General features: G+C 34.5%; 13 protein-coding genes across 21 annotated transcripts; 9 read left to right on the top strand and 4 right to left on the bottom strand.

Moving 5' to 3' along the window:
- Positions 1 to 5,251: 5,251 nt before the first annotated feature.
- Positions 5,252 to 14,340, top strand: LOC109004990 (pumilio homolog 23). 4 transcript variants are annotated; one of them, XR_004797758.1, is made up of 13 exons: positions 5,252 to 5,440; positions 5,848 to 6,011; positions 6,997 to 7,297; positions 7,419 to 7,782; positions 8,115 to 8,411; positions 9,102 to 9,269; positions 9,726 to 9,869; positions 10,214 to 10,333; positions 10,580 to 10,765; positions 11,810 to 11,958; positions 13,098 to 13,280; positions 13,531 to 14,098; positions 14,240 to 14,340. XR_004797758.1 is itself a non-coding variant. In XM_035683362.1 (12 exons), exons 1-12 carry the CDS (start codon positions 5,289 to 5,291, stop codon positions 14,018 to 14,020), a joined length of 2,718 nt encoding a protein of 905 aa, XP_035539255.1. In that variant the 5' UTR covers positions 5,252 to 5,288; the 3' UTR covers positions 14,021 to 14,340. The 4 variants fall into 4 exon arrangements, 3 of the variants coding, with proteins under 3 accessions (XP_035539255.1, XP_035539256.1, XP_035539257.1); XM_035683362.1 differs by having other exon boundaries at positions 13,531 to 14,340; XM_035683363.1 differs by having other exon boundaries at positions 5,327 to 5,440; positions 5,701 to 6,011; positions 13,531 to 14,340.
- A 1,279-nt stretch (positions 14,341 to 15,619) lies between these two features.
- Positions 15,620 to 20,686, top strand: LOC108999474 (ubiquitin-conjugating enzyme E2 34-like). Of its 2 annotated transcripts, XM_018976377.2 has the most exons (12): positions 15,620 to 15,717; positions 15,829 to 15,898; positions 16,699 to 16,828; positions 17,258 to 17,312; positions 17,960 to 17,998; positions 18,126 to 18,189; positions 18,316 to 18,377; positions 18,478 to 18,517; positions 18,687 to 18,714; positions 19,228 to 19,319; positions 19,884 to 20,118; positions 20,481 to 20,686. In XM_018976377.2, the coding sequence occupies exons 3-12, from the start codon at positions 16,772 to 16,774 to the stop codon at positions 20,610 to 20,612; spliced, it is 804 nt and encodes a 267-aa protein (XP_018831922.2). In that variant the 5' UTR covers positions 15,620 to 15,717; positions 15,829 to 15,898; positions 16,699 to 16,771; the 3' UTR covers positions 20,613 to 20,686. The 2 variants fall into 2 exon arrangements, with proteins under 2 accessions (XP_018831922.2, XP_018831923.1); XM_018976378.2 differs by lacking the exon at positions 20,481 to 20,686 and having other exon boundaries at positions 15,691 to 15,898; positions 19,884 to 20,429.
- A 3,700-nt stretch (positions 20,687 to 24,386) lies between these two features.
- On the bottom strand, positions 24,387 to 26,270 carry LOC109004991 (RING-H2 finger protein ATL3-like). The gene has a single exon (XM_018983730.2). It carries the CDS (start codon positions 25,718 to 25,720, stop codon positions 24,815 to 24,817), a length of 906 nt encoding a protein of 301 aa, XP_018839275.1. The 5' UTR covers positions 25,721 to 26,270; the 3' UTR covers positions 24,387 to 24,814.
- Positions 26,271 to 32,307: 6,037 nt separating this feature from the next.
- Positions 32,308 to 37,893, top strand: LOC109004992. Its single transcript, XM_018983731.2, has 7 exons — positions 32,308 to 32,588; positions 33,000 to 33,428; positions 33,522 to 33,574; positions 34,495 to 34,532; positions 34,773 to 35,091; positions 36,481 to 36,797; positions 37,145 to 37,893. Exons 1-7 carry the CDS (start codon positions 32,576 to 32,578, stop codon positions 37,611 to 37,613), a joined length of 1,638 nt encoding a protein of 545 aa, XP_018839276.2. The 5' UTR covers positions 32,308 to 32,575; the 3' UTR covers positions 37,614 to 37,893.
- Positions 37,894 to 38,545: 652 nt separating this feature from the next.
- LOC109004994 (O-fucosyltransferase 36-like) lies at positions 38,546 to 41,995 on the top strand. The gene is made up of 3 exons (XM_018983733.2): positions 38,546 to 40,030; positions 40,794 to 41,043; positions 41,493 to 41,995. Exons 1-3 carry the CDS (start codon positions 38,814 to 38,816, stop codon positions 41,667 to 41,669), a joined length of 1,644 nt encoding a protein of 547 aa, XP_018839278.1. The 5' UTR covers positions 38,546 to 38,813; the 3' UTR covers positions 41,670 to 41,995.
- Positions 41,996 to 42,220: 225 nt separating this feature from the next.
- On the top strand, positions 42,221 to 46,732 carry LOC109004995 (26S proteasome regulatory subunit 7A). The gene is made up of 10 exons (XM_018983735.2): positions 42,221 to 42,423; positions 43,179 to 43,260; positions 43,814 to 43,905; positions 43,990 to 44,067; positions 44,478 to 44,539; positions 44,927 to 45,071; positions 45,188 to 45,406; positions 45,501 to 45,682; positions 45,844 to 46,019; positions 46,268 to 46,732. The coding sequence occupies exons 1-10, from the start codon at positions 42,337 to 42,339 to the stop codon at positions 46,423 to 46,425; spliced, it is 1,281 nt and encodes a 426-aa protein (XP_018839280.1). The 5' UTR covers positions 42,221 to 42,336; the 3' UTR covers positions 46,426 to 46,732.
- Positions 46,733 to 47,368: 636 nt separating this feature from the next.
- Positions 47,369 to 55,099, bottom strand: LOC109004993 (protein STRUBBELIG-RECEPTOR FAMILY 7-like). Its single transcript, XM_018983732.2, has 16 exons — positions 54,811 to 55,099; positions 54,009 to 54,141; positions 53,836 to 53,907; positions 53,685 to 53,750; positions 53,521 to 53,592; positions 53,360 to 53,431; positions 52,903 to 52,974; positions 52,750 to 52,815; positions 52,580 to 52,642; positions 52,187 to 52,485; positions 50,928 to 51,208; positions 50,501 to 50,772; positions 49,815 to 49,947; positions 48,234 to 48,370; positions 47,951 to 48,107; positions 47,369 to 47,795 (listed from the first exon to the last, which is right to left on the bottom strand). Exons 1-16 carry the CDS (start codon positions 54,908 to 54,910, stop codon positions 47,652 to 47,654), a joined length of 2,139 nt encoding a protein of 712 aa, XP_018839277.1. The 5' UTR covers positions 54,911 to 55,099; the 3' UTR covers positions 47,369 to 47,651.
- A 7,205-nt stretch (positions 55,100 to 62,304) lies between these two features.
- LOC109004996 (ATPase 10, plasma membrane-type-like) lies at positions 62,305 to 73,949 on the bottom strand. Its single transcript, XM_018983736.2, has 22 exons — positions 73,748 to 73,949; positions 72,978 to 73,060; positions 72,766 to 72,885; positions 72,271 to 72,369; positions 72,035 to 72,172; positions 70,574 to 70,708; positions 70,162 to 70,341; positions 69,654 to 69,860; positions 69,251 to 69,370; positions 68,164 to 68,283; positions 67,926 to 68,048; positions 67,560 to 67,664; positions 67,247 to 67,391; positions 66,048 to 66,209; positions 65,331 to 65,569; positions 64,967 to 64,999; positions 64,781 to 64,862; positions 63,966 to 64,126; positions 63,658 to 63,831; positions 63,320 to 63,502; positions 63,048 to 63,211; positions 62,305 to 62,818 (listed from the first exon to the last, which is right to left on the bottom strand). Exons 2-22 carry the CDS (start codon positions 73,041 to 73,043, stop codon positions 62,722 to 62,724), a joined length of 2,853 nt encoding a protein of 950 aa, XP_018839281.1. The 5' UTR covers positions 73,044 to 73,060; positions 73,748 to 73,949; the 3' UTR covers positions 62,305 to 62,721.
- Positions 73,950 to 78,843: 4,894 nt separating this feature from the next.
- LOC109004997 (mitogen-activated protein kinase kinase 5-like) lies at positions 78,844 to 80,557 on the bottom strand. The gene has a single exon (XM_018983737.2). The coding sequence runs from the start codon at positions 80,152 to 80,154 to the stop codon at positions 79,093 to 79,095; it is 1,062 nt and encodes a 353-aa protein (XP_018839282.1). The 5' UTR covers positions 80,155 to 80,557; the 3' UTR covers positions 78,844 to 79,092.
- Positions 80,558 to 80,642: 85 nt separating this feature from the next.
- On the top strand, positions 80,643 to 86,164 carry LOC109004998 ((R)-mandelonitrile lyase-like). 2 transcript variants are annotated; one of them, XM_035683592.1, is made up of 3 exons: positions 80,643 to 80,729; positions 84,203 to 85,718; positions 85,863 to 86,164. In XM_035683592.1, exons 2-3 carry the CDS (start codon positions 84,223 to 84,225, stop codon positions 85,909 to 85,911), a joined length of 1,545 nt encoding a protein of 514 aa, XP_035539485.1. In that variant the 5' UTR covers positions 80,643 to 80,729; positions 84,203 to 84,222; the 3' UTR covers positions 85,912 to 86,164. The 2 variants fall into 2 exon arrangements, with proteins under 2 accessions (XP_035539485.1, XP_018839283.1); XM_018983738.2 differs by lacking the exon at positions 80,643 to 80,729 and adding an exon at positions 83,478 to 83,764.
- Positions 86,165 to 87,247: 1,083 nt separating this feature from the next.
- On the top strand, positions 87,248 to 92,361 carry LOC109004999. Its single transcript, XM_035683902.1, has 6 exons — positions 87,248 to 87,738; positions 89,409 to 89,742; positions 90,580 to 90,664; positions 90,897 to 90,983; positions 91,497 to 91,736; positions 91,868 to 92,361. Exons 1-6 carry the CDS (start codon positions 87,575 to 87,577, stop codon positions 91,942 to 91,944), a joined length of 987 nt encoding a protein of 328 aa, XP_035539795.1. The 5' UTR covers positions 87,248 to 87,574; the 3' UTR covers positions 91,945 to 92,361.
- A 9,409-nt stretch (positions 92,362 to 101,770) lies between these two features.
- Positions 101,771 to 108,900, top strand: LOC109005001 (myb family transcription factor PHL6). 2 transcript variants are annotated; one of them, XM_018983746.2, is made up of 8 exons: positions 101,771 to 102,249; positions 104,748 to 105,468; positions 105,809 to 106,016; positions 106,150 to 106,226; positions 106,327 to 106,366; positions 107,820 to 107,892; positions 108,039 to 108,108; positions 108,328 to 108,900. In XM_018983746.2, exons 2-8 carry the CDS (start codon positions 104,815 to 104,817, stop codon positions 108,658 to 108,660), a joined length of 1,455 nt encoding a protein of 484 aa, XP_018839291.1. In that variant the 5' UTR covers positions 101,771 to 102,249; positions 104,748 to 104,814; the 3' UTR covers positions 108,661 to 108,900. The 2 variants fall into 2 exon arrangements, with proteins under 2 accessions (XP_018839291.1, XP_018839288.1); XM_018983743.2 differs by having other exon boundaries at positions 104,303 to 105,468.
- Positions 108,901 to 110,917: 2,017 nt separating this feature from the next.
- On the top strand, positions 110,918 to 115,295 carry LOC109005000. 3 transcript variants are annotated; one of them, XM_018983740.2, is made up of 3 exons: positions 110,918 to 111,389; positions 112,858 to 114,673; positions 114,773 to 115,295. In XM_018983740.2, the coding sequence occupies exons 2-3, from the start codon at positions 112,939 to 112,941 to the stop codon at positions 115,150 to 115,152; spliced, it is 2,115 nt and encodes a 704-aa protein (XP_018839285.1). In that variant the 5' UTR covers positions 110,918 to 111,389; positions 112,858 to 112,938; the 3' UTR covers positions 115,153 to 115,295. The 3 variants fall into 3 exon arrangements, with proteins under 3 accessions (XP_018839285.1, XP_018839287.1, XP_018839286.1); XM_018983742.2 differs by having other exon boundaries at positions 114,756 to 114,823; XM_018983741.2 differs by lacking the exon at positions 110,918 to 111,389 and adding an exon at positions 111,978 to 112,024.
- Positions 115,296 to 121,891: the final 6,596 nt, after the last annotated feature.

The raw sequence follows: 121,891 nt of genomic DNA, 5'->3' as shown, positions 1-121,891 counted from the left end.
ATATATATATATATAGTAATTTAGGTGTTGATAATTGAGTTATAAAGAGACTTTATTGACCAAATGAAAAGTTATTAGTTAAAGTTTAGAGAATTTTAAAATTGTTATAAATTTTATCACAAAATTAAATTTAAAAAAATAAATAAAAATGAAGACTTTAGGGTGTGTTTATTTGTTAAAATCTACTCAATTCATTTATTTGAAATTAATTATTAATTATTATTATTATTTTATAAGAAAACCTATTATATTTTTTGGGTAATGATACCTTGCAAGTTGCAACCGGTTTACTACTTCTTTATTATTTATATTATATTTAAAAAATTTTATTTTTACTTTATTTTAAATATTTTTTAACATTTTTCATCATTAAAAAAATATATAATTTTATTACTACATCTGATTTTTGTTGCCCGGATAACTGTAGTAGTCTAGCATTTCTGTCACGCATGTTCCCAGCGTCATTGTCCTATCTATGTGATTTTTTTTTTTGCCTAATCGTGATCTCTTTTTTTTCTTATTTTCAAGTGATGGTCCTAGATTTTATTTTACTTTTAAAAAATAAAATTATCATCAATAGGACTATCTTATTGTTAAAAAGATTTGCGTGACAACGTATCTACGTTCGTAAAACTATAGAGAATATTTATTTCTATACATGCAAAGGTTGTACAATAGAATAATATAATATATACTAAAATTAAGGCCGGGTTTGGATGGATACACAAACATTTTATTTCGTCTCATCTCATCTTATTATTGTAATTTTTTTAAATTATTATATAAAAATATAATAAATAATTTAATTTTTTCAAATTCTAAAATAAAAATAATACTAAAAAGTTATATCTAATAATATTTTATTCAACTACTATTCAAAACATCTCATCTTAATTGTCTATCCAAACCCAACCTTAGGCACTGTTTGGATAGTGAGAGTGTTTTATCTCATCTTATCTTATCATTACAATTTTTTAAAATTTTCACGTAAAATATAATAAATAATTTAAATTTTTTAAATTTTAAAATAATAATAATATTAAATTAGCGTAAGTTCTTTTATTATCAACTGGATTAATACAAACAAGATCATTATCCAAATAAATAATCACATTCAAGAGCACGATGCTTTAAACATGCAATATTTAAAACGAGAGAGTAAACAAGGATTCGTAGAAAACAAGAAAAACAAGAGGGGGAGTATTGGTCAGGGAAGTTAACTGAAGAGGTTGACTGGCTGTTCATGATCGCAACACTTGCTTCACGTTAAAGATAACGAAATTAAGGAACAGACATGACAATCACACGTTGAATCCCGTAGACACTACACGTTAAAATTGTCAAGAAAAATTGTGCGTGTCGGCAAGAAATAGAAAAAGTATGAAAAAATTAAAAACTAAATACAAATGGGACAAAGCCTTTAGCTGTTTAGCAATAGCAGAACGTCATTAAAGTCGCTTCTTGCAATACTTTAAAATTAAAATTAAAATATTGAGTAAAACATTATTATAATATATTTTTTAATATTATTTTTATTTTAAAATTTTAAAAATTAAATTTTTTATTTTATTTTATATTAAAAATTAAGAAAATTATAATGATTAGATAGGATGAAATATTTTTTAAAAATAAACAAAATTAACTCATTATTTCAGGATAAATACTTTATTAAAAAATAGATCATCTAAAAATAAAAATATATATTAATTAATATATTAATTTATTTTTATTATAAAATAGATATAATATATCATGTCTGTTTAGTTTTAGAAAATCTAACTTCAATCCTTTCAAAAAAAATCTAACTTCATTCCTTTCAAGTACCAAAAATATCAAAGCTTGATGGTCACTTCTCAGACCGTTGAATAAGCAAGCCACACCGTCCAATGAATGCACCAATTTTGGGCACCAGTGAATAATCTGTAGGCGTCACCTCCGGTTGTTTAAACATTTTTTGTTTTGTTTTTAATTATTTATTTCCAATCAGAAGTTAATCATTGGTAGGTGCTTGACTATTGTATGTTTCCAACTTTCCACCGCCAATCTCATAAAATGCGAGCATTTACATTAATTAGTCATATATATTTTCATCTTTAAATTTAACAAATATATTTTATATTTACTCAACATTAAATTAATTAAATTATTTTCATCCAAAATATAAATTATAATAAATTTATTATTCTTTTTAAATATAAAAAGAACTACAAAAAATTTAAAAACATTTTTTTAAATTATTATATTATAGAGATGAGATTTTTATTCACATGAGATTTTATCATTTATATACATATGAGATTATTATATTATAAGATTGTAAAAATGAAAATGAAAATGATTTGTTAGAGGTTATTGAAAATTATAAAATAAAATAAAAATTAATTAAAAAAATATATAATACAAAATAATAATATTTTATTATTATAGATAGTGTGATGACTAATTCAAAATAAACTTCAAATTTTGAATGATTAATTAAAAGTAAAAAATGTATATATTAATCAAAATTTGAAGAATACGATGACCCGTCCAATGCTAATGCTAATGCTATTAACTCAATAATTTATAAGTTTATGACATTGGGAATATGGGTGATGCTACAGCCCCTACTAGGGGCTCCCGTTGGGAATGTAGTATTATTTTACATGTGTTTTATTTAAGTAATTATATATATATATCTTTTAATATTTTTAAAAAATAAAATAAATTTAAAACATCATTAAGAAAATACTTTCTTAATTACGAAATAAAATAAAAAATTATAAAAATATTTTTTTATTTTACTTCATGATTAAGAAAGTATTTTTTAATAATATTATGATTTTGTTTTAAATATTTAAAATGGTCATGCTGCAGTCCCCGCTGGGAGCTCTTGCTGAGCTTAGCATGTACTTTTCTATATATATTTTTTATAATTTATTTTTTATATAGATTTTTTTACACTTTTAAATATTTTTAAAAAATAAAATAAATTTAAAACATATTAAGAAAATACTTTATTAATCAAAAAGTAAAAAAATATATATTAAAAAATACTTTATTAATCATGAAATAAAATAAAAAATTATAAAAATATTTTTTTATAATTTTTTATTTTACTTCATGATTAAGAAAGTATTTTTTAATAATATTATGATTTTTTTTAAAATATTTAAAATGGTCATGCTGCAGTCTCCACTGGGAGCTCTCGCTGGGCTTAGCATGTGCTTTTCTATATGTATTTTTTTAATTTATTTTTTATATAGATTTTTTTACACTTTTAAATATTTTTAAAAAATAAAATAAATTTAAAATATTATTAAAAAATATTTCCTTAATCAGAAAATAAATAAAAAATCATTAAAAAATACTTCCTTAATCACGAAATGAAATAAATAAATATTTATTTCACTTCGTGATTAAGGAAATATTTTTTAATAATATTATGATTTTTTTTTAAATATTTAAAATGGTCATGCTGCAGTCTCTACTGGGGGCTCTCGCTGGACTTAGCATGTACTTTTCTATATGTATTTTTTTAATTTATTTTTTATATAGATTTTTTTACATTTTTAAATATTTTTAAAAAATAAAATAAATTTAAAAAATTATTAAAAAACACTCATTTAATCAGAAAATAAAAAAATTATTAAAAAATACTTCCTTAATCATGAAGTGAAATAAATATTATTTTTTATTCTACTTTGTGATTAAGAAAATATTTTTTAATAATATTATAATATTTTTTATTTTTTTAAAATATTAAAAATATCTATATAAAAAAAAAAAAAAAAAAACACATAAAAAATACTAGAGCCCAACTGGAGCCCCAGCGGGGCGTCTAACATTTTCCTTGGAATATTGTCATTCGGCCAAGATTTTTTGCCAGGTGGACTCATGAAATCTCAGTGCAAATGCAATGGCTCCCACATTAAAGAAGCCTTTGATTATTTCCTATCCCGCGTGGTAACTTGCTAATAAATAATATAATATAATACAACATAATGGTAAGGGTGCCACCAAAAAAAAAAAAAAAACATAATGGTAAGGGTGCACAGGAACTTATGGAACCGGCCGTCACAGACTGAAACCGGCTATTGGAATCAAGAACGGGCCGAAATCGATAGAAAATCGGTCTGCAATTGTTGGGAATTTGAAGAAATCGACGCCGGTAGATTCAATCTTGATTTGTGGCAAACCGGCCAATATAATATATATATATATAGAGAAAATATACTTACAACTGTAAATTGCGTAACCGTCGCGTAATCATTTTGAAATAAATGAATAAAATATATGATCCACATGAAAAAAATTAATTTTTTAATAGTGGATCCCACTCTTTTTCAAAACAATTACGCGACGGTTACGCACTTCACGATTGTATGTAGAATTACTCTTATATATATTAGTGTCATTTTAGTTTAGATTTAATCCCCTATTTTCTTCATTAGTCTCTCTCTCTGCGACGCCAAGCCATCTCCCTCTCTCATCGCACGATCATGACTCCGTTGACTCGCACGTTTATTTATCAGTTTCCAGCCATTTGCAACATCAATGGGAGACCGATGACTGACCAGGATCATGCCAAAACCAACATTGCCGATTTTCTCTCCCTTTACCGCCCGATTCTATCAGTGTGTTGTAGTTGTCGGTGAACCGATACCATCGGTTACCCCTAATAATGAGAACAAATATGTGTAAATATATTTCTAAATGCACAAGTCTTTTGTAAATATATAGACCCATAAAAAATATGAATATGAATTTTTTATACTTATTTTTAGTAAAATCTACTTTTTTATTAAATACCTGCACCAAACTTGTATATTTGGTGTTACATATTTCATTATTCTAATAGTATTGCATGTAACAGTCAGTCCTGGCCTGGCATATATGTTACTCGTCAATTTTATAAGAGAAATCTAAAATTTTAAATATTATAATATAAATTAAATCTTATTAGAAATTTATTGTAGATTTTTTTTTTTTCATTCATTGTTTTTGTCAATCAAAACTTAATTAACTTGGGCCAATATTGGGGATGATGGAGGCCAGCTCTGACGTTAGGGCTAGCTTGATGGTTGTGGCCCAAATAAGATTATCCAATGATAGGCCCGATCAAGAATAGGCCTATCGTTTGTTCAAACGAAGCCGTTTCAGGGTGGGGTGAGTAAGCAGCGAATACACCAAGTACCAAGTCAATTGTGAGCTCTTTTGCCAATGAGAAAACCGTCGGTACATCTGAAGTAGGATTGAGAACAGCCTCCAATATAATAAAGCCACGTAGCCCACCCATTTCTGAAGGAATGGTCGTGCACCCCACCGAACCTCGTCTCTCTCTCTTCGAGAACGCATCGCACAGAGGCTGTTCTCTCCCTCATGTTCGTCTGTCTCTCTCGAAGTGCTCCTCTCTCTCTCTTTCATCAAATACCCATCGACGCCAGCCAGCCCAAGAGTGGTACGTATTGCGTTGGATTTTTTTTTTTTTTTTTGTTTATTTCATATAATGTTTATCTAGCATCGGTTTGGACTGAGATAGGATCTGAGATAGGCGTGATACGTTTTTCCAATAAATTTGGTGTGGATTATTGCTTAAATGGGTGGACTGAGATAGGATCTGAGATAGAGGTTTGTTGTGAATCTGGGTGGATTTCGTATCGTTAGGGAACCAATGAACTGTAATGGAAGTATTCGGTAAAGAAATAACATGCTATGCAGCGTCTGGTGGCGGCGACTTCCGGATGGGTGTGGGAACGTGTGGCTGGGTGAGGTGAAATGCCGAGGGAAAAAATGCCTAGGGTTTTTGGGGAAAATTCTGATGGGGTGGTCCTCATATAAGGTTTTACTATATTAATGACGTGGCAGTTTCTTATTTGAGGCTGGTTTCCCCACAAAAAACAGAAGTTACCTCTCCAAAGCGGTTCTGCTTGTCAATTTCTATCGCTTCTCGTTCTCTCCTCGTTTGCGCGTCCGTCTCCGCACCGCTTCGCAGCCAGGTTTCAGAGCTGAATTAAAAGGGGGAACCCGAAGTAAGCTTTGCTTCGTCCTCTTTGTTGTTTTTTTTCCCTGTTATATTAGCATTGGTACTTAATTTGTACTATTTCTCCACTGAGAAGGCCAATCACCTCCGTTATTTTTTATTGTACTGATTTTATCATTGGTGGGTGTGCGTTCCAATTTTATTGCTAACATTATCAACTCATCGTTTTTTTTTTTTTTTTTTTTCTGTTGCTGTGCGTGTCGCCAATTTGTTGATACTTCAGTCGAATGTGCTTTGGCCGTTGATACGTGGCTTATAGGGTCCTTAGTTCTCATTTATTTATTTTTATCATTATATTTTTCATTTTCCATTAACGTTAAAACTATAAAGCTTGTATTTTGATTTTTCTTTGTTTTAAAAAAAGGATTACCCAATGTAGCATCACAGTGACTCATGGACGGTGGACCCAATTCAATGAATTTAGATCTTTCATTCAATTTTTTTTTCCTAATTAAGAACCTTCTAGAAAACAGTGGCATGAATGGCATCATACCAAGATCACATGAAAAAGTTGATTTTTTTAGGTTTAGTTTTTCTTCGTGCAATATTGGTTTTGAGTTTTAAATATATTCTATCATTTTCCAGACTCAGAATCAATTGCATGCTTAAGAAAGCAGTTTTCATACCACTCTCATTCACCGTCTTCACTTTAGTTTTTTTTTTTTATAAGTAATAAGAGATTTTATTCCCAAGAATAGGCATAAGCCCAAGTACAATGGACCTATACAAAGGAGATACCTACTACTTTCTAAAAACAAAAGGAAATCTAAAACAAATTCTGGAAATTATCATCCATTACAAAAGTTTTAGCCCACAAACTCAAAGTAGTGAAGAAAAAATCCCTAAGATCTCCCAATGAACGTTCTTTATTTTGTAATGGATGATAATTTGATTTCAACATGATGCTTGGCAATGCTTTGATTTTCAAATTCTTTATGATTACTTTGTCTATCTTACCATGGATTTTATGGTAGGAGTTCACTGTCAACAAGTTGACGGGGTGGTCATGGTTTCCATTGGTTCAAAAGCATTGCCAGCAAGAAGACATAGGACGTGTGGCTTTGTGGAGGACAGCTTAATGGTCAAGGAGGATGCATTATATAAACGGGGAAAAGGGAAGAAGGGTATGAATAGAAAGGATCGTGGAGAAAGACATGAGTTTGATGGGGACAATTCCAAAAAAACTATATCTGGACGAACCGATGATCGATCTGTGGCAGGCAGAAAATTCTCAAAACATCAAAGTACCTCTGCATCACAAACAGCACACGTCAGGTATCATGACTTTATTTTTGCAAATGATTCATCTTTTGATGCTTTGTTAATGTTCGTACCCTGCAAGAGTTTCATAGTTGTGGTGCATACAACGATCATCTGACTCGACTACTTTTTGTAGGAAACAGGTTGACCCTGAAATGGCAAAGTACTTCTCTGAAGTGTCAAATCTTTTTGAAAGTGATGGGGTTGACATTGAAGAACGGTCAGTTATATGCGGTAATGCTCTTGAGGAAACCAGGGGAAAAGAATTGGAACTTGCAACAGATTATATTCTAAGCCACACTATGCAAACCCTTCTCGAGGGCTGTGATGTGGACCACCTCTGTGGTTTCCTTCAAAGTTGTGCCATGGACTTCCCTTCTATTGCAATGGATAGATCTGGGTCTCATGTTGCTGAGACAGCTATCAAGTCTTTAGCTAAGCTTCTTGAAGACAATGACGTCTACTCAGTTGTTGAAGAGACTTTAACTATTTTATGCAAGGTATCTACGGGTTTTCATGTTTCTGTAGGCTGTGAGGAGTGTTTGAGGATTTTCTCAGTGGAAGTACATTTATTAGAAATTTGGCCTCGGTTGCCCTTGAAGCATTTTTGGCCACAAACGTCTCAGTTAGTCACATTATGTAGCTTGGCAATTGAATGCTATTCTGCTCCCAAATGATTTTTTTTTTTTAAATTATTATTATTATTATTTTTGTCTTGCCTTTGATATACTACGAGTCGACATTGAGAAAAAAGATCTAACACTTGAAAAAATAAAAGTAAAAAAAAAAAATCAAACACTTTCTTTCTTATGTCAATTCTTTTTTCTTTCAGGTCGTTGTCACCAATCCAGTTGATTTGATGTGTAGCTGCTATGGATCTCATGTTCTTCGTAGTCTTCTTTGCGTTTGTAAAGGAGTTAAAATAGATTCAGACTTTCACGTCACAAAGTCATCGACAGTTCTGGCAGAGCGATTGAATTTTAGAGCATCTCGGATTGACGGAGATTATTCACATCTTCAGCAGGGATTCCCTGATTTACTGAAATTCCTTGTGTCTGGAATGATAAAGCGTACTAGAAAAGAGATTAAGACTCTGCAAGTGGATCAGTTCGGCAGTTTAGTTTTGCAGGCATGTTTCAATTATTGTTTATATCTTCTATTTTTGTTTGCTAAGTTAACATATTTATTATTTGAAAGCAATAATGCTTGGATAACTTGATATGACAAAATTTGTATCTTGAATTTAATATACATAATTTGATCCTGGAGTAAGTGTGTAAGACGAACCATAAGACAGCTTTCTACTGTAGATTAGCAAAGCTTTCTAACGTTATAAGATTTTAGTCGATGGGTCTAGGTCCGACTAGTCAATTAAGTTTATGAATAATTGAAAGACAACTCTTTCTTATTTCACAAGATTTCAGGTTGTGAATCTAGGTCTGTCTAGCCAAGTAAGTTTATGAATTTTAGAGTGTAGAAATGCACTTCAATCTTTGTTTCTTTCAGTTCTTGTGGGTGTCTATATTTGTGCTTATTTTTCAGTTTTTATTATGCTACTTGGATATTTCTGCTCTTCCTGTGTAGGTGAGTGCTAATATGCCATGGATGCATGTGCTTTCTCTTGTATATGTCCCGAGTACTTGGACCAAGCCTACTTATTCATATCAATAAAATTTTTGTTTACCTATCAAAAAGTATGCCATGGATGTAATGTGCTTTTACAATTCATTAGCAACTTTGTTGTTTCTATGAGATTTTTTTTGTGCTTCTAGGACATGCTGAAATGTAAATTGTAATTGTATTCTATTTCACGTGGCAGACAGCTCTGAAGTTATTGGCAGGAAATGATGAAGAGTTGTTGCATGCAATTCCTATCCTTCTTGGCTGCAACAAGGAAGATATCCTGGAAGGAAATTACATAGAAATGGATATCGTGAGAAATGTTGTAAATTTGATGAAAGAAACTGCGTTTAGCCATTTGATGGAGGTGAGTGACCCTATTGAGAGCTAAGGGTGAAGCATATTTGTATTGAATACATATTATTTACAGGCATCTATTATTTTATGATGGGTTGTCTGGTCTCGGAATAGCTTACTTTGTATTTTTGTTTTTATAAGTATGAATAAAATAGCTTATTTTGTATTTGCATGCATGCATGAGTTTTCTTTTGAAATCAAGTCAATGTCATACGACACCATAAGTTTTTCCCAATAACTTTTACAGGTAGACATGCAAATGTTACACGAGAATTCCACTATAGATAATGGACTTACTACAAGTGTATCTCAAAAATGTGCTGCTGTTCCCTAGAATTATTAACTCTCTTTTGCAATTTACCAATGCAGTCACAATGTTATCCATTCTATTCCCCTTTTTATCTTGCTAACTGTTTTCTAATGGTAGCTTCTATTAATTTTTATTTTCATTGTGTAACATTTGCAGGTCATTCTGGAAGTGGCTCCTGAAGTATTGTACAATGAGATGTTTACAAAAGTTTTTAAGAATTCCTTGTTTGAACTTTCATCTCATCATTGTGGGAACTTTGTCATTCAAGCCTTAATTTCTCATGCAAGATGTCAAGATCAAGTATGTGTCTTGACTTTTAACTATTGATACACTTATGTTTTGTGTGATTCTCAAGACACTCCATCCTACTTCAGATTAACTGTTTTTTGGGTAGTTGATTAAAAAAGTTCAATTATCCAGTATTGGTGCCACCATCTATATATGCATAGCTTAGGTGCGAATGTAGTTTAAATTAGTTACGTACATTTATTTACATGCTGTTTTATAATTTTTGGCTCCCTGTGAATATTCATTTTACAACAAATTAATGAACCGTAACATCCCTTGCATTATTTTTGTTTTATTTTCTTTCCTTTTCTGCATTTGCTTTTGGTTCTTTATTAACTGCCTCATTTCACCACAAGATGGAGTTGATCTGGGAAGAACTAGGTCCAAAATTTGCGGTTCTTCTTGAAATGGGAAGATCAGGAGTTATTGCTTCGCTTATTGCATCAAGTCAAAGGCTTCATTCTCATGAACATAAGGTTTATAACTCTATCTTCGTTTCTTTCTTCTTTTTATTATATACTTCATCATTTTTGTTTTTTCATCCTGAAATAAAATTACGTCAAGAAAATTGAGTTTTCCTTTTCATTCAGATATTTAAATATGATAGTTACTTATGACTAAGACTCGTGGAAAGTAATCTAATTGCAAATTTCCCTATAATTATGGCTCCATTATCTGAGCCTTCTTTCTGATTTTGGTCATTTTTTATTGTTGTTTTGTAGTGTTGTCAGGCCCTCACTGCTGCAGTATGTTCAGCAAATGAGTCCCCCAGATTCATTGTTCCTAGAATACTGTTCCTTGATAATTATTTCTTCTGCGAAGATAAATCTAACTGGAACTGGCCCAGCGGTGCCAGAATGCATGTCTTGGGTTCTCTGATTCTGCAGGCGGTATTCCGATATCAAAGTGTATGCAACTTTGTTTGCACTTTTTTTCCATTTCAGCACTTGTTTTTATATATTTATGGTGGCTCACTATTATCCCCACTTCAGTTTTGCTCAGTCCAATAACTTTTGATAAGTGTCAGTCCAATAACTAAGTCTTAAACCCTTCTTGGAAATGGTTATTTCCATACTGTAGTTAGAAGCTGTGAAATCAACTTATGCAATATGTAGAATATTGCATATTAGCTTCATATAATTTCCATTTTTGTTGCTGTTGCAAATAGTTGTGGCTGGTGCTCTTTTGCACTTGTTGTCTTAGAGAGGTTGTTTTCCTCATTTTTATTTTTTGTTTTACTGCACCACATAAAATTGTTTTTCCCATCATGAAACCTTGTTGAGCTGCTAGTGCTGTTTATGGTGCATTAAAAGGGGTTCCTTCCTCTGTGTGTGTGTGAGAGAGAGAGAGAGAGTAGCTGTTGGATCTTGCTGCGTTTTCAGCAACTTCTATGGCGTGAGTTGCCAGGCTGTTCTGTTTAAATTTTTAACCTGGCAAAATAGTCAGTTCGCATATAAATTTTTGTCACCAGTAATATCTGGGCCTTTAACCTTCTGATCAGATTGATTTATATGATACTGTAGTCTGGTAATTTTTTTCCACGGGATGTGACTTCTATAGAAATTCAACTCAATCTAGGTGTTTCTTATATCTTTCTTTCAAGCCATGCTGATGATCTTTTTTTTTTTTTTTTTGTTTCTAATAATTATTAATAAGTAAGCCATGTTGATGATCTTTTAGAGGTAAAAGATAAAGATTAAGTGGAATCTCATATATGGTCTAATATTTGCATTGTACATTCATATCTTATGAATGTACAACATGCTAACATCTTAATCTTGTTCCTTATCTTGGTTTTGGTGAGGAAGAAAGAGTTTTCTGGAGAAATATGTTCCGCTGTTCCATATAATGACACTATAATTATAAATGAAGTTCATCTTGATCTATTGTCCAATTCATCATAATTTATGAGCTTATACTAGTACACCATATAATGCATTTCTGTTTCACAGGAATACATGCAGCCTTATGTTACGAGTATCACATCCATGGAAACTGATCATGTACTTGAAGCAGTGAAAGACAGAGGGGGAGCACGTGTTATTGAAGCTTTTCTAACTTCAAATGCGTCGGGAAAACTAAAGCGCAGATTGGTTATGAAGTATGTCTTGTAACTGTATTGGAAGCTTGTATTCTCTTCTGAGGTTCTTATTTAAACTGCTAAGGTTCTTTTATTGAATGCAATTGCTTGGGAAAGATGATGACATGCTTTATTAATTAATTGTCCTTTGTATGTCACTCTGTGTCAGTCATTATATTGGCCAGTTTCAAACTTTGCCATTGTTATATATGTTCAACATCAGAAGTAGTGATATAAACCAAAATATTTTCTTTGTTCACATCCAAGGATTTAACTGTCTTTACCGTGCCCAAAAAAGGGAGGAATATGTCATTACCGTGGATGATACCATCTCCATGTGAAACGATTAAGTCCGACAACAAATTAAGTATGGATATATGTACAAGTGTGATAGACTTTGGTTGCAAGTAATAAATAATTACAAGGCTAAGATATTCTTATGAGTACTTTTTTTTTTCTTGATGATATGTAACATCAACTGCTGTGCTGGACTAGTTTGAGAATGGAGGGTAGTTTCACCATAGAGCCTCTGCTGTTTCATATAAAAGTTTTTGCTTCTTATCATCTCACCACAGCCATTTACTCGGGGGTTTGAAGGATTAGGATCAAGATGTTGTGCTTTGCGGAGCTTCAACAAATTGTAGTAATATAGCACTCCGATGGTGTTACTTAGCTCACAACAATGGGAACCATCAGGAGAGAAAAAAATCTATTTTGAGGCTGTGATTACTGGTTATGGCAAATTTTTTCACTTTTTACTAGAAGTGATGGGTCTGGTTACCGATCAAAAAAGAAAAAAGAAGCGATAGGTCTGGTCATGCTGAAACATGGTTGTTACTTTTGTTGCTTATTCACATTCTTGATCCTGACTTTTCTTCTGATAAGTATTTAGATGTTAAGAACAGGGTTAGACTAACAAAAACTCAGGTGGCTTCTTGCCCCGTTTAACAGCTGATATATCCTTGGAAACATATGCTTGTTTCAATCACAAACTATTTTATTTGTTATCTGTGTTATAATGTTTTTAACCTGATTTGCTGTGTTATTAGGTCTTTTCCTGGAATTCAAATTGAAAATCTTGGAAACAGTTTTAATGCATTCTATTCTCAATCTGCTTTCTATCTACTTATTTGTTCCTTTTCTCTTTGCTTGGTTTGGAGGCTTCGGGGACACTTTGGAGAGCTCTCAATGCACTCGTCAGGTTCATTTACTGTAGAGAAGTGCTTCACTGTTGGTAACTTGTCACTAAGAGAGGCCATAGTAACTGAGTTGGTAGCTGTTCAAAGTGAACTTTCCAAGACAAAGCAAGGCCCTTATCTAATAAGAAATCTCGATGTTGACAGGTAAGCTGTTGGACATATTCTGTTTTTATCTACTGAGAATTATTGTAGAAAACCTGATGGTAGGGTTGCATTGGTTTTTGCTTGTATCTATGTTAGTCTCCACAGGAAATTATCTTTTAGAAGGAAGGATAGGATAGTCGGTTACTTTGCATAAGTTATTCTAGCATTGCTTTTCAAAAAATTATTTTGGCAGTTTTTTGTTCTTCTTAACCATTGCATGTTGATTCATTTGGCCTATTTATTACAACAGATTTGCCACCCAACCTGATCAGTGGAGGTCAAAACTAGCATCAAAGCAATCAGCTTATGATGAGTTTTATGCTACGTTTGGCTCCGGTGAAGCCAAGCCACTTAAGAATGAGGGTTTTCTTGCTGACTTCTCCAAGCATTCATCACACCCAAAAGACCTGAAGGAAATGAGGAAAGAGATCGGCAATCAACTTTCTTCTGGTGTACCATTTTTGAGCACGTCCGGTTTTAAGAGCAAGCCAAAAAAAACCGATCAGCACAGTAGAAAACATCCAGAAACCTCAGTGGACTATAAGATAACCCAGGTGAAAAATAAGAACTTGAAGAAGAGAAAAAGTCACGTTGAGTCTGATAATGTTGCAGCAGTGGGTAAAATGACAGAAAATGTAGGCAGGAGCAAGGAACTGGACCAATCTGTGAGCAAGACGGGGAAGAAAAGGGAAAGAAAAGATGACCAGTTGAACACTTCCAAAAAGAAGTTGAAAGCATGAAGATGTGGTTGCTCTACTTTCCGTTTCCAGGATTGTAAATTTTGACCTAAGCTGCCTAATCAACAACTCAAGGATAATGTACGTTTGGCCTTTGATTTTGTTAGAGTTTCCATTAGCTTCATAGAAGTAAGAGAGGAAATTACTTCAGTTGTTTAGTTCTAGTTGTTGTACTTTCATTTGAAAGAAGCTTCTGTTGAGCTTTTTGGTCTTTGACCGCAGGTTTTGTGCCTTCGCAAACACGGCAGTTCTTGTTAGGAATCCAAATACTACAGATTTTCAGCCGATAGAGCATTAAATTACAGCCAATATTACCAAAAAAAGGTGAATGCATTGCAGATTAGATCGTTATTTAATGAGTTCTATTTGTAAGTCAGAGACTGTTGAACACACTCTTTATATCACTTAGATTTAATTTCTAAAATTTAAAATTTCTTTTTCAAATCAAACTATGTTATGCAAACGATTTATTAGGCATGTTGTCCACGTCGCATATAAAAACAAGAGTTATTTGATAGTTTTAGCATAGTTTGGGTATTCAGGTATTCTCAGAATGTTACACTATTATTTTTTATTTTTTATATATTTTTTACTATTATTTATTAATATTTAATATTCTATTATTAAATTTTTACTATTATTCCCATAAAACTTAAAGAATAATTTCACTATCCAAATGCAACAAGTTAACTTGAGACCTTGCCATCAACATTTCATACATTGGTCAGTTATCTAAAACTATTACAGTTAACAAACATGGCCGATCCATTTACTAAACAAATTCCGTTGAGACTAAAGAGAATTAATCCACTATAAAAAATAAAAAAAAATAAAAATAAATAATTTGTGCAATTTTAAAGTAAGTTTTGCGCATTTTTTTTTTTAAAAGTGGACAATAAATAGCGGGTTTGATTATTTTTCTTACAAAAAAGTTCCTAAAACTATGTAATTACTAAAAAACAAAAAAAATTGAGGACGTAAATTATCAATAATGAATTAAAACTGAAAATAGATGTTTTGATAGTTTTCGATTCAAAATGTAATTTCACACGCCAGTAAAACTTTAAAAGAAAAAAAGAACTTTTTCTTTGCAAGAAATGCTATAAATAAGTTTCATTTAATCTGATTTCTTATTTTTATCATTCTAATTAAACACATACATATTTAAACATTAAAATAAAAAAAAATAAATATAACAAATAATATATTAATTATGTAGAAGTGTATAGTGTAAAACTTCTACGTAAAATTTCTCTTTTATCTACTCGTCAGTCATTTAAGAGTTGGTTTGAATAGTGAGATAAGAGAGATAATTTTAGATGAATTAAATTAAATATTATTATAATATTAGTTATTATTATTATTATTATTTTAAAATTTTAAAAAATTAAATTATTTTATATATTTTATATAAAAATTAAAAAAATTTATAATAATAAAATGAGATAAAATAAAATAAAAAAAAGGTAGTTTCTAAATCCAAGCAGGCCCTCAACTTACGCGGGCGGCGAGAAATGGGTTGTCGACCGTAGCTAAGCAAAGTCATGTGGACGAAACTGACCGTACCTTATAACGGAAGAGAGTACCAGAAAAGGAAAATAAAAAGGGGCAAGAATGTCTTTATGAGTTTCGCGTTGAACGAAGACCGTTCCCGAAATGAATCCTACTGATATTTTCCCTTCCGATCACAGCTTTCACAGGTAACTGTATATACTTTCAAAAAACCCCTAATTCTAATGCATTGATTGATTCAATTAAAACCTAATCCTCATCCGTAACGGCCCCTCCTTATTTTACCCATTTCGGAATAGAGAATACTAAGAAGAGAGCATCCAACAAAGTCCTGAATTTTGAAGCCCCAGCCACCCCGATCTCTCTCTGGTAGGAATGGTTTCCGTTTCATTTTTTTTTTTCTATTTGGTGTATACTTGCCTAGCTTTTATTGTTGGATCATGGTTTTGACGCTTTGATTTGGTTCCGTTCTGTTCCGTTTATTGGGATCGAACTAACTATTATGATGAATCAGCGGTGAAAACATATATCGTATGTTAAATTAAGGAGTTTCTCTGTGATTTGAAGAATTCTATCATACAAAAGAGTTTAACTGCTGGAGAGGAAGGAATGAATGCTTTTTATTTTTATTTTGTGTCCCCCTATATGTGCTCCTCTGAGAAGCATCAAAAGGCACAATTGGATGATTGAATCTGAACGAATTTCTAGAAAACCCGACGTGTTTTTTTCCCTAATATTATGCTGGACTATTTCGTTGTTTTCGTTAGAATCGAAAACCTTAAAAGTGTTAACTAGGACACTTTGGAGGAATCGTATTGCCAGTAATTTCTGGTACCATCACAAAGCCCGGATTCTATATTATGACTAAGTGCGCCCAGAAAATCTGTACTTGATACATGACCTTTAATATCCGTGATTGATCGTGACATTGTTATCTAGCTACTTCCCTAAAGCCTGTTGTCTCAATCGCTTTTCTTCTTTTTACATCAGGTCAAATAATTGATGGTTCCAGAAAATTGTCGGCTGCATGCTTTTTTTTCCCACACAATAGAACCTACTCTTTATCTTTGTTAAACGATTGTGTTATTTTCTAAAGGTTCATAGTCTAAAGATATTTTGGAAACGTTTATAAGTATCTAATAGCCTTAATTTTCTTTTATGTTTATCAGGCAACAACTAGTAGATTTTGTATTAAAGAAAATATCAGCTAGGGCTTCAAATACTATTGTTGGTATTTCTGAGATGGCGGAAAAGTCATGTATCAAGCGCCTTCAGAAGGAATATAGAGCACTTTGTAAAGTATGTCCCCCTTTGATACATCTAAATTTTTATGTAATTATTGTCATAATTTTTTTTTTTATGTAACTATAATATTTATAGGTCCATAATATGTGGATCTGTAGAGTGACCTTTGTTCCTCTCTAGTATACCTTGTTCAGCTTAAGTTTGGCTGGAGTACAGCTGAATCATCCATGTCTGAAAAATGTTTTGGCCTTATGGTGATCCACATCCACCATGTGGTAGATTCCATAGATTCAAACCAACGTTTGACGTAAATCTGGCAATTGAAAGTAGAAAAGGAAAGGTTTTAAGATCATCTGTCAGACTGTCCATTTGGGAAGTGAAAGCTTCATTGCTATTGTTTTCCATTTCGAACTGGATATTCTTAGATGATATATGGCCATTGAAAAGGCATATGATGTTGATTATATTTTCTCTGATTTGTAGGAACCAGTTTCCCATGTTGTGGCCCGTCCTTCACCAAATGACATTCTTGAGTGGCGTAAGTTTATTCCAAATGCTATTTGTTCTGCAGAATACTGCAAAACCTTTGAGGTTACAAATTAGAATAATTTCGATAGTGATAATTGAACTCTACCATGACTTTTGTTTTTTCTCTTTTTGCATACAAAATAAGGAGATGATATTCAGGCTTTTGGCTAATTTAATAGAAGGTAAAGAAGATAAACCGTTAAGACTGTTTGTCATATATTCTTGATAAGATTGGCCAATGGGTAATATAAAGAATATATTTTTTTATTGTTTGGAATCTTTGGATGGATCTCTGTTTAGCTTTTAAATGTTTTTAGCACCTTTGGGATGGAATTTACCAACATAAATAAAGGTGCTTTCTAACTGAATGTGAATGGTCCACAACTGCACTCGTTTTGTAGCCAATGTCATATCTCATGCAAGGAAGAGGGTATTCCTTAACATATCATCATATATTTCCTCAGGGTTAGCTCATGTATTGTGACACTTGCTTCGCTCTGAATAGAGAGGGTTGCCACCATATCTTGTGGTGGATTTATTTACATGATATTCCTTATCTGCTGATTTTACCTTTGCCCTTTTGTTCTCTAACTTAGGTTTTATCATTATACTTGCATTTTTGTGACCCTGTTTTTATTATTCATCCTTCTATTCCAGATTATGTGTTAGAGGGAAGTGAAGGAACACCTTTTGCAGGTTCGTTAAGTTTATCATTGGAGTGTGAGATCGGGTTCTCAACATGTTTTGTCCTCTCTTCATAGAGTTCTGATCATGGCATTTATCTAATTTTATTGTGGGAAACTTCTCTGCTCATTGTGATCAGGTGGATATTACTATGGAAAGATCAAGTTTCCTCCACAATATCCCTATAAACCACCAGGAATTAGGTAATCTATTTTTCAGATTCCATAATTTTCCAAGAAATATGGTACTTGCAGCGTTGGTATTCTGATTTTCTAAGTGCATTGGTATTGATTGCTCCTAACTTTTATTCACCATTTTCTGCCTTGTAGCATGACCACCCCAAACGGACGGTTCATGACACAAAAGAAAATATGCTTATCCATGAGCGATTGTAAGTGTTTTTTATGGAACTGGTTGAAGAAAACCTTTTTTTTTTTTATTTAATCTTTGCTTACCGATTTTCTGTTTGCCTTTCATTTTTTGTTTTGCAGTTCATCCTGAAAGTTGGAATCCAATGTGGTCTGTATCAAGGTAGGACAGATTCTATTTCTGAAGTACTCTTTCAATTTATGTGTTCTCTATTACCGTGAAATACTATTATTTGCTTGTTGACAAGCTTCATTGTTCCAAGGACTTGTTGTGGTAGACTATATTTCTTTTTCAGTCTTTCGTTAATATTTTTTTTTCCTCAATAATGCAGCATACTCACAGGGCTTCTTTCATTCATGGTGAGTTACTGTTTAATATGTTATGATAGAAGCTGGATGACATAAGTTCTGCTCCTTTACATCAACAACTAAGACAGTCGGCTCGTGACTTTTTTTGTTATTTTCTCCTTTGTGAAATCCAATTGTACATTTGGCCAGTCTGATTAGTTGATGAGCAAGCAATTAATGGGTTTTTTTTAATAAGTATCAATTGATGGAAAATTTGAGCTGGCTTAAGGCTTAATTGAGCTGAGTGAGTTTTCTTTTTTAATTGAAAATTTGAAAAGACATCGCTCAAATACATAGGACATATACAAGAGGAATATCTATTTGGACATAGAAAAGATACTAGAAAATATATGAAAACTCATTAAAACTCAATTGTGTGAAATTTTGAATTATCTTTTATGGGCTGGAAGTTTCCGGTGGTTAGATATCAACAGTTACTTATATTGGAATATACTTGAAGAACAGCTGGAGTTCTCGTTACTCTTTGACGATTTGTTTATGACTGGATGCATTTCCCTCATGCAGATGGACAACAGTCCTACCACTGGCAGTGTGAACACTACTGTTGCTGAGAAGCAAAGTCTCGCCAAGGCTTCCCTTGCTTTTAATTGTAAGAAGTAAGTAATTTGCACCATCTACACAGGATTTTTCTCTTGTTTTTTTTTTTTTTTTTACTGTTCCAAGTCTCACTTGAAAGTCGTTTTTAGACCTTCACTTCTATGCATATTCCATTGTGCACTGAAGCCAATGACATATGGGTGAATATGGCCTATGAGTTACATCTACGCATGTGAATGGGTCATGAGCAGATGTCGAGATACATCCCGTTTATCTCTTTCCAAAAAGCTCCCTGAATAATATTAAATTGCAGCCATTTATATGGTAAAAGTGGTGCTTGGACTGCAACATATGTTTGCTTGGAATGAGGAGTAAATCATGCAATATAAGGAATGAATAGAAGCTGGCTCTGTGCACCCCTTGCCACAATTGCTTTTAAACTTAAATTTGTAATTATATTTTACCTTTTACCTGCTTTCAGACATCATCCACTCCTCGGTAGGATTGGTACCAGCAATTGGGGAATTTGCATCAATTTCTTATTTTCAAAATGTTTTAGGTTTTTTTATTATAGATAGTTTCACTCTGAACCTAATTGGATCTTGTTTTCTTTATCATAACAGCCCCACATTCAGGAAACTGTTTTCTGAGTATGTGGATAAGTATAACCAGCAGCAGCTGTCCGAGAAGCTTGCTGCAGAGCAGGTGCCACCAGGACTATCTCAAGAAATTTCCACACCCATGAAACGAGTGGGAGAAGATGTGAAAAGAGTAGATGCTGTGAAGGATATGAGAATCGACAGGAAGCAGTCATTCCCAACTTGGTTGATGTTCTTGCTGGTTTCCATCTTTGGCATTGTAATGGCCCTGCCTCTGCTTCAACTTTGATATATAGGTGAAAAGTGTAATATTTATAGGGGTCAAGTGACATAAAGGCTTCGCAAGTATAGAGTGTCCAACATAATTGTGTATAGTGGTGTTGGAGCAATCTTTGATGATGTTTTCTCGTTTTATTTCAATGCCAGACAGGTTATCAGCTGATGGTCAAACATTACACGGCTGTCGTGTTATCGTAATAGACTGAGTTTTAGTTTTTGATCAAACAGCACACGGCCGCCACGCTATCATAATTTTGTTCAAGTTTTATTATTGGTCCTCTTACTTCTGTTTGTTCTTCTCCTCTCATCATTTTTTTTAATGTGGACTGCCGTATTTGACAGCCTAGAGATAGCGTTTTTGCTGGAGCAATGGTGCAAACCACCGTGTTTTGTCATGAAGAGGGGTTGGTTTCGATGGCTACAAAGACAGACCTGAAGGGCATGGTGCAAACGGAGGCAAGAAACATATGCTAATGAGCTGATTATCTGAGTTTGTATTGTGTTTATTCGGTATGAAAATGGGATTAGCAATGTTTGTATTCGTAATTCATCTCAATCTATCTCAACTCATCTCATCTCATTATAATAATTTTTTTAAATTTCCATATAAAATATAATAAACAATTCAACTTTTTCAAATTTTAAAATAATTTTTTTAAATTTCCATACAAAATATAAGAAATAATTTAACTTTTATTTTACTATTCACAAACAATCTCAACCCATCTCTGAATCCAAATCACTCTTAAATTGCAAATGATCCGAAAGCCACCATGAGATGGTTGGTCCCTAAGCCTGATGAAATGGACGGAGAGAGTGGTGATATGCTCAGAAGGTTAAAAGGGAACCATTTTCAGGGCAGATATACTCAAATACTGTAAATGGCTCAACAATCATGAGAAGCTTTTCTTTCTTTTGTTTTTTTGGTGTTGTGGAATGAAATCATAATTCCTTTGGTGGGGTTGGAATTTGTTCTCTCTCCATCTATTTTCAAGGGCATTGTTTTGATTGGTGAGTCCCAAACTCTCATTAGCCTCTCCACTCACAAAAAGAATCACTTTAAAACCTATCACATACAACAAAAATTCTTTTGAGTAATGATACATGCATAATCACTTTTATAACTATATATTTTAAAATAAGATATTTAAATAAAGTAATATTACTTGTATAATTTATTTTATAAAAATATTTTTCATTTGAAATATAATTTTATAAATTATTATAAAAATAATATATATAATTTTTATTTTATTTAATTATTTAATTTATCTCAACTCATCGTTATAATTTGTTGAAATTTAAATAAGTTACCTAAAGACAACCCTGCTAAACCCTTAAAACGCGCCTTAAACCAAGGGATGCAGTGTCCCCATTCTTTTTAAAGTCGTAATAATAAATAAACAAATAAGCCCTTGGAGCGCCGGCCCCACCGTGAAACATTCGGATTTCGGGGGTCCGCAATTGTCGCACGATCCCGTGAACAAAAAGACAAAGTTTGCCCTTTGATTTCCTCTTTTTTCTATCACTAATATTTATATTACAAATTTTAAATAAAAAACCATTTCTTTAATTGTTGTTTTTTATTCAATGACTGGTGGGTTATTAGGTCCCATGAGAGATATAGTCATATTAATACACCACTTCATAGTTTATGCTTTGCTTGTTAACTCGGGAATAAAATGCTGAGCAACTCCATTACATATCTTTTACTCTTTTGTTAGTAGCTCTTACACCCCAAAGGAAAATATTCGGTATATAAAAAGATATCGTAAAAATAAAATAAGTAATGCTAAATATGATTATAAAATGTGCAAATATCGTATAGTTATTTTGAAAAAAAAATATAATCTATTATTAAAAAAATATTTTTTTTTATGTGAATCTTATATTTATTTATTTTTTTAAAGTGATTATATAATATTTATACATTTACGACTACAACTGTCATTGTAAATCATCTATATTTTCATAAAATGGCTTCTACAGCACATGCAGTTTTCTGTGCGTATATGCCATTTTTTTTAAAGATTTTGGTTGGATTTACGTTTGATCAGTTCTTGGAAGAAGCAAGGCACCACCACGGAAGAGTCGTAGATTTCCAGAGCTCACCACTTTATCCAGAAGAAAAAGGAAAGAAGAGATTGCCGGAAGACAAACAGGCCGGCAAGAAATCATGGAAAAACCATCTCTTTTCATGGTGGAAAACTGACAAAAAGAGCGAGCCTCGAGGGAAATCGACAAGTAGTCTTTACATGAATTCTCTTACAAAACGGCATCTTGTTTCTGGTCCGATATATGGCAGTGGAAAGACCAAGAACAATGATGGCAGGCACCGGCGCCCGTCATCCGGACCTCTCACCGGTGTTTTCAACCCCACAATTAAGAGAGTGGAGAATGAGATACCTTACATGTGTCTCGACGAACTAGATAGACCTCAAGCCCGGCCCTTCAAACCTATGGCCCTGTTTACCTGGTAACTTAGTGCATGGGAATCATGGACATCAGCAACAACGAGCTTGAATGTGGTGCATCTGCATTTTCCACATTAAAATGGTCATTGATCTTGTTGCGAAATCGGCTGAAATTTGAGGACGGGATATATGGACATTTTCTGTGATTCCATTTAATGGTTTCTTTCTATTTTATTTATTTATTTAGATGTATTTTTCTAAGAATAGTGATAAGGTTACTATCTATTTATTATTTATAGTGTATTTATTTTTTTATTATTTTTTTAACAACCTTAATTATTAAAAAGATATATAAATAAAATTAAAAATTAAAAGCAAAATTAAATAAAAAATAATAATAAATAAATAGTAAAAAGATAATAATCCAATCATTTTATATTTTTTAATAGAGTATCGAAGAGAGCTGCAAAAATTTTAAAAAGAAAAAAACTATTATACGGCTCAATAGTTACTGCTTTATTTGACAGTTAAGTGAATTTTTATTTTTTTTATTTAATGATAAAGGAAATGATTTTAAATATATTAATATATATTTTTTATTTTTAAAACTATTTAAAAATATTAAAAAATATAAATAATAAAAAACAAATTGCAAAACAACCGGCAGTAAAAATGAGTCATGCTGAGCAGCACCGCTGTTTTAGTTTAGAAAATAATGCTGCTTTTGTTACTGATATGTGGTCAGAAAACAAAATTTGTAATCCCTCGAAAGATGTGTTACCTAACATGTCATGATCAAGCAAGGATGTGGAGAAACAATTTTCTTTTTTATGAAAAATATTTTAGTTACTAATAAATTATATATAATTATTTTATTTAATTTATTAGATTATAAAATTATTTTTATTATAAAATAAATTTAATGAATCCTCTTTGTGAAGCAGTCCTTTTTTGACTATTAAATTGATGTGCATAGAAATCATAATAATTTTTAAATAACGAGTTCGAGTTCAAACGGATTAAATTTTTTTTTAAAGATTTCGCCCAAACCTCCTCTCCATAATTCATATCTTATTAAAATTCACCAAAAAATCATAACCAACCCTTGTCGAATCAGGTAATGAAATTGAACCGCTACAAACACAACGTTTGGGCTACACAAGTAGAGGCGCAACAATTCTCACTCACCAACTGCTGAGAAAAGAGTGTTGTATGCACTGCACTTTCTATATTTTTGGAGACTTGTACTGCTGATTGGATCTCAACATTAAATACACTGTAATCTATAATCATCAAATCGTTCAAAATCTGAACCTACGAGCGAAAATAAATGGCCTGATTCCGGTGAAGAGATTGTATGTGGAAACAATAGCATTGTGACAAGCGCATCCCAAGAACAGGCGCCCGTTATCACTCCACACCATTTGCTTCAAGCTGCTTAAAGGTACAACTTAGATTTCCAGCCAACAACCTTGACAGAAATTAACTTGAATTTCAAATTCACTTGTACTCAACTCAATTTATGTTATACACTTTTAAAATTTTTACATAAAATATAATAAATAATTTAATTTTTTAAATTTTAAAATAATAATAATATTTTATTCAATTCATCTAAAATTATCTCAATTCATCTTAACTTATCTTTAAATCTAAAATAAGTGTATGATTCATTCGACCTCATATTATACATCTCTAGAGATGTGAGGCTAGTTCAAACGTTTGTGCCTTGGGATACTCAATCACTGTGAAAGCCATGTATTGATCATGTAAATGCTACTTTTTTCTGTTCTTCACATGCAAATTTGCAAACTTCAAATGAGCAATGAGTTTTTTCTCTCAAAAAAAAAATTTGAGCAATGAGTTGGGACAGGGGTGCTGTTGATATTAATAACACCTCTAGTTATCCACCCTCTCTAAAACCCAGAAACCTATTTTACTTTCATGACAATATTGGCATTCCAAATAAAAGAAAAAACTGTTCACTTCTGTTCCAAGACAGATGTACAAACTTCTTGTATAAAACAAGAGATTCAGATCGTTGAGATAGCAACCTCGAGCTCCCAAGTATCTATGTCAAGATCAAGAATGAAAGAACATTGAAGAAATTAACCCTGGGGGATCTCCCCAAAAGAAGTAGCAACTTTCAAAGATGGAAGAACCGGACTCCAATCATCTCTTCCAATAATCTTGAGCTGATTTCTCAGCAATACTCTGTACTAGCCGCGATATGTTAATTCTAACTATTAAGGGACTTGCTCTCTAGCTACCTGCTTGCTCAACATCAACAGAACCGGGAGTACGAGGACTTGTCCTTCTATCCCTGCTCAAAAGCCTCTTCAATGACCTGAGTCTTGCAGTCATCGGCGACTTTGATTCCTCCTCGGCAAACCTGCTTGCCGAAGGAGACAACGACGACAAGTTATCAGTCATCTGCCTTGGTATATCGATCACCAGCATTCCGTCGGTCGGCCTACTACTACCTGCTGCTGACGAAGAAGATGGTAGACAAGGAGGGCATTGAGAAGGACCTTCCTCCAAACAAACGCCCCTAGAACTTACCTGAGTCTGGTTTCCCCAAAACAAGACGTTTGTGGGGAAATTCGGAGATTCTGTGGAATACCCAGCAACTAAGTTCTCTCCTGATGACTCGAAATCCTCTGCTAACTCAGCACTAGTATCGTTGCTGGAATTGGAACTTTCAGGAGCAACTGGGTTCCGGCAGAGCGGACAGGTGGAGTGGGACTGGAGCCACATATCGATGCAATCGACATGGAACCCATGATTGCATTTGGGGAGCAGCCTAGCTTTCTCTCCTTGCACTAGCTCAGAGAGGCAAACCGCACATTCCAACCCTTCTTTGAAATCATTTGGATTGAATATCAATACGGGGAGTGAACGGAGGACAAAGGGGTCGAGCCCTCTTCGCAGGGTGGCGGAGATCGCCAGTTCTTGGCCGGGGGCGAAGACGAAGCGGCGGCGGGGATGAGCAGAAGGGTTGGCTTCATCAATGCGCCACCAGAACCATTTGGCGTAGAGATGGAGGAAAAGGACAAATACCACAATAAGGACGAGCACTATTATGGCTACCACCATTATTTTTCCTGTTAGTTCCACGGCCGGTGAGTTGTCCACTGCCGATCGACTCGGCCTAGAGAAATTCTCCATGCTTGTCTATCAAAGTTCCTGCAGAATATTTTTTTCTTCCCACAGCAATGTATCAGCTACTCAAGATTCACTCGAAACACAACGCAAATTCAGATTCTCAAAACTCAGGAACTCGAAAAAAAAGGGGACTAAAACCCAAATGGGATTTCTCTTAGAATTGTCAAAACCCAGTGGTAAAAACTAGTCAGGACTCGTGGGTGATGAATGAATGAGCTTTATATAGATTCTAGAAGTCGAAAGAGAATGAGTAATGGGAAAGAGGAGAGAAAGTTAGACTTGTTCTTCGGGTTGAGGAATAAGGTAGGCAAAGACGCGAGAGTTTTCAAAGAAGTAAACCAAAAGAATCCTCCACTTCAGACTCAAAGACTTGACTTTTTTTGGAACGAGATGAATGGAGGCCGAGGAGGAAGAAGAAGAGGGAAAGCACGCGACGGCGATGAAATGCGACAGTGGATGAGGAAAAAGCAAAATGATCGCTTTCCTCGCGACGTGTCTTCTCGGCGCTTTCCCTCATGACTGGTGTTATGGCCAAATTCACTCCCATATTTCTCTCTCTCTCTCTTCCTAACCCATTTTCACTTCAGATTCTTCCCTTTGGTTTTGGTACCCCCTCTATATTTTTCTCTTAGATTTGACTGGAAATTTGTTTTGTTGCTGACAAAGATGATGAGTAATTAGAGCATTAGCATTAGATTCATCATTTTTATCTTTAAAATTTGATGAAAAATACATATTTTTCATAAATTTAAAACCTCTCTATCCATAACTTCACATTGGATTAATCATTAGATTCATTAAAATAATAATATAATATTATTTCGTTAATAATAATATTTTTAATTTATTTTTTTCATATTTGACAATTACATTAACTATATGTTAATTAATAATTTAATTTAATATTTAAATTATTATTTCTTAACTTAAATATATTGTGGCTCAAAATTAAGAAACAATAATTTAAATAAATAAAATAATGGTTATAGAGTGTGAATAGTGAGTTTTCAAATTTGAAGATGAAGATGAATGTACTGTAGTTAAAAGCTTGACATTTGAGCATATGGTGAATCAAATGCCAGGATTTTAAAACCAAAATCATCAAATTTTGAAGATTGGACTCATTTGATGAGTCCAATACTAGTGCTCTTACATGTTAGATTTTTAATTGTAACTCTTTTTATTTGGATTTTACTACTTAAACTTAAGCTACGTTTGTGTAGTAATGTGATCTCATAATCTGTAAATAATAATAATAAAATATTAAATAAAAATAATTAATAATAAATATAATGAAGCATCTAAACAATATTAATATTAGTCTGAATTGACGTTAATGCATCGTAACTCAAACACATTCGGCATAGATAAAAGGGTTGCTCAAATTCAATACTATCAATTTTTTTAAAAAAAAAGACTTAATAAAAGCCAAAGGCATTGGCATAACACCCAAATGTATGAAAAAAATATTTAATAAAATACTATAAATTTTATTTCCTATATGCTCTCTCATTTTATATGGGAAGTCTAGAGGCTAAAAAAACAAAAAAAGGAATTATGGGAAAGCGTGGCCAAGATTTCAAAGGATTGAGTGAATAATTTCATGACAAGTAGAAGTAGGAATAATGAGAAGGTGAGAAAAGAGTGGGGTCATTGTCACATGCCTTATATTTTACCATTATTTTTAACACAAATCTCGACATTATTAATAATTAGCCCTCTTTTTTTAAAAAATAATAATAATAATAAAGGAAAAGAACTGATTTATCATATCCCGCGGAATACGCAAATTAACACCTGCTCCGGACGTTGATGTACGATGGACCACAATTTCGCTCCTTTCATTTTTTTCGAAAAAGATAACTCTACCATCTCTTTTATTTGTTAGGACCCTTTTTGTCCCAAACTTTATACAACTACTTTTTTTTCCCCCCTAAGCAAGCATGTATATTTTATTAAAAAATATGATATATGATGAGAGGGTGGGGTTTCCTAACAAATATCACAGAACAATAACAACAATGTAAAGTGATAGATAAAAAAGAAAAAAAAATGAGTACCTTAAAAGTGTATATACAATACAAAAATGGAAAGGGGAATGAGAGGAGGGTGGAGATGTGGAGGGTGAGAGACACATCTCCACCATTATCTCCGGCAATGGCTCTCACGGAAATGAGTTTATTCTAGGGAGAAGGTAGATGTTCTCTCTCTAAGATTTGGCTTCCTAACTCTTTATACAACTACTTGACTATATGGGTGTACACAAATTGAAGAAACTGATCAGGACTACTTCAGATCGACTGTCGGAGCACGAAATCGACTGAAATCGACATAAAATTGGTCAGTCGGCGGTAGAATTATGTAAAAATCATTGTTGGTCGGTTAGGTCCCAATTTGAAGTTGAAGGACCGCTGAACCAATCGATTATATAAATTATATATTTTTTAAAAATTATACATATACAAAATGACACATTGTTTTGGAACGTCAGTTTGGGAAAAATATATATAATTGAAACGATGCTGTTTGATATGTTTGATTTTAAAGCAAATGGCGTCTTTTCGAATTAAGATCGTCATCTTCCCCTCCCTTGTTCTTCTTTGATTCTTAGTCTCTCTCTCTCTACTATCTCAGACGAACCTCGCTGTTAGGGGAACTGAGAACTGACCGAGAACCTCCAAATAACTGTCGGAGTCTATATAGTCGGTATTTCTCCTCCCCATTGACTGGTATGGTCACGATCGGTTGTTCCATACAAATCCTCTTCATCGGTCGGCGATAGTTTTGGTAAAAAAAATCGCTCCGATAGCGTCAGTTTTCACCCCTACTTGACTATGCAACAAATTCATACACATCATATTCAATTTCTTATTCTAAGATTTTACTCATATGACATAATTTAATTTATAAGATTCAAATTTTAAAACTCATCTTATAAATTAAATTATATCATGTGAATGATGTGTGATATAGAGACTTCAGGATAGAGTTATTCCAATTTCTTTTTATCGGATTTGGCCTTGGAATCTAAAATGACCAATTGGTTTTTTGTTACAAGCATAAGTAATTTTGTTATAAGAGTAAAATTATTAGATATAAGTTTAGAGCGTGTAGATTTTGTATTGTTCTATTTAAAAATAAAAATGGTATCTACCTTATGAAAATAAAATTTTCAAGTGAATTCAATTTTTTTCACAAGTAGACAATGCAAAATTTGTACGACTTAAATATTGCACAAAGTTTGTTTAAGCGAAAAAGAAGATTAAAATCTTCATATTCGTAAAGAGAACTAAGATAACAAAGTTATATCCTGTAAAAATAAAAAATAAAAAAACGAAGTTATAAAGCAGGACCCATCTTCTCAAGATTTGAGACCTTATGTCTAAATTTTATTTTTTACCATCCAAACACATAATTGAAGTAGATTTGATAACCATAAATTGTATTTGATTTAAATGGTAATATATAATTTATAAAATCTAAATTTATAAATTTATCTTTTAATTAAATTATGATATGGAAATATTTTGGTAAATAGACTATTGAATAATATAAAAAAGAATAATTATTCTTATTAGTCACTATTCATCATTCTATATCTCATATTTTTTGAAAAATATTCTTATATTCTATAAAAATTATATATTTTAAATGTGAGAATAAATAATGATTAAATAGTAAATTTTTATTAAAAAAGATGTCATTACATTCATGCACATTTCTCAATAACTTTACAATTTTCTTTTTCTTTTAAAATGAGAAAACATATTGATTTTCAGGGATTTTGATGCTGTTCAAATTCATAGACTCCACGTCATTTTTGCCTCAATTTTGGACTTTTAAGCCAAATATGGAATTAGCACCTATATCTATATATATATAGGTAAGAAAATATAAACAAAGACACAATGATTAATAGGGAATGATTTTTTTGAGGTCATGATGCCCATTGATGTTAGTTTGGTAAAAGCACAGACATGAACATGTACGAGTGGCACCGCCATAAGTTTTTACCCCCCATAGCTTTTTGATGAAATGCCTGAAACAAAGGAGCACAAAATAAAAAGAGTTTTAAATAAGAAAGATGGCCAGTGTAAAAGGATTTTCTATCCAACTACAAATACTATGAGATAGAGAGCAACAAATTAGTATGCCTATGATTATGTCATTCTTGGGTTGGAAGATGGGTGACTGTCTTCCCACAGAGAGGGCATCAAAACATCTCAATCAAGGAAATAACTACTTTCAAATACTTTAGAACCTGATCTGTTGGGCTTCTATGTATAGTTTGGTTGTGCATGTGACGGCTTAGTTTGATGATCCGATCCGATAATGATCCGTTGCGATTTTTTTTTGTAGATTTTTAACGAGACTTGGCTCTTAATTCAACCCAATGTTAATTAAGATTTACTGTATATTGTATTAAACTCATGTAATGTCGTTGTATTGTATCTTTAATTATCATTTAAATATAATCCTCTGTAATTTCTTAGACATAGGTATGTTTGCAAACTACGTATACTTTGTGTCATGTGTGATTGATTCTACTTTTTGTTTTATTTTTTCTCTTATTGTTTCTAACATGATCAACCTACTGTTAACAAGCTTATTATTTCTCTTTCCACATCTAAATCGGGAGGCATTTTTGGATAAATTTGGTGGCAACCCTTGTAGACTTTATTGGAATGGAAGTGTGGGGATGAAATAAATGACTATTAGGAGAGTCGAAAAAGCCGAAAAATAGTTGAGATTAAGGCCTATTTTGTTTTTACAATTTATTTTAACTTATCTTATCTAATTATTACAATTTTTTTAAATTTTTACATAAAATATAATAAATAATTTAATTTTTTTTAATTTTGATTAAAATTTTTTAAATCTTAAAATAAAAATAATATTAAAAAAATATATTTTAATAATATTTTATTTAATTTTTAATTTTTATCTCGACTCGTCAGTAGTACTTCTGTTTGTTCTTGGTCAACTTGTTCAGAGAACATGCAATTAGGCTAGTTGTTGCTATGTTAACTAATGCACATAATTCTTTGTAGCATGCATTTGCGTCGAGGTGCCAAATCGTCCATTCAAACATTTGACTATAGCACTTAGGCACAAACTTCCTAAATTATGCATGTTTTCTTCCCCTTTCTTTGGTTCAAAAATGGGAATTGTGTAAGTGAATTAGCAGCATATATTGAAAAAATTGTGTGTTGTAGGAATGTGAAAGAAATTAAAAGTTGTCATATTGTCGTGTTAAGAAACGGGATCACTAATTTTATCAAGGTTGTACAAAGACTACTTTGTCAAAAAGGCCAACCACGTAGACTTAGGTCTAATTTGGGTGCTGAGAATACTTTGATATCCAAATTACTATTATCAGAATATTTGAGAATACTTCAATATCATAGATATTCTTAAAATATTTTATTATTATTTATTATTTTATTATTACTTTTCATATATTTTTTACTATTATTCAATATTCTATCATTATTTTTTTATTAATATTCACAGAATATCTGAAAATACCTTACTACTCAAACACAACTTTATTTAATATTTAGCCTTAAAAGTTTTGTGAAATATTTTATTTTTGTGAAAACCATTTTGGTTTTTGTATTTGCTTAATAGAACCTTGGCAAATGATTAAAATGATTTTTGTTTTTCCGGAGAACTGTTTAAAAGATCTTTAAATTGAAACTGAAATTCTCTAAAAAAAATGTCAAAGAGTTTCTAAAACCAAACATACCGTATAAGCAGATCTCAAATAAAATGATATGAGTTGAAATAATATGTAAATAGTAGTAAGATTGTGAGATGAAATAATTTTTGAAAATTTTATGTTTTTAGATTTAAAAGTGAGATGAGATGATTTTAACTTTTTGAAGATTTGATAGATGTGGATTCCACCATTTATTGCATAGTATTTGTAATTTTCTTTATTTATTTATAATAAGTAATAGTAATTTATAAAATATATTTCATAGTAATATTATAAGATGACAATATTTTTTTAAAATATTAAAGAAAAATATTTTGTTAATTACAAAATAATTAAATAATTGAAAAGAAATGCTTCATCGAATCTGTCAAAACAGTTGTGAGATCTTTTAGTTTTTCCACCAATATATAATATTATTGGATCTCATTGATATTTTTTCCATTTTACTGACCTAAAAACAAAATGAAAATGATTATCTGATCGGGTATAAAATATGTAAGTGTCCTTCAAATTCATAATCATTTTTAGAAATATTTTTAGTCATCAAGAGATTTAAAAAAAACAAATCTACAAAAAAATGTAATTTGACGTGATATAATAAATTATAAAATTATTTTTATTAAAATATAAATCTAATATACATCATATCAATTTTAATATTTATTTTTATAATATTTTTTTGTTGTGACTGTAACCCTTGTCTCTAAATACTTATCGTTTTATTTTCTCTACGTGGACCTAAAAACAAAAAGATAAAAGACTGAGCACCGCCGTAAAGGCCTGCAATTCCTAGGTACGTTACATTGCCAGCCCACGATGCTCATGGGTTGGCCTACCTCCTAAAATATCAAAGGTTTCTCTGCTCTCTAGTTTTATTGGTCTTTCGTATTGGGATTGTGGCCTACGATAGCGTCGCTCCTTCGTTATCCCGCGCCTGCATACTGTGTGGCTCTCTCGCAGCGTTTCTTCTGGAGCCACCCAGATTGTGTTTTTGCCGGTGACCATCGTTTCGACAAGGAGAGAAGGAGCGAGTGTTATCCCATGTAAACGAAATGCTTTCTTAACAAATGCTATGCAGTCTCTACATTTCACCGAGCTATTGACATTAAAGTCTGGATTTGGCTGAATGAGCCCCCATGCCTTTACTGGGTACTCCCCCTCTCCTCTACTTTATATGGTTCCTCTTCCATCTTTGTTTTCTTTGTTTTTTTTTTTTTTTTCATCTGCAATCTCAACTATTACGTTCGATTTCTTGTTATTTCTATTCAATAAATTTTCTATTTTTCCCCATTTAGTTGAAAACCCAGTTTATTGTATTGTCCATTTTATCATGTCACTGATGTATGCCCAATAGGCTAGGTTTTCAAGCGTTGTTTTCAATTTCATCTCCACGAGTTGCTCTTAAATAAAACCAGAAACTTCATTTGTTAGTTATATGATGATGCCACGTGCTCCTCATAATTTAATACCTCATACAGCAACTGAATGTAGAATATGCGGTGTTCTTGCACTCCTCTCGGAGATAACCACTGAGATTGTTATGTTTGTATCTTTCGGTAGAGATTGCTACTGCGCAGCCTGCCTTGCAAAGCCATTTATGTGCGCTCAGGGCTCAAAACCATATTCATGGTAAACTTTCATCAATTCCCATTACCTTTGCCAACGATAAAAGACTGTCCGGTGCTTGGATATGCTTGGGTCTCTCTAAAGAACTAAACTTCAATGTGAGACACTTAGAGGTGCGAAGGGGTAGATTCCTGATCAAGGCAGTCGCTACTCTTGAAACCAAGGGTTTGGTTCAGAATGAAAATGGACAGAAGCATTGCAATGTTTCACAAGATGTTGTCAATTCAAGTATTCCAAAGATGGAACCCAAGTTTTCAAGTGAAGAAGGGGAATCTGACGAGAGAGAGAGGTTGAGAAGATCGAGAATATCCAAAGCAAATAAGGGAAACAAGCCATGGAACAAAGGCAGGAAGCACAGTGCTGGTAATAATATATTTAGAGATCACGTCTTCTTGATTTATCAGTCTGTTTCCATTATTTGATGTACCTTTACTAAAATCTTCATATAATGCACAGAAACAATTCAACGGATCAGAGAGAGAACAAAACTTGCAATGCAGGATCCTAAGGTGATGTCATGTAAGAATAATTTTACACGTTCCTTTGAAATGACCTTAGCATGTTTAGAATGAAGAGATTATATTGGTGGATCCTTTACTCAATTTTTGAGTCTTGATCTTCAGATGCACCTGTTTCATCAATTAAATGAATAACGGGACCATGTACTTATCTTATGGCACACATGGAGGGTGAATGGTGATTGGTCATTAGTACATAACTTTTTTTTTAAACGTTAGAATATGAACTGTAATGAATTGGTAAGTGAAAAATGTTGGGAAATTTTGCTGTCACTCTTTTAAGTCCCTGCCGGTGACTCTGAAAATCCCCCTTACCCTTTTTGCTTTGCTACTGGTGTCAGATATAGGGATGCATGGCACGTTTGTTGGCCTTCCTTAAATTCCTTTCAGTGTACTTCTGATCTGGAGAATCTATAATGATATCAAATGCTGGTGTCAAAGCATTGCATGTATCTAACAACTGTCATTGAATAAATTGAGTTTTCTTTCCCCACTGCAATGAGATTTCCAGGTTAGTTATAAAACATTCCGATGCAGAAGCTAATTCTTTAGGTTGGTTAGGGAGTTAGTGGCTGTTTGATATTCAATGGTAGACTCAGTACCTGATCAGTGTACACACTTCAATAAATGCGTAAGCAGTTAATTCTCCAATTTCCCATAGAATCTCTGGGGCTTTCCATCATAGTACCCTTGTAAATTGGAATATGCTTTGTTTGAACCAGTAGTTTCCTTAGGCCAATGACATTTTAGATGGCCAAACCAAAGGGTGGGATATCAATGGCATGATTTAGACTCTTAAAGCTTTTGATGAGCACAAGAGAAGATGTTTTCCAATTATCAGTTTTCATAAAATACAGTTCATTTGGGCAAAATTGGAATTTCTTATTTCTTAATGAAATTTGACTGTGCAGGTCAGAATGAAGTTAAGTAACCTTGGACATGCTCAGAGGTAGGTCTTATGCCATCTTGTTTATTTGTGTTTTAATTTACCATGAGCATTTCCTCTTGTAATTCTAGCAAACTCCCTAGTCATCTAAAGTAGTGTAATAAAGTTCTTATTTAGCTTATATTAGGGTCTTCACGACTTTGGGAGAAATTCTGAGTTCACGAGTTTGTTTTCATAATATCCCCTTTATATCATTACATAATTTTTTTTACTTCATTTTCTTTCTTTTTGCTGATTGTACAGCACAGAGACAAGGATGAAAATTGCAGTTGGGGTACGAATGGGATGGCAAAGGCGACGTGAGAAGCTGATTGTGCAGGAAGGTTGCTGCTTTGAGTGGCAGAATCTAATTGCAGAAGCAGCTAAACGAGGCTTTGTTGGTGAGGAAGAGCTGCAGTGGGGTTCCTACAAGATCTTGGATGAACAGCTCAGGGCTGAGTGGTTAAAGAGTGTTGAACAAAGGAAGATAATGCCTAGGCCAAAAGGTAGCAAGAGAGCACCCAAGTCCTCTGAGCAAAGGAGGAAAATTTCAGAAGCTATCTCTGCAAAATGGGCCGATCCTGTAAGTAGACAGAATGGTATTAAGAAGAAGTTGCATGATTCATGTTTTTTGCATTAACCTTGCTAGGCATGTCCTACCTTGGAACTCATGGATTATTTCTTGAAGGTCGTGACTTCTCTATCTTGGAACTTAAAACAATGTAGGAAGAGAGTGGTTGTATTATCCTTAAAAATGAAGTGCCAGGCGTAAAACTTGGTCCATACCATAACATCTCTATTTCATTATGACTTCTCAAAACAAAATGCTTTTTTTTTTAAAAAAAAAAAGAAAAAGAACTACTGCCAATCAACCCATGGTACTTGGGGCATACCACAACACCTCTATAAATTAGAGGATTTCATGCACACATTATTCATTGTTTTTAGCTAATCCTATGAAACTAAAGTGTGAAGGCTGAGTTTCATTATAGTGTCCACATGTCCAAGTGAAAAGTAAGGCCCTTTAAGTTGGGAAACAGTTGTAGTTGTTGTATTTGCAAAATCCATTCTGAATTAAGTTGGTTCTGGACATGAAAAGTATGCTTAATAAATTTTCCTTTTTCTCCAACCTAAATCTGAAATATTCCCCATTTTGTGTCCGACATTGTCCAGCCAATATAAGGGGAATTAAAACAGTGGCTCAATATCCAACGTGTCAATTGCATTTGAGCTCGACATCTATGAGTTATATACTTCATTTCTTCTTAGCTTATGTCCTACTAGAAATTTGGTCCTCAATCGTGGTACTCCTATGTACTCTCTTGGCTTCGGACCTTATGTTCTGCTAAGGCCTTGTTTGGGTAATGAGATGAGATGAGAAATTCTCAAAACTTCTCACAATTTCCTTCCCAAACATCACTCAAACGCAAAACGCTTTTTAATTTCAAATCTTCAAATTTTTCATCTAATTATTACCCAACCATTACAACTTTTACAAACTTTAAAACAACAAAAATCAATACAACTTTTTCAAACCTTAAAAGAAAAATAATATTCAAAAAATTTTAACTTTATAATATTTTTATTCAACTTTTTCTCTTTTTATTCCTAAAATTCAATAAAACATCTTAACTCAAACCATTTCACTACTATTCACATACTATTTCACTACTATTCATAGAATTATGAGATACTCCATGTGTCCAAACGAGTCCTAAAACTTTGGGCTGCTCGGTCATTGTACTCCTATATACTCCCTTAGGTCAATCATCTATAGTTAGCTGGTCAGTTTCAGCTCAAAACCTTGGGCTACTTGGACTGAATCTTTCAATTTTTCTTAGAAGCCAAGTTCCACTTGACTCAACATGATGCTAACTTGGTAGAAATTTTACTTCATAGTGATGCTTTGTGCTATTAGTTGTGCACCTGATCAATTTATTCTCCAAATTTGTATTTTCCTGCATTTTACCAGGAGTACCGTGATCGGGTCTGCTCTGGCTTGGCTAAATATCATGGGATTCCACCTGGTACTGAAAGAAGGTCAAGGAAAAGGCTAAGTGGTGTTACAAGGACGTCTAGAAGAGACCCCACAAAAAAAAGAGCTAGTGATACAAAAAATTCTTCTATGGGTGAGACTAAAATCCAAAAACAGCGATTAAGGTTGAGGAGGAATGGTGCACCCTCATACAAAGATCCCCTGGCAAGTTCTAAGTTGGAGATGATAAAAAACATTAGAGCAGAGAGAGCAGTTGCAGAAACAAAGAAAACTGAAGCAGTTGAACGAGCAAGGTAAGTTCATGTCTCTATTTTCACACTTAAATTTGGTTAGTAAAGACCTATAAAAAAATGATTAGTAAAGAACCATTCAATTGAGAATAGAAGACATCTCTCCAGCAATTTAGCTGTAGAGGACAATTGGCCCACCAACTTATCACCTTGACTAGTTTAATGGTCTGATTACTGCTGCCATTGCTTACCTGATCAAAGCTTAAGCATCATTACTCTTATGTTACTAGTTGCCCAAAAAAGTAATGCTACCCATCTTCTAAGAAGGCTACGTATTTCTCATTACTTTGATTGTTATTAACCTAGCTGCTTTAAAATTAATGACAAATCTTCACTTTAACAATCTGCAGGCTTTTGATTGTTGAAGCTGAGAAGGCTGCCAAGGCACTTGAGGTTGCTGCAATGAGGAGCCCTATTGCTCGAGCTTCCCTGATGGAAACCAGAAAACTTATAGCTGAAGCAATTCAAACCATCCAATCCATAGAGACTGGTCAGATCACTTCTCATGAGAATGGTGGATACCCTTCAGCGGCCTCAAATGGAATAACTAGCCAGGTTGAGAAGGATACAAGTTCAAAAATTGAAGTTTTAAACCAAACAGAGCTGAGAGAAGTGAACGGGACCCCATCTGTGCCAAGGGAGGAGGAGGACTTCAACTTTAGCAAGTTCGCCCTACATGATTTAAGGAACAAGGAGGGAGAACTGCTCCCAACCAGCTTCAGCGGCGCTGACTCGTCTGGTTTTAGTTTTGAGAGTCTAATGAAGCAATCATGTTCAAGAAATCACCATGAGCAGACAACCAAATTGGAACAGCAATAGTGACCATGGAAGACAGCCGCTGCCAGTGCCAAATGGAGACGAAGTTGAGTCCCCGAAAGAGGAAACACCGTCTGCATCGGTTACTACAACCAAAAAATGGGTTCGTGGAAGGCTCGTTGAAGTATAATGTATAATGCAAATTTAAATACAGCTTATGCTTCAGTTTGTGGAACATGGGAATGTATAATGCAATTCTTTATCACAGCTGTACAACCCAATGGCCTTCCTCTGCTTAACACTTCTGCATTCTATGAAGTGAGATATAAGCTTCGATCCTAAATACATTCTTAAGCAGATCCACACTTACACTCCATGATAGCCTGAAGAGTGGAAACAGACCTAAATCAATTTGTAACTGAGAGAACGTTGTAATTATAAGTGAGCCATATATTTATTTATAAATTGACGTAATAGGTAAAATATATGATAAAATTTTATAATTTAATATATCACATCATATTATGTTAATTTATAAACTTTTTTAAAATTTGAGAGATATATAAAAAAAAAAAACATTTAATACTAGTTGAAATAAGTTATATAATACAAATCTATTTTTCTATTGGGATCTAAATAAAAATGATGCCAAAGTGTTAATGAATGATAAGTTATATATAATTCTTCCTTAAAAAATATAAGAGTATGGAATATTATTTATCATCGCTTAAATCTTCATTTTCATCTTATCTTCTTATATATTATTAAATTATTAAAAAATGATTACCATTTACTTAACTCAACGTTACTTATATAAATAGAAAAATGATACGTAGAACGTAAACATCACATAATTTTTTTTAAAAAATAAATAAATATAAAATTTACATAAATACAATTTTTTTTAATAATAACCTTAAAAACCGTTGCTTAACGGTTAAGCTCTCATGCAACATTACTCAGATAAATAATATCCCGTCAGAGAACGACTGCAAAACGACCTTAACATTTTTACTGGTTATAGGTCTTTTTCCATTCTCCGATGCAAATAGATACCCCACCGTGCCACCGATGTCATTTTCTTTCCTTTCATTCCTCCCTTCCATTCCAATCACTCTTCATCCTCTCTCTCGTATCATATGCACTCCGGCAATTCAAACAGTAATATTAGCTTCGGCGTCCTCATTTAGTAATTCTGTATCGCCTTCGTCGGTCGGAATGTGATTTTTCCCGGGTACAGGGAGAAAAAAAAGTTAAAGCGAAATGGAAAGAGATTCATCGGCGGACGACGAGGAAGACCGCCGGAACCTGATCGCACAAGACGAAGACGTCAAGCACCTCCCTTCTCCCACTCGCTCGGCCTTCCGCATTGACGAGCTCCACTCCTCAATACGCCGCCGTTTTCGCCTCCACTTCAATAAGAGGTACCTCCTCGCCATCCTCCTTCCTCTTCCCATCCTCGTCCTCTACTTCTCCACCGACGTCCGCAACCTTTTCCCCTCTGACAGCAGATTCGATCACTTGCGCGAATCCGAATTGCGCGCTCTTTATTTGTTGAGGCAACAGCAATTAGGGCTTTTCAGTTTATTGAACAACTCCCAATTGGGAACCGAGAACCTTTCATTCGTACCGTCGACCGCATTGCTCGAAGATCTTAAATCCAACGTTCTCAAGCAGATTTCCTTGAATAAAGAGATTCAGCAGGTACTCTTGTCGTCCCACCGGTACGGGAACTTGTCCGAGTTCCAATCAGATTTTCAAGATCCTAATTTCGGGGGTAGTTATGGTTTTGGTAGGTGTAGAGAGGTGGACCAGAAGACGAATGAACGAAGAACCATCGAGTGGAAGCCGAAATCGAATAAGTACTTGTTCGCGATTTGCGTGTCCGGGCAGATGTCCAACCATTTGATCTGCTTGGAGAAGCACATGTTCTTTGCAGCTCTACTCAACCGGGTTTTGGTCATTCCGAGCTCCAGAGTAGATTACCAGTATCATAGGGTGTTTGATATTGAACACATTAACGACTGCTTTGGAAGAAAGGTTGTTGTTTCGTTTGAAGAGTTCTCTGAGGCTAAGAAGACTCACATGCACATAGATAGGTTTATATGTTATTTTTCACTGCCTCAGCCTTGTTATGTGGATGAGGAGCGTATCAAGAGGCTGAAATCGTTGGGAATTTCGATGGGGAAGCCTGAGCCTGCTTGGTTCGAGGATATTAAGAAGCCAAACAAGAGAACTGCTCAAGAGGTTCAGTCCAAGTTCTCCTCAGACGACAATGTTATTGCAATTGGAGACATTTTCTTTGCGGATGTGGAGCAAGATTGGGTGATGCAGCCAGGTGGCCCCCTTGCTCATAAATGCAAGACACCCATCGAACCGAGTCGTCTTATTATGCTTACCGCCCAGCGTTTCATTCAGACATTCTTGGGAAAGAATTTCGTAGCACTTCACTTCCGGAGACACGGCTTCTTGAAGTTCTGGTATGTTATACGTTTTCCCTTTCCCACTTCTTTGCTCAAATATTATGAATATGTGAAATTAGGTTTGACATCATGGAAATATGCCATTTTCTGATAGCTATGCATGTGTTGTAATTGTTCCTCGACGTATTGATTGATCCCTGAAACTTCAAATTGTTCTTTGCCTCCTACATTTTACCCCCTTCCTCAATTTATTTTCATACAAAGGCAATCTGATTCTAAAAATATAATGCTTTAATTTCGCATTGTTGCCTACTATGTATGGTTATTCATCATATGCACAGCTTTTGCCAAGAAATCCTAGCTTACGAGTCTGCGAGGAAAGGCAGATGTATGATCTGGAAGCATTTGCTAGTGATTTGCATTTTGTTATATATGCACATCTTTATTGTAGATATTTCCATCACTCCTTAGGCTGGACATTCCATTTATCCTTGCCGAAAGAGATGGGAATTCTGGGGTCTATAACTTAAATAGATTCTGTTTGGCCTTCCGTTGGGTTAAGACTTGTCTCTGATATTTTGCAATCATATGACTGACGGAGTAGATTTTTTTAATAATGTTTTGAGAAATAACGTTAAAGCAATATTTGTTCATGCTCCTATTAGAAAGAACAATATGAGTGATTAGATCTGGTTCGGCTTGTTGGTTTTGAGTAAATGTGGCTTTTATTTGCATATTGTGCATGCACGTGTTTGTGTTTACTTGCTGAGAAAGACTTTATCATCTCAGTTCCTCTAATAATTCTTGTTTAATTTTCTAGCAATGCTAAAAGGCCTAGTTGCTTTTTCCCCATTCCTCAAGCTGCAGACTGCATCACTCGAGTAGTTGAAAAATCCAGTGCATCAGTTATATATCTTTCAACCGATGCAGCAGAAAGTGAAACTAGTTTGCTGCAGTCACTTGTTGTGCTAAACAGGAAGCCTGTACCGCTTGTTAAAAGGCCTCCTCGTAACTCAGCTGAAAAATGGGATGCTTTGTTATACAGACATGGCCTTGAGGGTGACTCTCTGGTAAATTAGAGTAATTCTACGTATAACTGTGAAGTGCATAAACGCCGCATAATTGTTTTGAAAAAGAGTGGATCCACCATCTTTTTTTTATATGTGGGTCTCATGTTTTATTCACTTTTTTTTTAAAGCGATTATGCGACGATTGTACAATTCACGATTGCAATTATCTTTTTTCAGTAAATTATGCTTCTCTTCTCCCATTCATTCATCTCTTTTAGCTAGGGTGACACTGGTTGATAAATGATAGGAGGAACACGGAGAATTGACCCCAAACTTCTGAACCTGTGGGGATTGTATTTTTCTACCAATAAACCCTTTGAGAAATGCATGATTTGGTTCTATGACCATTGGCGTATTTAGTACTACCTAGGTTTTGTACATCCTAGGTGTTGTTGATCTATTGGATGGCGAATTGAACGATCCTGTTTGCATGGATTTTCATATTGAAGGTGGAAGCTATGCTTGATAAGACAATATGCGCCATGTCTAGTGCGTTCATTGGAGCCCCTGGATCCACTTTCACAGAGGACATTTTGCGACTCAGGAAGGACTGGGGTTCAGCATCTACGTGCGATGAGTACCTCTGCCAAGGCGAAGTCCCAAACTTCATAGCAGGCATGGAATGAAAGAAGACAAGACACACAAAATTGTCATGTTCTGTGACGTGAGAGGAGGCCATTTCTGTACGCAGTAGGCTGGCAGCTGTCTCATGGTTTACTCCAAAGTTTGTTAACATGTATTCATTCTAGTGTATGATAATAGCATTTTTTTTTTTTTTTGGCTATTTTTTAATGACGTGTTAACCTCGGGCAGTCGGTCTGAATATATAACTCAGTGCGTGCCACTGCCAAATGGTGCTTGCAAGTCAATCTACCCTCTCTGTATGTCCGTGGTCTAATAAATTAGCACTTATTAATTACTATGTAATTAAAGAAGTAGAAGATTAATGATACTCTTCGTCGTGAATTTCTCATTTCTCGTAACACTAATTGTATAATTTCATTGGCTTATTATTTCATTTATTTTTTAAGATTGCCCTGTATCGTGGAGCGGTTTGCGAGCCGGTAGCCGGTCTGGATGTATTTAATTCATAAAATGGTGAAAAGACCAAAACGGACACGAATGCTGGGCCCTGAGCTCCACTTATTATTATATAATAAAGGAAGCCCAAGGTAGAGGAGAGCGAAAGAAAACAATCGAGGTCCGTTTGGCGATCAAAGCGTTGAACTCTCTCCCAGTTTCCTTTTCTTTTCTTCTTCACTTGCAAGAACACACAGATATCGGCAGATCCGAATGGCGCCTGAGCCTGAAGATGATTTCAAAGACGAGAAGAATCCTCGTCCGCTCGATGAGGATGACATCGCACTTCTTAAAACTTACGTATGCTTTCTTCTTTTTCAAACCCTAGTTTCTCTCGTTTTCCAACTTTTCTCGATTAGCCTCCCCCAGATTCCTAGGCTTTCCGATTTATCTATTTACTACTTCCGGCTCCCGTTTAATTTTGGTTTTTGGTCTCCTTAGTTTTTTCGCGGCTGATACCGGCTGTTCCTGATGTTGTCCTGCTTTTTTTTTTTCCTTTGTAGTGATGATTTTCGATTCGAGTGTGTTTAGAAATTTAAGCATTATTCGTTTCTCCTTTGTTTTCTGTTACCAAATTAAAATGGAAGAAGAAAATTAAAAGAACTAAAGGAAGTTTTATGGTCTTTATTCCACGAGTTTACAATTTATAATCAGGGTACTCCTTTTGGGTTTATGATGAAGATTGGGTTTACTTCTTCTTTTTCTGTCTGATTGATATGCGGTTCATGATTTGAGTATATGCTTTGTCTTTGCAATGGGTTCACGCTGAAGAACAATGCTGTCAAGCACCCTGAAGTTTTTAGCTTCGCGATTAATTCTAATCGCTAGTAACATATATTCATTGTTAGTCTCTAGTGATTTTTTTACGTAAAAAAGAACTACCGAGTCTGCTCAATTCCATTACATGCATACTTCAGATCAATTACGCATGGGATAAATGATATACCTTACTTCTCTCTCTCTCTCTTCATCCCATTATGGGGCCCAGCCCTTCAGTGTGTTGAATTGATAATATTTCTTAGATACGTTTTTACCAATCTTAATTCTTTGTGCAGGGTTTGGGTCCCTATTCTACAAGCATCAAGAAGGTAGAGAAAGAAATTAAGGAAATGGCTAAGAAAGTCAATGATTTATGTGGTATGCTTCCCTTTCTCTTGTTCGTGTAACTGACTTGTAAAGGGATTGGAATAAGTTATAGAATTAATAGTTTAAATGCTGTGCTTTAGAATTGCAGATACACATAACATAGAGTTGCAGATAATAAAAAAAAAAAAAATCTGTTAACTGTATGACAGTTATATGTGAAAGAGCTATGGAATATTATAGTACAAATTTTTTCTCTAGATGTCTTCTTCAATCCCTAATCCCTTAATTTGGTGTTCTTCTTAATTGCCTGATAAATGGATTTCAGTTTTACTTATGTGTACCATCAATTCCTTTTGAAGATTCTTACTTTCAACTTATTTGGTTCCTGTATTTCATTGTTTAGTTGTTAGGTTATGATTATCTTATAACATTGAGCTTTTTTTCAGTTTTGAGAATGTGCTGCTAATGCATTCTTGGACATGTTTGTGTGGCACAACTTGATCTGTGTGCCCCCTGTTGTTTTCTTTCTGTTTGGTGTCTTCTGGCTGGTCTAAAATATATAAATGATCAAAATTGTGATGTTGATCTGCACTTTTTTTTATAGGTATCAAAGAATCTGACACTGGATTAGCTGCACCAAGTCAGTGGGATCTAGTATCTGATAAGCAAATGATGCAGGAGGAGCAGCCTCTGCAGGTGTGTGGTTTGGTTCAGGTTGTGCTTAGCAATAGAGTTTTCTAACTGTACAATCTGAGAAGCATTAAATGGGTTACCAATTAGGTGGCTAGATGCACAAAGATCATCAATCCAAACACTGAAGATGCCAAGTACGTTATAAATGTTAAGCAAATTGCTAAGGTATAGTTTTCCTCTCAAAGTTTCCTTTGTGTTACATTGTTTCTTTTTTCATTTAAAATGCTAAATTTTCCAAAACACAGCAAAAAGAAACTTATCATTCCCAAGATCTGTCCTATTTTCAAAGTTTGATATCTTTTCTAAGTGTGAATTTGCCCAGAATTTGTACCAGTGCCTTTTCTTTTGTTCTTTTTTGAAATATAGACAATGGATTTTTTATAAATATGTTTTATGGTGCCTTTCTGAAATTTCTGTTTCATATTTTGTCCCTTGCAAGCGTACTAGAACAGGATTTTATGGGGATTCTTTGGAGTTTTAACTTGAGCAGACAAGATGCCATCTTGATTATGTTTAACTCATACTATCATGCCAGTAACAGTTTGACATATGATTTCTACTTTCCCAAACTGCAGTTTGTTGTTGGGCTAGGTGACAAGGTTTCCCCGACTGACATTGAAGAAGGCATGCGTGTGGGGTGAGTTTTTTATTTGTTAAATTTACAGATTTATCTATAAAAGTTTAGTGTCATGCATGTTCTAATGTTCTCTTTTAAAAGTATTCCATTTTTGTATTCCCCTTATTTTGCATTCTTTCTACATGAGCATCTTGAAGTTAGTTGCCAAGGGGAGGCGGTTTGTGACTTTTTATCCGATACTTTTGTGTGTAAGACCAAGCATTTTGCTTTAAGAGAGATGTCTGTGGTGTGGACTTCCAAATCCTTGGCTTGTTAACATGATTATCTTTTCTGTTTCTTCTTTATGGGATGCGGGTGGGATGGACAAAGAGACAGAACTTTTGCTCCATTATATTTGTGGGATGTATTATTCTTCTCCTTTGATTGACCTTCATTCTGTCATTGCAGGGTTGATCGCAATAAATATCAGATCCAGATTCCCTTGCCTCCAAAAATTGACCCAAGTGTGACCATGATGACAGTTGAGGAAAAGCCTGATGTGACCTATAATGATGTTGGTGGATGCAAGGAGCAGATTGAAAAGATGCGAGAAGTGCGTATATAATTTTTGCCCATGTCATTTCTCATTGTGACGTATTTCTTTCTTTGTTGAGAAAGACTTTAGTGTGGTTGGCATGCATGAATTAACGATATTGATTGTTTTTCTAGGTTGTTGAGCTGCCCATGCTTCATCCTGAGAAATTTGTGAAGCTTGGAATTGATCCTCCCAAGGGTGTTCTCTGCTATGGTCCTCCAGGAACGGGTAAAACACTTTTAGCTAGAGCAGTGGCTAATAGAACTGATGCTTGCTTCATTCGTGTTATTGGGAGTGAGCTTGTTCAGAAATATGTTGGGGAGGGTGCTCGAATGGTTCGAGAACTATTCCAGGTTAATAATTGTGCATGCTCAGTAGTTTCGAAACTTCTTATCATTCACATATTATTGTAAGTATTGTCATCTAACAAGTCTTTTTCTGCTGCAGATGGCACGTTCAAAAAAGGCTTGTATTGTATTTTTTGATGAAGTTGATGCCATAGGAGGTGCACGTTTTGATGATGGTGTTGGTGGAGACAATGAGGTTCAGCGTACAATGCTTGAAATTGTGAATCAGCTTGATGGTTTTGATGCTCGTGGAAACATCAAAGTTCTAATGGCTACAAATAGGTTGGTTAAGTTGCCTACCTATCGTTACAGCAGTTCTGGCTCTTAGTCAACCTTGGTTTTTATTTTTGAAATGGAACTGGTTCTCTCGCTTTGGATGTATTCATGAGCTTATAACAATAGGCTTGCTTATGTATTGGATTTCATTTGTCCTTTTTTTTTAGGCCTGACACCCTAGATCCTGCACTTCTACGTCCCGGACGATTGGATCGTAAGGTTGAATTTGGCCTTCCTGATTTGGAGAGTAGGACGCAGATATTTAAGATCCACACACGAACAATGAACTGTGAAAGAGATATCCGATTTGAACTTCTGGCCCGGCTTTGCCCAAATTCCACCGGTGAGAATTGCTTCTCTTTCTATCCTGAAAGAGTTAGAAGTTCAATTGCAGTGTTATAAAATGCTTTTCATTATTATGAACTGGTTAATTTGATGGAATATCTTTAGTATACCTTTAATCAATTTCCACTTCCTCCTTCCTTATGTTGTGCCATTGTCTTCTTCCATGGCCATATTATTGTTTGTTATTTGTTCACAATGCCAAAAGTAGGTTTGGACATTGCTATTTCTGACATGTGTCTCTCTCAGGAGCCGACATAAGGAGTGTGTGCACAGAAGCTGGAATGTATGCTATCCGAGCACGGAGGAAGACGGTGACAGAGAAAGACTTCCTTGATGCCGTGAACAAAGTCATCAAGGGATACCAGAAGTTTAGTGCAACGCCCAAGTACATGGTCTACAACTGAGCATTGCTGTTTTGCTTCTTTCCCTAAGAAAAAAACATTGAAAGCACTTGCCACACATTTTGAAGTGGGGATGATATGAACCACATGGTTCATTTGAGGGCTGTTATAGTTAACATTTGGAACTCGCATCTGCTTGGACTATATAATTGTTTCTCATGCTGCATAAATTATTGGCGACCTATACTTGTGTGGGTTTTGCCTTGCCAAAGTTGTGAAAGTGTATCAAGCTATGTTTTATGATTTTTCTGCATTCCATCCATGTCTGAGGAATGGCCGTAATCTACAGGATGTCCGAGCTTTTTCTTGACCCCCCAATGGCGTTGCATGAATGGCAGGATCTCGATGCTGACTTGAATTAAGATCTTTTATAATTCTCTTTTCTGAAGTTGCTAATCTTAAATCACGATGAACGTTGTTTGAAATACTCTCAGATACAACAATAAATTAATTCTCTTCTTCGAATCCTTATTTTGAGGTCTTGGACATGCAATATAGCAACCAAGTTATAATTCAATTATTGCTCAATGAAGTGGTCGATGCAGATAATCGAGACATTTTGAGTCACTTTACCCCTTTCACTATTTGATCACAATATGAGTCTCTTTGAACGCTTTACGAGACACCAGCAGTGGACTCTCCAATTATTTCCACATTGCGTTGAATAGACGAGACTTGTGCATGGATTTTTCCCTCAAATTGTCCTTGATCAAGCATGATGTGTGTGTGGCTTTAGTTTTTTATCACACGACAAAGCAACCATTCATGCAACTCGTTATTCTTCCAACGTTTCAGAATTCAGGCAAGGCGTGGCACCACTTGTATCATGGTAAAAACCCCATAATCCCAAGCTCGGCTTCCAAACCTTGCCCCCCCTTTTTGGAAATAAAATATTCAAATTGTTCGATGTTTAGTCCAACACTCTCAATCACAAGCTCACTTCAAGTTAAATAAAAAAAGAATTTAATATCTCCTCATGCTTCAAGTTACTTTCTGCGTCCAGTTCGATTCTTTTAAAAACTTTCAGCAATGACAGAATTGTCAAACATGTAATATCAACAAACATATTGCACAAGCTTCTACTTCTGGTATCAAATGGTGCAGCAGGCGACATAAGCTCCATCTAGGGAGTAAAAAGGAAAAAGGAAAATAAACAAGGCAAACCAGGTAACTTTACTTTCCTGATCTGCTTTATCAAACAACAATTTTGCAGCCATTGGATGCATGATTCACTCTTGCGTGTCCAAGTTTTCAGTTCTTAGGGATGCTCCTTGATCACTTCCAATTGTTCTCTTACTCATGTTTGTTCGTTGCACTAACCGAACAAGTGCTTGAACCACTTCTGACATAGGTGGTCGGAACTCAGGCTCCGGCTGCCCCATAAAAATGAAAACGAGGATTAAAAAATTAAAATCAGTACAGATTAATTACTGTTTTTGTATCATTTCCTTTAAAGAAAAGACATTTTGGTGTCCTTCCTGCTCCTAATGAGGTTTAAACATGCACTTCATACTTTACTTTGCATTACCTGGACACACAGAGCTACAACATCAGCAAACCGGGAGAGAGATTTAACTGGGTAGAGCCCTTTAAGCACTGGATCAACCATTTTTCCAAGAGCATCAATATCATGGAGCTGAGGTGTAGCCCATCTAACCAAGGATTGCTCAGATCTTGGCCTTGTGCTGTCGAAAGTTTTCATATAAAAATCAGACAGATCACAAATTAACTGTATTTGCATTTTGCCTTGAGAAGTATATATACTTCTACATAGATCAGATCATGACATTATTGGTATCGCATTACTTTACCTATCAAATGGTTTACGCCCACTAAGAAGTTCTAACATTACCACCCCAAAACAGTAGACATCACTCTTAAGAGTATATTGGCCAGACATAGCAACTTCAGGTGCACTGTATCCAGACCCTGCATTCTGGTTCAAAACCTGCACATGTGAAACAAAGACATTTGAGCACTTGTCCACACAACTGACTATCAATACAAGTATTCAAAAGTCGAGTGATCATGCAAAATGCATGCAAAGATACATTAGAGACGATTATTCTAGTTTTTCTTTCTGCTACCATTTACAATCAATTGCCCTCAATCTGCATTTAGTAGAAAAACAAATGATATGAACCACACTTAAAAATGTCTCTACACTAAACAGTTGATTAATTGTTATAATTTGTTGCAAGTAAATTCTTACGTTTGAAATTAGGTGTTCTCTCTTGTAAACTCCTTGTATACTTGTGCTATGCCTCATTACTTGTTTTAATAAAATTATATTTTACTTATCCAAATAATTTTTTTTTCTATTTTGTTTTTGTTTGTGTGTGTGTTTTTTTTTTTTTGATAAGTAAGAGATAAATATTATATATATGAATGAAATAGGCATAGCCCATGTACACAGGAAGTATACTGAAGAACACCTAAATACATTCTACATGCGATAAATTAAAGACAAGAAATCATGGACATTGCCTCCTTGCAATACAATAGCGGAAAGCCAAGACAATAAAGTGTGGAAGAAAAAATTCTTCAATTCAGCCAATGTGCGTTCCTTATCTTCAAAGCAGCGCACATTCCTTTCCATCCAAATACACCACATGATGCACAACGGAATCATCTTCCACACCGCTACCACTTGATGACAGCCTTGCATCTTCCTCCAACAACCCAATAGATCCACCACTCTCATAGGCATAACCCAAGCAACATCAACCCTTTGAAAGATCTCATCCCATAAGACCCTTGTTACTGTTTGACAGTAGATACTGTTTGAAAGACCAAGAGCTGATAAGCTTAAATGTGTGCTACTACCACAGGGCAGTCATTGCAGCCAGATATTAGACCTCCAGAATTAACTTCTCAAGTATAGTAGCACATCATTTTTTTTTTTCTTTGATTGGCACCGGGTGTCCAGGAACAGTATCCCGACTAATCCCATGGGTGCACAGGCCCTCGGAAAGGAGTTTTCCGCAAGTGCACCTCGGGTAATTCAAGGGGAAAATCCCCCACTCCGATGGACCCTACATATTGTTTGCACCTTAGGGGATTTGCACCTTAGACCTGGGGGGAGCATACCCCCAAGCCCAAGGCCTTTACCACTTGAGGCTACCCCTAGGGATTAGTATAGTAGCACATCATCGACAACAACACTGAGGAAAGTTTCATTAAGATGGATCATACAGGTGATGAGTTAACAATAAATGAAGAAACACAGAGGCAAATTTAGCATGACTGTATAATGTGCCCCATCTTGGCTTAAAAATTCATTTGCGCTAGGAAAAGTCAGATCATCAGAAGTTTCGATCAAGTCGCCTAATGCCTACTGAAACATAAATTTCTTCACGTTACCAATTTATTAAAAAAGGCTCATAATTCACCTGATCTGCATTTGGGATATGGCTTGCCAGGCCAGAGTCTGACAGGTGAGGATTAAGTTCTGCATCCAGCAGTATGTTGGCTGACTTGATATTTTTGTGAACTACTGATGGAGAACAACCTTCATGTAGGTACCTGAACAGTTCCTTCACGAGTATCAGGCAACTCATAGACAACAATAACACAGAAAAATGTTTGATATGCGCTGCAAAATCTTGGTTGTCCTAGTTTATCTCTTATGTATGGCAGAAGGCACCAAATTAAACCTTACATAGTGCAAATTCTGCTTGTATCTTAAATATAGTGGACACTGGATATGCCTTTCCATAACACTAAACAAAAAAGCCAAAAGCATAGCGAGATGACACTCCTTCCAAATATCATACAAATATGTCATCCATAAAGTGACTAAGGATTGCTGGCCATTTTCTAAACTTAGTAATGGCAGTTAGTGCTCTGACTTGGCTTATGACCAAAAAAGAATGGTTTTTCAGGTGATGAAATTGCTGGCGTTGGCACAGGTACTATTACTCACAATCAAAAGTAGTAAAGAATATTGATATAAGCTACAGCTAGTAATTTCCAATGCTTAAGGAAGGAACCAAAGACATCATGCACATTTCTCATCTTTTTGCAGTTTTAACGGGACCCATACTTTCTTATGCCCCTCAATCCAATATTAACTTACTCCAATGCTCGTGCAGTTCCCAAAGAAATCTTGACACGAGAGTTCCATGTCAATGGTTTGCTGTAATCATCAGATAGATGCAGGAAGTCATGAAGTGAGCCACTTTTATGGAATTCATAAACTAGCAGGTGCTGCCCATGTTCTGAACAATAACCAACTAGCTCTGTGACATTTTGATGATGCAACTGTGAGATGTTTGAAACCATCTCTGTGAATTCTTCAGACAATTCACCTGGAAAGGCAGATGAATCTATTTTCTTCACAGCAAGAACCTTTAACGTTGTCAAAAACAAGTAAAAAAAAGTAGAGATCAGTAACATATAATAGACAAACTACAACTTCTTTACTTGAAATAAAAATATGAATACAAATGTATCTGGCACTGAACAATTGACATGGCAAACGATATTAGTAGCCAAGACTGTACATTGTTCTCAAATCGAGCTCGATAAACGCGTCCAAAAGACCCCTCGCCGAGAAGATTTTCCACACTAAAGCTGTCAGTAGCCATCTGCAGGTCTGCTATCGAATATGACGTCACATTTATAAGAGCTGTATTAGCTTTCTTGGCAACAATTGGCTTCTTTGGAAAATCATCCTCATCAAATGATTTGTGACGATCGATGGGCGGGGGTCTAAGATTTATTGAGGCAGTAGTATCAAAAGAATGTGTCTTGATTATGGATGAAGTTTGTATCGACTTCATTTCTGTAATAAAATATTAAAGACAATTAAGAAGCATTGAAAATCAGATTAAGAAATACACCAAAGCCATCGAAGCAGAATTGCTTGAAAGTGAAAGACAAAGTTAAAAGCACCGACTTCGATATAAACCAGATTCGCAAAGTAGATATTGACGGGTAGGCAAGAAGTTTTAAATTACGGAAAGTCCAAATAGGTTTAATTAAGAAACAGGCTAGTAATCAAAACTTCTTGCCTACCAGGTTAAGATAATCAGCCCTTCGCCCCTCTTGGTATTGCTGACTTCTAAAGGCTAAATGTTATTTCATTTACAAAATCCGGTTCAGTGATACCAGGTTAAGGTAAGTTAGTTTATGGAGAATTTGAATAAAAACCATGTACACACAATAAAATGGATCAGGAGCAGGCATATTTCTCGGGAACTCTGTAGTTGAGCAATTCCTTAGCATTTGTAATTTCTTTCACTCTTAGGTATGTAAATCTAAATTCTAAATTTACATCTTGTGTAAAGTAATTAGCACCAGAAATCAGAAACTCTAAACCCAACTTATCAAAAGGTGGAAATCATTTTGAACTGCCTCAATCACATTTTGTTTATCTTCTTAAGGTCAACTTTTGAAGGGGAAATCATTTAATGAACTGTATGAAAGCCATAACTTTCAGAAAATGCTCAAGTATTTTGCAAAAACCACCTCTTACGTTCATTTCTACTAAAAAAATTAGTAGATTAATCTTAATGGTACATCCCAAAATACAAATAAGAAAAGGTGAACAGGGTGGAGGGGGTAAAAAGCATGTACATAGGAGAAGAGACTCTTGTTTATTCTAATAAATGCTAAAATAATACTCTATTTCCCATTAGGATAGTCGAACAATTGCATACACCATCAAGCAACCTAAAAAAACTGCATTCATAGCAAACTGAATCAGAAAAGGAATGAATTTCTAATGGTGCTTAACTGACATGTAAGATGCAGATCTTACCTTGGACTTCATTTGAAGCAAGAGGGGCGAAGGGCTGATTATCAAGCTTTTCAATATCTGACAATGACCTCTTGGATCTTCTCTTAATTAAAAAGAATGCAACTATTGCCCCAACAACCAAGATGGATATCACTATTCCTGCTATGGCACCACCCCCTATTCCTGACTTATTTCCACCTCCCGCACCATCTGATGGGCTATTATTACTGCCAGATTTGTGATTAGGATTTTTGCTGGCTGGTGGTGTACCAGGTGGAGGTGGAGGTGCAGACCCTGAATTCCATGAGTTGCCATCCTTACTGTGTCATGAAGATTGATCAGATTCAGATTGTAATAACTTTGTTTTCAAACTAAGAATTGTCATGACAATTGGCAATACTGTCAGATGCTTACAGCAGATTAATGTTTTTCAACTGATCAGGAATCCAGCCATTGAAATGGTTGTTTTCAACATTCCTAAGATGCATAAAGACATACTTTATCAGGATGAAATACGGGTTGCTCCAAGGAAACATAAATATTAGAGTTTCCTACTTAGCTCGAGTCATATGCTAATTACTCACAGAGTCTGCAGGGGAAGATTACCAAGGACATTAATGGTGCCTACAAACTGGTTGTTTTGCAAATACCTATGTAAAGGTAGATAAGATAAACAGGAAAGGGTCAGATTCTTTACCAAGTACAAGAAGAAGAGTAGATAATTGTTCAACACTTACATTAAGCTCATACTTGAGAGGGAGCTAAAAGTCTGTGGAAGGTTGCCCGACAGAGAATTGAATGAGACATCCCTGAAGTAGGGAATAGACATTGTCACTGGCTCTTTTCAAGCAAAGACAACTTGAATGTTTTTACAGTACCTCACCACAAAAAATGAGGTGGTGACTGGACCTCATAAACATTTAAGATAATAAAAAGATGAAAATACGAGAAAGAACAGATAACTTGAGCATGTGATAAAAAATAAAAGCTTCAAAAAATATCCTGAATGAATATTTTCTAAGAAATGATGCCACTTGCAATGCAAGGTTGTGTGCATGTGTGCGTGCGTGAGAGAGAGAGAGAGAGAGAGAGAGAGAACCAATATGCTTTGAACTCTTCAGTTCAGCCAAAGTAGAAAATTATCTTGATTGCTTTGTTACAATTTATATTGTAGAAGGGAAGAGCGGATCTCACATTGTGGTCAGTGAAGAAAGTTGCCCAAACATGTCAACCAGTTGGTCCTGTAGCTGATTGTGACTGACGTTTCTACACTCCCATAAAGCATATTAAGAAAAATATTCAGTTTGAATGTTTGGAAAGTTACATAATTATATGAACAAGAGAAAATTACCCACAGGTATTTAAGAGAAACCATTAGAGAAATGGAATAAGGGAGACCTCCATTAAAGTTATTAGAAGCAAGATTCCTGCATACAAAATAAAAGTTTCGTAATTCATCATATATCTGACAGGAAAGAGAAAACAAAAGACAGTAAACAAGTACAAATATGAAGCATACAGGTGCGTCACATTTGGAGGAAGCGAATAAGGTATCCCGCCTCCAAGATTATTGTTGCTCATGTCCCTGCCAGATTTTCAAATCATCCAATCAAAACAGTTATGCTTAGAAAAAAATGGGTAAATATGAAAGATAAGACCTTTGATCTTACAGGTTGGTTAACAATGCCAAACTTGAGAGCTGGTACCCCATTGATCCAGAAAGTCCAAGCCCAGATAATTTACTGTATAAAATTATAACAGAGCAGGGATAAAAAGATCAGCACTCATATTGATGCCTAAGGGACAAAATGTATCAAGGGATGAAAGGGACTTGTAGAATCACATTTCAGTTACTCGATTGTCTGAACAAGTAACGCCTTTCCATGACTGCCCACATGGATCATCACCAGTTGAACTCCACTGGGTTAGCTGAGAAGGTGAATTTAAACTACTATACATACCCCTTAGAACAGCAGCTGTTCATGAAAAACGTCACAAGTTGAATAGAAATAAAAGATAATCAAATCTGCATTTAATTTTCAGATTAATCAATCATTTGATTTCTGGCAATCATTATTAGCAATCATTTGAAGTTTCATTTACAGTTCGATGAAGCCTTGATTTCTGCACTTTCAGTGTTGGTGATCATATTTGATGGAGATGTATAGCTAAAGGCCTATGCTTTGTGCGGATCTCCACCTCTCTCAAAGAACCACCAAAAACCTCCACCCCCAAGACAAATATTTCAATCCTAAATCCGTGAAAATAACGGTTGAAGTTCTGGAGAAACCCACACTTTCCGACGGCTAAAAACGATAATAAGAATGAGAATGCCAAGAGAAGCAAATTCATTATACAAATCTTATTTAGTCAAGAGTATACAGTATTTAGCAAAAGAACTCCTTCCCAACTACTATGCGTGAGAGATACGAGTTATCAACACCATTATCTACCCCTAAAATCAGTACAAACACTCTATAATACGCATAAATGAAAAGAAAGGCAGAATCTACAATGAATCGTTGTAATCTTAACTATCGTACAAGCCAAATGAAACCCAGAAGAAACAAGCAGAGAAGCACAAAAATAATGCAGATTTGATTCGAGATTAACATAATGGGTTGGAGATGGGGCGAGGCACCGACCGTCAGCTGGATCTGTGGCAGCATTAATGGAACTTGGCCTCCATCCCAAAATGCAGATGCTGAAGACCACCACAACCAGCCCCCTCCAGCTCTCCGACATCTCTTCTCTAAATCTCTCAGTCACACACTCTGAGCTCAGAATTTCCGACCCAGATGGTCTTTCCTCCCTCTTTTTTTCTTCCCTTAATTTTTTATCAGATTATACTTTGTAACCTACATTTGCAGCCAATGCCCGAGAAAAGCTGGCAGGCACGATTTGCCAGAAGAATCCAAAGCCACAGAGAGCTTTCTTTATTTTTATTATTCTAAATTTTTTTTTATTTAATTTAAAATCATGACACCTGTTGCTTGCTTTTCCTTTTCTTTCTTTTCTCATCTACGAAAATGAGGCCATGGACATGGGTAATTTCTCATTTTTCATTTATTTATCTTCCCCCCCGTACTTTACTGCCAAACCGTACTATTCTCTTCCCTCTCACTGCAAACTTCAAAGAAAGAAAGAATCTAATCAAATAAAATAAAGTAGTTGAATTAAGCAGCAGCTTTCATATACGTTGCAACGCCAAACAATCAGTCGCTTTCGTAGCAGCGAGAGATTAGTTTGCAGCCATTATTGAGTTTTTTCTTTCTTTTAAACGATGAAGTAGAATTCACTCGAAAATGAATGTGACCGAACGTACCTGATGTTACTCCCACTCTCTGCTCACGAGACTCTTTCCATACCACTGCATATCATCTATCTTTAACATTATCTGATATAATTTTATATAAATTAATATAATTTATAAAATTATTTTTTATTATAAAATAAATATGACAGATAATATAAAATTACGTTAATTTGTATAATTAATTTTATGTAATACTTTTATGACAATAGCATTTATCTTTTAAGATATGCAAGCATCAAATATTTCATTTAAGAATGTAAATTTATTCATTTAAAAAAAAAATACACAAGATTTATATATCGTATGATTGTATAAATTTTAGGCATTTTTTTTTTAAAATGAGATAAAATAAAAGTTATTATAAATCTTAGATTTTTTTATACTTTTATGAAAAAAAAGGAATGCATGTAACTTACGTATTATAAGAGTGTACAAGTCATTATTCATAATATTAAATAGATAAAAAGTGGGAAAACTAGATGCAGAATTCACATGGTCATTATTTTATTCTAGAGGTCCAACGGTTCTAAAAGAAGAAAATGAAACCACAAAATATATATTATCTGTCGGCGGAAATGAGAGCTATATATATATATATATATAAGGAAATAGGATGACAGGTGTTCGTCATTGAAGGTGGGGACGTGTGTGGAATTCAGCAGCCAACCATTGCAAGATCATTCGATTAAGAATTTTGAGTACAGAAATCATTTTATTTTATTATTATAATTTTTTATATAAAATATAATAAAGAATTTAATTTTTTTAAATATCAAAATAATAATATTAAAAATAATATTTTATTTATTTTTTATTTAAAATTATTTAATCTCATTTCACTATCTAAATAAAGAAAAATGATACTTATAATAGTGAGTATGTAAATATAATACAGTCGTTTTAAAAAAAATAATAATATAAAATTTATATCAAAAAAATTAATTTTTTATAAGTAAATTTTTTTTTTTTTAAAAATGATTATACGATATTTATACATTTCACAATTATATATAATATTATTCTTAAATAAATCTTCAATTTCAAAGGGATAAAAAACCAAATAGGTTGGAGATTTATTTTAGAAATTATGCAAAAGAAATTTATGGTTTCATTTAATCTGTTGAATTTGTTTTAAAATAAAAATAATTTTATAATTTAACAGTAAATTTATAAAATTAGTATTTTATTTATTTATTATTATTAATCAGTTGACAAAAATGGGTGAGAAAAGTCACAGTTTGTTGGGTGCACGCCTTGTGTGTGGAGAAGGGACCCCAGGGCCCACACTACCACACAGCTGGGCCGCCACTTGTCGTTAATTAGTGTCGGTTGTCGGTGTTAGCCTTTTCCTTGACTCAGCTCTCTCTCTCTCTCTCTCCCCCACCAGAAGAATAAAAAAATGCGCGTTGCTACTGTGACACTTAGCGTGTACAGCTGATCGTGTCTTACAGTATATTTATATTTTTTATATTTTATTTATTTTTTTATTTTAAATATTTTTTTAAAAAATACAAAAATTTATTAATAATCACTTGTTTACACATTAAATAAAAAAAATTAAAAAAGACAAAGTAGCAGTCAAATTGAATGAAAACTCAAACAGTACTATATAATAAATAGAGAGTTGGTATACTGCTGATCTCACTCTCTAGGGATCGCTGAAGGGCTTTTACATTATTTTTCTTTTATTTGATCAACCATTTCAGTAGTGCTTGCTGTTTGGATTGCTTCCACCTTGTATTTGACGAGGAAAATTTTGAAAGTTTTATTGGGCTGTAGTAGATTTGAGCTTTTAGAGTGAAGGAGTTATCTAATTTGCCTCTAAGAGCACTCTTGTTGGATTAGTTAAATTAAAATATATTTTTGATGAATACAAAATGAATTTAATATTTAGCTATTACATTCACATAAGTTTCTATATTGGAATAGCTATTTTTTCATTATATGACAATAAAATAATATAAAATGAATTTAACTTTGACTATTCACATCAAATCTCTAAATTGAATTATCCATTTATTCATTATATAGTAATGAATAATTAATAATTTTGAAATTTTTTTAATTTTTTTAATTATGAATTTATTTTATTTTATCATATTTTACTATTCATAATATTATATATTAATTAGTAATTGTATTCTAATTATATTTTTTCAATTGTCATTTAAAATGGTCATTTAAAATGGAGATCAGAGAAATAATTTATATTAAAATGAGAGAGAAAGAAATAATATAAAAATGATTTGATGAATGAATAGTGTGTTCCAAATTTGAAAATTAGTTTAGACTTTACTGACTTTGGAATATAGCTAATTCAATGTGAGAGATTTTATGACCTAATAGCTAAATTCTAATTGGATTTAGCTTTTAGCTAATCCAATGAGAATGCTCTAAGGAAGTATATATATAATTTGAAAATTAATATTGTTAGATAGAGAGTTTTGAGAAATGATAATTATAATCGTGAGTGCGCAAGTATCGTATAATTATTTTTAAAAAATGAATAAATATTGATCCACATAATTTTTCTTTTTTAATTTTTAATAATAAATCTTACTCTTTTTCAAAACGACTACAAATATAAAAAAATTAATAAATGCCTAATCCATTGAATGATCAGGATATTGCATGCATGCTAGTTTTTCCTTGTAGATCAACTGAGGTATCAATCAATTAGCATTTAAGATGTGGTTGAATGGATTCATTGATCACCTGATTGAATTGATGATAGGAAAGGTTTGGGAGGCATTGGTAATAAGCATTCTTCACTTTCAAGCATTTTCACTATTTCATTCATTGACGGACGATCACAAAGCCTCATCTGTATGCACCATAATGCGACTATAATCATGATCTTTTAACATGCTTTCTTTAATTTCTTTTCTATGACACCTTCTATTTCTATGTCTTTTCCATCCTAAAATTGGTCATAAACTCAGGTAGAAAAGTAAATTTGAGTGCTTGAATGTTCTGCAAATTCCTTGAAGTTTTATTGGGCATGAACTCATATGAAAGAGCACGTTTGGATCCATGAACACAAAAGCCAATGAGTTGCACTACATTAACATGGTCGAATCCTTCCTATTGTTGCAACTTTATTGATAAATTCTTTTCTATTTGCTTTATATATACTTGCCGAACATCTTCACAGCTACAAGACATACGATCGACCACTTCGAAGCGTTCCCTTCAATACAGTACCATATATAGCCTCCTTCTCTCCTATTTTTTCCACGAAATTTTTTGTCATCTTTTTAATGATCTCTGAGTAAGAATACCTGATTGGCACGAGGTTATTATGACTTTGGAAAAACTCCTCAACAGCAATAATATCGTACAAACATTGATAAATGCCTCCTACGTACGCCATTTATAGATCAAAAACACAATCATGCACACATGGAGTTCCCAGTATAACTTTCACTGCACGTTGAAGCATATTTTTAAAAGTGGAGATCATGATGAGGTTCTTACCAACTTTTTTACTTCAAAAAAGAAATCATGGACTTAAGCACACGCACCATGGCATCATGTAAAGGATTTTTTTTTTTTTTTATTCAAGATAGGAAGCTAATTCCTTGGGAAAAATTACTGTCTTTATCCTCTTTTTCCTTTGTTTTTGAGATCTATAAAAGAAATTAAAAAAGGCCTATAGCTATAAGTTTGAGATCGATCGATCAATCGATAAAAGTGATCAAGCACATGGAATTATTCCATTAGTAGGACTTATGTCATCATCATCGAGCACAGCCCATCCAATTATATATAATATGTATAGATCACTGATGACACCTTTGAACACCTTTTTGAGATAGAGACCTCACCATTGAATACCCCATGTGAAATGCCAAGGAATCCTCCTGGTTTGAGAAAGTACGTACGTGCATGAATGATTAGTCAGTTTTTTAAAAAAAAAAAAAAATCCAATGTATAATTCACAAAAGAAAGAAAGAAATCTGTAATTATAATAAATATGCATTCTTTTTTCCTCACCATTAAAATTCAGCCATGAAAACTCAAAACCATACGCCATTACATTGTGGAGATCTTAATTGAGTCTTCATTTCCCGGCCAAGATGACCATACCATTTGCTCAATCCGGCACGAGTACTCCACATCTGCTGCATTCATCTGTCCATCTATGGCATATCTATACTTCTTTGAATGGGATGAAGAAGAGTTGGAGTAATACACTCCATGATCATTATCATCAAAGCAAGTAGATCAAGTGTTCAGATAGGATGGAGAATTCATTGGCTTTTCGCAGCTCACGAAAACCACACCTCTTGATGATATCGGGGTGTACGGATCCCAAGAACTGAAATTGTCGACACTTGTAAGAACATAATGAGGGATGGTGGAGAAATTATTGATCTTCTGAAGTTCTGAGTCTACAACTCGGATTGTGAAGTTATTGTAATTGATTCTCCGTACGTGGTATTTTGCAGAAAATAAGAAGTAACACCAGTGTTTTGTTGTTCTCACATGACAGGTTATATCTTGTGTCGCCGCAGTTTGCTGGATCGTTTCTGAGTCGAAAAGGATACCTTATGCCGTGGATATTGCCGCACGAAGAAGGAGCACAGTGATGGCTATCCTTGATACTGCAAGTTTGTGGACCATCGACATAAGAACAATAAGGGCAGTGAGTGCTGCAGAGAAGGGCACTCCTCCGGCCATTGACAGAGAGATCAGAGAGACAGATGGGTATATATATAAAGCTTCCAAAGCTGTTGACAAACATATTATAAATGAATGTTAGAGAGTACCAAGAGCATTTTGCTGATAACCCAAGTGCTATAGAACTTCTCCCGAACTTTACTGATCAGTGACCAAGGTGAGCTTGACTTTGAATCGTTCAGCGTTACAACGATACTGTCTAATTCATTGACTTAATTTGGCTGCTCGGGCAAGTTTGCGAGTGATACGAGGCCAACTAGATGTTCTGAGAGTACATTGCGGATCATATCACATGCATGCTTTCAAGTTTCAACCCAGACGTATACGAATTCTTTTTCCAATCCATGAGTTCGACGCATTCCCACATCAAAGACGCAATTTTTTTATCATTAAACCTTTTCATGCGACCTGTTGACTTATATTATTTCTTCGTTTTCTGTCGGATCTTCTCAGATCATAACATTGTCTGCACATTTACAGTACTCGGCCTCCCTTCCCTGCAACAACAAAAATAATGGCCGTATATCCCATGTCCCATTTAAGCTCCGTGCGTGAGATGTCTGTGACTTTGAATCTTCTTTCTGATCAAAACTGTTGAGTAGAAAATAAGAAAAAGTCGAGTAAAGTGATAGGTTGGTTTGATATACTTCAATGACGGTTCAGTAACAAGGCCTCTGTGGGGAGGGGGACGGCCAGAATCTCTCTGTTATTTACCCAGTTTCAATAATATAGTAGAAGCTGCAGAGAGTTCCGATGGCAGAAAGATATTTCAGTCCATCGACTGTAAGTTTTTGGTTGAAATGGAAAAGGCTAACCAATTACTTGTGTTAATGAAGTAGCATTATTAGCATGTTATAGCACGCATTCTCATGTTGATGAGTATTATCATCTTAACTGTGCCGAGTTAGTTTCTTCTTTGAGGCATGCACATTTGAAGAACGTGGATGAGGAGTGAACAGAAATTAAATTTGGAATGAGAGATGTGATACCAGAGTATTTTAATGCTGGTTGGGAATCAAGTAAGAAGTTCTTGGCTTTGATAATAATTTCAAACAACTCCGATTATAACTTTACTAATCCTGTTCGAGTGCTGATCTAAATGTGGTTTGAGCTTTCCTTGAATCTTTACAAGGCTCGGAAAGGAGCTTATTATCAACATGTCCTCTTTCTAAGAAAATCTATTTTCTAAATAATGCTTCTCATAATGTACAATAAGAATGCAGTCATCAAGTGGACTACAATACTTCATTAAATTCGGATTGGTCTAGTGATAATTGTACGTTACCTAGCAGTTTAAGAGGTATTCTTCGCATAGACATAATTGGTCTTCCTTATTTGCGGATCTCTTAGTGTCGCTCCTGATAAGTTGTTTGTGATTTACTTGTTTTGTTATTCTCATTTGCATGTGTCTTTTTTTGCAGGTTTTTTTATTTATTTATTGTTTAGGGTTGGTTATCTTTTGTCTGTTCTGTTTTTTTACCCTGTACATCTTTTAGTTTTGTACTGTGTTTAATTGTTTTAGTATTTTTTGATGCGATTTTGGTTTTATGCTTATTTATATTCCCACGTATCTGGTTGTAACTACGATTTTTCTCTGCCACAAGTGAAGATTTTTTAATAAAATTAAAGTACCGTCTTCTTCTTTAAAAAATATATATATATATATATATATATTTACGGTTTCTCGGCTTTCTCCCCAAAGAATGCAGTCTCAAGTTTTATGGGAATGACTCTTAGCCCTCACTGTAAACGACTGAGATATTGATTGCAGGGTGTCTATTACTACCTCTAAAATAATGATTATAGAGTACTGTCCATCAGGCCGTGTCAAAACAGAAGTTTTAATTGATGAGGATTAACACCTGTTCATATAAAACGATTAGTCGTTTAGTGTTGAAGTTATCTTCTTCTTGCCAAGCAAGATTTCTACACCAAACCGACCTACTTTTGGAGCAAACTTCAAAGGCCTGCCTAATTTATTTTGATAGGTAAAAGCATGCCTAATTTATTATAGCTGCAGAAAATTTCTGCCAGGTCAGGGACTACCTCTTATCCTTAGTATATCACCCAGCTAACGTTTCTGTTTGCATTACCAACCCATTTCCAGTTTCATGCATGGCACATATGAATGCTTCTGGCAATACAATGAAATTGTCTCAACTCCAAACTTATATTAAGATCCATGAATTCTGGCAAAAAGAACAGTCTGATTTTCTTTATTTGTATGGGAATTGCCTATCTATTACATCAAAGCTCCGCAAATAAAAGCAAGAATATCCAAAGCTCAAAGCTCAGGATAGTCCTCTTCTCTGTCAAAAATTGCAATCCTACTAAGAAATAGCATAATTTATATAGCTGAAGACCCAATTCGTGATGCAATCCTGACCTTTGGAGCCAAAGAATTGAGAACCCTGCATGGATCACCAATGCCATTTCCAGAACCTTACATGAGAAATGGTTTTTCCTTCGCTGATTACAGTCGACATTAGTCATGTGAGCAATGCTGCCAGGTTTGCCTTCACTAGAGAACTGAGTGATACAGTTTTTCTATTTTACATCAGACTGTATGAGCCGACTTGATCAAATTCAAGTCCAAATTCTTAAGCCTCACTACAGACTCTACATGTCCTCTCAGAGTGTGTATCTCCCCTAGCCTGCGAAATTCAAAGTTTATAGCAAGTGCACTTCAATTAACATTCAATGCCAAAATATTCAACTAATTGGGGAAAAAAAAAAATACAAGTCAGTAGACTAAGTTAATGCAGCAGGAAGGTAGAAAGACTTCTGCAATCTAACTAATTTCCATGGTATTGAACCCCACTCAAAATAAATTCTGGAAGGGGGTCGTGGTGAAGAGATAATACGATTAAAACTTTGTAGTACCTGGCTATTTCAGCACGCCGCCTAGCCTGTTCAGCAATCAAAGAAGATCGCTTCCCATTTTTCTCCAATTCTGAAGACATCAATCCTTGCAGACTTCTTTGAGAAAGTATCCACTTGGCTGCCCTGTCTTCCTTTCCGTAATCTTTCTTAGAAGTAAAAGCTGTCTGCTCAAAACAAAAATAACGACAAAGCAAGAAGAATCATTCTAAGAAAGGTTATTTCTCATAGAGAGATGATAATGATTACCATGGAGCAATGAAAACGCCACTAACCTTTCTATCAAATAAGAGATTCCAAGCCTCTCCACTCCATGCGTAGCGCACTATGAACTTGATTATATCCAGCGGTACATAGAAGACCAAACTATATAACCATATAACACCAGCCCATCCCCATCCAATTCCACTGATGTAAGCAAAGCTAATATTTGCATAGACCGCAATTACAGTTGCCACCTAAACATGTAGAACTGCAAATCTCAGCTAATGCTATGAAACTCTGCTCGGTTTGATTTAGTAGATTTATAAGAAATATCTATTCATGAGATCGTCAAATTTGCTCTTGTTGGAAATATTTGAAGAGACACATGTCCTTTCTGCAAGAACCTTACCAGTTGAGCCACCACAAATGCACACATCAACAGAGTTCCGGGCCGCTCTAGAAACGACCACCCCTGACTGCGTGTAACAAATATGAGAGCCTGGCTGATGATGCTAACTTGCAAATATACAGCTGATGAAACTTCCTCACTGTTGCTAGATAAGGATCTTAAGTTGAAGTGCGTCTACAGTGGCATGGATAATTGATACATACAACAATCAGGTATAGCAAATAAAACAGTTTGTATCTATTTCTCTACTCCCTTCATACAGCCTCTCCAGAAGAAAGTTCATAAAACAAGTTTGATGAGTTTTATACCTCAAAAAAAGTGGTGCCCACTACAACCCAGTAAAACAGAACAGTAACCAAGGCAAGATATGTGCCAATGACAATTCCGGTTGCAAATATTTCATTGAGCTTCCAACTGTCTGGCATGGGAGAAGGCTTTACCCGATCTTGAGCAATTGTCATGATGGTCCCTAATTCAAGTACACAAACCTTTGAGAAAAAAAAAGAAGTTACAGTGTTCCAAATGGCTAAGCATTAATGATATAAAAAACTCTTCCTATACTTTCTGTTAATAATATTGGTTTTTAATTTTGATTTGTGAATTGTGATGAGAAACTTAAAGCAAACCGTATGCATATTCATCCAATTGTCTCTCAATTTGGTTATAATATTTTGCAAAAATACTTGAACTTTGTTCCTAAACTCAACAATATGTTTTGTCTAGAGAATTTGGAGAAGATTGTGTGCTGCCATTGACAGTTAATAATGAAGTTTGATACCACTTTATTGGAAAATTAAATTAAATTAGATTATAATTTTAATTATATAATGGTTCCAAAATAAATTCTCAAGACAAGGTAAAAGATAACTAGGCAACAATATGAGAAAATGCTTTAAAACCAGATGAGACATATTTCTTATGTACAGCTAAAGTTGCTAAACAATTTCAATATTATATTTCCCTTCTCGTCTAGTTAATTTTTCTGTTTTACAAACTATCTGGTCCATTCTGTAATCAGAGTTAGTAAAAAAATAGATGTGAAGAGTTCCAGCAAACAGAGGAAGTTCCTGAATGTAAAATTCATTATTAATAAAAAAAAAACATAGGCTACTTGAAATATTACCATCATTCAGTATTGCTATTATCAGAACCATGAAAGGTGGGAAGTCATATTCCCATATCAAGGCTAAAAGCACAAAACCTAGCTGCAAAAAAGTTGATTTTGAATAACTATATGATATTAAAGAAAAAATCAGGCTAAAACATTAGCATTGGGACTGGTGCAATAGAAAAAAGAATCCTAACTTACCACAATCCTTATGGTTATGGAGACAGCATATATCTGCATATTTATGCAAGCTAATTAGTTTTGACATTAAACAGTTTTGACATAAATGCTTGTTGATCTTAGGATATCTCCAACCCCAAGAAAAGACAGTGATAGTATAAGACGTTATACTTGTATGGTGGTCAAGCCATTCTAATGGTCCAAAGTAAGTTAAAGGCAAGGTAGGATCTTAAATCAAAATGGGGACAAACACAGTGAACTTCTAAAAAAATGAATCGTATTTTCCAGGTTTTCAATTTTTCCCTACAAGCACCTATTATAGACCTTGGTGCTGCAGAAATAATGTTAACATCATTATAAATAGAAGAAAAGATCGATACTCAACTGTATAATTCTTCATTCTTTGGAATATCGCTCTGCTAGTTAAAACAGCACTGATAATCACACTTAAGCCAGGTTCAGTTAAGACTATATCGGAAGCACTTCTTGCAGCATCTGTAGCATCTGCCACTGCTATTCCAATATCTGCTTTCTTTAGCGCAGGTGCATCATTCACACCATCCCCAGTCATTCCAACCACATGCTTTTTTTCTTGTAAAATTTTCACAATTTCGTACTTATGTTCTGAAAGGTAACAGGAAATATAAAATCACCACGAGACATGACTATACTATGAAACGTATACATAACATTGTTTTTTCCGGAAACTACAGAGATTTTCATGAAATCAATCATGTATTTTTTTTAGCAATCAAGTATGCAAGGACAGTTACTTCTCTGAGGTCATTTATATGATAAGTCAGTTGGAAACCTTGCCATACTTAGGCCCTAGAATTTTGTAAATTTGTTGATACGAATGATATATAAGCCTAATACATATAATTACTCAAAGTTTATGCTTTATGGTTTCTGAGAGGCCTCAAGAAAATCAACTGACATGGGGGTAGAAGTTACTAAAAAATATAAGAGAGAAATAAAGAAAATACACTTTCATGATGTAGTTAGCATTTTTCTTTTAATTCAAACCAAGTAAATCACCACCCAACAAGAATAAGAAGAATAAGAATGAAGTTTTCAGGAGATAAGTATTAGATTTAAATACCAGGGAATACACCAGCAAAGCCATCTGCCTTTTCAATAAGCTCATTCACTGGAAGAGCTTCATTTTCATCTTTTTCACGGCCCAACAATGAAGAAGAGGGGTACATATTTGTTCCCATACCAAGTCGTCTGCCTGTTTCCTTTGCAATTGCCAACTGATCACCTTCATGAGGACATATATTTACATATTATTATATCTATTTGGCATTCCTGCCCAAAGCTTTCTGATATTAACTAGAAAACAAAAATGTTTACACAAATGTATAGCAACTTACAGCAGCAGAGTTCTCAATTATATTTTAAGAGGAAAATGTGAAAGATAAAATGGGTTAATCACAAAGCGATGCACAAGTCCTAGCTATAATATTGTGAAGAAGAAATAATAGGAGTTGACGTTTTCTTAAGGATTTACATGTGTATCCATTGATGCTTAGAACCGGTAGAACCTGGCTGAGACCTGGTAAATGCTTCAGATTGCATTTCTTGAAAGGTATATTTTTATTTATGTTCCCCAAATCATTGACGCGTCGAGAGGAAAAGTAGTGATTGAATCACAGGTTTTTTAGCATCTTTAGTGAGCCTAAGAGCTCCGGGCAGCATTCTTATTTCAATCAATTCATTGTCAACTGATAAAATTTTTCTTTAAATTCTCCAAATCAGTAGCATACTGAGGGAAAATTTGGCAAGCACTGGGGAGTTGACCATCATTAGTGAATCTTTGAATTCTGGGCAGATTATCATTTGTATCAACTCGTTCTCGATTTCCATGTTTCAGTTCATATTCAGATTATAGTTCCTGATACTTATTGATACAGTGGAATGTTGATTGTTGGATGCATGGAGAACTGCGAATAATCTGTGTAATTATGATGCTTCACTGAGTTCTCCACCTCTGAGGTGATTTTCTTGTTAGCAGTCTAAACACTGGTTTCTTCTTTCAAAGTTTTGACATGATTTCAGCAGCCAAGACATGCCTAATGAAATAAATATCTACTTTTCTCATGCAGAAAAATTAGGGAAGAGTAAAAAATAAAAGTGTCCTCTATCTGCTCACATAGTGCGAGCTTCAGTGAGTGGAAACAATCATATGAGAGAAAAAAAATCAGTATCAACACTTAAATGAGTACTATAAATAAAGGCAGAAATTGATTCTTGGAAGTATATGAAGTCTTTATCATATCATTAGCAATTTACATGTACCTGTAATCATCTTAACATTGACTCCAAGGTTAAGTGCTCTGCGGATGGTCTCAGCACTATCATGTCTTGGAGGATCAAACAAGGGTAACAACCCACAAAATGTCCAAGGACCTCCAGGAGCCTCTTTAGTTCTTTCCGGAACTGCCTGGAAGGATGATCAGATGATTTGGCTTTTAAATAATTGCTCAAATGATGAAATGCTCTCCAATTTCAAGATTTTATCTTTTAAGTGCAAATTAACCTACTAAATTCACTAGTTATTACAACCTAACTTCGGGAATAAAAAGTAAAAACAGATAGCAATGTGCTATACCTGATAAGCAACTCCTAGAGATCGTAAGCCCCTTTCAGCAAATTTGTCAATGATAGCATGCACTTTTCCAGCAATCTCTTGTTTCTCTTTGCAAAGATTTAGAATCTGACATTTAGACAAACATTATAGACAACAATTCATGTTCTGATACAGTTCCTGTAAGATAAATTATATTCGGTACACCATTACCAAATCCTACGACTTGTGGTTTATTAGTAATAAACTGAGGAACCGTTCTTTTATAGCACTTTTCATCAATACAATGGTTGAAACTTCAGAAGCAAACTTTGCACTAAAAGGTCATGCGAGAAGGAGAAGATCAGGAAACATGAAATATTTGGGTGAATGTTATGAAAATAAGGATACCTGTTCGGGAGCACCTTTGCTGGCACGATGCCAGTTACCATCAGAATCAATGTACGTAATGGCAGTACGTTTGTCCACTGGATTGAATGGAAGGAAATGCACTACCTCGATATCTGAACGTGCCTAAAAGACGAGAAAGACTTTCAGTTAGTTTTATGCATATAAACATGTACACCCAAACAAAGGGATATAAGTAAGAAACTTCAGTAGAATTTAGATATCATATTTACAGCGCTACCTCTTTTGGATCAGACAGCATGTTAACGATGGCCGCATCAATAGCATCTTGATTTTCCAGTCTTGATGCTCTCGCTGCAAGCAAGACAACCATGTCTTTGTCCATATCTTTGTTAAAAACCTGCACAAGGTATGTATTAGGCTGTTAGTCTTATTAGGAAAAATGAGGCAATTGAATTCCTCGTTCTTCCTAGAGTTCCCTGCACAGAAATTCAGAAGCTTCTAATTTCCAGAAAAGAGATATCAGGAGCCTTGTATCACAAGGTAGTTAGCCGCCTTTAATATTTGAGGTTGACATATCCAACAGTAGAGATATTTCAATCTGATAGATGAAATGCAGCCCGTCATAATAACAAGCCATAAAACACAAAATGCTGTATTTTCTTTTCTTACTCCATGCCACGGATAGTTTTTCTTTTCACAATTTTACTTGGTAAAATAACCTTCATGCTTAAATACTACAAAAATTTGCCAAGCCCTGTGAGGACTCGGGAATAAAAATGTAAAAGATGCATTTACATAAAAGAATGCAGCTGACCAAAACAACTTAGCAAGCATCTTCATTATTTCAATGAGCACAGGCATTTTCCATAAAAAAGTATAATTCAAAGTGACTGATATTGTACACTGATTCAGGGTATAATAAAAATGAAAAATATGAATAAATTTGTCCCTCTTCTGTCTATTGTGAATAAAATTTTCAACCGAAAGCAATGACATATAGTTTAAGATAATATTTCTTTCTACAAGATCAGCATCAATCTTCTTACCAGACTCAATAAATACAATCTAAAAGCATTGTATGGTAAGCAAGAAATGGAGGAAGTTTCAAGTTGAATATCATAGTGCCTATCAATTTGGCAAAACTGAACATGCTTTCCCGAAGGAAAACTACTCATGTTGCTTAACTGTCCCAAAAATTACTTTTATACTTGTGTATTCTTTGATAAATTTTTGGGACAATAAAGGTGGATTTCCATGGTGAAAACTTTTCAGATAAAAATGCCCAATAACTCAAAACTCTGTCATGATGTACTAAATGCGGAAAAACTACCTGTAGCAACAATCTCACTAGTCAGATTGCGTACCTCGATAAGGTTCCGATCAACAGTGAGGCGATTCAGTGTCAGAGTTCCAGTTTTATCACTGCAAAGGACATCCATTCCTGCCATTTCTTCAATTGCTGTCATCCTTTTTGTTATGGCACCCTTCGGAAATGAAAATAATGTTTCAAACAATCTCAGTATTGATCTTTTGAGTTTGATGCTGTGTTTGATAATAGAGAAGCACAAAATCAAAATATCTTTCATTTGATAAATATGAGAAGTATTTCAAATGTGAATATTATGTGGACAACGTAAATCCATAGGACAATTTTGGCACAGATATGCTTTGATTTCCACTTCATATTATTTGCAACAGAAACTTTGGTAGTATAAATTTCATAGTAGGTCTATCATATGATTGACTTAGGGCAATGATGACTTGCACCTGTTGAGATAGTCGATGAGAACCAATAGCAAGTGTCACGGATAATACTGTTGGCATAGCTATGGGTATTCCTCCAATTAATAGAACGAGAAGATTGTTGATTCCATCCCTGTATGAACGATGCTGTACAGGGAACATCACAATGATTTCAAGAATCATTCCCACAGCTATAGAGCAAATGCAGAAATTCCCAATGGCGGTAAGGACCTGCAGAAATAAAAGTTATCGATTTCATATTAAAAGTAGGATTCAAAACTTTCATAACGCTATAAAAGTTTCAATAGAACTTTTAGAATGTGACAGCCTCATTGGTGAAACAGCTTAACTAATTTTCTCTCAGGCAGATTTGAATTACAACCAGTAAGGTGGTTTGGGGCAATATCTCCATCAATTTGGCAGTTACTGATGTCACATTCCATAAATATACTTCGTTCCTGTCCATTTCTATTCCAACCAGCTACAACCATGAATATAAATGCTGACATTTGTTATAGAATTTCAAAATAACCTGCTGGAAATGGCCGACAACTTCAGTGCTGTCAACTAAATGTGCTGCTTTTCCGAAAAAGGAGTTTACTCCAGTTGCTATCACTATAGCTTCAATCTCTCCTTGCTTACACGTTGAACCAGAAAATACTTCATCTCCAGTCCTCTTAGTGACAGGTAGAGATTCTCCAGTAAGGGCTGACTGCACAGAAATTTAGAACTATTATGTCATTAGTCATATAAGTTTATATTATTATTATTATTATTATTATTATTACAACAAGCAGGTATATTAGATCCACTTTTTATGGACTATATTCAATGCATTGAAGAGTCAAGACATAGAAATAACCACCCAAAAGGAAGTTATGGATACTTGTTGCGAGTGCAGTATTATAATATAGTTTCTTGTTTAACTTCTAAGAAGCACTTGCCTGGTCAATCTTTAGTGGGTCTCCTTCAAGCAGGCGAGCATCAGCAGGAATGATATCTCCAAGCTTTATGCTAATTATATCTCCTGGTACCAAGATAGCTGCATCTTGCTCTTGCCACTGCCCATCTCTGAGAACCTGAGTGAAGAGACGGTGTGTTGATATTTTTGTTGGACATACAAGGGTTTTATTTTAAAAGATAAAGTAAAGGCAATAAAATGAACCCAGAGAATGAGCATTCTTCAATGGAAATAAGGGAGAGTAGACACATCATTTATATTTGCAAGGTAATCTCCACAGGGAATAAAGTTATCCAGAAGCACACAAAAAAAAACCCACTAATTTAACAGATATGAGATCCTTAAAAAGTTCAAGGAAGCTGAGAAAGCCTCCAGGACCTCTTTGACAGCTTCATTTCCCACTGAATCACACTTCTTTACTGTATGGATTACTAGAAACGAAAGACTTCTTGAAAGTGTCTATCATTAGAATTTTCCTTCTTTCAAAATATTAATACAATGACAAGCAAGGTAAAAGAATGAAATCTGATGTAGACCAGGTTGCCCATGGTTTCATGGAGAAGTTTGAGAGTAGGAAGGTCAATTTTTTGAGTCTCGCTCGACCCGCTCAATCCCTGCTCGAGCAAGTGCCTTTGAGAATTGCTTGTAACTTCCGCTCGACCTTTTGCATCTAAATTTCACTATTTGGGAAGAGAGTACACTTGAAACTCGTGTGACAACTTACTCGAGCAAGCTTGTGATAAGAACCTAGAAAAAATTTGCTTGACCGCACTAGGGTCGCTTGAGCTAAATTGTGATTAATTTTAGAAGTTGGGTTTTCTTAGGATTTTGTGCTAGGTTAGGATTCAGATTCTATTTAACCATCATAAGGCCGGCTTGGCCCCTGCAGTTATCATTGTTCATCAGTTGATCAATAAGAAATATTCTGAGTTTTTTTCATAAATTCTTATGTTCCTACCCTTGATTTCCAGGCTTGATTTCTAAACTTATAGAATTCTAGAGTTGTGATATCTTGTGTTCATAGATTCCGCTTCACGTGCACCATGCTGCATCAAACACTGATTTTAATTGCCTTGTGTTCTCCATTTTTTTTTCCTTTCCAAAGCGAAGTTAGGCCTTATGTGCACATGCACATACATTTGGGAGTGCATGTGCATGTTTTGTTCAGCAGAAAATTTAGAAACAGGAGCACAAACGGGAAGTAGCACTGGACAAGGAGTGCCAAAATACCATCATATATACACAATAAAATGAAAAATGAAAGACTTCATATGTTTCCTAGATGCTTCAGTTCAATAGAGTTTCTGAGGAGAAGATATTGTAAGTGCCTGGTATTACCCAAGTATAATGATAGGGAAACCAACTAGAGCAACACAAATTTTGACCATGTTGAAAGCATTTTTAGCTATTCACCTAGCTGAAGGCATCAATCAGAGTGGCACACCTTTGTTTTAGGAGCTAAACGAGCCATAAGTGCTGCTGCAGCATTCCCTGCGTTATTTTCCTCAATAAAACTGATTGTTGAATTGATTATCAGTAGACAAATGATCCCTACAAAGTCCTGCCAGTCAGGACCCTGCCCCTGGATGTCATTTAGAAAGAACCAGAGAAGAAGGTTATATGCCAGAATGAACAAATAGCACTAAAGTGAAATTGCATCCTAAGATATATCCTACTTACTCCGCCATTGGCAAGGACAATTGCCATTATTGCTGCAGCTTCCATAACCCATGACAAGGGATTCCACATAAAACTTAGAAATTTCAAAAATTTGTTCTCCTGCATTAAAAAAAAAACAATAGCATTTTAAAGTTGGGAATTACTTTAACATGATGAACATCCTACACCATAATATTAGTGCCAGAAAAAAAAAACATTCTGGATTTTTGTAAATAAGTCACCAGCAATTTGTATTCGACAGTATAGAGTCAAAAGTGGGGGTAGGGCTGACCCAACAAATTTCTAAGCTCCATTCAATATTGAATTCATATTTGACTTTATAATGTCCAATAACAAATAAATTCATAGCTGAATTGTGCTTAGAGATTTGTAGTCAAGAGACAAGCTGGTTATCTCTTTTGATTTGATATGATTTCCAGCTTTGATTGACTTTCTACTTGCTTCAAGCATTAATCATGTTACAAACTACATATTTTTCTAAACTGTGGTACTTACTGGCTTCTCTTCCAGCATGTTTGGGCCAAAAATCTTCAGTCGGACTTCAGCATCTTCTGATGATAGTCCTCGTCCTGATGTTCTAAGTTGTTCAAAAACTTCTTCTAACGGTATGCGCTCCTATAAAATCATATTGTTCAGAAGATGTTATCATTACCATAGAGGTGGATTTCAAAATGCGGTTCTTGCAATGTGGTTTTCACAAAACTTACCAAATCAATCCCTTCTCGATTGAAGTTCTCAGGATCTAGCAATGGCTCCGCCAAATTTTCAGCCATGATTCAAGCTTCAGAATCTGTAATTACAGTCAAATAATGGATATGACTTTTATATTAAATATTTGTGAAATTTTTCATTATGAAGACCACAAGAAACTAAACAGAAAATTCATTAAAATTAACCATCTCCAACAATGAGGGAGGATCTAAGATAAAATACAAGTTTCTTCTTGTGTACTAATTCTGTGACTCCAACAGACAGACAATTGGGATTAGTGCCAAAGATCCCTATTCTAAACTTATTCTAATAAAAAATATGTATTTCCCATACTCTTAAATTCGAGACTCTAGAAAGCCCTCCAAGACAAATGTCCTAATGTTGACTGACTTTGTCACCATTATCCATTTAACTCATCAACCAAGTTAATCTAATATGGTATAAGTAATTATAAACTCGCTGCATCCCGAGAAGATAAGAATAAGATTTATCCCGATGGTTTAGAATAATGCCATCTGTAACAATACTAAATGCAAATTCAAAGTCCTTTTCTAAGTTGATCCTGAAATTCAACAGCAGCTACAGGGATTCTACATTACATTACGGATAATAAAACCAAAGAGCTAATGTCGCATAACCAGAAAGAATTCAGAACTAATGTCATCAAGCAAAGCTCACAAGAACAGATCAAATTGAGCATGCGAAACAAGTACAAAACTCAAACAAAAGAACTTGGAAAATATAAGAAAATATTAAAATTACTCACCGATGCTACAAAGAAAGAAAATTGGGGAATTGAGAATATCAGAGCAGCAGAGAAGCTGCAGGCAGTGCAGGGTGAAGAGCCAGATCCTCCTCCTCCTCTCCCTGTTGAAGAAGTGTGGTGGGGGTGAAGTGGAGCAAGGAAGCTGTGGCAGATAGGATTAAACAGAGGAGAGAGTTTTAGAGAAGATATAGCGTTATTAGTTCCAAATCTAACTGATTTGGTGGCTGACCGTTTGTTAACGGTCCAGGACGAGTGGATGATGCATGTCCCCAATCTGGGTCGCTCCATTTTTCCGTGTCTTTAATTACTTCTGGGATTGGTTACACGCGCAGTGAAGAGAAAAGATGATCGAGGAGACCGTTAGCTTAACTACCTTTCAAAGCTTTCCCTTCTAAACAAACCTAACGTTCCCTCCAGGGACGGCGGGACCCAACAATTAACTGCCTCTCTTGTCTATTTGGTCATTGGTACACTTCGGCCACCGCTGCCGCTGTCGTGGACACGTGCTACGCGTGCATGTAGCACACGTGGAGAAATTAAATAAATTATTATATAAATAATAATATTATACATTACATTCTCATTCTATTTTAATTATATTAAGTAATATATGACATATTCATAATTTATCACTATTATATAATAAATAAATATATAATAAATAATTATTTAATAACGATAAACATATTATATATTATTTAATAGAATGAAAATAAAATAATAATATAATATAAAAAAATTTTCTAAAACAAAATAGCCAAATTGGCACATTTCAACCGCACCTTTTAAATTTGCTCTGAACTTAATAAATGAGAAATTCTACTTGCAGATTTTATGGTATTATATCCTCAATTATGACAATTAAAATTAAAATTTTATGGGAAACAGTTAAATTATTTATTTTATTTTATATAAAAATTAAAAAAAATTATAATAATTAGATGAGATGAATTGAAAATTTTTTTAAAAATAAATGATAAATTAATTTTTTTTTTTTTAATTTTGATCAGGTCAAAAAATATAAAATAAATAAAATGAGATACCCGACCGGAAGATCTCTCACAAATACCATTTTTTTGGCACACATACATAAGATCATGTGAAGGGTCCATGCACCCCATGTGATCAGCATAAATGCATCGATCAGGTCGATTTAAACAATTAAATTAATTAGAAGCAAAAACAATGCGGTTGAAGCCTGAAATTGAAGATGTTAATAAATTATCTTATTAACACTTAAAATCTTAAAAGAGTGCTGGGAATTCTCTCTCTCTCCCTCTCTCTCTCTCTCTCTCTCTCTCTCTCTAGATAGTCAAACAGAATCCAACAAAGGAAAATGATGGAGATCCGGAGGCTACGGTTGGGTTATTTTATTTTTTATTTTTTTTCTTAATAATTAAGCGAATATTTTTTAATAATATTGTAGATTTTTTTTAAGTAAATATTTTAAAATGTTAAAAAATACATATAAAAAAAAGTCAAAAATAAAAACATACAAAATCAACTAGCGGCTATTAGCGGTGGCTGTAGAGCTACTCATTCAACAAAACCAACGTCCTTCCTGACCCTCTCCCCATGCATGAACTCTTTTTTCATGCTTGGCACATGCCTTTAGGGTTGGTTTGGATTCAGAGATGAAATGAGATGATATGATTTTAGATGAAAATTGAAAGAAATATTATTAGAATATTATTTTTTAATATTATTATTATTTTGAAATTTAAAAAAGTTGAATTGAGATTTGAAAAAATTGAATTATTTATTATATTTTATATAATAATTTAAAAAAATTATAATGATAAAATAGAAAGAGATAAAATATTTTATGAATCTAAGAGCGTGTTATATAGTAATGGAGAAAGACTTTTCATATATATATATATATATATACACACATTATAAAACTAATTTAAACCCCCAATCACACCCCCTTCTTCACAGAAAACCATGCTACCAAGGTTGCAAATCTCACAGATTTGGAACTCGATTGTTGATGTCGTGTTCTGCAGCTCGAATAGTTCTGCAAAGCCCAAACTTCCAGGTACCTACAACTAAGAAGAAAATGAAGCTCTCGTGGCCTCCAAGATCACTCCAATGCCTAAGTCAGTTGAATGCTCTCTGGAGAAGAGAAAACACAATACAAAATAAGAGTTACCCAAATTGAATCGACCCCCTCCCATAAGGAGGTCATCCCTATTTATACCTGAGTCAGGCCCTTCCGTTGAGGGAGATCGTGGCGTGTCAGATGACAGGCCTGCCACCACTCCTTCTCTGTTGCCCTCGTGGGGGGCTAGTCTATGACCTAACGAGGGATTGCACCGTGTCTGCTGTCCTTCGTTTGCACGGCCACCACTTCTCTGTCATGCCAGAAGATGTCAGATTACGGGTGAGTCGTCCTCGACTCATGGGATGCTCCACTGTGTGCTGAATTTCCTAACATCGATCTGGGTTGGCTTGTGCCTGGGATTCGGGACTCTGGGGTCAGGGGCCTGATGATGTGTTGCCCACCTAGCCCGATGATTTGATTTGACAGACCCCGATCCTCCCAGACCTTGAATGGATAGGTACGGATAGTCCGGTCCCGTGTTTACTTGACTTTCTGACCCTCTCGTCCCGAGCCCTTGGCTTCCTTACTCAGGCCCGGGCTTCGTGGTTCAGCCTTCCTAGGCTTGGTCCCTTTGGAGATGGGCCTTGGCTTGCATGGGCACTACGGGAGTGGGCCTTCCCTCACACCGACCATGTTCATTCCCTTTGAAACCCGGCCAAACGTGATCTTCTCTTTCGGCCAAGCTTTGAGATTGTATTATATTATATAACTCTACCCCACACATCTCCTCCTCAAGCTCTAAACTTTTACTTTGTACGTGTTCTATTCTCTTAGAGCAAAAAGAAATTAGATGGCATCAGCCATGGTGGAACTCCAGCAATACAACAAGGCCCCTGCAAAGAGAAAGGGAAACGCCTTCAGTACCAGCAAGTGTGCTTCCTTAGTGAAGGAGCAATGTGCTCGTATATATATCCGGCGTCGCTGCGCCACCATGCTCCTGTGCTGGTATATTCATGGGGATGACTAGCTAGATCACCACGCTTTCACTACTACAGCATCATCTTTAATTGAATAAATCGACTTTTCTGTTTGTCCCTTTTTTATTTTTATTTTTGGGGTATCCCAAACAAATCATTAGCCTCTCTCCTTAAGTAGCTAGGCTTCATGCTTTGTGTTGGTCCGGTTTAATTGGTTTTATGGGCTATGGCGAAATATATACATATGACTCTCTCATGGTGCTTTTCTTTTTGACCCAATTGGGAAATTAGTAATCGCGCTCTGGCTTTCTTACCATCGGGCCATGATCAAGGTTATAAGAACATTGATAGAGATGACACAAAGTGAATCTTTTTATGTCATATATAGCTAACATTATTGTCCGACTATTACTGTTAAGGTTTGATTTTAACTTGTATCCATTCCCTTTTTTCTTTCTTTTGGAGAAATGTAAGGAAATTCTTTTAAACTCGAGAAAACGATGGGAACCGTTGGCATGGTTGTAATTATAGGGAGGTTGTAATCTGGATTATATGTATATACACGAATCGATACTATATTGTGGGGTATTCTTTGTTTTTTTTTTTTTTTTAATACAAGGAATGTGGGGGTTTCGAATCGGGCTATATGTCATCAAGCCATCAGGTTCTTAGCAATATATTGTGACGTGTTCTTGTATTCTTAATATTGAGTGACTAAGGTATGAGTGTCCATTCAAATGCGAGTTGGGGTACCCGAGTAGTATATCCAAATTTGGCTATGTCATTTGGCTCGGTTACCTGTTCGGATTAATTGGATTATGACCTGTTGAGTACTATTAGAGTGGGAGGGGGTGGGGCGGATGAGGGGTCTGCCCCCACCCCTCAACATCGGGACAAGATACGAGGTTGAAAATCCTACCCTCTCCCATGCAAGAGTAGGGTGCGGAGAAGGGGCTACCCCACCCTTGCATGAGTGGGTGGCAGCCCTAGTTTAAGACTTGCGATATACTCACTTCTAATATTGGTTAATATACAAAAAACGTTATTCCATTGTTTCTTTGGCTTTTATTCCAACTAAAAATTGGTGAAGAATAGGAATATTATGCATACCTCCTCATTAAAGAGATATAATTATATGAAGTTTTGACCAACGTTAATTAGTAATATGTATATAAAGATTTTTTATTTTTTATTTTTTTAAATCTAAATCAGGTTCTAGATTTAATTTTGTACCCAGATACTATACTGGTACCCGCACCCAAATATGGACGGGTAGGAAATTCTAGTTATCGGTTTGGGTAAAATTCGAGCAGTGATAACCGCCTAAGTGAACCCGATTACCCGAAGTTCGGATCGGATCATAAAAAATCCATCCCGTATGAACAATCCTAGACAAAGGGATTAGAAGTTCGACAAAGTTCGTATGCAAGCTACTCCATCAAACTACCATCTGTTAATGTTTGAGGACTTGAAATAAATAGAAAGAAAGAAATATATAAAATGAGCCTAGCACAAGACAGTGATCAAATATAATTTAATCCGACATAGTAAACTCCTTTATCCCAACCCCCTCACTCTCACATATCCAATGTATGAGGGGAGAGAGAGAGAGAGAGTAATAATAAAAGAAGGAACAGGGACATGACTTGGATGCAAACTCACCTTACAAATTTAAAAACCTACCAAATCTTTTAGCTCATTAATTTACTTACATTAACGTCGGGTTCCTAAATATAGATTGGATGTGGTTGATCTTTGTCATCATTTCTCTCAAACTTCAGAATCAATAAAAAAGAGAGCTAGCAAAGACCAATGATATGCAACTTTTTGTGGAAGTACTGTAAAACAGGCCCATGCATGTGTCTCCAAAAGTAGTGTATCCGGGAAAAACTAGTAAATATGTGCACCCTCATCTGCCTTCCATTCCTAGGTAAATATCCACCACCCAAAAAGTGATACTCAGTGCAATAATATCGATAACACGTTCGGTGTTCCACAGTATGGTTCTAATATCGATACATTCCAAAAACACTTCACATTAATCTTATACTAATAATAATCTCAGGGCATAATAGAAAGGCTGAAGAAAAAAATCGATAAAACTTGGGCCTCCTCAGTTCCAGATTTTCCATTTTTATTAAACATTATCAAAGAAAATGGTTGAGATTGCGATTGCTCGACTGAAACTAGAAACACGCCCAGTTCTCCACCCAAATTTCTGCTCCTAAAAATCAAACTTACCCATCATATCAAAATTACACAAAATCTTTATCATTCTTCGAGTAACAAAAAAGACAAAAATGAAAGAAAAGAGAAGAAGACTAAGAAGAAAGCGGGCGTGGAGGAGGTAAAAGTTGATGGAGATTCTGATGAACCTGGCTTTGGGTGTGGTTTCTCTGCATAACGAAAGGATGCGTCAATAACTGCGAGGCGGTCCAGCGACGACCCGGCTCCCTCTGCAAACAACAGGCAATGAAGTGCCGAAACTCTCTGGAAGCTGTGGGCGGGGCCTCGGGTGGTTGGGACATACAAATGGCGCACATCAAGGTGGCCCAATCACCCTGCCTCCCAACTGCGAAGGGGAATTTCCCCATATAAAATTCCAGGATGCTCACCCCAAAGCTCCAAATATCACCCGCGTACCCGTCGTATTGGCCGTGGTTTAGATCCGTGTTAATCCTCTCGGGGCTCATGTACGCAATGGTCCCCACAGCGGAGTTGCAGGGGTCCATAGTCTGCGCGAGAATCCTACCGACTCCGAAATCGGCGATCTTAACATGATTTTGGGAGTCGATTAGGAGATTGGAGGGCTTGATGTCGCGATGGACGATGTGACGGCGGTGGAGATAGACGAGGCCGGAGAGTATCTGGCGGGCATGATCCGCGAGGTCGGACTCGCGGGGGATGTGTTTCCCCTCGAGGGAGCCGCCGTCCATGAATTCAAGGAGGACCTGGATCTCGCCGTTGTGGTCGAACATGTCGTGGCACTTGACGACGTTGGGGTTGTTGACGTCGCGGAGAATCTCGATCTCACGGCAGATCTGGAGGCGCACCGAGTCCTCGTGGGTCCCGTAAATGACCTTGAGGGCGTAGAGGCGGCCCGTGGGGCGGTGGATCACTTTGTAGACGGTGCCGCCGCTACCGCTCCCGATGTGGTTGGCTCGCTCCAGCTCCGAGAAGTGGATCGTGTTGCAGCCGTTAGAGTGATTCGACGACGAGCCCGAGTTAGCGGAAGAATTAGAGGAGGATGGGGGTAGAGGGAGAGGGACGGCTAGTGATAGGTTCCGCTGTGGAAGGGGTAGGGTTAGGTCCTGCCGCCTACGTGCCTTTAGCCCTCGCTTGCCACTGCCGCCGACGCCAGGTGGGGGTTGGACCGGTCTCATGGCTCTGATCAACCAATTACAACTTCCTACTTCTTGAAGATCCTTCTATCCGTTCAATGGAATCGAACCTAACAGAAGTAGGAAGAAGACGAAATCGTCGTCAAGAACATTTAATTGGTTCTTCCAGACCTTGATCTTTCCTCTTGTTCTAGATTGGATGGACCAAGAAAAAACAAGTTCGGTTATTGATTCGTTGTATCAATTCATCCAGGGGAGAGGAGAAGGAGAAGCAGAAGAAGAAGAAGAGGAAGAAGAAGAAGAAGAAGACGACGACGACGACGACGACGACTTTTTGTATAGAGAGAATCTTCTTGCTCTTGGAAGATGGAAGACGAGAGAGGGAGAGAGAGAGAGAGAGAGAGAGAGATTTGTTGAAGCGTTGAGAATGGGTGGGGATGGAACTCACGCTGCTTAGAGAGAGTGTGGGGTACACTCTAATGAGATTGGACTGGGGTGGAGGACCAGCTCCCGGGACACTAGGTTTTGGTTAAACGCGCGTCAGTATTGTGGCGCTCAAGACCTCTGGCTTTTTTTTCCTACGGTGGAAGGTACCTTATTTTTTCCTAAGGTGGAAGGTAAGTTAATATAATACACGTATATTGCAATTTTATAAATTTCTCTGATGGGAACTGAAAATGACGGCTGAATATAGGTTAAGTTTTTTAATGATATTCGTAGTTATAAAATATGTAACTCTTTTATATTTTTTTTAAAAAAATTAATAAATATGAAATTTTATAAAAAAATTAATTTTTTAATAGATATATATATATATTTTAAAAATACATGACTCTTACGCATTCGACATTACTTCTTTTCACACGGGTTCAGGTTGACATATTTATTTATAAAAAATATATACTTTCATCTCAAGTAGTTGATATAAATTTTTTATATAATAAAAAAAAGGAAATCTAGATGGTTCAAGAGAAGAAAATGCAATCCACTTTCTTTCTTGGTCCACTTTTCCATGGCAATATTTAATAACTCTTATATTTCATAGTCTTAGGTTTCATTTTTCTTATCTCAATCTCGTCAAATTATTATAATTTTTTAAAATTTTTATATAATATATAATAAATAATTTAATTTTTTCAAATCAAAATAAAAATAATATTAAAAAATTTTAATAATATTTTATTAAACTTTTAATTTTTATATTATCTCATCTTATATGTGTCAACAAGCGAGGTTAATAATTAATTGAATAGTTATTAAACATAATCACATCAACAAAATAAGATAATGGTATTTTGTATTTCATGTGCTAATAATATATCTAGAAAAATGAGTGGGGCATGAAGGTATTTTTCGAAAGTGAACAATGCATGTATAGTAAGAATATTTTCCCTTTGAGTATGAACCTATCTAAAAATTGTGGGTGTATCTGTTATCATATATATGTACAATTTTTGAAAATTTAATTTAAAAACGATTTTTTACAAAATTTTGTAAAATTGATGAAATTTATTAAAGACATGTTTAGATTGAAAAAAGTTGTTAAATATATTTTTTAAAGAAATTATATTTGCAGTCATTGAGTATGCAAACGCCGCATACTCATTTTAAACAAAATGAGTAAATATGAAATTCATATAAAAAAAATTAATTTTTTAATAATAGATCTCACTCTTTTTTTAAAAGAGTGTGAGGTATTTATACAACTTATAATTGTATCTAGTATTACTCATATTTTTATTGAGGTTTGAAAACGATAAAATCCATTAACAATATATTTGGTCCTTTGGAATAAGATTTTATGAAATAGTTTTGTTAATTTTGTGAAAGTTGTTCTGGTTTTTGTTTGCTAAGAAAGTAGAGGTAACGCGTCTCCAAGAAAATTACTTCTGAGATTTTTATTGTTTGAAAAGTGTTTGTGTATGTTTTGCTATATATGATGTATATCATAATGCAATCACTCCAATGGGTGTTTTTAGAATCACAAGTATTATATGATATTCTTAAGTATTCTTATATATTTTTTTTCAAATATCATTTAAATATAAAATATTTGTAATTTTAAATATTTAATTTTTTTATTTAATTATTACAATTTTTCTAAATAAAATATAAAAAATAATACAATTTTTTGAATCTCAAAAGAGAAATATTAAAAAATTATATTCAAACAATTTTTTAATTTTATAATACTTTTTATTCAACTTTTTATCTCTCGTTTTTCGAATATAATAAAATATCTTAATTCAAATTAATTCACCATTATTTACATATATTAAGATCCGAACGAGTACTAAATAACAAATTTTGACAATCACCTCCTCAAATTAAGAATAAAAAATAAATTCTAGGTAAAAAAGATGATAGGAGAAGATCTAGTCGTCCTTCGAAGTCTTCATCCTGGCCCTTCAGGATGGAGGTCGAGGATAGAACATGCTTGGTGCCTCCCCCTTGTCTCATTCATTGGAGACTGCAAATGATGATCGAAATCCTATCGATAAAGAAGAGGCATAGGCATGACCTCTTGGTCCAACTCATTTTCCCTGGCTTCTCCAACACACTATTGATTAAGAGAAAATCTCTCGATAATCTCGAATGAGAAGAGTCATCTAAATAGCGAAAGGCATGATTCACTGATTCATCCAGCATTGATCTTCAAAATTTGATGATTTTAGTTTTAAAATCTTGGTATTGGATTCACCATATGCTCAAATGTTAAATTTTTAGCTATAATACATTTTCCTTCATCTTCAAATTTGAACACTTACTATTCACACTCTATAACAATTATTTTATTTACTTAAATTATTATTTCTTAATTTTGAGCCACAATATATTTAAATTGGAAAATAATAATTTAAGTATCAAATTAAATTATTAATTAATATATAGTTAGGATAATTGTAAAATATAAAAAAATAAATTAAAAATATTATTATTAACAAAATAATATTATATTATTATTTTGATGAATCTAATAACTAATCCAATATGTAGTTATGGATAGAGAGGTTTTGAATTTATAAAAAATATATATTTTTCATTAAATTTTAAAAATAAAAATTATGAATCTAATACTAATACTTAAGAAAGAATAAATACAGCGTCACTTGAACAATAAATAATGGTGATATGATGAAGAAAATATTATTTTAAAAATTAGCTTTTGAAAAGTATTTTATGATTTAATAGATCTTTTGTCTTTTTTGTGAATTTTATTTTTTGGCGGTATTTTATTTTTTAAGAAAAAAATTATTATATTATTATATAATTTTGAATAGTTGAAGAATAATTGTCGAAATCCAGACTTGGAATTGGATAATTGCCAATTCATATTATAGCGATAATTGTTTGGGGGCAGATTTGTGCATTTTCCACGGTGTATAACGGTCTCCAACTGAAGCTTTAACCAAAAGGCACTGCCTTCCTTTCTACTATATCTATCTTATACTGCTACTCAGTCTTCTCTCTTTCACTCTCTCGATTCACAAGAACCACCAAGAAAATTCTCTCTCCTTCAAGAAACACCCAGAGACCCAAACAATGGCGAGACCCATTTTCTTTTGGCTACGGTTATTTTCACTTTTGATGTTCTTCGGTGCGGTTGTTTCTAATGATAGACTACTACTACCGCTACAGCCGCCTCACCAAGGTGACTCTTTCTTCTTATTCTTCTTTTTCTGTTTGGTTTCCGAGAAATTTCGGAAAGGATAGAGAACATGTGACTGACTATTCATACAGACGGCCATCTTCTTTAATTTTCCCGAAAGCCAAAGCACATCCTTTGAAAAAGACGATTCATTTTCTTAATTCGTTCTTTCCGTTGGGTTGCCGAGATTAGTGCAAGAAATGGCAAGAAATTATAATTCTCTGATCAATATTTGACGAACTATTCAAAATATCCTTTTGTTTTGCTCAAGTTTTCTGTTTAACCGAAATAGAATTCTCTTTCCCTGTAATTCTGTAGAACCCATATTTTGTCTCCCCATTCATATTTTGCGTTTGGTGGCTGGGGAAATGAAGAAAAAGGTAGTGATGGATATATCTTTAAAAAGCCTAACATCATTCTGTGTCTCCAATTTTTGTACAGACCCAAGTTACCTCAAGTTTATGTTCAATGCTACCGAACTCCCATCCGAAGACTACTATGATTACATCATTGTTGGGGGCGGCACAGCTGGTTGCCCATTGGCTGCAACACTGTCGCATAAATACAAGGTACTGGTGCTCGAACGAGGCGGTGTTGCCTATGGAGAGCCCAATTTGATGAACCGCGAAGGTTTCTTGACCACGCTCATGGAAGCCGATGCGTTCGTCTCCCCTGCCCAAGCCTTCACATCCGAAGATGGGGTCCCCAATGCCCGAGGACGGGTTCTCGGAGGCAGCAGTGCGATAAATGCAGGGTTCTATAGCCGAGCTGATCCGGGGTTTTATCACAAATCGGGTGTGCATTGGAATCTCAAAGTTGTGAACCAGTCCTATGAGTGGGTTGAGAGGGCGATTGTGTTTAGACCAGAGCTCAAGAATTGGCAATCGGCAATTCGAGATGGATTATTAGAAGCTGGTGTTGATCCCTATAATGGGTTTAGTTTGGATCACTTGGTGGGAACCAAGATTGGTGGTTCGACTTTCGACAAAACTGGGAAGAGACACACTGCAGCCGATCTTTTGAGGTATGCAAAACCTTCTAATATTAAAGTTGCCGTTTATGCAACTGTGGAAAGAGTACTACTGGCTTCATCTTCAGGGCGCGCGGGCTCGAGGCAATCAGCAATCGGAGTTGTTTATCGTGATCGTCATGGGAGGTATCACCACGCGATGGTAAGCAAACAAGGTGAGGTGATCCTTTCTGCTGGCGCCATTGGAAGCCCACAGCTACTGCTGTTGAGTGGCATTGGTCCCCGGCCTTATCTATCGTCTTGGGGAATTCCGGTGGCTCATCATCTTCCTCATGTTGGGCAGTACCTTTACGATAATCCCAGGAATGGCATCTCATTTGTAACACCAATTCCACTAGAACACTCACTGATACAAGTGGTTGGAATCACCGAGTCCGGGGCTTACATCGAAGCAGCTTCCAATGTCATCCCTTTTGCATCCCCTCCTCGCTCCATATTCATACAGACACCGTCCGCCCCTCTGTATCTCCCTGTGGCTACTCTCATGGAGAAGATTATTGGGCCACTTTCATGTGGATCACTGAGACTAGCTTCAACAGATGTCAGGGTGAGTCCAATTGTTCGATTCAATTATTTTCAGAACCGAGTGGACCTCGAACGTTGTGTGAATGGCACACGCAAGATTGGTGATGTGCTGAGGAGCCGGTCCTTGGAGGATTTCAAGTTTAGGAACTGGGTTGGTGGTCATGATTTCAGGTTTGTGGGACCTGCATTGCCTGTTGACCAATCTAACCAACATCAGATGGAAGATTTCTGCCGCCGCACAGTTAGTACCATATGGCACTACCATGGGGGCTGTGTTGTGGGGAAGGTTGTTGATGGCGACTTTCGGGTCTTAGGTATCGATGGACTCCGAGTTGTTGATGGGTCGGCGATTGGAGTGTCGCCGGGGACAAATCCTCAGGCCACTATATTGATGTTGGGACGGTAAGGGAATGTTTTAAATTTGACTTACTATAGTAATATCACTTGTATCGATAGTATTTTTAAGATTCTTTCTTCAAATTTAGTTGTCATTAATTAAGGAAATGTTAGTGAAAATGTTGACAATTAGTTGGTTTCTTTTGGCAGATATGTTGGGCTGAAGATAATGAGAGAGCGGAAGAAGATACATAAATGATCAGAGCTATGGCCGGCTGTGCTGCTAGTCGGGTTGTTTTGGTTTGTTTTTACTTTGTCAAGGGTTGCTGTGTTCTTGTACATATTCGGAGTAGATGGCTCTCCCAGGAATATAGGGGTTTCTAATCTGTACAGCCAAAATAATAATACTCTGTGATACGAGAATGCTGTCACAAAAACTGAATGTGGGATCCTTGAAGACCTCAGGCCCAATAAAATCCCAAAAATATAATTTGTACAGTTTCTGCTTCAAATTGCTCTCACTCTCACTTGCCATATTATTCATCTTGCAGCTGATTTCTTTCTTCAGATTGTTCTGACTGTAATTGACGCACGATCTTGCATTACAAACACTTCATTCTATTCAGTATTCTGTTTATAGTGAACTCTTGGTTCCAAACAATCGACTGTTAAAAGGAACATATCATGGAAGAAAAATGTTTGATTCACATAATTATTTCATAAAATAAACTTACAAACTCGTTTATATTATTAACAACTAACGGGTATTACTTTATACTCAACTCCTATGTCACTCTTGCCTTGTTCTAAGCGATGGACATAATCATGTTGTAAGAGAATGGAGTGGTTTGTAGGGGATGCAAATCGGTCCAGTTCGGAGGGTGACAGACCAAACTTTTTCAATCCATCATTTTTTCTAAACCGGATCGGATTGAACATCCACAAGGACTAGACCTAACCGGTAGCTATCGGTTTGTTCGGTCTGGTCCAATATTTTTGTTATCTCAAGTGGCCAACTTTTGAGAGAATAATAAAATGACGAGTTTGATGATTTAGCTATATTTAGTTGTTGAACCAAACTCAACTCATCTCAAACTAATAATTGATGGAACTTATTACTTTTTACATTTTTTAAAAAAAACATTAAACTTATCTCAACATATTTCATATATTTCAACCTATAAATTAAACTCATTTTAATTTAAAAAAGTTAAATTCATCTTAATGTGATTCATAAATAAATTAAACTCATCTCATCTCATTTTAATATCTAAACGCAACATTAAAATGAAGTTGGAAGGAACCAGGAGTTTGAATTTTGAATGAGAAAAATATAATTTTTTTCTTTATAAAAGAAAAAGGTTAAAAATTGAAAACGCCATGATAAAAGAATGTTACTACGTCCAGAAAAGATTTTTACCAAAATCATCTACTGAATACTATAAATTTTTTTTATCTTTTCTTTTACTAGTTTTTTAAACTAATTAAATATTTTTTAAAAATTAAAAAGAATCACATATTTATTTAAAAACATTTACTTAATCATTAACTAAAAAAATAAAATTAAAAAAAAACATTCGGTAAAGAATTTCGGTATTTTCTGTGGGAATAGTGTTTTCCTTGATAAAAAGCCGATTGCCATGCCAGCACCACAAATCGACTATAATTTAGGGATCCGCCTCTGCTACTCCCTTTGTTTGATCAACGTGGCGCCATAAGCCTTCACTTCGCATTCTCTGGAGTCTGGAATACGTAGTTCGATCTCTTACACAGTCTCGAGCTAAACCCAGTAATTATCCCAAGAAGATTTACGGGAAATACCAGGAAATCTTCCGCCTCACTTCTTTTCTCTCCTTATTGGGTATGCTAAAAGATAAGAAAATTCCTAGCTTTGTGATTGGTTTTAGATAGGAGGTAAAACAATGGCGGGAATAGCTATAGTCCTCGACTTATTGAGGAAAAAACCAAGTTTATACACGGGGCAAAGCCTCCACTCTTATGGGTTGTTGTCGGCCACCGCCGCGGCCTCTGCAGCTGCCGCCGCCGTTTCCGCCGGAACCCCCTTTGCCTCTAGGGCGTTGTTCGGGTACTCTCTCTCTCTATCTCTCTCTCACTCTGTGTGTAAACATGTTTGTGTGCGTGAGGAATGGATGGGGTAATCAATTGGTTGATAATGTTTGGGTTGTTAACTTGTTTATGGATTCTATTGGGTATCGACTTGTTTGAGGGAAGCGGGTATGGCCAATTGATCGGTAGATTATTGTTTTTCGAAAATGGTAGTTATCCTAGTATTTTCATTTGGATAACTGCCAAATGTCCCCATCAAATGGGCACACTATTACAAATGATTTTTGTTTATTATTATTTTTATTTATTTAAGCATTTTTTAAACATTCTTCATCATTAAGAAAAAAATAAAAATATATATAAATTTATTATAATAGTTACTTCTTTAACCATTAAGAAAAAATAAAAAAATATAAGTGGGCACATTTTTAGTAATCAAAGATATTATATTCATAGAAATAGGTAAAGCTTAAGTACACAAGAAGTATACATGAGGAACGCTTAGCTAGAGGTTACAATAGAAAGAAGAAGGTCATGGACACTTTGTCCGTTACAAACTATGGCCCCCCCACCCATAAGAACAATGCCTTGAAAAAGAAAACTTTTAGCACATCCATTGTTCTCTCTTGATCTTTGAAAATTCTAGCATTTCTCTCCCTCCAAGTACACCAACACATACATATTGGTACCAATCTCCAAATTGCCGCTACCTTTGAATCGCCGTGTAGTCCTCTCCAGCTTGCGAGGAAATCCACCAATCTACAAGGCATAACTCAAGACAATCCGACTTTTGTGAAAAAATCATCCCAAGAGTGGAATACTATCATTTTCCTATCAAATTTGCCTTGTTTATTTTACTTGAGTTCAAAGGCGTGGTTCAACGTTAGCATTGTAAAGTGGGTATAGTCAATAGTCATTTGGATATTTTTATTGCCCATTCAGTTGCTTTAAAATTTGATTTAAGGCTATAAGCTTGGCCTTGGTTCTTTTATTTGATGGCTGTGATTCCATGAACTACATAAAGGGCACGAGCACAAGTTAAGGTTGGCATTGTAACAGGATGAAAATGGAACGAGGATATATTTACACCATGAGTATGATATAAAATTATGTATTATTGAGTGGCGACAGGTACTTTAACGTAGGTAATGTGTTTTTTCATTCATATGGATTGAAATTTTAGAGCTTCTCTATAATTTAAGTTGGATATGGGTCACTTATTTATTCTTGAGCAGGTTGCATTGCTTTATGAATCATTACTATATTTGTATTGATAGTTTGTACGGGAGTGGCTCTAAGTTCTCTCTGAAATCTTTGGGATTAAATCATTGTAGCTTAATGTTCAGCTGCATTGGGTGACAAAAATGAAATAAGAAATAAAAACGGAAAAAATAAGCTACATATTTTGACCTGCTCAAATAAGGTTATTCTCTTTTTCGAAAACAAATCTATACCTGCTTGGTTGATTAGCAGTAAAAGACACCCCTCCCTCCTAACCCTCCCCACCCCAAGCTGTTGTAATTGTCTCTGCTTTTATCTTTTGCAGATTTTTAATTTTGCCTCATTAGCTACTACATATGCAGTTTAAACTTCATAAACAACATCATTCTTTTCATTGCTTCCATTTTCTTTTGAAACAAGCTACTTGGTTTTGTTATTGTACACTTCACTTTCAATGCTGTAATTCAGGATATCAGTTGCCCACTGTGATGCTGGAGCAGCATTTTCTGAAGATTACATTTCCAGTATACGAAGAGCAACTGCAAATATCTTTCAGCACGATTCTTTGAAATACGGAGTGAAAGAATACAAAATAGTGTTAAAACCTTTATTCTCAGCTTTCGAATTAAGGGCATTTGCTATGACTTCCTTAAGGTCATTTTTGATGTTCTATTTGCCTCTTTTGGAGCCTCATTCAACCACGGAGGAGGATGATGATGAGTTTCTTCAGGACACTCGAGAAGAGAGCCATGTGGATTTGGTTATTCCTTTTAAAAAATCAATGAAGCAAATCATCCGCGAGGTGAGTTGTATCGATATTTCTTATATCTGTTTCATTACGTCTTAGGGTTCAGCTCTTGTGCTTACAAAGATTCTCATTAGCAATTTTGTAAGCATGAGAAATTCTCGTGGGTGGTAAAATATAAAGATACGAAATCCTAGAAGGAAAAAAAAAAACCCTGCTTGGCCAGTTGCCATAGATTTTACTAGCACTCTGGAATTTAACATTTGTTGACACAATTGTGTATTGTGTTGCTTTTCATTGAGAAGCCAATGCAAGATGTGTGTGTGTGTGTGTGTGTGTGTTTTCTTCTGACTTATAAAAAAAGATGTGTAGGAAAAATGAATTCAAGATTAGTAACTTGCCAGATCTTCTGTTTCTTCTTTATGCACTCACATGTCTGTGGATCCATCTCTTTTGGCATGTTCCTTTTTGTTATGTTGCATTCTGAATTTTTTTTTTCTCTATGTGCTTCACATCTTGTCCTCATGCTGTGTTTTTTCAGACAGTTGTGTGGATAATTTGTTTTTCCAGTAGGATAAATGAAGACTATATCTTGATACTCAAATGTAATTTTTTTAATGAATTATGATTTCTGTCTTTGTGCTTCTTAGTCTGAGTGACCCCATTAGCTCTAACTAGTGCCGGCAAGTTATTCTGGTTGCTTTGACAGTGACTACTAATAAAATTCACTTATCCAATTATCTCACTTTACAATCTTGTTACTCATATTTGCGTACTGCAAAGCTCTGCATCTTTTTCGTTGTTTTGCATCGGATGATTCTAGAAAGTTGAGAAATTCAGCATGTGCCTTTAAGGGACTAACTTAATTCAGTGATCTACTGCATACCATTATAGACTACTGTTGTAACCACTCGGCGAGTGCTGGAACGAATTGTTGTCCATTATGTTTCACAGAGGATGGCATGGAAACTCCTGAAAGGTACTTCAGTTTTTTTTTTTTTTTTTTTGAATGTATCAAATGTGCATGTTTCAGAATTCATATGACGTAGAAGAAAAATCAGTGGACATTTGACATAGAATAGAGGAGATGAGCTTCTTTTTTTTTTTTCCCTCCAATCTAGAGGAGATGAGTTTAGTTATGGCTGGAAGAGATGTTGATTGTTGTGTATAGGTCTGATCAGCCTTCTGATTACATTTTTTTGTCTGTGCAGATGTTCCAAAATCTGCTGTGCGCAAGTCTGAAAGACGGATGCCTACATTGGTTTACTTCTTCAGTGTTAGCAGAACAACTTTCAGAGGTCAAGGCAAAGTTTGGTTAACAAAGTTTTAAAAAAAATCAAATTTATAAAAAAAAAAAAATCAACTTCAACCAAATATCTTTCGAGCTACGAAAAATTTTCTATTTTGACTTTTTTTCCAATCATTTTCCTAGATTTTAGTAAAAAGTTAAAAGCACAAAAACTAAACCAACTTTTTACAAAAGTCAAAACTATAACCACACTGGAAGAGTATATTCAAATAACTTTTTAACTTTATCTATCCACTTTCATAAACCCAGATACAAACATATTTTTGAAAAAATCTTATTCAAATTTTACAATCGATTTTCACAGAACCCAATAAAAAATAAAATTCAAAAGTTGTGTTCTCAAACATACCCTAAGCCCTTTTTATATTCAAACTCTCAATTGTTCTCAAGATTTCACTTAACTAAACATACCTAAGCCATTTATATTTGTGTTATGCCCATTTATTGTTATAAATTGTTTGAGCTTTTAACCCATTGAATTGTGGCACATTTTGATATGCAGGACACTTTCTAGGGGTTGCAGCATCATGGCTTGTCCAAGTTGGCATTGAAATCTACAGATACTTTGGTGCTACAATTGAAGAGGAGAATGATGATGATCTTGATAAAGCAGAAAGAGTTAAAGCTCTGGGGAAAAAGGTTGCAGGTGCTACTGTGAGGTGTAGTGCCTCACTGGTTTTTGCTTCCATTGGGGCAGGGATTGGTGCCACCCTCTTACGTCCTTCAGCCGGGCAGTGGATTGGTAAGCAAGCTCACTGCCTGGCAAGAAAGCTTTCTAGGATTATCTTTATTATTAACAAATTGAATCAATCTCTGTAGATGACTACAGTTCATGGTTTTAATCTGTATTTATGGTTTTTTTGTTATGTGCAGGCTGTGCTGTTGGGGATTTGGCTGGGCCCATTATCGTATCAGTTTGCCTTGAGAAAGTTCTTCACGTTGACCTTTAAGCACTGGGGTTGAATTATTTGGGGCATGTTCCTTTTGCGTCTGCTTAAACTTGACTGGACTGCCTAACTGCTTATACAACAATGGTGAGTGTGAGGTATCTGATGATAATGCTACTACATGCTTAACATGAAAGCACGAGCCACTATGGCATTTCATCAGAAATTTTCCTCTGTAGGGAGGGCCATTCTCATCCCCTTCCCTAATTTTTGGATGAATTTTCCAAGTAAATACATTTCTGCTGGTGACTTATGGCTTAATGATCGTTTTGATTTTGAACAAAAGTCTGCTCCTCGGAGCCAACCATCAACCAACGCCAGCCCCAAGAGTAGAGACAACTGCTTAAAGTTAAGGGCGTTATGGTAATTTCGTATGTCGCATCCCCTCCCTCATTCACATTGGGCCGGGCCTCTCAAAGCCAGCCCATGTCAATTAAAGCTCCTGACTGCAGTTTCTGAATATGGCGTTGGGTCCGGCCTATCATGTACAGTACAGCATGCATGGGGCATGACGTAGCTTTGTGTAACTAACGGTACTCCTGCCTGCCTGCATGCACTTAATATATACCCAAAAATCACCCCCAAGAAGTAGATCAAGAGCTCCTTTCATAAGCTTAATTAGGTGGCTGGATGCCAAACACACCCTTAACATGAAAGCTCTCTCTCTCTCTCTCTCTCTCTCTCTCTCTCTCTCTATATATATATATATATAAATTTACGTTTATAAAACTCCTACCATCAGCGTCAGCCCACCTTCTCCAAATCATTAATTCGACAAACTATTTGGAGGGGTTTTCTTTCTTAAATTATTCACCAGCAATGCTCGTATTTAAAAATACCCCACTGGGCCTCACCACTAAACGACATTATTAGAGACAGACAATTCGTCGAGTCGTCACTTCCTGTATGCTCTCTCTCTCTCCGAGAGATATTATAACCAGCTGTCTCTTTCCTTATACGTAGGGGTGCTATCCGCCCCATAGGGGCGGGCCACCCCTTCTCCGCCCCCACATGGGCCGGGGTGAGGAATTTTTTCCTGACCCTGCCCTTGTCCATGTGGGAGCAGGGTACCCCGTCCGCTACCCGAGGTGCGGGGGTGGACCTCCATTTGTCCGCCCTCTACTGGACCTTCAGTCCAATTCAGTTATATGGATTCTAAATGGTCCAGAATCTGTTTTTGTGTCACTTTAGATCCAGAATTTAACTAAAATAAATAAATATATTTAAAAAATAAAAACAAAAAATAAAATATATAGATAGAACTATTAACTATATACTAAGTTTCAACTAATACTATTAAGTATTAATTAATTAAGTAATAATCATCACTAACGTACTAAACTATTACAATTTATAATTATACATATTAAGAGAACTAATAAACTATTACAATATTACAAACTCATTTAAAAATAATAAATATTACAAATTATACTATTAACTATTGTAGCAACATTACAATTAATTATAAATTAACAAAATCATAACATTTCAATTAGGGGTGGCATCATGGCGGTGAGTTCACTGAGTAGTGAGTTATGTCGACTACTGTGAGACTGAAAATCAAGATCATAAAAGTTAATAAGTTATAAAACCTGAAATATTAATAAGTTAAAAATAAAACAAATTATAATTATAAAGTTATAAAGATGAAACAAAAATTTAAAATACAAAATATTAAAAGTATTAACCAATATCATATTGGGCTATTGGAATTTGAGATGAAGATGAGGCAGATGAACATAGATCGGTCATTAGGATTCGGCATATGTATATTGAGAATATAAAAACTAAAAAACTTACAAGCAAAATAATTAGATACTAAAATATTATATAAAATTATAAATGCAAAAAATAATTAAGGGACAAATTGTGCACCATGGCAATAGTGGATCCAATACACAAAGTCATACTGCATCGGAGGTAGCCGTAGACGCCGTCTCATGTATCACTATAACAATTAAATTTGAAATAAATACTGATTAAATGAAAATAAATAAATTAAAATAAGAAATTATAAAATGAAATTCAAGTCTCAAGATTACCAGATCCAGGCTGATCACCACCCTCCTCCTCGACCTCGGCCTCCTCATACTCAATAACATCCGGAACATGAATTGAAGTTCTCTTGATTCAATTCTGTGTGCAAATCAAAGTCTGGTAGGAGCTAATAAACTTTGAAATGAATATAATACACACCCTCTAGTATTAAAGGCCGACTTTGAGGCTACGGTGCTAACAAGGATGACTAAAATACTGCGAGCTATCTCCCAAAGGACGGGATACTTCACGACATTCATCTTCCACCAACTTAATATATCAAAGTCTCGTGAAAATGGTAGAAGTTCCGCTGCCAAGCATCTGTCTATCTCTAATTGAACCTCTACATAATTCTGGATGAAGAGGGTCTGCTCCAACCTCTCACCCCAGTCCAATCTAGGTATTTTCCCAATCTCGGTTTCTATAACTTGTGGGGGGTAGGTGTAGGTGCCGCAATATTACCACCCCGCCTCATCAAATAATCTACTAAGGGTTTTCCGAACCCTTGCTACAATAAGCTCTGCTTATGCTTGCCAGTACGCAATGCTCAATCCAAATATCATGCCATCCACTTTAAACAGAGGGTCAAAAATGACATCTACATATAACAAAATATTAGCCCTACTAAAATCTCTCTAATACTTGTCGTATTTTGTTCTCATAATCAATGTCATCTCCAGCAGACTAATGTGACCACTCGCGACCATATCATCTAATTATTCTTTTACCCTACATATTCGATGACAAAATTGATGGGATGTAGGGTACAAAGTTCCAGATAGCGTCGTAGTGACCTTGTAAAAAAACTTAAAAAAATCTACAAAAATATATACAATTTTTCAATCATCATCCACGGATTTCTCCAATCCCTTGTGATCATCAAAATATTTAACATATTGGATGTCTTCATCACCCAATAATGCAAATGACAACTTATATTCTTGGTTCGCCTCCAACATAAAAAAATGTTGAATTCCATCGTGTAGGCATATCAGTACATAGGCCCTTCTTTGATGTTAGGTCTGCAGACCTCGCAGCAACATTGAATTTCTCAAACCTCGAAGGAAAATATCTCACCCGTCTCATAGCAGTCTTGACCCAAGCAATCGCGTCATGAATATCCCTCAAACCATCAGTGACAATAAGATTCAAAATATGTGCCGCATATCTCACATGCAGACACTCACCACCGATGATTGTTTTATTTGCCTCTCTAAGATAGGTCTTTAGATGTCCCAATACGACATCGTTAGACGAGGTATTATCAACCATGACTGTAACAACTTAGATCAATCCTCACTCCTTTACTGCGGTCTCCAAGACCTTCCCAATTGTCACACCCTTATGATTTGTGATTTGACAAAATTTTATAATTTTATTATGAAATGTCCAATCACAATCAACAAAATGCACAATCAAATATATATAATTAAAATTTTAGACCGATGTCCAAGTATCAGTGGTGAAGCAAACAAATTGACCCCTCGACTTCTCTTTTCCAGACCAAAAATATTTTTTTACATCCTTTGCCACTGTGTAGTGAGAAAGAATATTAAACTTTGGTTCCAAGTAGCAAGAATATGGTTGAAACCCTTTCCTATCAACTAACTTGAAAAGGTAGCTCGTCCATGATGACCATATGAACTAGGTGTCTTCTACACTCATCGAGGTCATACTTAGTATACCCCTTCAAAGTTGCACCCCCACTACTCTCATCCGACATTTTTTGAAGTCTAATTTCTAGCCTAAATTGGCTCTGCTCTTGTAATAATTTTAATATTGGATTTTTTTGCATTGCTCTTCTAAATGCACATTTAATTGTGAGGTATCATGTTTCCTATAGTGACATTCATAAATTTTCTCACAGTGGTTACACTTGGCTTGGAGATTATTGTGATTGAGATCGTCACCCACTAGTTTGGTGAAATGAGCCCAAACTATGGAAGCATGTTTCTTATTAGGCTTGAGGGCAGGGCAAGGTGCCGTAGGGGTAGGAGTAGAAATATGAGTAGGAGTAGGGGTAGGGATAGGGGTACATTGGGCCTGGAAATGAGAGCTCGCACTAGAATCTGCTAGCATATCCATGAACTCAAACAAACAATAAATCTGAAATTATAGCAAACATAGCAACATGCTAAACAATTAACATCCAAGCATTAACATATATATTGGAAGATGGAAGATGGGGGAAATGATTATGAAAATTGAGAAAATAGTATCAAAAAATTTGTCTTAAAACAGGAAGTCACTTATTTCATTATATTGATTCTCTATTCTGAGTTGAAATTTTGAACCATATAAATAAATATATATATATATATATTTATATATATCAACTTTGTGATAAAAAAAAAAAAAAAGTTCAAACATAAAAAAATGAATTTTAGAGCTGTGAATGCAATGGATATCGAGTAGGCAATATATATATATATATAAAATTATATAAGAGCCAGCTTGTATGGTTAATCTTTTTTTTTTTTTTTAAGCAAAGTTTTCAAACTTAATCTAAATTAAATTTAGGGTATTTTGAAATACCCTAAATTAATTTAGGGGTTTCGGATTGGAACTCTAAATTAAACTATCAATGATTCACTATCATGTATTCAATCATCAAAATTCAAAACACATTACATAATACAAATCCAAAAAAATAAAAAGTACATGGACAGATTCACACACAGTCACACATCGTTCATCAATCATCAACAATTAAAACCACATGCACAATTAAGTCTCCACAACACACAATTCACAAAATATCATCCTCCATATCCGATTGAACCTCATCCTTCCTCAATTCTTCATTCCATAAATCACCAAAAATAAAACTTTAACATCGTTTATTACCTTCGGCGACGAAGATGAAGACGGAAGGCTATTGCGACGGCGTAGTTTGTTTGTTCTTCGACAGCAATAGAGATTTGAGAATGAGAGAGAGAGAGGGGCTCACGCCGGGGGTGAATCTTAACAAATAACGAAACGACGTTATTTTGTCTATGACAAAACGATGTCGTTTCTTCATTTCATGCCTCTTTATATATATATATAAATATTTATATAGTTATATATATTATATAGGGCGGGGCGGGAGTAACCTATATCCTAGCCCCATCCCCACCTTGACTGTCAGACGTGGGCAGGGCCATCCACTCCCTGCATTTGACGGACGGGATAATCTGTCCCGCCATACATAGGCGAGGCGAGGTGAGGCAGTGGGGGGTTATACGTACTTTCTAGTCACGCTACTTATCTTTTTTTTTTTTTCATTTTCATTTTAAAATTGATTAATGATATCTATACAATTATTTATATAATTATGTATTAAAATATCTCTATTTTAAAAAGAATTATATACGTATAATTTTCTTTTAGATTTTATCTTTTTCAATCATACTATATATAATAAAGTAATTTTATATCTCGTCCGTTTAAATAGAAAATTACTTAAAATTAATTATATCAACACAGATTATTTTCCTCCGAACACGTAAACTGCACTCATAATTATTGCCTAAATAAGGAACAAAAAGAAATAAGCAAATCGAACAACTGATCATGATTGTTTCGTCGACATGACAGGATGCGTAAGGTCAGCCGCAATAAGTTAATTAAATATTATTTATTTTTATGTACAAGTTGTTTGAATTTTAAATGTATCAGGACAAAGCTGTGGGGCTGCATAAATCGAGTTGGTTGGTCATATTTTGACTGGATCGTCGTCTCTACTGGTCCACCACCATTCGACTGCATGCAGTGTGGCTGCTGGCCGAGAGAAATGATGGTTATGGTTATAGAGTATATAAGCGTTATATATTTATTTAAAAAAAAAAATTTAAATATGAGATTAATATAAAAAATTAAAATTTTTAATAAGATTTATTTTTTTTATTTTTTTTTAAAAATATGTAATATTTATACATTCTATGACTATAACTAACATGTATCTGTCGTGATCATCTCCTAAAATGTTCTTATAAATTATTGATTTTAACCATTTACTCGTTGAATCACTGCTTGGAGTTTAATTACGCATTTGCCAATTAAGGCAACTTGCTGATCTCCTGTTCGATTTTTGGCATTTGTGGGGTTGGGTTTCACATGATTCATGAAGCTCATGTGGCCTGAAAATGACATTCATGCACAGCATGGCTTGTATCTTTTAATCCCATATCTTTGAATTTGCTTCTTCCCTTCATTTATTAGGTTTTCAAATCATTAAAGATATGATATATATATAACATCAAAATAAATATCTTAAATTTGAATCTCGACTCTTTATACTTTATTTTAATATTATATATATATATATACACACTACGTATTAGATTTGCTTGTTACGAAAAAAGCTAGCGTTATAATACAAATTTAGTAATTAAATTCATTTATTTTCCTTGACCTAAGTATTTTTATTTATTTTTAATGAAAACTTATATCGGATGCAATAACTTTCTAACCCATCAATCAATTAACAATTACTTTCTGAGATGGAGACCAAACAGCATGGTCACTACAACTCCTTTTCTAGCTTTTGTTATTTTCTTTGCTTGAGTATTGCTAGTGCGCCGACTGAGTTATATCGTTCATTTTGTTTGGCATTATTAAATGTGTCATCATCTAGTTTATTAAAAAAATAAAAAATCTATTCAAAATAAAATGACATCTAAAAATTAAAAAAAAAAAATAGAAAAATTAAAACCCTAAGTTTTCTTTATCTCTTTTATGTTTATATTTTTAATTTTTTTTAATAAGTCACGTGACACCTCGTGGTGGTGCTGCTTGAACAGAGCAAAGTGAGCAATATAACCCCAACAGGATACATTGTTGAAAATTAATTTTTTGGGGAGCTAAGTACCAATGCCTATGGTTTAAGGAATCAATGTGATTGCAAACATATCTATTTTGCAAAGCATGTGTTTTAAAATAATTTCAAATGTCGTATGAATAAAGAGTTCTGCTACATAACCTCCACCACACTTCACATTCTATATTTTTTTAAAATTTAATATTTTTTTGAGTTTATTCTTTTTTAAATTATTTCAAATTTTTTATTCATTATTCATATAATAAATATTTGATAAAAGCAAAAAATAATAAAAATTAAAAAAAATAAAGAATATGGAGTGTGAGGAAGTTGAGAAGATTTATTCATGAATAAATATTATACAAGTTGGAATTAAGGTCTGAATTTTCCATCTTGTTTCTTCTGTATGTGCTGTTTTTAATTCCTCTATATGTAATTTATCAAAATTAATAAATAAAAAAACAGGTGGTCCTATTCAAACAGTTTCACAATTAAATACATTACAAATAGAAGCTTAAAAAATTCTTCTCGTGAATTACGGGGATTTCCAAGTACTAATTGTTATAAAAATAGATGAGGAATTTCTTAAAGGCTAAAAATAAAACTTGTGCTGGCCCAACTTTATTTTAAGGATATTAACGATTCGTTTGTTTTCATAATTTATCTCAATTTATTTTATTTAATTATTATAATTTATTTTAAATTTTTATATAAAATAAAATAAATAATTTAATATTTTTAAATTTCAAAACAAAATAATTATTTAAAAGATATATTTTAATAATATTTTATTAAATTTTTAATTTTAATCTCTACTTATATAATTTATAAAAACAAACGAATCCTTATATATTACATGAAGAGTTATATATTACATGAAGAGACACATGATTTGTTTAGTCGCAGCGGTTCATGAACTTTGTGTATGGGGTATTTTAGTCATTTCACTTGTCAATATGATGATCAAAATACATGTTATTTCATACTAGATAAATATTATCCGTTTTCTTTGAAAGGGAGAGGATCCTATTCCAACAACAAGAGAATTAAATTATAGTTTTTAAAAAATTTATTTTATAATTTAAAAAACACTCCGAAACTATATATAGGTAGGCTTTAAAAAATTTAATATCAAAGTCTACACTATCTATAATATTGTTCGGTTCAAATATTGTGTTTATCTCTGTTTAAATATATAAAAAAATATTTAAGATATATATATAAAAAAAAAAAAATTAGAGTGGGACATGAGAAAGAGCCAATGATGGTCTTGGTTATGGTTGGTCACCATGCAAATTATTATACATGTGTTTGTGTGAATAGATCCAAGTCGGATTTTCAATTATTTAATCATTTCATTTCATGAATTTCAATTCAATTGCCTTCTTAGATATGGCGAAATTTCTAATACAATATGTTAAGTGAAATGGCGTGTGTTTGATGCTCATTTGTGGTCAGCTTGGACATGGAGATGCTAAACCTGTCCATGTATGATTAAAGTAGGGGAGAATCTCAAACTTTGTTCAACAAGTTCTTAATTTGTATTTTTCTGCCAAATAAATTTGATTATTTTATTTTCAAGTCGGTCTGTAAAATATATTATTCACAACATTTAAATATTAATATTTGATTTGTAATATATAAATTTTATAATTTATCTTTTAAATCAAATCATGTAAACATTTTACCGAACGTGCATAACACACGACTTTAGAATATAATTTTTCTATAGCATTACTCTTCTTTATAAGATATTTTGGACACCTCATTGAGGGGATTAAAATCTCTTAAAGATTCAATCCCAACTTTATATATATATACAATATTTAACATGTATACTATACTTAATTGATTGGACATTAAAAAATATCTTGGTAGAAAAATAATTGAGACGTGAACAAAATAGTTTTGAGGTGATAGGGGAGTGAAAAGATTTAAGATTGTGGTGCTATTCAACGCTTTGGAAAAACGACTGACCCTCCTAAATGATTAGGAACATGATGATGTCATTGATGTGTGTTAAATAATTAAATTAACATAAAGTACGAAGATTCTCGTTACAGTACAAAGTGTGACATCACACACTAATTAATGAAATTAAAATAGATTGCCCCCATATTAAGGGAGGGACTAATTAATGACCGAAAAATGCCATGGATAAGTTTCTATTCATCTCGACATTTTATATTTATAATTTTTTTTACAAGATATAAAAATATTTTTTATAAAATATAAAGTGTGAGGTGATAAATAATGACTGATGAAAATTTTTTTTTTTAATAACCACTTCACTACACAAATTTACACATGAATTTACAATGCTGAGGTTGCATTCATCTTGTTTTCAATAAGCCCCTCTTTCTAGTCATGTAAAGGATCAACCTTTTTTTAAATTTTTATTCAAATTTTAGAAGAGAAATAATATTTATAGTCATAGAATATATAAATATTGCGTATTCTTTTTAAAAAAAATAATAAATACGAGATTCACATAAAAAATTAATTTTTTTAATAATAAATTTTACTTTTAAAAAAAAATACGTGACATTTATATAAGTCATGATTATATCTAACCATTCTTAAATCAAAAGAGCCTTGCTCTATTTATTACTTATATAATATTATTTATTATATATATCTATCTTCTATAAGATCGTAAGATCAAACAAGAACCTAGTTTTCGAAAGGAATTTCACTGCACCTGTGGTAGACATCGTCCACGCACGACAGATTGTCACTAATTTACTAAGAAACATTATTAATTTGCAAAATATTTTTATAAAAATAAATATATTGATATATGGTATGTTAAATTATAAAATTAATTTTTATTATAAAATTAATTTAATGTATTATATAAAATTAATTTAAATTTATCGGCATAAAATTTTCAAAGGAGACAAGAAATGGAGACACCCCCATCGTAAAAGAACTCTCGTGACAAATGACAGACGACAGCGTAGCTAATTCAGCTCCCATTGGGACGTGGCCAACCCTGCCCGACGAAGCGCGTCTGCAGAAACTGGGGAAACTCCTGTAATGATCGTCTCATCTGCCATTATTTCTGCTTAGAATGATTTGGAGCATCAGCCAGCCAACCAAAGGCAAAGAGAGGGAAAGGAAAGGCTAAGGCAAGAAGATTGAAGAGCAGCAGTAGCAGCTTCTTTCGAGTCGAGAAACAGTTGCCCGGTGGTATCATAGGAGAACAGGAGGACATTATCGCTGGAGTGAAATGTCAAACGTTGTCACAAATATATTGCTCTCCAGGACGCTAAAATCCAACTGATAATTTGATTTCAGATTCCGAATCCTCAAATCCTTTTGTTTTGTTTCGCTTCAGACGTTGGGTTCAAGGTTGAAGGCCGCCTCATCTTTACAATATACGATACGCGTGCCTCTCTCTCATCAATCCTCCATACCACCACATGACTCTCCGCAGAATTCTTAAGAACGAGATCCATCTCCAGGTCAGTCTATGTTCTCCGTAATCTCCTTTTCCCTGTCAGTCTCATTTTCTTATACCTGTAATCTCCAGGTTCGTTTTGCTCTGTTATCTTGACTTGGTAAAAGTTCAAAAATTTCGTCTTCTGCTTCATTGTCACAAATCTACGTTCTCTGTTTTCTTTGTATTTATTTTCTTTGCGTAATTGTTAATTTCAAGAAATCCACTTTTAAAGGTTTTGTTGGCGTATTAACCATAATGGGCAAGAAAACAACGTTTATAAGCTGGAGATTTCTGCCTTTCAGTCAAATTCTATAACTACTTCGAATAGGCTTTATAACTTTCTATTTTTTCGCGTCTTGTATTTTCTCTTATTGTAGGCACTTTTGCTGCGTGGTTAATGTTTTGATTATATTTTTTTTGAAGAAAACAAAAACAAATCTCACCGTTTGGCGAATGAAAATTTCGGTTGTGATTACCCTTGTCCCTTTATTGGATTGAAGACTGTGAGTTCACCAATTAAATGCTTAAGCAAATAAATATTCGAACTTTTTTTTTTCCAAGTAAATATTCAAGTTGATTTTCAATCAATGGATGCAGTCGACACTAGCACCATCTGGGAACATCGGGCAGGTTTGGGATTGGGATAAGAATTTTGTATTTTGTTTGAGAGTTTAAAATATTGTATTTTAGTATTATTATTATCTTAGGATTTGAAAAATGTGAGTTGAGATTTGAAAAAGTTAAATTTTTTATTATATTTTGTACGGAGATTTGAAAAATATGTAATGATGAGATGAGATGAAAATTTTGTATCTCATCCCACTCCCAAACCTGCCCGTGTCAGGAAACCTATCCGACAGTTTTTGGCCAAGTGATTAATGAACCTCAATGGTGTAAATTTCTTTTCTTTGGATTAATTAAGAGAGAATGCGTCTTACTTTTATGTTTGACTGTTTGAGGAGGCAGAGTGTTTTCAGTCTGGAGTATCACTGCACCGAATTTCTTCTTAGTGTTTTTCTTTTATTAAAAAAATACTTAGTATTAATAAGAACGTTAGAGGTGCGAGGACAGTATCGAGCTACAACTGTTTTGTGAATTGTTTCAATGTGGAGTTCCCGAAAGCTCAAGAATATCCAAGGAATATTGATTTGTATGAATTGACACAAAAGGCTTAAATCCTAATGGAGAGGTTTTAAATGTCAGTGCTACAGCCTATAGTCAGGGGCGGAACCAGAAAATGCAATATGGGAGGGGGGGATTAATTTTTATCAAGTTTAAACTTTACCTCAAGTAAAAAAACCATAAAAAAAAATGGGGATGTTTTGACAATTTTGAGGAGGGCTTCACGCATAGGTCTGCCTCTGTTTACAGTTATCAAACAAGCTGCAAAGCCAGATTCTGTTAAAAAAAATTGTCCTTCCAATATCATCGTGGTTTTCTTTAATTGTTGCTGTGAAAGAAACAAGACAATCATGTACATTTAGGCCATTAAAATCTACAGCTAAAGCCCAAAGCAGTAAGGTACGGAAAATAAATGGAAACATAATTTATAAGAGCTTTTCAATATCACATCAGGTCTTTTATCAAGTGGCTCTAGTTTGGGTAGCCTCTTTACAATTTTATCACAAATGAGTTGGGTTTTGTTAGACTCCAATATATGCCATTCAGATTCAGTGCTATTTGCAAAAGCTATTCATTAATTACCACGAGTGAACATGTGATAGTTTCATAGACTTTTCTTGTGACCAGGGAGGGGGTTTTGTGGCGGCTTGCTGATAAGTGATTATTACCCTACTTTTAGGATTTGGATAATGAGGAACTTTAGTTCATTGCACTGTAAAAGTCTGATAATAAGCTGTACTTGCATCTTGCGCAAATTGTGGTAACTGCTGAAGTGATTTTGTTGACCAGTATATTACCCATGAGATTGTTGGTATGTAGATGATTAATCTACAGTACCATTTCACTTTTTTATAACCTGATCTTTTAGCACTAATTGTCAACTGTTTCTATCTCATGTGCTCCTAGTGAAATCAGCATATGGCTGATCATTCAACTGGTAGTCTGTTTTGCAGGTCTTGGTATTTCTTTGTATCCATTAGTAGAAGTCACTGGATTTGACCAGGTTCCTTTGGTCTTCAAATCAATTGTTACTTTGTGATTGGTCGCACTCTACCTGGGAAATGAAAAAGTAACCGTTTGAGGGTTTTCAGTTGTTTAAATAAACAAATATTATGGAAATACCCAATTACTCTATGGAAAGAAGTAGTTTCTTGGCATTGAGATGTGATTTCTTGTTTCTCCTTTGAGGGGAAAAAGAAGGAATTTTTTTTTTTTTCACTCAGAGATGTAGACTGTATGTGACTGTTTTAGATGCTCTAAACTAGTTGAAACTTAGACTTTGACTGCATGTTGTTTCCTTGTAAACCCCATATATCTCCTGTTTTTCGCCTCAACAAAGCCTAAGATTGTTATCTCATCTTAATTTTTAAAATTTTCATCCTAAAAATCATCCCGCAGAGTTGTGCCATATTGAAAGTTGTCAATTTCACCATTGGATGAAGTTGGGTTGCCATCATCTAAGACCATGAATCGCAATGGTATCATATCTGCCAAACAAAGCAAGGCTACCAGAGGAGTCACACAGTCATATTATGATACCCTTTCCCCAGTGCATAGTTTTTCGACCGCGGAATCAGAAGTCAAAAGTTTATTGGCTAGTGAATGTTCATCTTCACGTCCATCACCTTTCATACGAACCGAATCTCTTAGTTCTACTCCTAGCCAAGCATCTCAAAAGTATTATTTAGAATCTGGACCAAGTAGTCCTCTGTCTCCTGGTTTTCATGTCCAGAATTCTAAGAGCACATTTTCACGGTCATCCTTGTTCTGTACCAGTTTATACCAGTCTTCTTCATCAAGTTCTGAAACCCATCGTCAGCTTGGTAATCTGCCATTTCTTCCACATCCTCCATCCTACAACCAGTCCATTTCTGCTGTCGATTCAACAAAAGCTCCTTTGCTGTTCAGTGGGGATATAGAAAATCAATATGATTTGGAGCATTCAGAGGCTCTTATGAAAGAATTTCTTAATCTGCCTGGAGATACTTCTGATGGTAGCCTTCGTGGGGTAAACTGCACAAGTGATGGTCTAGCACTTACAGAGCAACTGGATCTGCAATTTTTGTCTGATGAACTTGACATAGCTATCACTGACCATGGAGAAAATCCCAGGCTTGATGTAAGTGCACTGCAACAATCCATAATTACATAAGTTATTCGTGCACAACCACTCACATAAACATATTTACACCAATAAAAGTTTCATTCTTCTGAAATTACTTCACACTATAGAGCATTGTAATGGCCAAGTGACACTGCATCATACTGAACCTAAATATAACTGATCGTTCAATCAAGTTATGTTCTGGAACTTGCTTCAAACTTTAATGAATGATATATGGTTTCTCTTTTTGAATCAAACAAAAATCTGGAGGGGCAAATTTACCACTGCATCATTTGATTGGGTCATCCCATACTTCTACTCACTAATCCTTGCTTTGGGTATTATTGTTGCCTAGGAAATTTATGAAACACCACAGGCTTCATCAAAACCAGCCATAGGTTTGACATGCAGTCAGAGTTGTTGCTCCATGGTGCCAACTCCCGAAGATGTTTCAAGTCAGCCATCTCCTGGGTCAGCCACTGCACACAAGCCAAGAATGAGATGGACGCCTGAGCTCCATGAGTGTTTTGTGGAGGCCGTCAAAAAGCTTGATGGGGCTGAAAGTAAGCAAACTACTTGGTTGTTCTCCTATACAAATGGGGCTGTGTAACAATGCTTAGTCTAATAAACTTTATGGAAATTTGAATTTCTACCAACTTTTTTATTGCAGTCTAATTCTTTTTATTTGAAATGTAGAGGCTACTCCAAAGGGTGTATTAAAGCTTATGAATGTCGAAGGTCTGACCATCTATCATGTGAAAAGCCACTTACAGGTACTTATTTTCGTTTAAATATATCTGCTTAATCAAGTGTAATGTCGAATGAGCCACTATTCATATTGAACCTATTTTATTATCTTATATCTATTTTCAGAAATACCGCCTCGCAAAGTATATGCCAGAGAAAAAAGAAGGTGAGGAACTTCACAGGGAAAAAATGATACTTGCTTATGTTCAACATTACCCTCATCTGTCAAAAGTTGTCGACAATGTGAATATAAACGTTTTATTTATCTACTTTAAGTAGCTTATATTGCCAATGAGTCCTATATGAAATGAAACCTCCTCCCTCAATAAGAATAGGAAGGATGAGGATGTAGTTGGTTTAAGACCCATATGGTGCTGTGTAACCTACCATTCAAAAAGAAAAGAAAAAACCCAGCAGATTGTTTCCTATTATTTTACCTGTAAAATTCATTGATCTCATACCTATTACAAATTAGGGTAGGTGATACATATTTTTCACGTTTGGATCCACACTTTTATTGCCTTTGTGATCTCTCTTTACCATATAACATAGTAGGTGTACCATTTACTATCAGAATCATAATCAGGAGAAACTATGATAAGGACACATACTGTGGATCTAGATTGGATCTCAGCCATTTTTACCATATTGGTGAAATTCTATAGGTTGAGGATTTCTGAACGGTAGATAGCAAAGTGAAAAAAAAAATCCTCATACATACATATATATATATACATAGGTACTCTAACCTTTCCTCTATATATACTGCTAGCTAGCATTCAAATACAGTGATACATGTAGGAAAAAAAAAAAAATCTTTTGGATCCACTAGTTTGAACCAAATGGAAAAAATGTGTATTTGTACTGTTTATAGTATACAAGAATAGGTTAGACCATAATGATAGTACTAAAAATAGTCATAACACAACAACCACCTACGTGAAAAGGAAAAACAAATCAATGAAAAACCTCAGGTTCATATATAAATTTGAATTTCTTTTATTATCTTCAATAGATTCTACAGACATTATTCATGTTGAAAATTTGATTTCTTCTTCAGATGGTGTGAATTCTCTTGCGAATTGAGTAATGTTTCTTTATGTTATGCGGGTTGGTTCTGCTGCTAGATCACATATAACGTTGTATCTTTAATATTCATTATTCTTGATTATTCCACCCGATCACTTTTTTGTAGTATTGATGACACACATCTTGTTTTTCTTAGCTGCCCACATTTATGCTACTTGCACTCTCTCTCTCTCTCTCTCTGTGCTGTGTTGTTGCCCATCCAGGAGAATATAAAAAGCAAGTCAAAATAGACACCCATTTGACCATCTCCTTGATTGGATAACTCAAAAAAATGTATGGTTGTGCGTCTAAATCCACATTGGCTGTCAATTTGGTATCAATGTCACCACAGTACTTAATATACTGGCATCATTTCGATATGAGCTAGTAAAAGCTTTGATCTATATTCAACCGATAAAAAAAACTTTGATCTATATTTTACCGATCAAAAAAAGAAGCTTTGGTCTATATTTGAATATGGCAGTTGACCATCACTTGCAGATAGTTTCAGATAGTTTACTTCTGTTGTTCCCCATTTTTTCCCCTTTCAGAGAAGAAAGCTTCTAGCTCGGAAGAAAAGAAAGCATCTTCAACCTGCAATGAAAGTGATGGACGTAGGAAGGGGTAATAATTGTCTTCATCTTTGTTTCTGATACTTATTGTGTGTGGGTGTTTGTGAGCGCTTGTATATGTGTGTGTATTTTTTCCTTCTATTATTCCGTCAAATAATGGGTGAAAGTTTCTGTTGTGGGTTGTGAATTTGGTTGTAGGAGCATTCAAATCACTGAGGCTTTGCGCATGCAAATGGAAGTTCAGAAACAGCTGCATGAACAACTTGAGGTACATTTATGCTTATTTTTAAAATCTAGCATTCTGAGTTTTGAGTTCTGACAATTTATAGTTGCACATCTGTGTGTTTCTTTTTGATTATCTAATAAACTTTCATAGTTTATCTTTGGATTTAAGTTCTTGCTGTATCAGTGTGTCCTGCCCTATGGTGCATTTAGCTGTATGGTCTGTGGTAAATTTTTTCCTGACTGTTTCTATTTCTCTGCACAGGTCCAACGGGCACTTCAGTTACGCATAGAGGAACATGCAAGGTACTTGCAAAAGATCTTGGAGGAACAACAGAAAGCTGGCATTACCTGGGTTTCTCCTCAAAACTTGTCTTCAGAGACTGATCCATGCCATGATCCTGAACTGCGGCCATCTTCTCCGTCACCCCCACATCCTGCTGAATCCAAAACTGAGTCATCTTCACCTCTAGCATCCAAGCATAAAGCTACAGATATCAGTGATTCAAATTCACAACTTTGCTCAAAAAGGATCCGTCTGGAAGAGAAAGAAGAATCAGGCCCAGATAGGACAGCAGTTGGAGATGCTGTGCATTGACTACATCTGTCTCCAGTATTTTGAGTCGTCCCTAGAATGATCCAGCTTCTGAAATCTGTGAATCCCATGTAAAACTTGTAACAGAATCACTATTTGGTTGATTTATATTTCTCGACATTTGTAGTCTTTTGAGATTAGGAAGAGAAATTCAGTTCCTTTGGTTGTAAGTTGAATTAGGACATTGTGTTCACTTTTGAAGTGGCATTTCAAATTTCAATCTTTCAGCTGAACTTCAGTTCACTTTTGAATTTCTGTTATGAATAGAGTATGATCCTAATCCTCAAGATATGTACAGGTTCCTCTAAAAATTCATGCCAAGCTCCTTCCCTTGAATTGTTCAATTTCATTGGCACGCATGGGAGCTCGAAATCAGCCACTCAAAACAATTTTAATAACACACTGATATCGCTCAAAAATAAAGGGGGAACATGAAAAACATGAGCTAAATAGTAAATACTCTCTCTTTTGGTTACAAGTCGGCAGATATGCGTTGTAATGTATGCATCTAGGCCTTATTTAGAAACACAAATCATCTCTTCTTATCTCAAAATTTTTTATAATTTACTTTTCAAACATCACTAAAAGTTTAAAACATAAACACTTTTCAATTTTAAATTTTCAACATTTTCATCTAATTATTATCTCATCATTACAACTTTATCAAATTTCTAAATAAAATACAAAAAAAAAAAATCAAAATTTTCAAATTACGAAATAAAAATTATATTCTAATAATATTTTAACTTTATAATATGCTTATTCAACTTTTCCTCTCTCATTTTTTAAAATCTAAGAAAATATCTTAACTCAAACCATTTCACCATTATTCATAAATTATTTTCCTACTATTTACAGATTTCTTATCTCATATCATTCCCGAAATGAGGCTTGTGCAAAGTACAAAAATACTTAAAGGACGCTTGAGGAATGAGATGAGATGAAAAATTTATGAATAAAAGTGAAATGATTTGTGAATAATAGTGAAATTATTTAAATTATTATATTTTATGAAATTTTGGAAAATAAAAGAGAAAAATTTTAATAAAAATATTATAAAGTTAAAATATTATTTTTATTTTGAGATTTGAAATAATTGAATTATTTTTTATACTTCATTTAGAAATTTAAAAAAATTATAATAATCAGGTAATTATTAGATAAAAAAATTAAAAAATTGAAAATAAAAAATATTTGTATTTAAATGATATTTGAGAAGTAAATTAGATGATATACAATGGGATGAGATTCTTCCAAACGACCCATTAGTGTGGGGCCATCGATCGAACTTAAAACGGGAAGTCTCGTATTTTTTCATCGAATGGCAGTTATGGAGTGTCAGCACAACTAGAGAAGATTCTTGAAGAAAAAAATACGTTACAAGCCACGTTGTCAGGAGGCTTATTCGACAAGCATGGAAGACACCTAACTTAATGGGAACACCAAACAAGAATAGCAAATAGATGACATGGCCTTCTTAAAAATCTCATAATATTTAAGTAAATAGTGGGAAAAGATCCCTTAAGGTATTGTCTAAAATTAAATTTTAAGTGGTAGATAGGTAGATACATAAAGTGAATTTTACGATATTTCTTATTTTTTTAATGCTACTTAAAATATTTATTTTAATATCAATAAATATTATAAGATCTACTTAATGTGTTTATCTCTTTCTTAATTTAAGACTCTCAAATTCAATGATAATTTGAAAAAATCCTAATTGGTAAACAATAAATAAGATAACTTGGTAAAACAACCTCGTTTGACTATGATATATATTCGTGTATTTTTTTATTCAAAGATGGTGTATTGATATAATAATATTTTATTTATAAGATAAGTTTAAAATTAAAATATCTTACTAATAAAATTCTATCATATAAAATTTTAATATATTACAATATTCATTTATCAATTTGCATTATTGATAGAGTGCAAAGAGTATTGCTATTCATAAGCTCATACATCACACACTAAATTTTTTTTAAAGTTTTTTTTAGTTTTATTATTCTTAAAATAATTAAATTTTTCTACTCATAATTCATATACCATATATTTGATAAGAGAATAAAATTAAAAAAATTATAAAAATAATGATGTGTAGTGTATGAGGCTTAGGAATAGAATTTTTCGAGTGCAAAATTAAAAGGCTACTTTTGACTACATGGGAATTTCCAAATTTAAATAAGGTGAAGAGGACTTGTAGCATTGAAGAATTTGCTCAAAAAGAAGACCTTTTGCATTGGATTAGAGTGACCCACTTCACTGCCAACCAATCGGCAGCAGAGAAAGACTGCAGCAGCGTCGATCTCACATTCCGTAGTGCCCGAGATCTCAGGCTGACGCGCTGTCGGATGCGAGTGGTGTTAGAGGGTGGTGCCAATAACGTGAGGTTTTGGGAGGCTGATTATTCAGGCAAAGCACGTGTCAATGGAGAATCCAGTCGGGGGACACTGCCAATGCCGAAAACAGACACGGGCCCGGAAAAAGAAAATGAAACAGAACACAAGAAAATATGATGCCAAACACCAATACGCACATAGAGCGTACTAGAAGCAGCTGCTGGTTGTGCTACAGACGACCTGATCATCATCATCATCGTGATTCGTTAATCTTGGTGACAACTTGAGCCGCTCGCTCTCTTCTCTCCCTCGTTGTTGTGTAAAGGGGTCCTCTTTTTCTCTGTTCGTCTGTCTCAAGACTCGAGCTTTCTTAGCTAGCTTCTCTTACAGGTAGACTTTCCCCCACTTCTTACTAATTTTATTTTCCCTTTCTGTATGTCTGTGATTTCTTTCGTTCCTTTGGCTTGTAATGGAATCCTGCTAATCCATTATTTATATAGTTTTCCTTTTTGTTTCGCATAGAAAGAAATTCAAGATATCTGCGAAGAAAGAAGACGAAAGACATTCAATATCTACGTTTATACGTTTCATCCTTTTTCTTCTCTATTCGATTTTTGTTTGTCTTTTACGAGTCTTTGCAAGAACCAGCAGTACTAGGGAGGAGAAAGGATTATTTTTCTCGTCTACCAGTTTTTGATAGTTTGGTTGATGTTAATAACTTAAGTCAACGTTGAAATTAGCAAATGAAAAAATTGATTCTGGCCTGACATGTAGATGGATATTCATAAAATAATACCAGATTTCTCCTTTCTCTCTTTGTTGTACCCCAAGTTCACTGCATCTGTCCATTGACTCTGCCAAATCTTCAAATACCAGTGGGGTTATCAGCTAGACTCTTCAAAGAACAACGGCATAACGAATCTTGGAGTTTTCCATATTGGTTTTCCTTTTTTGGCTAACGAGAGAGTTAATTGAAAGAAATGACGAATTTTTGAGCTTGGGGCTTTTAAAAATTCCATGGAAAGGTACAAATTCTACTAGCATTAACATTCTCAAATCACTTACTATATATTGCTCTTTGCATTACCATCACCACAATTATCTTCACTACTGTCACCGCCATCATTGTGATCACCAACACCCCCGACAATGTCACCACTGACGTTATTACACTGTAAACTGTTATTACAGCTCATTGCTCCGACAATTTCATCATTGTTGTAACAACCATTATATTCTACTTTTTATTTTATATATACGAAAACAATTGGAATTTAGATTGATGGGATTGGGATCCTGTTGATTCATATTCCATAAATTGTTGAATTTGTTGTTCATTCAAACATTAGATAACTTATTAGCATGATTAATTGAATAATGCTACTTTGCCCTCTCATTTTGTTCCCTCATTTTGACCGCTCATGTATTTAAAATTTTTTTAAAATTTTTTTTACTTACTGATTAAGAAAGTGACTATTAGTGTATTAATATATTTTTTTAAAAAAATGTTTAAAGATGTTAAAAAAATATGAAAAGAAAAAATAAAAAAAAAATAAAAAAGATGGGTTTTGCCTAGGCGGCACGCCCAGCGGTCACTGCTGGGCGGCAGCCTAGCATTACCCTTCTTTTGTGTTAAACATTTTCTTGGTCCTACATATGTGGCAATCGAGCACCTTTTTTTTCAATGGTCGTGCAGTTCTCGTACTTTTGTCTCTGTACTTCCATTTTGCATTGGATTTTTTGCATATCAACCCAAAGTGACAAATATATCAGATCATATATGTCGCTCTTTTTTTTTTTGGCCAAAACCTGGATTTTGTTAGTTATATGTTTGCTATATTTTCTTGTGTTCCTGCAGATCAAGCTTGCTGACAGCACTTGATGTACAGAAAGGAATTTTCAGGACTTTCTACTTTTGAATTGAAAAAAGGAGATCAAAATGGCTGCTGCTACTGAGGGCTCCATTGATGTTCGTGATCATGGAATGTCTCTTGACAAGAAAAAGGGTAGAGTTCAATGCAATTATTGTGGTAAAGTGGTCAGTGGTTTCTTCCGTCTAAAGTGCCACTTAGGAGGTATACGTGGTGATGTTATCCCTTGTGAAAATGCTCCTCAAAAGGTGAGGGAACAGTTTAGAGACAGTTTGCTTGAAAGAAAGACAGAAGGCTTTTGCAAGGAAGTTGGAGAGCCCTATCACCTAAATCTTCCTCAGAAGAGGCATTGTTGTCCTAACCTGAACAGTGTTGAGCATAACAAGCATGAAATTGCCCAAAATGGCAGTACCTATTTTGCGATGCATGTTGATATAGACTCTTCCACGGAAGACACTCTGATGGACACTGCTCCTTGTCCCAATGGAAGTATAGGTTCCCAAGCAGCCATAAATTGTGAATCAAGAAAATATTCATCATCAAGTGAAGCCCAAAAATGCATTGCTAGATTCTTTTATGAAACGGGTGTAGATCTCAGTGCTGCCAATTCTCCTAGCTTTAAAAGAATGATAAATGCCACACTTGGTCATGGTCAGACGGAGTATAATATCCCTAGTTGTCAGGAACTAAAAGGGTGGATGCTTAATGATGAGATAAAGGAGATGCAAAGGTATGTGAAGAATATTAGGCATTCATGGGCAAGCACGGGGTGCAGTGTTTTGTTAGATGGATGGATTGATGAAAAGGGTCGACACCTGGTTAATTTTTTGGTGGATTGCCCGCAGGGTGCTGTTTATCTTCGGTCATCTGATGTTACATCCTTCATTAGTGATGTTGATATATTACAGTCATTGTTGGATGGAATTATTGAGGAGATTGGAGTTGACAATGTCGTTCAAGTGGTGGCATGTTCTACAAAGGGTTGGGTGGGAGATGTGGGCAAGCAATTCGTGGATAGATGCAAGAGAGTAGTCTGGACTGTGAGCGCATCCCATTGTATTGAGCTTATGCTAGAGAAGATTGGGATGATTGAATCTATCAAAAGGATATTAAATGAAGCCAAGACCATTATAAAGTTTATTTATGGCCATGAAACCGTTTTGAGTCTTTTGAAGAAACATACTCTTGGCTGCGACCTAATTAAGCCCTCAACAAGATTGGCAATGCCCTTTATGACTCTAGAGAATATTGTATCCGAAAAGCAGCATTTAAAGGATATGTTTGCCTCATCTGAGTGGAAAACATCATTCTGGGCTTCTAGAATAGAGGGAAAGAGAGTGGCCGATTTGGTGGGAGATCAATCTTTCTGGAATGGAATTGGGAATGCCTTAAAGGCAACTACACCACTGGTGCGTGTTCTATTTTTGATCAAACAGGCTGATAAGCCACAGGTAGGGTACATATACGAAACAATGGATCAAGTAAAAGAGACAATTAAAGAGGAATTTAAAAAGAAGAAACCCCATTACATGCCTTTCTGGCAAGTGATTGATGAGATTTGGGATACCCATCTCCATAGCCCTATCCATGCTGCAGGGTATTATTTAAACCCAAGTCTCTTCTATTCAAGTGATTTCTTTGGTGATGCCGAGGTTGCCTTTGGCCTTTTGAGCTCAATTGTTCGCTTGGTACAAGATCAAAGAAGTCAAGATATGATATCCCGACAACTTGAGGAGTACAGACATGCTAGAGGTAGTTTTGAAGAGGGGAGTGCCCTTGACCAAAGAACCAACATGCCTCCAGGTAAGGGAGCTCTATATTTTCTCCTGTTACTCCTTTAAACTGTTGGTTAATTTGAGCCTGTGAAAATCAAATATTTTAGCAGTGTAAATTCAACTGCAGCCCTGTGGTGGTCTCGATATGGAAGGCAATATCCTGAGCTACAGAGATTTGCCATTCGTATTTTGAGCCAGAACTGTGATGGTGCTTCAAGATACGCCCTCAAAAGGAGTTTGGCTGAGAAGCTAGTCACAACTGGAAGGAATCCAATTGAGCAGAAACGATTGAATGATCTGGCATTTGTGCATTATAATTTGCAACTGCAGCAGTTTCAGTCAGGCACCAAGCTTGACATTGTGGCTGAAGAGATTGACCCAATGGATGATTGGATTGTTGATCAAGCACCAGAGACTGTATTTCAAAATGGTCTATTTTCATGGATAAACTTTGATACTTATGGGGAAGGACCTTCTAATATTCGGGCAAAGAAAGAACCCTGGTAAGGTTGGGAAAAGGACATGATAGCAATATAATTTTCACAGGATTCCAATAGATGCTTTAGAAACAGTGTTAGTATAATGTACATGACAGTTTTGTCTCCTTTATGTATATATTTGTTAGCTAGCTTCGCTTATGTGCATTTACATCCATCATCTTTTTGAACTCACAACCCTAGAGTTAGCAATCAATGCATGTATGTATGCGTGCTACTGAACTTAGAGATGATTTTGTTACTGATCATAACTTCTGTTACTCGAGCGTCTGGCTCCATGTTTAGAAGTTGTAACCTTTCGCGCTCTCACCACCCTATATTTGACATTGGTTCATCTCCGAAGGCATTTCTTGGATGCTCATTATATAACCTAGAATGGCGACCAAGGTTCGAGAACTTGAACCGGATTGGGCGCGGAGGTTGAACCTATAACTTGGGCTTAATTTGGGTACAATCAGACACTCTTAACTACTTAGAATCAATGTTGTTGTTGTGGGTTCTTACATATTGTGTCTATCTCTCTTCAAATTGTAAAAAATATTTTGGACAGTACATAACTACTACACATATCAAGTTTGAACTAATTGAGAATCATTTTTCCTTCGATCCCCCCACCGTTCCACTGGAGCTTCAAACTTCAGAAATTGCGAGCCATGGTCAGTGCTCGGATCCCACTTCTAACCTAAAGTCTAAAAGATAGATTTGGGTCATTAGATTTAAGGGAAAAATATAGATTTGGGTCTAACCTAAAAGATGGTTTTTTTTTTTTTTTTTTTTTTTTTTTTTTTTTTTTTTTTTTTTTTTTTTTTTTAAGGTAGAACAAACTTCATTCATTCATAACGGGACATTACAACTTTGACCTGAGATATACAGAATACAAGCCAACTATTGCTTTTAAGGCTTCCCAATAAACAAATTTTTTTGTGACTAACATGGTCTAGTTCATTGTTGTAACTCTCTACAGACAAACCGTCTGAGAGACAGTACTATGTCTTAAGACAGATTTAATAAACTCCACATTCTGTCCTAAAATAAAATTAAACAACCTTATACTCTGTCTAAAACAGAGTAGAATACACACTCTACAGATAAAAATCCAAGAGACCAAATATAGCTTTTGTTTAAAATTGTACAACGAAGAAGCAAAAATATATGAAATGAATCTAGTTCTTTCTAATAGGATTTCTTTTTATTTTACCTAAAATGGATACTTGTAAACACTCCGCTCTCCATGGTTAATAATAACATCAATTTTAAAAATTATTAGGAGTCAGAGTGCTACTACTGAACTTTGTCTTAAAAAATATTTTCTTTTATTCTAAATGAAGCACCAAGTACAAATATTTTATAAATAAAATAATTATTTATTAAAATACTGAGAGAGTGTGCTAAATCATTTATTAAAATTTCTCAAAGCATGTGCCATAAAAATCATAACTTAAAATCTCTGTACATGATCTAGGTCACTATCATGCTTCCCTTGTCTAAGCCCCGTCTTGCATCTCTAATTTCATAAATATTCTAATCCAGGTGGTTTAAAAATATAAAAGCAACTAAAATGAGTTGATGACTCAGTAAAAAACTCATTATAACGTAAACATACTTAATATAAGATTTTTCATAAAACATTAATGCTACTAACTTGTAAAATCATGATCATTCATGTCGATGCTCATGCTATGCATATGACTAATTTATCTGAATTAATTGATTGATATGATTTATCTGACTAATCTAACTTATCTAATTTATCTGACTGGTAAACATACTTAACCATGTGTGCAACGTTGTGCATTAACTTCCCCTGTTGCAACAAAAGAAGCCTATTGTGCAGTAATCTAGAGTACTAAGGTGGACTAAGCTTGAGTCTGCAGCTTGCACGCCTACCATGAAATTGCATTGGAACCATGCATCTTAATGACCATCTGATTAACTGTTATGAGCTTATCTTACACTTGATTTTATGAAAGTTTACGTATCTTATACAACGTAAAATGTATGAGATCCATAATATATACATAACTATAATATGTGGAATGAAACATGATGAACGACGTGCTTGCAAATATCATGACATGCGTGATAAGTAAACACTGGTTTCGAAAAAACTGGCTTTAATAATAATATATAACTAGTTAATGTATACTAATCCTAATTTATAATAAAGCTGCTTACCTTATAGTGTCACTTCTTAAAATTTTCGATACAAAATTGATCATGGTATTGGACTGGGAGGTTTATGATTTTTTTTTTTTCAAATAACACGCGGAATAGAGATATTTATAGAGATATTTGGGAAATGGTGACAGCCAGTTTGAGTTAGACTCGGTTAAAAAGTTTTAACATAAATATGACTTGGAGAGTAGTATCCCTACTGGAAAATGATGCTGACGAGTTCGAGTGGGACTTAATCACGATCATTCAAGAAGAGAGTTTGAATTTTAAATATGATCTAGTAGTTTATTCAATATAGGATTAACAACGAATGAGACTGCGTAGGGGACTTCAATCAATGATAATTTTAATTGAAATAAATTTCTAATGGTTGATCTTTAAATTCTAAAAGAAGTCTAACTTGTTCAATAAATAATAAATTAGATTTAACCTAGTTATTGAGCCTAATTAAAACTTATAATCAACCTCAATATTTTATCGCTCGTGAGTTTATCCAATATGATCCATTAAATATAATTTAGGCCTAATAAAAATCATTAATATCTCGATTTTAGAATTATTGGACCGGATCGTTACAATATCATTCATCAACGGTAAAAATATTGAGTATTTAAATTATTGTAATTCTAAAAGTAATTAGAGTAATAATGAAATGACAAAAACAATTTATATTTCAATTAAATCAATAATATATACTTCAATAAAATGAGGAGATAAAATGGAGAGGATCTTTCATCTTTGTAGCCTTCTATATACTGGTTGAACCAAATAATATCGTAAAAGCAGGTCAATCTGATAAAATATATTATATATTTATAGAAAAATGCTATATATTTTCATTTTACTTACGAAATTAAAAACAATGATTTCATTATATTATACATATTTAAGAACATAAGTTTTTATAATAAAACAATATCGTTTTGTTTTTTTATTAAAATATAGCCCTTTCTCCATCCACGCCGCACTCTGACACACCTGTATCTCTCTCTCTCTCTCTCATCCTCTCTTGTTGCCGCTCTGTACTTTGGACCATCTCCCTCTCGTCGTCATGCTCAAGTATCATGAACTTTCTGTGTGTGATACCACTGTGATAGTGGGCGGACAGCCTGTAGGTGAATTTGCCCACCTGACCATGCGTCACAAGTAGGGCCGAAAGAGGGTCGGTTCGGACAAAGAGAAACCGACCAGACCGGTCGTTCGGTCTGGATTGATCCAGAATTGAGACCGGTCGATTTTGATTCCTGAGAAATAGAGGATTGAAAATTTTCGGTCTGGTTTCGATCTAAGAGTTTCCCATCCTTAACGGACGGACCGACCGACCGAATTAAAAAATATATTAAATATATAATAATTATATAATTTTTATCTTACTTATCACTATTTATTATATAAAATTTTAAATATTACAAATTTATATTATATCAATTATCTAATCTATCACTAATTCATCATTAAGTTATTAACTAATTAAAATACCTAAGTTCCAAGTGAGTATAGAGCAATTATAAAATTAATATAATTGACTAATCTATGATATCAATTAACTAACTAATCACCAATTTGGCAATTCATCACTAAGTTATTAACTAATTAATAACATCTACAGAGAACAAATATAGTATGAGCTAATTATTGTTCCAAAATAATATATTTATAAATTTATAATGTAATAGACATCTATTAATGTATCATAAACTAATGTAACATTAATGTATAAACACTAATGTATAATAAAATTTAATACTAATGTACAAACACTAGTCTATAAATTTATAATAACATGTAATACTATTATACTAATGTACAATACTAGTTATAATTATACTTTAGTTATTAATAGGAGTAAGTTAGACACTAGTATAGTAAAATTATAATGAGTTAATAACATGTAATACTATAGTTAATAATTTTCAATTTGCAATAGTCAATCCTATAGTACAAATATAAATATTAACAATTGTATTTAGATTTTAAACCTTACATATAGACTATAGAGTCAAAGACTATAACTTATATAGATAGTCAGTTAAATTAAATAATAGTATGAGCTAATTATTGTTCCAAAATAATATATTTATAATGTAATAGACATAAAAAAAAACTAATGCAATATTAATATATAAACACTAATATATAATAAGTAATGTGTAATATGGTTTGGGGCACAAGTCAAAACATAAAATTCTCATCTCATCTCATCTCATCATTACACATTTTTTAAATTCACATACAAAATATAATAAACAATTCAAAATTTTCAAATCCTAATACACAATTTTCAAATTCAAAAATAATAATAATATTAAAACATAATATTTTAAATTTCAAAACAAAATATAAAATTCTTATATATCTAAAATGATGAGAATTTTGTGTTTTGTTTTGAAGTTTAAAATATTATGTTTTAATATTATTATTAGATGTGAATAACTACTTTGTGTCTTTGTATTTTGGTTCCTCTTATATTTTCTTAAATTCTAATGTTATAGACTTATAGTGGCTGACTTTATTTTTCTAAATGGACCCTACAAAAGAATCTACTACAAATGTGGATATCGAGTCAACATGAGCAAGACAATTCCACACTATCACCCAATGTAAGTACTAAAGGTAGAGCTAGGTCAATGTAAGTACCAAGAAAGGCTTAACTGTTTGATGATGATCCGATTCCTTGCTCTTAGTGTGATGAAAGTTGTGCATATTTGACTGTTTGACAATCTGTTTTCATGTCTCAACTCGAAGGTTGGTGCACAAGCTGTTGGTGGTGGACACGAGCTGTCGTGTTTTTCTTTTCTTTTCCAGAAAAACATGTTTATTGAGGACTTGGTATCTCTGTCATGTGGTTTGATAATTTCATGTCGAACATGCCGACATTGTAGTATCTTAGAGAGTGCTTTGGATTGTAATTTGTAAATTGTAATAACTTATATATATATATATATATATTTGTTTTTGGTTTTTTAACTTTTTTTTTTTCATTTATTTGGACTATTGGAGTTGAAGAATTGGAGTTTGTGTTATAACTTATAGCTTTGTGTTATCTTTTTTTTTTTTTTTTGCTTTCTTTTCTTTATTTGGAGTTTGAAATTTGGATGTTCCTAATTAGGTATTTTTTAAAAATTTCCTTATCTCTTTTTTTTTATATAGATTATTTTTCTTTTATCATTATTTTTTTTCCTATCAATTTTTTTTTTGGGTATTTTTTTAGCTTAAAATTGGATAAAATGCGAAGTGAACCGAAAATACTTTGAAACTGGGCCGAAAAACATAAGAGTAGCTAAGTAGGTCATTGGGTTGATTAGCCCATTTTGGACATGGCCCAAACCGAGTGGACCGATCAGACCGATCGGGACCAAAGGGGATTGGTCTGGTCCGATCTAGGGTGACCGAAAGGGTCCAGTCTGATCCATAAAACTCCCTATGGACCAACTAGACCAAACCGAATTCACCTCTAATGACAAGGTGGGGGCTCAGGGACCAAACTTGACCTCTCGACCATGAGGTTGTGGGGACTGGGTACCAAGCTATGTAGCATTGAATAGTCACTTGGGCATAATGGGGAGTTTGCGTGCCTCGATAGGAAAGAGATCACCGAAGTATAGCACAATCGCCTTTTCTTACTATGGTGTCGTGGTGGTGCTATGAGATGACGATTTATCGTATATAAGAATAGATCCGCAGACCTATTGATTGACAATAGATGCGAACCAATCGACTTTGACGTGATGTTTGGACATAGAATTGAGTCCTTGTGAATGGGCAGAGCCAGGTGCTCTTATTTTATGACAGTAGGGATGATTGCTTCCATTAATGAAATATAAATATAGGCTTAGGCTTCGTTTAGAATTTGGATTGAAATGAGATTAACTCAGTTCAGTCTGATTTTAAGTTGAGTTTAAGATCTAAACACTCAAATATCAAATCATTAAACTCATCTCAACTCAAAAGCTTTTAACATGTGGGATCCACAACAACTCAACACCTCTTTACACACGAGACCTACGATCTTTTTTAATTTTTCGTAAATATATCTAAATTCATCTTAACATTCAAACATAAATCATCTTAGATGGGCCTCATAAAACTTACTCCACTATCTCAACTTACTACTATTTATAAAGAACTCAACTTATTATCAATTTAACTCAACATGCAAACGAGACCTAGAATGTGTAAGTTAGTACACTCACTTTGCAAAAAAAGTGGGGACCTACCATAAATAAAAAGAGAATGTGAATTACATATTTACTTTACATCTTTCAAAAGGAATAGATTATTAATATTTTTATGTTGATATTGGTATCTGATATAAGAGATGATAAGTAGAATTTTTATTTAAAATATGTTGGAAAATGCTACTCTTCCCGCTGGTGCCTCCTGTTGGAAGTTACCACTGGGACTTATTTATTTATTATTATTATTTTTTATTTAATGATTAACCAAGTGTTTTTTAATAATACTGTGTTTTTTTTTAAATATTTAAAGGTGTTAAAAGATACATGTAAAAAAAACCAAAAAAAAAAAGAAAACAACTAACGGGAGCCCAAGCGGTGGGAGTAGCACCACGCCCA

The sequence above is a fragment of the Juglans regia genome, chromosome 12 (genome assembly GCF_001411555.2).
Source record: "Juglans regia cultivar Chandler chromosome 12, Walnut 2.0, whole genome shotgun sequence".
NCBI lineage: Eukaryota > Viridiplantae > Streptophyta > Magnoliopsida > Fagales > Juglandaceae > Juglans > Juglans regia.
The sequence above is the reverse complement of the archived record's forward strand: the minus strand, read 5'-3'. Positions and strand labels throughout refer to the sequence as shown.

What these genes read in the sequence shown, in the direction of transcription:
- LOC109004999 (XM_035683902.1), top strand. Translation starts at nt 87,575, where the DNA reads ATGGCGGGAATAGCTATAGTCCTCGACTTATTGAGGAAAAAACCAAGT. An exon ending in GCCTCTAGGGCGTTGTTCGG is followed by an intron (nt 87,739 to 89,408) that starts GTACTCTCTCTC and finishes GCTGTAATTCAG; the next exon opens with GATATCAGTTGCCCACTGTG. An exon ending in TTCAGCCGGGCAGTGGATTG is followed by an intron (nt 91,737 to 91,867) that starts GTAAGCAAGCTC and finishes TGTTATGTGCAG; the next exon opens with GCTGTGCTGTTGGGGATTTG.
- LOC109004992 (XM_018983731.2), top strand. An exon ending in TTGCAATGCAGGATCCTAAG is followed by an intron (nt 33,575 to 34,494) that starts GTGATGTCATGT and finishes TTGACTGTGCAG; the next exon opens with GTCAGAATGAAGTTAAGTAA. An exon ending in CTGCAAAATGGGCCGATCCT is followed by an intron (nt 35,092 to 36,480) that starts GTAAGTAGACAG and finishes GCATTTTACCAG; the next exon opens with GAGTACCGTGATCGGGTCTG.
- LOC109004991 (XM_018983730.2), bottom strand. Translation starts at nt 25,720, where the DNA reads ATGGAGAATTTCTCTAGGCCGAGTCGATCGGCAGTGGACAACTCACCG.
- LOC108999474 (XM_018976377.2), top strand. Translation starts at nt 16,772, where the DNA reads ATGGCGGAAAAGTCATGTATCAAGCGCCTTCAGAAGGAATATAGAGCA. An exon ending in AATATAGAGCACTTTGTAAA is followed by an intron (nt 16,829 to 17,257) that starts GTATGTCCCCCT and finishes TCTGATTTGTAG; the next exon opens with GAACCAGTTTCCCATGTTGT. An exon ending in CCAATGTGGTCTGTATCAAG is followed by an intron (nt 18,518 to 18,686) that starts GTAGGACAGATT and finishes TCAATAATGCAG; the next exon opens with CATACTCACAGGGCTTCTTT.
- LOC109005001 (XM_018983746.2), top strand. Translation starts at nt 104,815, where the DNA reads ATGAATCGCAATGGTATCATATCTGCCAAACAAAGCAAGGCTACCAGA. An exon ending in ATGTGAAAAGCCACTTACAG is followed by an intron (nt 106,227 to 106,326) that starts GTACTTATTTTC and finishes ATCTATTTTCAG; the next exon opens with AAATACCGCCTCGCAAAGTA. An exon ending in TATGCCAGAGAAAAAAGAAG is followed by an intron (nt 106,367 to 107,819) that starts GTGAGGAACTTC and finishes TTCCCCTTTCAG; the next exon opens with AGAAGAAAGCTTCTAGCTCG.
- LOC109004995 (XM_018983735.2), top strand. Translation starts at nt 42,337, where the DNA reads ATGGCGCCTGAGCCTGAAGATGATTTCAAAGACGAGAAGAATCCTCGT. An exon ending in AGGAGGAGCAGCCTCTGCAG is followed by an intron (nt 43,906 to 43,989) that starts GTGTGTGGTTTG and finishes GTTACCAATTAG; the next exon opens with GTGGCTAGATGCACAAAGAT. An exon ending in GCTTTGCCCAAATTCCACCG is followed by an intron (nt 46,020 to 46,267) that starts GTGAGAATTGCT and finishes TGTCTCTCTCAG; the next exon opens with GAGCCGACATAAGGAGTGTG.
- LOC109004997 (XM_018983737.2), bottom strand. Translation starts at nt 80,154, where the DNA reads ATGAGACCGGTCCAACCCCCACCTGGCGTCGGCGGCAGTGGCAAGCGA.
- LOC109005000 (XM_018983740.2), top strand. Translation starts at nt 112,939, where the DNA reads ATGGCTGCTGCTACTGAGGGCTCCATTGATGTTCGTGATCATGGAATG. An exon ending in AAGAACCAACATGCCTCCAG is followed by an intron (nt 114,674 to 114,772) that starts GTAAGGGAGCTC and finishes ATTCAACTGCAG; the next exon opens with CCCTGTGGTGGTCTCGATAT.
- LOC109004998 (XM_018983738.2), top strand. Translation starts at nt 83,656, where the DNA reads ATGGCGAGACCCATTTTCTTTTGGCTACGGTTATTTTCACTTTTGATG. An exon ending in GCTACAGCCGCCTCACCAAG is followed by an intron (nt 83,765 to 84,202) that starts GTGACTCTTTCT and finishes ATTTTTGTACAG; the next exon opens with ACCCAAGTTACCTCAAGTTT. An exon ending in ACTATATTGATGTTGGGACG is followed by an intron (nt 85,719 to 85,862) that starts GTAAGGGAATGT and finishes TTCTTTTGGCAG; the next exon opens with ATATGTTGGGCTGAAGATAA.
- LOC109004996 (XM_018983736.2), bottom strand. Translation starts at nt 73,043, where the DNA reads ATGGCTGAAAATTTGGCGGAGCCATTGCTAGATCCTGAGAACTTCAAT. An exon ending in TGCTGTCTGATCCAAAAGAG is followed by an intron (nt 68,049 to 68,163) that starts GTAGCGCTGTAA and finishes CTCGTCTTTTAG; the next exon opens with GCACGTTCAGATATCGAGGT. An exon ending in CGGCGTGCTGAAATAGCCAG is followed by an intron (nt 62,819 to 63,047) that starts GTACTACAAAGT and finishes TGAATTTCGCAG; the next exon opens with GCTAGGGGAGATACACACTC.
- LOC109004990 (XM_035683362.1), top strand. Translation starts at nt 5,289, where the DNA reads ATGGTCGTGCACCCCACCGAACCTCGTCTCTCTCTCTTCGAGAACGCA. An exon ending in ATTAAAAGGGGGAACCCGAA is followed by an intron (nt 6,012 to 6,996) that starts GTAAGCTTTGCT and finishes ATTTTATGGTAG; the next exon opens with GAGTTCACTGTCAACAAGTT. An exon ending in ATGCAAGATGTCAAGATCAA is followed by an intron (nt 9,870 to 10,213) that starts GTATGTGTCTTG and finishes TTTCACCACAAG; the next exon opens with ATGGAGTTGATCTGGGAAGA.
- LOC109004994 (XM_018983733.2), top strand. Translation starts at nt 38,814, where the DNA reads ATGGAAAGAGATTCATCGGCGGACGACGAGGAAGACCGCCGGAACCTG. An exon ending in CACGGCTTCTTGAAGTTCTG is followed by an intron (nt 40,031 to 40,793) that starts GTATGTTATACG and finishes TTAATTTTCTAG; the next exon opens with CAATGCTAAAAGGCCTAGTT. An exon ending in GCCTTGAGGGTGACTCTCTG is followed by an intron (nt 41,044 to 41,492) that starts GTAAATTAGAGT and finishes TTCATATTGAAG; the next exon opens with GTGGAAGCTATGCTTGATAA.
- LOC109004993 (XM_018983732.2), bottom strand. Translation starts at nt 54,910, where the DNA reads ATGTCGGAGAGCTGGAGGGGGCTGGTTGTGGTGGTCTTCAGCATCTGC. An exon ending in TTGGCATTGTTAACCAACCT is followed by an intron (nt 53,751 to 53,835) that starts GTAAGATCAAAG and finishes AAAATCTGGCAG; the next exon opens with GGACATGAGCAACAATAATC. An exon ending in CCTCCAAATGTGACGCACCT is followed by an intron (nt 53,593 to 53,684) that starts GTATGCTTCATA and finishes TTTTGTATGCAG; the next exon opens with GAATCTTGCTTCTAATAACT.